The sequence below is a fragment of the Gopherus flavomarginatus genome, chromosome 2, assembly GCF_025201925.1.
Source record: "Gopherus flavomarginatus isolate rGopFla2 chromosome 2, rGopFla2.mat.asm, whole genome shotgun sequence".
NCBI classification, from domain to species: Eukaryota; Metazoa; Chordata; order Testudines; family Testudinidae; genus Gopherus; species Gopherus flavomarginatus.
In genome coordinates this window covers 78,365,840-78,510,018 of record NC_066618.1, presented here as the reverse complement: position 1 = coordinate 78,510,018, position 144,179 = coordinate 78,365,840, and the positions used below count along the sequence as shown (strand labels likewise).

Here is a 144,179-nt window from a genome sequence, read left to right as displayed (position 1 = left end):
CAGGGGGAAGTAGCTATATACCGAACATGGCTATATACTTACAAGTATTGCAGTTGTTTGTGGGTATGTACATATGAGACAGTGGTGGGACACAATGAAGCAGGTGTGTCTAGTCCTTTTGCAATGGACAGAATTTATTTTATTTTAAGGAGCTCATCAAGAGATTCTCTCCTCATTTTCTTGTCAATGACCAGAAAAATTGCTGAGATCATCAAACAATGTATAGTTTTAAATTTACAGACTCTTACTGTCCAGCTTTAAATCCTTATATCTGGCTGAAGGTGCACCACAGTACAAAAAGGTCAAGATGTAAAATAATTAACTTGTATTGATATGAAAAACCCAGTAAAGCTAATACAAACCTAAAAAAGATAGATTGATCATTAAGTGCCATTCTTCCTTTTTGGATTGTTGAAGCCATTGAAATTCAAATGATTTAAAAATACATAAAGGAGCTATAACTAGAACAATATAATAAACACTTCTAGCTGTATATGCATAAGAAATGAACAGGGTAAAAACAGATTTTTTTAAATCTTGGCTTATGTTGTTCAAAACAGCATAGATTGGGATTGATACCGTTTTTAAAATCTAATTTAGTGTTCCCCATACCTGCTCTTTGTCTTTCACATTTCATTCAGCTTAGACAATGAAACCAGACAAATCCAAGACACTTTCTGGTTCTACTGCATCAGTACAACACAATAGACCCTACCTTCAATAGGGTTTAAGTGCATGTTTCAAGTGCTTTCATGATCAGGGCTATAGTTTTCCAGGCTTCAGTAAAGAAGGAGCATGTAAAGGGCAAGAAGCATGGTTTAGTGGGTTGGGGTTGGACTTTCACTCTGAAGATTTAGATTCAGTTCCTCTCTTAACTAAGAGCTCCTGTGTAGCACTAGGAAAGTCACTTAATCTACAAAAAGAACAGGAGTACTTGTGGCACTTTAGACTAACAAACTTATCTGGGCATAAGCTTTCGTGGGCTACAGCCCATTTCATTGGATGCATGTAGTGGAAAATACAGTAGGAAGATAGATATATACATAGAGAACATGAAACAATGGGTGTTACCATACACACTATAAGGAGAGTGATCAGTTAAGGGGAGCTATTATCAGCAGGAGAGAAAAAGAACTGTTTGTAGTGGTAATTAAAAAGGCTCATTTCCAGCAATTGACAAGGAGATGTGAGGAACTGTAAGAGGGCTGGGGGGGAATAAACATGGGAAAATAGTTTTACTTTATGTAATGGCCCATCCACTCCCAGTCTTTATTCAAGCCTAGTTTGATGGTGTCCAAGTTGCAAATTAATTCCAATTCAGCAGTCTCTCACTGGAGTCTCTTTTTGAAGTTTTTTTGTTGTAATATTGTGACTTTTAGGTCTGTAATCAAGTGGCCAGAGAGATTGAAGTGTTCTCCAACTGGTTTTTGAAAGTTATAATTCTTGACATCTGATTTGTGTCCATTTATTCTTTTACATAGAGACTGTCCGATGTACATGGCAGAGGGGCATTGCTGGCACATGATGACATATATCACATTGGTAGATGTGCAGGTGAACGAGCCTCTGATAGTGTGGCTGATGTGATTAGGTCCTATGATGGTATCCCCTGAACAGGTATGTGAACAGAGTTGGCAACGGGCTTTGTTGCAAGGATAGTTTCCTGGGTTAGTGTTTTTGTTGTGTGGTATGTGGTTACTGGTGAGTATTTGCTTCAGGTTGAGGGGCTGTCTGTAAGCAAGGACTGGCCTGTCTCCCAAGATTTGTGAGAGTGAGCGATCATCCTTCAGGATAGATTGTAGATCCTTGATGATGCGCTGGAGAGGGGGCTGAAGGTGATGGCTAGTGGAGTTCTGTTACTTTCTGTTAAGGTGCCACAGGTACTCCTTGTTCTTTTTGCTGATACAGACTAACACGGCTAACACTCTGAAACTTAATTTACAGTGTGCCTCAGTCTTCCATCAGGGAGGATAAAATCCTTTAATGATCATGAGAAGCTCCAATGATGGAGGGGGCATATAAGGGCCGAGTGACAAAGTTTAAATCAAATACACTGTTTTCTAACAAAAATTAATCCACTTCTGTTTGTTATTGACTTGGTTCAGCCCTTTTTCTTTTTAAAATAAAAATTAAAATGTGGTCTTGACAGCTTGGCAAAAACCCCTGAAATACAAGATTAGTGATTGTTGAATTTCCCACTCTTGACCATGAATGAATTTGAAAAACATAAATAGAAGACGTGAACATTGAAATAAAAATTGCTCTCAAGTCTTAGGTAAAATAAAACAATTATTTGGCAACTATTTAATTGCCAGTTAATCTACAGGTTGGTTCCAGAATAATAAAATATAGACAGATTTAGTCCATGAATTAGATTAGTCCAGCAAATACAGTTTGCTTCTTACTCCAACTTCTGTTCCAGACAGCAATTTAACACAACTATTTTTATGTGAGGATGCCCTCTTGGGATAGTACAGTGAATCTAGCCAGTTGCAAAAATGAATGCTTTTATTCTTCAAGTAAAATAGTGTCATGGATCTTTCAATCCTCCCTGCAGACAGAAGCTTGATTCAAAATGTCATCTAAGAGATCACATCATGAGAAGCACATATTATTTCCTAGCTCAGTGCTTGGCAAAATGCAATAAAGGCTTCTCAGCCATGACATGAAGGTAGATACTATGGGTCCTGAGGCAGATCTCATGTTCCATCATTGCTTCACAATACTTGGGCATTTGATCCACAAAATATAAGGGTATAGGACCAGGTCCTGCATTCTTTGGACCATGATTACAGGATGGTCACCATCCAATGTACTGATCTATTATCAGAGGGATAGCCATGTTAGTCTGTATTCACAAAAACAAGGAGTCCAGTGGCACCTTAAAGACTAACAGATTTATTAGGGCATAAGCTTTTGTGGGTAAAAAACCCACTTCTACAGATGCATGGAGTGAAAATACAGATACAGGCATAAATATGACTTATGCTCTAGTAAATCTGTTAGTCTTTAAGGTGTCACTGGACTCCTTGTTGTTTTTGTGAATTTATCTATGCTATTTGATATAAATCTTCTTTTATAAAGAGATAATAAAGCTGAAGCCTTCATAATGCAGCATTTACTAAACTTTTTGATAATGTAATTTAATTTTCCCCATAAACAAAGTGACTTTCAGCTAAAGTTAGTATTAATATTTCAAGTGTAAAGTTCCTTAAGTAGATAGCTCTCTTAATTATTTACATGCGGCCCCCTCCCCTTCAAAACACCTTTCTCTAATGAGTCCAACAAACCCTAGTTTCTCCACACTAAGGCCCCATTCAGCCAGGGACTTAAGTTCATGCCTAACTTTAAGCATGTCAGTAGCGCTGTTGACATCAATAGAACTACTCATATGCTTGATGTTAAGCATGAGCTTCAGCCCCCTTGCTGAACTGGAGCCTAAAGAACTTTGACAAAATGTATTTTGAGTGGGGTAAAAAAATCAAAGAGATTGTGGGCTCAGTAAGATGCCAAAGGTTACTTGCATTTCTCCATCCCGTCCTTCTACTGCTCATTGTCTATTAAGAGACTAAGCACTTCAGGGCAAGGCCTTTGTCCTCACATGTCTCTGTAAAATGCCATAGTACACATTTGGAACTGTATAAACAATAGTATTTCATTATTTGTACAGTGCCGGCAGTGCGTAGATTCTAGTGTCTGCTTGGCGCTGTATAGGTCACAAAGAATGGCTCTGCCTTGAGAAGATAATAAGATAAATGCAGAAAACCCAAATCAAATGCAGAATTCATTGGGCAAGGGAGGGAATTCTAGCCATAGGGAGCAAGATGGAAAAAGGACAGAGTTTGAGAAGGAGATGAAGGGAGAGGCAAGGCAGGCATCATGGATGGAGCAAATGGAGTAAAAAGGATGGTAATAAGAAATTAGGCCAGAGATGTAGGTGAAGACTAGATGTTTGATCTTCATGTTGAAAATGAGAGGAAACCAGTGGAGAATTCAAAGATAGTGGCGAAACTAGTCTGAATGAACATCAGAAAGCTAGCTAGCTAGCTGTTGGCTGTGTGGGATTGAGGATGGGTGAACTGGAGCGGATGTATTCAAAACACAGAAAACATGAAACGTTTGCTGTGCCTCTGCATTCTGGCTTCAGGCCTGTCTGCCAGTTGAAATACTACGAGAAATAGCTGTTTGCTGTATTTCTGATCTGCAAGCCCTGCAAAATCTCCTGAGAGATACACTTCTTTCTGTGTTTCCAGTCCAATTACTTGACACTCTGGAGAGGGATGTATCTTGTTATGGTGGGCTGGGTGAACCCTAGGGGGCAAAGTAGGGGGAGTGGGAGAGAGAGAGAGAGAGAGAGTGTGTGTGTGTGTGAGTGAGTGACTGGTCACTTTATAGGCAGCAATGTGTGTAGGGGGAAGTAGGCATATCCTGGGGGAAACAGCTCTTTGTGTTTGCAGCCTGGTATATCATTGTGAGCCAGCACATTGGTGGGGAGTGACTCAGAGTTGCTCAGTTGGTAAGTAGTTCACAGATTAAAAATTTGAATGCTACTTAGTGACTTGTAAGTAAACTTCCCATCTATGGGAAATCGGCAGGGTTGGAATGAATAGGGTACATGTTCATTTACACTTGCAAACATGCTAAACAGTTTTTAAGGCTGGTCAATTTCCATCCCCTGCTGTTTCTCAGGATTTTTCATGTTAGGCAGATCACACTGCCCAGCCCTGATATTAGCTTAACAAATTCTGGAATTACAATATTAAAAATAGCTTTAGTTTTAGCACATAAATCTCTGCTATAGTGTAGAAATACACTGACACACACACACCTGCCCCCACTCCCATCCCTCCACACACACATTAAACAATCTTAGTTCTGAACTTTGCAGCAGATATTCATGGCTCCTTGCCCTATCTGAGGTGAATATTTTTTTTAGATCAAATTCTTTTTCTGTTCAATGCATTCATGTTCCTTTCTCCCCCTTCCCCCTTTTCTCTTTCTCTGGTAATTTGGTATTTTTAACATTAGGTCAGGAGTATTCACTTAGCACATGGCCTCAGGGTCGCATGTGCTCTGTAAAGGCTTCTCAGGTGACCTGCAGAGATGTTTTAATGAAATAACTAAGCTGTTTCAGAGCATTTTCCTCCGGTTCTGATCTGCAGTGATTTGCTAAAAGGAAGGCAAAAAATAAAAACGAGCAAGAGATGAAAGCTAAGGCAGTTATTTCTGGTAATATTGAGGAAGAAGAGCTGGGAGGAAAGCTAGCTGATCTGACGGAATATTAAGACCATTCTTCCAAATTTTTATCATTTTAAAAGAGATGGTATTGGCTTGGCAATGGTTCCATCAGGCATAGGTAGTAGGCTGATTGGCCCTTGAGCAACTTTGAGGTGAATACCAGTGTACTAAATCACCGTGGTGTTCATACGCACTGACCACTATCATTACTAAATGTAAGCAAGAACTGGGGGTGAAGGATGGGGTCAGGAAACTAATGATTAAATCAGAGCAACAAAATTAGGGTGCAGACTGCAGCAGTAAGTTCAGTTCTGATTCTGTTCTCACATATTTCTTGGGAAATGACTACACACTGCAGGCAGAACTTGCTGTCCACGATCAGAAAACAAGTTTGATTTACCCCCTGTATTCCTGAATGCACGGTTGTGCTGAAATACAGCACTCATTTTAAATTGACTACGGTGAAATAGAAGGCTTTGAGAAAACAAACTCCCTCCAAACCAATCCTTAACTTCATTTCCTCTGATGGCTCTGCTTATTTCTGAACTGGGTTTCATAGGTCACTTGGGGGGAAGGTTCTTCTAATTTTAATTTTTGTCCCATCAGGGGTTGTTCCTTCATAGAATCTCTACCATGAATTCTCACATGGAGATAAGGGTCAAGAAGGGTACCTGGCTACCTTTTAAGTTGCAGGATCCTAAAATATTCCATATTTTATTCATTTAGGAAGTTTCTCTGACATAACTCTCCTGGAGCAATGAGATCACACTAGAAAAATATATTATGGGCCTCTTCTGGTTTTCTGAAGAAGATAACACACTTCTTTTAATGAACTTAGTTTTCACCAAACATCATTCCTATTGAAATGTAACAATTGTAATGCCAAATCTTTATCAAATGTTTCCCAAAATGCAAGCAGATAATCCTTTATGAATAGTTTATTTCTCAAATAAGTATACTTAGTGTATTTTTCCGGTTGCTGAATAATAAAAGTTGTGGAATATATTTATGAAATACCCTGGATATAGCATGGAAACAATTGTGAAATGTCAAGGACATAGGTTTTGCCAGAATAACGGCTGCAGAATCAAGCCCTGTATATTTTTTTTAAATTGTCCAAACAATCAGACACAAAGAATGTGTATGAAATGACAAACTGCCCTTTACTCTCCTACATTTCCTCCATCTTCACTAGATCAGGCATTCACAGACCAAGGTGACCCAGATGCTAATTTGCTTAATCTGCTTTTCCTGTCTCAGAATCTTGCTCCCTGGATTCTGCCAACACTTGCTGTAGGTTTTAGAGTTGGTTTTCATAGACACTCAGGCTAGTGCTTGCTTAGCACGGGCTTAGTTATAAGGCAATGGGATAAATCATTCCCTGCCATAAGTCCATTGCCATAAATAGGGTATTTAGGGCCCAGGCTCTCAGGTGATGTAAACTGAGATAGCTCCATTGAATTCAGTTGAATGGAATAAACGGTTGGGAAACTGAAAGACTCAGCATCTCCTCTTCCCTCAGATGAAAGCTGCAGTTCACGTTTCTGCCTTTTACAGCATGTCTCAACCTGCAGCTCCAGTCTTGCCAAGAGTCCTTTAGCGAAACCAAGGACATTTGTTTCTATTATAGAACATCAATAACCAAAACATTAAGTAAGATGAAGTTTTGAGGCTTTCCTCCTGCATCATAAAGAAGCAGTAAAGGGGGCAAACTTGTCCCATTTGCAGTTTACCTTTAACTTTTTTGTGCTTTAGTTCCCCCATCTATACACAGACATATCCTCCATTTTAGTAAAGTGTTCTGAGGTCCCCAGATTGAAAGGTGACACAGGAGTGCACAGTGTTCTCACTGTGGAGCAGGATTGTCCTCTCAGATGCACTAGAGCTGGGGCAGTTATATTACAACAATTATGCACTGCATTCATTTGTGAAAGATGTGGCATATGAGAAGCCTCCTTCCTGCCTGAAAGAGGAAATGGGATTGCTTCATTGTGCTCCTAATATCTTCTGCATAAATATGATGGTTGGCTGGATTAGGTTTGCTATAGCTCAGACAGTGCCCTGGGAAATGTAGTGCCCTTTTTCCTTATGATCCTTTTTCATTTGACTGCCAAACACCCTGTCTTCCCATTCCTGCCACTGCTTGCAATTGACTTATTGATATGACTTCTGTCTGGTTTCCTTCACTTGCAGCTGACTGCATCATTTTTTGAGCTTTCATGCATCAGAGGAATCAACTTTCAGGCTGTTCAGACTTCTAAATACAGCTTTGAAGCCTGGACATATCCTGGAGGCAGAACAGAAGCTCTGCAAATGAATGAATGCAAGAGGCAGAAACACTGACTATAAGGGCACAGGATTTAGTAGATTTTGCCAAAACTTCCCAAACTTGGCTAACCCAGAGTGCCAGCTACTTCACCCATGTCCTAGAGTTCACTCTGTGCTAGCCTTAGAAAAACTTAGGGAGTGATTTTGGTCTACTAATCAAGAGTAAAATCTGCAGCCTTCCTTGATTGCAGCTACCCATTGTTTGATTTTTCACATACTAATGCAATTTTGCTCTGAATTAATCTGGACCGCTGAGTTGATGGAGAGAACATTTTTTCTAGTAAGTTTTCATTTGGTGCACACGCAGCCTGTCACCTTGAAAGTTAGAACTGGAAAATGTATTGTTGGATAGCTAAAAGAAAAACACATGATTAACTAACCAACCACTGGGTGCCACTATTGCTCTACGTAAATGAAGCTGAGAGAGTAAAGTAAACTAAAGATTTTTGAACTGTCACTTTGGACACGTTCAGCGTCTCCACCATGTTTAAAATGATTTAGAAAATTCTAGGTTACAACTAAATTTGTCCAAAACTGACACGTGCCATTACAAAGAGGAATATCCCGCTCCCACACACACACCCTTACTACATGATCACCAGACTTACGGAGGCCCACTTACCTTTTTCTATTACAAACTCATCCCCCAACATGTTATATTGTCAAAGCAAAACACTGCTGATTCAGTTTCTCCATGGTATGTATATTAGAGGTGGAGGATGTGAAAAGCTATTGGCTTTGTGTAATTGAGACCAGTTGGTGTAATTGATGGTAGAAAGATAGACTTCTTCTCCAAGCTCCAGTCTGTCAAGAGTCTGTTGGTAAATATATTGGAACTCTATTAATAATACTTAGCACTTAAAAAAAAATCTGTCAACCTGAAAGTACTGTACAAAAGGTGAGAGATCCCTATTTTACAGTCTGGGAGACTGAGGCACAAACAGGTGAATTTGCCCAAGATCCTATAATGTCATGGTGGGACCAGGAACAGAATCCACATTGCCTGAGTCTGACTCTAGTACCCTATCTAGTGAACAACACTATCTCCCGCACTGTGTTATAGTGAAGTTTTAGCTCAGAACAACTCTCTGAGAGGAGGTTCACTATAATAAAATTGCAGTTTGAAAGAACTGTTGAAACAATAGAAAAACCATCCTGTGGTAAAGACACTGGACTGGACAGCAGAAGATCTGAGTTCTATTTCATCTGTCCCACTGACATCCTCCATTACCCTGGGCAAGTCCACTAACTACTCTGTGCCTCAGTTATCCATCTGTAAAATGAGGATAAGAACAGTTCCTGACATTGAGGATAAATTAAAGAATGTTTGTGATGCATTTAGCTACTAGTAGTCTTGGAAAGATTAGATTTTTATCGGTAAATGTTAATAAATGTCAATTTCACTCTAGACACACAGGAAAGTATTTTCATTGATAATTAAAATTTAAAGGCAAAGTAAGAAATGCTGCTTGAGAACTTATGAGAGTCTGATTTAGGGATAATTACTGTGTACATTTTGACATGTGATGACATTTTGTGTTCTAACAATTATGCTTAAGCCTTTTGAATCTCAACATCTATCAGTAAATAATTAGTCTGGTCTGTCTGTCTCCTCCTCCCCCACTGCCTGACTGCCCCATAATTTCCTGCAACTGTGAAAATTCAAATAGATAAAAATTGAAAAAATGCTTAAAACTCACAATTTTTGAATAGTGAAAATTTAAATTAATAAATACCAGAAAAAGGTTTAAAAATAAACAGAGATATTATCCATCAAAATTATTTTAAAAAATCTAATTCTGCCAAGCCTATTAGTGAGGCCCATTGAAGTACATAGATATGTACACCTCTAACTGTTTCTATTACTTCACTGTCTACCAATGTGATATATGCCATCATGTGCCAGCAATGTCCCTCTGCCATGTACATTGGCCAAACCAGACAGTTTTTATGCAAAAGAATAAATGGACACAAATCTGACACCAGGAATCATAACATTCAACAACCAGTAGGAGAACACTTCAATCTCTCTGGTCACTCAAGAACAAACCTGAAAGTGGCAATTCTTCTTCAACAAAAAAACTTCAAAAACAGACTCCAATGTGGAGCTGCAGAACTGGAATTAATTTGCAAACTGGACACCATCAGATTAGGCCTGAATAAAGACTGGGAGTGGTTGGGTCATTACAAAACCTAACCTAATTTCCTCCTACTGTTACTCACACCTTCTTGTCAACTGTCTGAAATGGGCCACTCTCATTGCCACTTCAAAAGTTATTTTTTCTCCCTTGATGTCCTGCTGTCAATTGAATTGTCTCGTTAGATTGACTTCACACTTGGTAAGGCAAATCACATCTTTTCCTGTATTTATACCTGTTCCTGTGTTTTCCACTCCATGCATCTGATGAAGTGGGCTCTAGCCCACGAAAGCTTATGAACAAATAAATTTGTAAGTCTCTAAGGTGCCACAAGTACTCCTCATTGTTATTACTTCACTATAAATGTTTCTGTACTATATGAATTCACCATAAGTGTTTCAATTTCACATGTTATCCTTTGATCATATATGTATAACAATAATAATTTGCACTCAAGCCTTCCATGTAAGGATCTTTAAGCACGATGCAAACATTAATCCCTGTTTTCATGCCCATAAGGCAGGTATTATCCTCACTTTACAGAGAAGAAAATGGAGGCACAGAGATGTTAAATGACTTTGCCCACAGTCACACAGAAAGTCTGGGGCAAAGCCAGGAGTACAGTCTAGATTTTCAGACCTGTGCTTTAACCACAAAGCTATGTTCCCTAGTTGAGGGGGCTGATATGATACAACAAGGCAATATGCATCAGATGATGGCAGTCAAGGTTGGTGGTTCATATTTGTTTGAGTTCTCACATTTGAAAGTTGAGGATTCTTACACTATGGCTACATGTGATGGGGCATCTGCCCCACACTGGCCCATCAGGGGTTAATAGAGCCCTAGGGGGGCTGTGCAGGAGGCAACCAATTAGATAGGAGCTGCAAGGAACTGCCAATCAAGGTCAAGTTGGCCCATATAAGAAGGGCTGCAGAGCAGCTTCAGTTGCCCCCTGGAGCTTGAGGAGGGAGAATTGGCTGCCTTGCAGGAGGAGAAAGATAGCACCTTGGAGAGAGCCGTGCTGGGCAGGATCAGGGGACTGAGAGCGAGCGCCTGGTTGACTGCTGATACTGGCATGCTGAGGCCCTGAGATAAGGGCAGAGATGGTGCTGGGACTGTGGGGAAGAGGCCCAGTGAAGTAGACTGAGGGGTTGGAGGGGATGCAGCATGTGGCTGCCATCTACAGGGTCCCTGGGCCAGGACCCAGAGTAGTGGGCAGGCCCAGGACCCCACCCCCATTTGCCACTGAGGGAAGTGACTGGACTGAGGGATTGTGATGCTGTCCCCCAGAAGGGGGAGCACAGAGTGCAGGAGAGCTGGAGGGCTGTGTCCTGAAGAGGATGCTGCAGTCCTTGGAGCGACACAAGTCCAGGAGCAGAAGTGACAGTGGGCGAGACACCACCAGCAGAAGGTGCACTGGCTACCAGAGCTAATCTCCATGACAACTGGCAGGAGACAGTGCAGGAGATGGTGCAGTGATGAATCACACCCTGTTACACTACACTACAGAGATTGCAGCTGCACCAATTGTAGCACTGCTAGTGCAAATGTTCTAGGCCAGAGGTTGGCAACCTTCAGCTCACGGCCCATCAGGGTAATCTGCTGACAGGCCATGAGACAGTTTGTTTACGTTGACTGTCCGCAGGCGCGGCCCCCCACAGTTCCCAGTGGCCTTGGTTCGCTGTTCCTGGCCAATGAAAGCTGTGGGAAGCGTACTGGCAACCACTTCCTGCAGTTCCCATTGGCCGGGAACGGCGAACTGCAGCCACTGGGAGCTGCGGGGGGCTGTGCCTGCAGATGGTCAATGTAAACAAACTGTCTCACAGCCCGCCAACGGATATCACCCTGGTGGGCTGCGTGCCAAAGGTTGCTGACCCCTGCTCTAAGCCCACAAGAGAGCTCTCTTATCAATTTAAATACCCCAACTCCTGCAAGCAGCAGTAGCTACGCCGGTGGGAGAAGCTCTCCCACCAACATAGCGCTGTCCACAGCAGCAGTTAAGTCAGTGAAACGTGCGTCGCTCAGGGGGTGCTTTATTCACACCCCTGAGTGACATAACTTATACCAACTTAAGCTGTAGTGTGTACATAGGCTTAGATCTATCTTTAAAATAGCAACAACCCAAAAAAGCTGTCTCAGGTGTTGAAGCCCTTTTAATTTAGTGGCATTGTTTTATGGGGTCACGTTCTCAATGGTCCATTGGGTTCATTTGTCATCCTGGTAACTTTACTTATTGCAAAGTGAAGTTTGTTGGGTTCAAAGGACTTTAAAAATATCTGTTGTGGATTGGGGAGCATCAGAATAATCCTGTATATACATGGACATCTTTCCACATTACTTTGTTTTTTAAGTGGGAAACAATGGGTGGGTTACCTAGGGAGGTGGTGGAATCTCCATCTGTACAGGTTTTTAAGGCCTGGCTTGACAAACCCTGGCTGGGATGATTTAGTTGGTGTTGGTCCTACTTTGAGCAGGGGGTTAGACCAGATGACCTCCTGAGGTCTCTTCCAACCCTAATTTTCTATGATTCTATGAATACAGTTTAGAAATTGTCAACTACGAACACAAGATATTGGCAGGAGTAACCTGGCAATATATTATTTCAAAGTTGGTAAAACAACTTTTTAGGATTAAGCATTTTTAATAAATATATTAGAATAAACATCAAAAATATGAACTAAGTTAAATTCCTTTTGGCATTTGCCATGCATTTATAGCTGGAGTACAGTAATGTCCTGTAAACACTAAGGATTAAGATTAGCTACTACATTTACATGGATAGTTTTCCTTCTAAGGAGAAGTATAAACAAAAGCGTAGTCATGAATCCATGCGTGTAGCCTTCAGATTGAAAATTTATTGAAAAAAATTCACCTCTGTGACAAACAGGGGCAGCTCTAGGAATTTTGCTGCCCCAAGCATGGCAGGCAGGCTGCCTTTGGCGGCTTGCCTGCAGAGCGTCTGCTGGTCCCGCGGCTTCAGCGGACCTCCTACAGGCGGCCGCGGGACCAGCAGACCCTCTGCAGGCAAGCCGTCAAAGGCAGCCTGCCTGCCGCCCTCGTGGCGCAGGCAAAGAACCCCCTGCAGCTTGCTGACCCAAGCACGCGCTTGGCATGCTGGGGCCTGGAGCCGCCACTGGTGACAAAGGCCCCATAATCTAAGAGTGAACGCCCAATAAAGTACATCTTCTGAGAACCTTAGGGAGTCTCTTCTTTACCACATAATTCACACTGCAATGAAACTTCCCTTTGCCATCATGCCCAGAGTTTAACATATGTGTTTCTCTCATGTTGCTTTTACCTTATTTAGACATGAGGCTTGACTCTCATTGATTTTGATGGGCTTTGGATCAGGCCTTCGGTGGTTTAAAAGATGACTTATTGAAGGAAACGTTTTACAGACTTCTCACAGAGCTCTCAGGCCTTCTTTCAGTATAACATTTTTGTCCAATTTATAATGGCACACAAGTGAAGATTACATAAATGATGTGTCTTTCAGTTCAAAGTAATGTGGAGTATATTGGATTTGATATGGTGTAAAATTAACCTCTGTTTAAACCTCATGTCAGAGGATGTTCTCTAAAGAAAATGTTCTGTCTTCAATCTCTCTCATCACCTTTCTCTTAAAATTATTTTCCAAATAATTGTAAATTAAATCAGTGGTCTCCAAACTTTTTTGATCGCGCACCCTATCAGTAAAAAAAATTTGAGCACGCACCCCCTGCCATGCCGGTGCTACCATTTTTGACAAAGTGCAAAAAAAATAGGTGCTCACTCCCGCCCGACAAAGCAAAAAAAAGCACTCCTCCTGCCGCGCACCCCCAAGGATCCTCTTGCGTACCACACTTTGGAGACCACTGAATTAAATGATGCATCCATCTGGGATACAGACAGATATATCCTCATGGGCCAGAAACTACACTTCCTGCAAAGAAAAGTTTAGCCTGCTCAGTTGCTTCAAGCATTGTGGTAAAAGGAGTCATCCAGAGAATGGAATCACCTTTGCAGGGGTTCCTACAAATTAAAAGGTCTAGATCCTGCCATCAATCTGTGTGCAGAACTCCCTGCTGAAATCAATGGGGAGCTGTACTTGAAAATCAGTGGCAAGCTTTGGCTCTACCAGAGGATCTCCAAAAGATGTTTTAAAGGCCTCGGAAGCGCTTGCTTGGAAAACTCGTTAAACTAGTGGATGTTTATTTGCATATGCAAAATTGCCTTTTATTGCACTGGGCCACTTGAATTTTTCTCTCAATTATTAATAGTCTTGTATATAGCTCTGAAAATTAACACAGCGCTTTACATACCAAATGCCCTGATTCTGCTTTCATTGAAGTCAGTGGGAGTTTTGCCATTATTTACATGGGAATATGATTCAGCCTAAAGAATAAAACAGGTTTTTGCCTCCAAGGAGTTTATAATTGTATGTGAAATAATAATGTGATGTGGAATATGTGCATTAATACTGACCAGCTGATGCTTAGCAAAGCTGGCTGAATAGCATTTGTGTAACCAAATATTCAGGAAATACTGGGAAAGATTTCAGTTATAAGCAAACCAAAAATTTAGCCCTCTTTTATTTTTAGATAATTGGAATCTTTCCTAATACTGCTGAATGTTTTAAGTATTCTCTGAATAATTTGGACATATAATTTTCATCAACTGCTCATGCTCACTATTTGTTACGGCATTTATTGGTCATATATTTTAATACTTCCTGACTGAATGAAATTTTTTCCAACAGGAGAGGAATGGACACTGAATCCCAAATAAGCAATAGTGTATTTCAAGTGCAAATTATTAAGTTTACCAGATTTGTAAACATTTCCATGGCTATCCAAGGTCTTCTGAGTATTTTGTGACTAGTATATAGTATACCATGTATATCAGCAAATTGAATTTGAGTTGTTTATTCACAAATGTAATAGTGAAGCTATTTAGCCAGCTCTGTTATTTAGGCAGAACTTAGCAGTGGAATTTTTGTTTCAGCTGGTTATGTTTTAACCACACACTTGATCCATGCCAGGTCGATGAAGATTTGAAGATATAGTTCCATGTTAGAATGAGCTACTTTTATCTCCTTGCTTTGTCTTTCTCAAAATAACATTGAAAGATAAGGTTATACATTCGTTCTTTGATCATTAAGCTCCTTGTCTTGAACAGTGACCACAAAGGATAAGTATATGTTGAACAAAAGATCTAATGGTCAGCACGTGGTACTGTTTCCAGGAGTGAGAAAAGCTTTTTAAAACATTTTTAAAAAAAGAGTATAAGTACTTTGAAAAATCAGCATGAGGGCAATAAAACAAATACAGTATGTGCATTTTCTTCTGCATATTTCTATTTTCACAATATACCATATTGCCAAATTAGTCTAATTGGAAAATCATAGTTTCAAGTTGTAAACTCTGAGAGGCAGGAGTTGTCTCTTAGTTTGTATAGCGTCTAACACATGGGGTTCAGACCCTAGATGTTACCTTAATACAGATAAATAATCATAATAAAGTTGAACAGTGTAGCAGCAAGTCATGAGGATGAAGCAATAATGATGCAGCCTAGTGCAGGGGTCGGCAACCTTTCAGAAGTGGTGTGCCAAGTCTTCATTTATTCACTCTAATTTAAGGTTTTGCATGCCAGTAATACATTTCCACGTTTTTAGAAGGTCTCTTTCTCTAAGTCCATAATATATAACTAAATTGTTGTATGTAAAGTAAATAAGGTTTTTAAAATGTTTAAGAAGCTTCATTTAAAATTAAATTAAAATGCAGTGCTCCCTCCCAGACCAGTGCCCAGGACCCGGGCAGTGTGAGTGCCACTAAAAATCAGCTTGCATGCCACCTTTGGCATGCGTGCCATAGGTTGCCTACCCCGGGTCTAGTGTAACACAGGATATAAAGACTATATTCTATTTTTATAATTATATATCTTTATAAATTATATACTTCTACATTAAAGATAACTTTTTTCACACCAGATAATGTATTGCATCCAGGACCGGCGCCAGGGTTTCTCGCGCCCTAGGCGCACGGCCATTCACCGCCCCCCGCGCTGTTCCCGCGGCTCTGGTGGAGGTGCCACAGTCATGCGTGCAGGCGGTCCACTAGAGCCGCACAAGCAGCCGACCATCCGCAGGCATGACTGCAGCAGCTCCACGAGAGACGCGGACCAACAGACCCTCTGCAGGCATGCCTGCGGCAGGTCAACCAGAGCCGCCTGCTGCCCCCCCGGCAAAATGCCGCCCCCGAATAATCCTGGCACCCTAGGTGATTGCCTAGGCTGCCTAAATGCTAGCGCCGGCCCTGATTGCATCACAGCAGGAAACCCCATTGTTGAGTCAGCATGTCCAATCTCAGATTTCTTCAAAAGTTTGTGTTTTTTCTATGCTACGTTACTATCCTAATGATAACTAATAAATACCGATATAAAATTCATATCTAAATAAGCTAAACAACATATAACTGCAGATTTTTCCATGTGATGGGGACTCCAGCTAAACTGGCATTCATACTAAATTATATTTAATTTACTCTTCCCCATAGCAATAAATGTTTCTCCCCTGTCAACCCTAAAGTCAGCAAGCCTGACAGTGTTCCTATTGAAGTCAATGGGAGTTTTGCCATTGACTTCACTACATGCAAATTCATGCCCACTGATTAGACTGAATATGAAATCACATTCAAGAATCTGCTGATTTATATATTAATAGCAATCTTTATGCACCTGATTTAATGTCCACTGAAATCAGTAAAAAGTTTCTCATTGACCTCAGTGGGCTTTGGAACCAATGTTATAGTCTCAGCTCGCCAGACCTTAATATTCTCTTGCATATGCCATCTACCCAGTTAGTCTTTCTAAAGAGCAGGACAGCAGAGATCCTTCTTTTTCGAAGGACACAGTAATTGTTTTATTATCCAATCTTTTGTATGGCAACTATGCACACTAAAAGATAAAAGCGCGGATAATGGAAGCCAGCATGTCAAATGGCCATTCCTCCCTTCACAGTTTAAGGAACAAGTCCTAACAAGATACATCCATCTTGCAAGAATGAAGGCAAAAATCTCCGGAGCAATGCTCACTTTAGAGAAAGAGTTCAGAAGATAAAACTGTAAAAGAAATAAGAGACAAATATGCTTGACTCAACAATAGAACATTAACACCTATTTTCCCAGTAGTTGTATTCGTGTGGGCCCTGGTCCAACAAGGCACTAAAGCACATGCTCAACTTTGGACATGTGACTAGTTTCAGTGAAATCAATAGAATCGTGCATATGCGTAACGTTACACCAGTGCTTAAGTGCTGTGCTGGATCAGGATCTTAAGAAACAGAGGAGTCTGTCAGATGAGTGATGAGGAGGGAGATAGTATCCTTATTTCAAGGCATTAACATCCAGGGTTTTGTTTTTAATGTGACATTATTTAAAAAAAACAACAACATTCACTTCCCCTGAATGTATAAACTGTCTTGTAAAGCTGACTGGGTAAAGTTCTTTCTACAAAGCTTTTCTAAGGATACAAGAAGTTTATGGCCCAGATTACCTGCTGATATAATTCCATTGACTTCAGCCAGCAGACATTTAGCTTTTCTCAGAAAGGCATTTGAGATTAGATTTTTGTCATTGAAAAATTAGAAGAAATTCTGAATTTCATTTTGTTGGGAACTGAATTAGCCCAAGAAAAGAAAAAAGTGTTCTGTTTGTGAGTACTTGGAGGTATAAAGAGCATTCAAAGTACATGGAGAAAGGGTGCCAGTACATATGCCATATTTAAATAAGGGAATATCCAGAAATCATTCCTTAAGGGAAACTTGACAGACAAATCTCATTAACATCACTTGAAAGGAAGATGCTCTTAAATTTGTATCCTCAATAAAGGAGACATTTCCCAAGCTGCAATGGGAATAGGACAGAGTTTGGATCCACTGCACAGGATAAAATAATGGTAATATAAAATTCCATATTCTGTCTTTTGTCAACTTTTCTTTCCCTCCCTACTGTTAATGCTGCTCAAACAGATCTCTGTCTGATCCATAGGTCTCAATCCATCATCAGGTAAGAGGACAGTCTCATTTCTATGTACTACTATATATTTTCCACCATGCAGCACAGAGAAGCTTCTTCAATTAACTCTTCCATAGTTTCAGGAGTTTGGCTTTCTAGGCTTCATATGGAATTGCATATTCTGGCTACTCCTGGGGAAAATCTGAACCACTGCACAATGCAAATATTACAGAAATTAATGTGCGTGCAGAATTTCCTTTTTTCTCCACAGAAATGGGCTGCAGAGATGCTGGCCACCACAAGGGACCGCTGGACCCAGCAGAGCCCTGCATGCAAATAGAAGACACTGCTGGGGGGGAGAGAGAGGTAGCTCAAGGTTTTCCAGAAGCTATAGTTCCCAGCATGCCCTGAAGAAAGGAGGTGGCACTGCACAGGAAACTCTGCAAGCCTGGTACCCAGCATCAGGCTGTTTCTCCCTCTGGATCCCTGGGGTCTAGGAGGGTAGGGTCTGTGAGTGTCTGGGCTTGAGGGGGTTGCAGCTGGAGGGTGGAGGTGCCTGGGCTCTGGGGTATAGACAGTGTGAGTGTCTGGGCTGGGGGGCCCTGTGGCTGGGCTTGGGGAGCGGGGGAACAGGAGTGTGTGTCTAGCGCCCCCGACTGGGTTCTGGGGCAGAAGAGGCAGAGAAGCAGGAACTGGGCTGTAGCAGGGTTTTCTTTAACTCTCTACTCCTGAGGGAATTTCTGTATACGTCTGTATTATTACAGACATACTTGCTGACAGGTATTTTGAAATAAATTACCAAAATAATTGAAACTGGTGTGATTATACAGTATTATTCTGACAAATAAAATGTGCAGAATTTTAAAATATGAGATGCAGAATTTTTAATTTTTTGGTACAGAATTTTCCCAGGAGTATCTGGCACAGGCCAGTGGTGATAACAGTTCTTTTGTATGATCTAGCCTCCACACTATGGGAATTAAGTTTCTGTCCAAAATACCTTTTCGGAAGCAAAAATCATGTTGGGGGATGCACCGTCAAGCTTTACATTCTACTACCTGCAGGTATAAGTACCTCACCACCTTAACCATCATTCAGTTCCTCTTTACTAGCTGGTGGATAGAGATCTTCCTCTTCCCACTATATAGCTAGCTTATCTGCTAGCATAGCATTAGTATAGCGTTAGTTGTTAGTTTGTAATTGTAGGAAAGGGACTACCCCCAATTTGTTAGTTTTTTTAAATACCAGACAAGACATATTTTGTGCAAAGATTATTACAATAGTGTGTCAGGTGTGAATACAGGGTTGCTTAGAGTCACAGTACCTAGTGCATGTCAACATAGTTTGAAACAGGACTGCATTGTGAACTAAGTGTGCCTCACCTTTTAGTTAGCTCTTTGAGGGTCTATACAGGGTGGTTACAGCGGAGTGCAGCATGCTAGTGTGCTCTGCAATTCACACACACCCCATAGTCTGAACTGCAGAGCCATGTAGACATGGCTTAAATCCCACTTTCAGAAGTGATGTAGGCACTTAAGAGATGAAGTCTCACTGCAAGTCAAAAGGGTGTAGCCTCATAAGCACCTACATCCCTTTTGAAATGGGATTTAGACTCAGTCATATAAGTACTTTTGAAAATGTTACCCAAGATCAGGGATATTCTGCATTGGTGACTTTTTTTATCCCAAGCCAGGGATGAGAAGAGCCCCAGCCTCCTGTTTTTCCAAATACAGGAGACTCTACTGGTTCATGGATCTGCTTAGGAATTCTCTTGAAAGGAAGATTGAGTCTTGGCAGGTCAGATCCATCCTGACATTGTCTTTGGTTGCTATGTCTACTCTTATTAGGAAGTGTTATACTTCTAAGTGGAAGTAGATCCAGAGATTTATTTAAGCCAAAAGAAATTGATCTTATTTTTAAACTCTCATTCTTCTCATATTGTAATTATTTTATTGGTGAAGTCTTCAAAATTATCTTTATCTAAATGGTCCTCTGAATATATACCTTTCAATCCCCAATCTTTGTGCTGGGATACAACAGTGTAGAGGCATGTCCGCAGGGTGGGGAATGCAGTAGCCCATCATAGTGGAAACCTGTACTCAATATTATCGAATAAGGTGCTGTAAATCAACTGAATCTAGAAGAGAAACTCTGATTTCAAATCTGAGCAGTCCAAGTTCATTGCCTTGGGAAGACAAGCAGATTAGGGCGGGGCCACCCAGAGGATTCAGGGGACCTGGGGCAGGTCTGGGTCTTCGGCAGCAATTCAGTCGCGGGTCCTCTCAGAGGGAAGGATCCACTGCCGAATTTCTGCCAAAGAATGAAGTGGCGGCAGTAGAGCAGCCTAAGTGCTGCCGATCACGACTTCTCCCTCCCCCACCCCCCACCCCCGCTGCTAGCGGTGCTTGTACTCACTGGGCGGCTCTCCAAGGTTTCAGCAGCACTTCAGTGTCGGGTCCTTCTCTCGCTCCGAGTCTTCCGCTGCACTGAAGGACCCACTGCCGAAGACCCGGAGCGAGTGAAGGGCCCGCCGCCGAAGTGCTGCCGAAAACTCGACCTGACTTGCAGGGCCCTGGCTCTGGGGAAAATTGCCCCACTTGCTCCCCCCTCTGGGCAGCCCTGTTTAAGTGAGGTGAAACTTGGGGGTACTCAAGACAAATCAAACTCCTGAAAGGGATATAGTAGTCTGGAAAGTTTAGAGCCATTGGTATAGTTGTCATATCAGAGCCCAGTCACATTGACTATTTCCACTGTAGGTAAGTCTGAGATTAGTGTCATTTTAAGTTATGTGGTATGTAAAACACTGCTTGCATTTCGGGATAGGTTTTGAATTCCTAGCCTTAATGTTTGGCTAGCTCAGGGCTTTCAATGAACCAATTAGTTTTGTTAGATAAAAGATATTTGTTCAACTTTAGTTCTGTGAATGTAATGGCTTTGCAGATCCAAACTGTATGAGACAAACTAGCAGTAATATTCCTCAGGAGGTGGTCTGAGAGCCTATACTTAAAATAAGAATCAAGCACTGTTCTCCTGAAATAGCATCTGATCTTGTGAGAAATGAGCAGAGAGAAAGAGATCTGTAAAGCTATAAACTGAACTCCATCTGCAGGCTATAGATTTCAGATAAAGGCAAGTTGAATGAGCCTTAAGGCTTTCAGGTACAGAAACCTTGGGCAGTTTATAAGGCTGAAATGCATAATCTGATCCACCTCTAGGTCAAAATAGCCTGACCTTTAGATTTTCCTCCAAAGCTCTTGAATAATGTATTACATTTCCCAAAAAGCTGAGTTCTAGTGAGGCAATAACTGACAGCTCTCTTGACATTGACTAACTGTGTAAGCTGGTCTCTCCTGGAAGGTTATGAAGTTCTGAGGTGAAAAAAACAACACAGGCAGAAAGAATGACTAATGTAAATGAGCCAGAAATCATCTTGGTTGGGAATTAGGAAGCAGATCTGAGCCCTATCTTGTCTTTATACACAATGATAATAAAACAGGTTTGCAAACAACATTTGCCGTTCTGAGATTCTCCTGGCTAAATAGTTAGCAGGGAACAAACATCAGGAATTGATGATGATAGCAAGAATTGTTGACTCAAACAGCCCTTCCACAAAAGTAGTTTATACAGTCCATAGATTAGGAGGTTTGTGAATTTCTTTGTCTCATCCCAAAGCATCTTTCAGACATACATGGGAAGCAGTACAGTGTTACCATTCATTCCTGTCCATGGATTGTTCCTCTATTAAGGCCTGCCTGATCATGCCCCTACATAAAATGTCCCAACATCTAGTCAGTGGCTGGCCCCTAGAGGGGACTAACCGTTGGTTGTGTTTGCATTATTTTATTTGGCATCCTGTATTCTGTTTGTCTTTGACAGTGTCCTCACCATCCTAATCTTTTCATTTGCAGCCAATCCCATACTGTGATTTCACATCCTGCTCTTTTAACTTTGTCTTACAATCATTCCACTTTACAGCTAGCTCTTCCGAAGAACTCTCCTCTATACTGCCTCCAGACATCTGATATCTACTTCATTTAAGGTAGCTGTTTCCAGACCATAGTACTCTGGTTTGATACATTTTCACTTTGGTATCAAAACACATTTGTTTTTATCAGTCAATTCTTTCGTCAACTTCTGGGGAGATCTTGTAGCTAAAGTGCATCTCCTTTAAAATATCCTCAGTAGAACCAATGGCACTGATCAAGCTTCCAAGGTACACACAAAATTACTTGTTCTATGATTTCACTGCTGCTGCATTTCAACAGTTTATCTATTGTCCCTTTCCCAAGGTGCAACCACTTCGTCTTCCTTGACTACACCAGTTTTAGCGAAGAGTAGCATCATTAATTCAAATGTATCTACCAGTTGCACAATGTCATCTCCATGAGCTAATGAACTTAATTCTAGATTACCCAGTAACACACTTACCAACTTGTCTGCCGTTCTTCACATCCAAGATAAGACTATGATGAAAAGCAATGGCAATTCCATGCCCCCTTGTCTTACACCAAACTTTGACTTGAACCAGTTCTCAATTTTCCACCAATTCTAAATGGCACTACAGAAGCCTTCATATATAACTTTTTATAATTGCAGTTATCCTATCTGGAACACCATATGATTTTATTACTTTCTGTAATGCTTCCCTCCAAAATCGAATCAAATGCCATTGTGAAGTCAATGAAACAATCAACATCTTTAATCCTCATTCTCACTATTTCCCTCACTCCTCCCCCATCAACTGTCAGAGTGTGACTAGTGCAACTTCAGTCCGGTGTGAAGCCACACCGTTCCTCGCCCACTACTTCATGGATTTTCCCAGTACTGGTAATTATTCAGACTGGGCAGAATCTCCTTTTTTCAGGATTGGTGCAACTGTTTCCTTTAGCCAGTCATCTAATACCTTCTCTTGCTCTCACACCTTATATATATTTTTCCTAATGTTTTGACAGAACTTGTCCCTCTCTGGCTCTTAGCAGGTCAGCTGTTATATAAAACAGTTACTCACCTTCTCATAACTGTTGTTCTTCCAGATGTGTCACTCAGATCCATTCCAATTAGGTGTGTGCGTGCCGTGTGCATGGCCGTCGGAAAGTTTTTCCCCTAGTAGAACCATCAGGTCAGCTGTGCTGCCCCCTGGAGTGGCGCCTTCATGGCACTCAATGTATGACCCTGCTGACCCAGCGCCTCCTCAGTTCCTTCTTGCTTGTAACTCTGACAGAGGGGAAGGCAGGTGGGTTTGGAATGGATATAAGCAACACATCTCAAGGAACAACGGTTATGAGGTGAGTAACCGTTTTTTCTTCTTGAAGTGATTACTCATATTGATTCCAATTAGATGACTCCCAAGCCTTACCTAGCCGGTGGGGTCAGAGTTATGGAATTGCAGATTGGAGCACCACTCTGCTGAAAGCGGCATCATCTCTAGCATGCTGGATGATGGCATAATGAGAGGAGAACATAGGACCAAGTTGCTGTCCTGCAGATTTCTTGTATCAGGACCTGGGCCAGGAATGCCACTGATGAAGCTTGAGCCCCTGTAGAGTGTGCCGTAAGTGCCAGGGTTGGTATTTTGGCCAGCTTGTAACACATGTGGACGCATGACATGATCCAGGAGGAAATTCTTTGAAATGAGACCAGGAGTTCTTTCATCCGGTCTGCCACCGCTATGAACAACTGGTTCAACTTCCTGAATGGCTTAGTGCGCTCAACGTAAAAGGCTAGTGCTCGCCAAACATCCAGAGGGTGCAGCCTCTGCTCATGGCTACTGGCCTGAGGCTTAGGGTAAAAAGCAGGCAGGAAAATGGCCTGACTAGTGTGGAAGTATGACACCACCTTGATGAGAAAGGCCGGGTGAGGTCTGAGTTGCAGCTTACCCCTGTGGAAAACAATATAAGGTGGGTTTGAGGTAAGGGCCTTTCACTCAGACACCTTCCTTGTAGATGTAATGGCGACCAGAAAGGCTATTTTCTGCGACAGATAGAAAAGGGAGCAAGTCGCCAGTGGTTCAAATGGGGGCCCATTAGCCTGGAGAGAATCAGGTTAAGGTTCCACATGGGAACAGGCTGTCTGATTTGGGGATGTAGGCATTCCAGACCCTTGAGGAACCGACCAAACATTGGGTTGGCGAAGACTGAGCATCCAGATGCTCCAGAGTGGAAAGCCAGGATAGCAGCGAGGTGTACCTTTATGGAGGATGCTGCCAGGCCTTGCTGTTTCAGGTGCAGAAGATACTCTAGGATGAGAGGTATAAATGCTGGAGAGGGGGTGTGAGATGCTGATTACGCCAACAGTAAATCTTTTCCATTTAGCCAGATATGTGGCTCTAGTGGAGGGCTTCCTGCTGCCAAGTAGGACCTTCTTTACTTGTTCTGAGTGCAGAAACTCCATGGGGTTCAGCCAAGAATCTTTCAAACCATGGGTTAGAGGGACTGGAGCTTGGGGTGATGACGACGACCGTGGTCCTGAGTGATTAGGTTGGGGCAAAGAGGCACCATGACTGGGGCATCCACTGACAGTTCTAGGAGCATGGTGTACCAATGTTGTCGAGGCCACACTAGTGCCAACCAGAATTATCCCTGCCCTTTTCCTGTGGACCTTGAGTAGGACCTTGTGCACAAGAGGGAACAGGGAAAAGGTATAGAGCAGGCGGCCTCCCCAGGGTAGGAGGAATGCATCTGGGATTGAGCCTAGGCTGTGTCTCTGGAAGGAGCAGAACATGGGGCACTTTTTGTTGCTCTGGGTGGCGAACAGATCGACCTGGAGAAACCCCCACCTTTGGAAGATGAAGTGTATGACATCCATCCGGATTGCAGAAGGACTTGCTGAGGTGGTCAGCCAGCATGTTCTGAAGTCCTGGTAGATAGGATGCTTCCAGGTGAATGGAGTGGGCTACGTAGAACTCCCACAGCCAGAGGGCTTCCTGACATAGGGAACGGGCTCCACCCTGCTTGTTGATGTAAAACATGGTCATGGTGTTGTCCATCAAAACTGCTACCCACTGACCTTGTAGTCAGGCCTGAAAGGTCTGGCATGCTAGTCACACTGCCCTCAGCTCCTTGATATTGATATGCATGGAGAGCTCATCCTGTGACCAAAGGCCTTGTGTTTGGAGGTCTCCCAAATGCACACCTCATTCCAGAGCTCACGCATCCATTACTAGGGACGAGGAGAGCTGAGGACTGCTGAAGGGGACTCCTTCCCACATTGTCGGAGGGTCAAGCCACTATTGAAGGGACCCGAGCCCCAGCACTGTGACCACTGAATTCAGGCTGTCGTGTCCCGGGTGAAGTGAGCCATGCCTGTAAGGGCCTGAGTCTCAGTCTGGAACGCCACGTCACATAAGTGCAGGCTGTCATGTGGCTGAGGAGACTCAGGAATCCCCTGATGGTGGTCGGGTATTGCCTGAGGCCTTGAATGATGTCCATCTTGGCTTGGAATTGCGACTCTGGCAAAAGTGCTCTTGCCTGAACCGAGTCCAACCCTGCCCCAATGAATTCTATTCTTTGGGTCAGTGCCAAGGTTGACTTTGGCAAGTTTGAGGAGGAGACCCAGTCTCTCAAATGAGGATCTGACCAATCAGACTTGAGACTCCACCTGCCCCCTGGTGTGGCCCCTGAGCAGCCAGTCGTTGAGGTAGGGGTATACCTGCACCTGCCTCTGATGAAGGAAAGTGGCCATGACTGACACGCATTTGGTGAACACTCGAGGAGCTGTTGAGAGGCCGAATGGAAGGACAGTAAATTGATAATGTTTGTGGTCAACCATGAACCATAGGAATCGCCTGTGTGTCGGGTGAATAGCTATATGGAAGTCCGCGTCTCATGTCAAGGGCGACGTACTAGTCTCCCGAATCCAGAGAGGGAATAATGGTGCCCAGGGAGATCATGCAGAACTTCAACTTTACCATGAACTTGTTGAGTCCTCGCAGATCTAGAATGGGTCTGAGACCCCCCTTGGCTTTGGGGATTAGGAAGTATTGGGAATAGAATCTCTTGCCCCGAGCTCCTGAGGAACCTCCTCTATTGCTCCCCTGGCAAGAGTGCCTCCACCTCCTGGATAAGGAGTTGCTCATGAGAGGGGTCCCTGAAGAGGGACAAGGGTGGGAGGAAGGGCAGGATCAGAACTGGAGAAAATATCCCACTTCTACTGTATGGAGAACTCAGCTGTCTGAAGTTATTTGGGACCAAGCACGGTAGAAGTGGGATAGACAATTCAAGAAAGGCAGGTCCTGCATGGTCTGTTGAACCTCAGGCAGGGGTCCCAAGGCCTGCAGCCATAATCTACGCCTCATGGTGATACCGGAGGATAAGGTGCACGCTGCCAAGTCCACAGTGTCCAGTGAGGCCTGTAAAGAGGTCCATGCCACTGCTTTGCCCTCCTCTTCCAAACTCCTCCCTGGACTCTGCTGGCACCAGCTCCTTAAACTTGAGCATCAAGTTCCAGGAGTTGTAGCTGTACCTACTCAGAATTGCCTTCTGGGTGCATAGTGAGCCAACTGCTTGCACCCCCCCAAACCCGGCTCCGCCCTGACTCCACCCCTGCCCTGCCCTGCCCCCTACCACCCCTGCTTTGCCCCCATTCCAACCCCTTCCCCAAAGTCCCCACCCCAACTCTGCCTCCTCCCTGCACCTATTGGGCCCCTTCCCCAAATCCCAGCCCCACCTCTTCCCTGCCTCCTCCCCTGAGCATGCCACATTTCCACTCCTCCCCACTCTCCCACAGCTTGTTATGCCGCGAAAAAGCTGTTTTGTGGTGGCAAGTTGGGGAGGAGAAGCAGGGACGTGGTGTGCTCAAGGGAGGAGGTGGAGGCAAACTGGCGAGAGGGGATGGAGAGGGGAGCTTGGCTGCTGGTGGGTGCAGAGCACCCACCAATTTTTCCCCGTGGGTGCTCCAGCCCTGGAGCGCCCATGGAGTCGGTGCCTATGTCTGGTTGACAATCCTGAGTTGCAAATCCCCACCTCCCATGAAATACTCTTTGTACTCAAATAAATCTAAGCACTTGGTGTCCTTGTACTTAGGTGCTGAGGCTTGTTGTCCTTGCCTCTCCTTTTCATTTACTGCAGCCATTACCAATGAGCAAGGCTGCAGGTGTGTGAAGAGGTATTCATACCCTTTGGATGAAATGACATACTTCCTCTCCACACTGTTTGTGGTGAGAGCGATAGAGGCCGGGGTCTGTCAAATGGTCTTAGTGTTGGCCTGTATAGTCTTGATGAGGGATAGAGCCATCCTCAATGGGTCTTCCGGGGCCAGGATGTCAACCATCAGGTCCTCCGACTCCACCGCCTCCTCAGCCTGCAAGTCCATATTCCGTGCCACCCTGTGAAGGAGGTCCTGGTGGGCATGGCTGTCTAGGGGAGGTGGTTCAGAGATGGAGGTGCCTGCAACTGCCTTGTCCAGGGAGGATGACAAGGAGACTAATGGGAGAACAGGGTCCTCCTGACTCTCTTGGTCTGCAGGGCCATCCTGTCCCGCCTCTCTGTCGGGGCCAACCACACCTGGCTCAGATACTGGGGTTGGTTCCAGGGGAGGTAGTGCGACAGGTGCCTTCTCAGCACCCCTAGGCGTGGGGTAACTGGCTGATGCGTTTGGCACCTGCAGTTTAGAGGTCACTGAACAGAAACCTTTGGATTGGGTGCCCTGGGCCTGGTGGTATGGCCACGGGGTTCAAAATGGCCACTGCACAGGACATGGCTCTGCCCCCACCTCAGGCCTTCCACAGTCTGACTGGTGCTGGCCTGCTCTGAGTATCTAGAACCTGTCTCTGAGTCCAAAGACTGGGACTGGGACTGCCAGGGCACTGCTGAGCGGCTCAGTGAGGCTTGGGAGCGGCTCAGCGAGGCTGGGGAGCGGCGCCACAATTGGGATCTGTGCAGGGACACTGATCAGTGCTGGGATGACTGGTGCCAGGAGCAGGACCTGCTGTGCGATGGGGATTGGTGTGAGGATTAGCGTCGCAATCAGGAGCGCTAGTGCGACCTAGAGCAGTGCTGCGAGTGTGACCAGTGCTGTGAGTGCAAGCAATGCTGGGACTCTGAGTGGCGGTGCTGAGGGACAGAGCATCACCAGTTTGCCTCAAGATGGTGCCACACATTGCGGTACCGGTGGTTTGGCTTGAAGGACTGAGGACCACGATGCCATAATGGCGATGAGGTCCCTTTCAGCCTCAAAGGTGTCCAGCATGGATGGCAATTCCACCTCCTCAGTGACCTGTCTCGGAGAGTCCAAAGGCACCGGACTCAGTGGTCCCCTTTGTGGGGCCAAAGTTGACCGTGCCGGCTCCAAAGGCTTTGGCCCTGGGTGCTGCTCTCTGGGATGTGCCCCATTGGTTGGCTCCAAAGAGATGGGTCTCTGAGTCACATATCCACTCCTCTCCTGCTTCCGGTGCTGCTTTTGCATTGGGGAATGGGACCGGTGCTGGGTTGATCCTGCCAGTTTCGGTGCCGGGGAGCAGTGGTGCTGCGGGTCTCTTCCAGAGTCCTTCCGCAGTGCCACTTCTACCACTGCCGCTGGGGCACTGCGCACTGATGAGCTTGGTGCTGCATCTTGCCGCGCCGAGGTAGGTTGTGGAAGTGCTGCCTCCATAAGGAGCTGCTTGAGGCAAAAGTCTCACTCCTTTTTTGTTCTGGAGTGAAACCCTTTACAAATCCTGCACTTGTCCACTTGGTGTGCTTCCCCTAGACACTTTAAACAAGTGTTGTGGGGGTTGCCTCTTGACATGGACGTGTTGCAGGACTTGGAGGGTTTGAACCCTTGGGACTTAGGCATCCCCAAGTCCCAATGGGGAACGTGGTCAGGATGATCGGGAAGACCCCCTACACTTCCAACACTGTCTGCTGTAACAACCGAAAGCACTAAAACTAAACTTACCCAGGCTAGGAATAACAGTGAACTAAACTCAACTGAAAAGCTAGGGAAACCAGGAGAACTTGCTAAACAAGTCACCACAGTTCCAATGACCATCACTGGTGGTTAGAAGGAACTGAGGAGGCACTGGGTCTGCGGAGTCATATATTGAGCACCATGAAGGCGTCACTCCAGAAGGCTCCACAGCCGACCCGACAGGTGCTGCTAGGGGAAAAACTTTCCGATGACTGTGTGCGCAGCACACGCACACCTAATGGGAATTGATATGAGCAATCACTCGAAAGAAGGTCTATTCCTGCAGCTTTCCCATTTTTTAACTGCTTCACTACTCTTTCTATTTCTTCTTCTGATGTGATTAGTGCTGATATCCCTTCTTCCTGCAAGATGCCCTGTTCATCTCTATCCGATCTAGAATGCTTGCATCTGGATGAACTACAAGGTTCAGCATTTTATCAAAATGCTCCTTCCATACTTCCAGCACCTCTTCAGCATTTGTTGTCAGTTCACTGGTAGCCTCTCTTACTGCTTTCATTGCTGGCCTGATTGTCTCCATACAACTTGTAAAATGATTTTTCATATCTTGTTTTCTTCATGCCTCCTCCTTGTTGAGCCTTTACTTTCCAGAACTTCTGTTTGTCCAGTCTTGGTGATTTCTTCACTACTTTGTGAACACTTTTACTTCTTTCCCTTTCTCAATAGTCTTGGCTTGTTTACACTTTTCCTGTTTTGTTCTTGTTTCGTTGCTTGTCCAGCTTTTCCTTGTTTGCCTATGCCTTGAAATAATGCCCTCCGCTGTATGTTGTTCTGTATTCCATCCAGTCTAGAGTGACATTTCTTCATCACAACAAATTAATTGCCTGAAGTACCCTGCAAGCATTACCTTGTATGTCTCCCTCACAAAAGAAGGGCCACGAAAGCTCATGCTCAAATAAATTTGTTAGTCTCTAAGGTGCCACAAGTACTCCTGTTCTTTTTGTGGATACAGACTAACACAGCTGCAACTCTGAATCCCTCACAAAGCTATCCTTTAACTCAGGGGTCTCAAACTCAATTTACCTTAGGGCCAGCGCCAGTCCTCAAATCCTCCCAGTGGGCCAATGTCACTCATGTCGCCCAGAACCTGCCCCCCAAAACTCTGCCCCCCACCTGCCTAAGGCTATGGGATGAAGTTTGGGTGCAGGAGGAGGTCTGGGGTAGGGAATTGGGGTGCAGGCTCTGGGAAGGAGTTTGGAGGTTGGGGGGTGTGGGGATGGGGTGCAGGCTCGGGGAGGGAGTTTGGGAGTGGGAGGGGGTGTGGCTCTGGGATGGAGTTTGGGGGCTGGGTGTGTGGGGGGATGGGGTGCAGGCTCTGGGAGGGAGTTTGGGAGTGGGAGGGGGTGTGTGTGGGAAGTGGGTGCAGGCTCTGGGAGGGAGTTTGGGGGCTGGCGAGGGTGTGTGGGGAGGGGGTGTAGGCTCTGAGAGGACGTTGGGGGTTCAGCGCTTACCTGGGGCTCCAAGGTGGGGCAAGCTGGGGGGGCCTCTGTGCGCTGCTGCCCCCAGGCACCCCCCCCCAGTGTCCCATTGGCCGCAGAGGCACTCAGGGCGGGGTCAGCACACGGAGGCACAGCCCCACCCGGCGGCCACAGGGAGGGCCGGTACCACTGGAGCAAGCAGGAAGATGCTGCTCAGCTCTGCTGTGCTGCCGGGGCCCCTGAGAGGGAGGCACCCGGGGGCAGCAGGTGGGGCTAAGGAAGAGACCTGGCCCAAAAACTGCTGGAGCCCCATGGGATGGGAGTTTGAGACCCCTGCTTTAATTTATCAAGATAAAATTTGGCTACAGTTGCACCCACCCTTTTCTTGGAATTTAAATTAATCTTTCCCATTAGAAGTTAATGATTATTGCCACACTCAGCACTTCTATACTCTCCATCATCCAACAGTGATGGTCTATGCCTTTTACATATAATAATTTGACTAATATGGTTTTTGGTTTGACCATCTGATGAATTCCATATAAACCTTGTGCGTATCTTTGTGAGGAAACCAAGTACCACCAATAATCAAACTGTGCATCTCACTGCAAGTTCTTAACCTTTCCCCATTATTGTTTGCTGTCCCAATATCATTGAGTCAAACAGTATTCATTTGCTTATCATGTTCGCTACCAAGCTTTGCGTTCATGTGATTTTGGTAATGGGAACTATCGTGATCAGGAACCTCATCTACAATGCTACCAATTGTTGATAGAATCTGTCCTTCTCTTCCACTTCTGCTGGTGAGTAACAGCAGATCACAGTTAGCCATAGTGCATTGTAGGCAGTAGTAAACTTGGTTATAACAATCTTCTCAGACACTGGTTTCCAGCTGTTTATTTTCATCTTGTCCATTGCCATAGCAACCCCATACCTATGCTTTGCCTGTCCATTTGAAAGTCTGGAATAAAGGAAAGTATAATTTCCAACAGAGAACTTCCTTGTAGCCAGCGAATGTGTCTCCTATATGGCAGCAAAAGAAACTTGTAACTTCTTTAACTCTTCCGCTAATAACTCAGTCTGACAGACTTGGGCTGAAACCATATTAGTCAGTCTGGCTTACTGTACTGTTTGCATAACAAGTAAATTTCAGGTGTAATAGCTTGTTAAGCCAATTCTCCCTATGCAGCTCATGGGCATGCCATGTTGGCCTGGAAGGAACAGGTATTAGTGGTTCCACCCTAATCCAGGGCCGCCCAGAGCGGGGGCGGGCAAGTGGGGCAATTTGCCCCAGGTCCCGGGCCCAGCAAGGGCCCCGCGAGCCACTTTGGGTTTTCGGCAGCACTTCAGCGGCGGGCCCATCACTCGCTCTGAGTCTTCAGCGGCGGGTCCTTCAGTGCAGTGGAAGACTCGGAGCGAGAGAAGGACCCGACACTGAAGTGCTGCTGAAGCCTTGGAGAGCCGCCTGGTGAGTACAAGAGCCGCTAGCAGCAGAGGGGCAGAGGGGGAAGCCGCGATAGGCAGCACTTAGGCTGCTCTACTGCCACCGCTTCATTCTTTGGTGGAAATTCGGTGGCGGGTCCTTCCCTCTGAGAGGGACCCGCCACTGAATTGCTGCCGAAGACCCAGCACTGCCCCAGGCCCCCTGAATCCTCTGGGCGGCCCCGCACTTAAAATCTACTTGCTTACAAAATCAGACATAAAAATACAAAAGTGTCACAATATACTACTACTGAAAAATTGCATACTTTTATTTTATAATTATTTGATAAAAATGAAAATCAATTGGAATATATGTAAGTACAATATTTTTCAGTACAGAGAGCAGTGTAAACAAGTCATTGTCTGTATGAAATTATACTTTGTACTGACTTCACTAGTGCTTTTTATGTAGCTTGTTATAAAACTAGGCAAATATCTAAATGAGTTGATATATCTTCTGGAAGACCTCTGCATACCCCCAGGGGCACTTGTACCCTTGCTTGAGAACCACTGATCTACCACTGCCATGCTTTGGTGCCTTCATAAACCATCATTTCCCATTCCCCACCTCAAAAAGCGATTTGAACTGTGAAATGTGTTGGCCTGTCCACAACAAGAAAGTTGCCCAAGTGTGTTTGAAATAGTATATTCTGGAAAAATCTGGGCAGCAATCCCATGCTGCTTAAGATGTTGTTGTCTGGAGCAGAGAATTTTGGATGTTTTTCTGAGACACACGCTTTCCCATGGGTGAACAACATTCTGGGATTTTTGTTTTAGAAGTCCCAGACTGTATCACCCTCACTAGGCATACTTTCCATCAATATCCACAATATCCTTAAAAGGAAAATGTGAACATCTAAAATGCATAGAATGTTTCCACTTCATAAGCAAAATGTTAGACGCTTTCATAGTTATGTATTAAGATATACCAAAGTGAGATACAAATGTAACTCCAAGAACTAAGATTCAGTCTAACGAGGATTCCAAAAAACACTCAGGAAGGAGGAAAATGGGAGGGAGACTGGCTCCAGATTATCATCACAACTAATTATTAGAAAATATTGCCTGCATACCAGATGCATAGAACCTCAATACCTCCAGAAGCATCAACATAATCTTCAGCCACTTTGACTGTCCATGTTGTTGTAGTGGGGAAGGCACCCTTCTTTACCTGTTTGAAGCATGCCCACATTTAGGCTTTTTTAGATCAGTGCTTCTCAAAGTGGTGTCCTGCGGACTGGCGAGTTTCTTCATAAGAGCATCGAATAGGATAATAATATGGCACCGGTCCCTGGCACATTGGAAAAAAAAACTGCTGGTCCCTCACATCAGATAGCTTGAGAAGCACTGTTTTAGATCACATCAATTAAAAAAAATTAATATCCTTCCAGATCCAAAGCTATGGATTTCTTGCTCTATATGGAATATGTGTGCACAAACAGGAAAAGGTAAGAGGAAGTTAATACACATCAGATCACTACCCACAACAAATAACATGTATGCTATTATGTCCTTTGCTTCTGCTGGAGGAATATCTGTGAGCAGTTGGCAGTTTCCTCAGATTTAGTTGTTTGAGAAATGTATTTAACTCTCTACATTGACCATAGACTGTACTTGTCAAATTTTGTGGTTTGAGTTGTGTTGTGTTCTGTTCTTTATAGTTCTTACAATGTGCTTGTCATTGTGGCATCTGAGTACCTTTAGTAGTTAGTCAAGTTCCTTATTACACATTTGTCACTTGTGGTTTGGTCTTTCATCCTCTACCCTAGGGGAGAAGTGTACAGTGGAGTGTAGGATCATAGGCATGCGCAGCACATTTCATTAGGGTGTGCACCCAGGGATTTTTTTTTTAAAAGGCAAACATTATTGAATACTCAGTCATAAAGGACATTTATTTTTTTTTAAATTAACAACTAAACTTTACTTAAAAAAATGACACAAAATACCAAATTTTTGCTGTAGTGATAACCAAGCATATACAAAGATACAGTCAATTTTCATGATCTTTAACCAGATAATGAGCAAAACAGATTAAAGTTTCTTCATCTTCCTGTCCTAGAGAATGAGATGTCACTCACCAGGTGTTATGGACTTAAATTCCCCAATCACATCTTTGTAATTAATTGACTAAACCAATTCTTGTTCAATGTACAAAATTATGAGTGAGTTGAGATACTGTTGGGACATTGTACTTCTCAGTTTGTTTTTTACATGTGCTAGTTTCGAAAAGGCTCTTTCACATGAACAGCTTGTAACAGGTAACACTGCAAAGCATTGAATAGATTTGTAAAAGGCCTGGAACATGGAAGACCAATCCAGTTCCTTTAGCCAATCAAGCCACTCTCTGGTGGTGTTTGTAGTGCTACCTTTAGGAACAGATCCATCATAACCCCGAAGCAATCTGACTTCAGCTTCCAACTCATCCAAGGACACTTTAAAGTTGTTGGCAATGATTCTCATATCGTCCCTGCGAATGTTTAAGCTGAGCAGTTTTCCTATTGCAGTCACAATTTTACAAGTCTCCTGTTCAAATTGCTGGTCAATGCTGGTAATCATTGAGTCTAAGAGTGGGTAAAATGAAGTTATTCTCTCTTGCTACTCTTTTGTATCAAAATGATGCTGGGACTCAAATGTGTCATCAATACAAGTGGACGTTTTTCTCTTCTTAACTGAGGGAATCGATATATCATTCTCTACATACATTTTCACACTGTCATTGAAAATAGATTGAAAATATTCTGGGCCACTTCTCATCGCAGCCAAAGAGTTATGCAAGCTTTTCACCCCTGTTATCACAGTAAGTTGAGATCTGGAGCATGAAGAGCCTTACTCACTTTTACCACTATCTGGAGAATAGGGTGCATCATGTGAAGGGCAAAGATGAACTTGAATGAATTTAGTTAATGGATAAGGCCCCTGGCTTTTATTTTAGCGTCAGCAAGGTGAGTTGTTTCGATAATCTCTTGTAAAGCTTGTAAAATGATGGAGTAGTTTTGTTTTACAGCAGCCACTGCTTCTGCTCTGCATGCCCATCTTGTATTTTATAGTGATTTCAAAGTCTTAAACTGGGATCCTACTTCTTGTGAAATCTTCTCCATTACTGCATGTCACACAGGACTCCCCTCCATGAAAGCATAAAGAGTCTGAATAACACCAAAAAAATCAAAGACAGTTCTGTTTTGTTTACTTGAAGTGCATGCATCTACTAGGACGAGGTTCAAACAAACAACGTGCATAGCAGTGTACATAGAGTATTTCACTGTTTCTTTCTTTACATTTCATTTGAACTCTCACAGTACATCCAGACATAGTAGATGTGCCATCAAAACAGACAGACATCACTGATGACCAGTAAATTTTAAGAATGCCAAGGACGTCATTTAAGTGGTCAGAAATAGACTGAACACCAACTAAAATGACTCAGGGTGGCAGCAGCATGCTCCCTATCTGCCTGCCCTGGCCCCATGCCGTGCTACTCACCACGTCCCTGCACAGCCCCTGGGGGACGGGGGACACAGGGCTCTGCGTGCTGCCCTTGCCATGCCTCCAGGTACCTCACCCAAAGCTCCCACTGGCCATGGTTCCCCGTTCTCAGCCAATGGGAGCTGCGGGGGGCGGTGCCTGGAGCAACACACAGAGCTCTCTGCCCCTCCCCCCACCCCGGGGCGCCAGGGACATGGTGCTGGCCACTTCTGAGAGTGGTGCGGGGCCTGCGGCACCATGGAGGGTAAGGTATGATTTGTAATAGTCCTTGGTGCCTGTGGGAGTTCATGCCACAGTCTTGGACTGGCCCGTAAGAAAGTTCTGCCTCCCGCACAGACGAGCTTTATCCATATTGTAGAGAGTTCCATTGTGCCAGAAGAGCATAGCTGTCAACCATGGTCTTCATCCTGGAGACTTGGGTGGTCTTTTAAGATATCCTGGGACCAGGTTGTGGAAAGTTTTGAAGATCAGGAAACTTGATTCAGTATTCTATGGGAAGCCAGTGTAGAGAAAGGAAGACAGACTTCATGCACTCTCTGTAGCCTGTGTTGCTGAGGAGACATGCTGCAGTTCTGCACCTGTTGGAGTTTCCTAAAGGCTGATGGCTTCACATCAATGTATATTGCTTTGCTGTAGTCCCACTGAAAACTGACAAAAGTGTGCATAACTGAAGCAAGGGCATTGTCTGCTGAGTCTCCTAGCCAACAGAAGAGGATAGAGAGCACTAATCATGGATGCTGCTATGTGGGAGCAGCAAGGAATCCAAGAGTACTCCTAGATCAGACTGAATTGAGCAATTGTGGATATGTACCTTCCACCAGTGGAGACTGCACTCTGGCTGCAAACTCTTCAAAATGCTTTCCTCTGACCACCAGCTACTTGTTGCGCATCCATGAGCTGATTTCATCCAAGCACAAGGCCATCTTGTTGGTAGTGGTGTGGTTGTACCTGGTGAAGGATAGGTAGAGTTGAATCATTTGCATATTACTAGCACTTGAGTTCATGTTGTCTGACCAGTTCACTTAGTGGTCATATGTAGATGATGAAAAGGACCAGAGAGAGAATTGATCCCTGTGGGACTCTACAAGTGAGGATTCTAATGGTAAAGGGCCAGTTTCCCATCACTGGCCATTGGTATCTACCTCTATTTTAGCTCAATACCATGGACCCCTGCTACCTCTCTTGTGTAAGACAGTAGTAACTCAGTGTTGGTTGGTTGTCATTGGTCTGCATACCCTTTTTGGCCTGTGTGGTTAGCCAACATTTGGGGCCTTGCCAAGTTGTTTCTATTAGGAGTACAAATTGATAATACAAGCCAGGTATTTTTTTGTGCAATCCTATCTGATTACAAAGAATGTATACCATGTCATATTTCCCCGAATACAGTAGGCACTAGAAAAAAAGAGGGTTTGGGGTTTTTTTAGAAATCCAACTGTGCCTTTCCAATGAGTACTGTTCCGAAAGATGTTCTGTCTTTTGGCTTGCTCCTACTGCCATATTCATCCCTGCTTCTCTTGCCATCTGCTGGCTTTCTCTCACTTTCTGGTTGCTTCTGGCCTCTCTAACACAGCTGCAACAAATCAGTACCCCACCCTGTGTATTTGCAATCAGTCTCCTGGGAAACCCCTCGGCCCACATGGCTCAGCTTCTGCTCAGGCCTTTTCATGTGGGCAATGCCTTGGATGGCGACTTCTGTTTCAGTTGTCACTACTCAAAAGGGCATTTAATTCTCTTTCCATTTAGCCTGAATGAAGGGTGCTTAATATACCCACTGACTTTAACCAGGTCTGTGATTGATCCATGGAATAAAGACTCACTTAATGGCACCCATTAGGATCTTCCAGCATAGCAGTCTGGTTAGTTTGGATTGGTCAACAGGTAACATGGCATTGTTTCTTTTTTTCGTGATGTACAAGCTCATCCCTATCCCTGCCACCCCATGGTGGGGGGACAGTAAGGACAACCACAGCTTCACACATATGGACCCAGGAGAGCCACAATTGCGGTATGTGCAGGTAAAATGGACATGTACCTTCTTTCCCCTTGTTAAGTTCTGTTCCACTACTTAAGTTTTTAATGTATTTGTTTTTAACTTGCACAACTTCTTCTTTGCCCTGGTTATAAAATTCTATAGTTTGGAAAATAAATTAATCTTTATTAGTTCCCACCATATGCTGTAGAGTACCTAGTGGTACTGAAACCACCCACTTACTTGTTATTGTACAGTGTGACACAAGTCTTCGGATCAGTGAGTGTAATAATCACAAATGTACAGCAAGCACCACAAAATTAATAGATGCACTGATAGTGTTATATTCACAGATATATACCAAGCAGCACACAATTCCTAACAGGCCCCAAAACATCAGAACCAGCTAGATCACTGTGGTTCACTGTCTTTCAAGGCCTCTCTAATATCCCTTGTGTCTGGCTGTTCAAACTTAGCAGACAGCTACTCCACTTCCATCCTCCACCACCCCAGCAGCAATTTTTCCTCATTTGCTTCACAGTTATCATGCAGGATAGAGCAGATAGCTATAACTATTGGGATGCTTTTTTACTGAGATCCAATATTTTGAGTAAACAACGCTGGCATCCCTTCAGTCTACCAAAAGCACATTCAACTGTCATTCTGCACCTGCTGAGTGGGTTGTCAAATCTTTCCTTGGTCCTGTTGAAATGGCTTGTGTGTGGCTTCTTGGGCCTAGGGAGCAAGAGGTATGGTGGGTTCCCAGGATCACTGTTGGCATTTCCACATCGCCAATGATAATCTGCCAGTCAGGAAATAAAAAGCCCCTGTCTGTAGCTTTCTGAACAGTCCTGTGTTGTTTAAAGATGTGAGCATCATGCACCTTCCCTCACCAGCCAACAGAGATGACAGTGAAGCATCCTTAGTGATCCACCAATGCTTGCGTAACCCTAGGAAAAATAGCCCTTTCTGTTGAACTCTGGGGCAAGGTAGTCTGGTGCCAAAACAGGGCTGTGTGTGTGACGGGATCCCAGGGGTGCAACCTGAACTGTGGGACTGCTGAGCCCTCCGACTCACCAGCCTTGGATCCCTCTCACACTGTGGTGCTGTATCAAGCTGCAAATCTCTGGCAGGTGCAGCTCATATGCAGATATCTACAGGAAGGGAGACACACAGCTGAGTTACATGAATGATCTCCCAGCCAATCATGAACTAACAATAGGGAAGCTTCAGCCACTTCCTCCAAACTCCTCAACCTTGTACCCATGCACTGTACCATCTTGCCCTGGTCAGAAGCTTGGCCAGTGTACGTTTATTATCCAGTATGCCCCCCCTCAATATGGAAAGGACATGCACCAACTTTGTAAACTGAGCTGAGATTTCCCAAGCACTTCAAGCAAGATATACTATTTTAGGTAAAGCATTAAACAGATTTATTAACTACAAAAGGATAGGTTATAAGTGATATGCATAAAAGATCAGAGAAAGTTACCAAAGAAAACAAAATCTTAAACCTTCTTACACTAGGCAGTATTTAGATCAGCAATTTTCTCACCTCACTGGATGTTACATTTCTTAATCCACAGGCTTCTCTTTAAGCTTGGACCATTCTCCTCAGATGACCTTTGTCAAAAGCATGCAGCAAATGTTCCCTGTTCTATATCCTTAGTCCATGTGCCTAGAAAACACCAACGTGGTGTTGGGGGTGCTGTCTTGAAGTGGATTCCAATATATACAGGGTTTAGAGTTTAGTTCAATGGCTCTCAGTATCCCTGCTATACAAATTGGTCCAGCACCATTGCTTGCCCAGATATGTCCTGGTGGGCTTTGCTGAGTCACTCGGTTGAGCAATCTCCCTGGTGTGGTCTTGTGCAGCTGAGTCATAGAGTTGAGCAGTCCCCATTATGTGGTGCTTGGGAAGCTATCATTGAATTGTAAATCTCTTGATTACAACTCTCCTGCTGATTAATGATCGTTGAACACCTCCTAGAAGGGGTCCTTTGTATGTCATTAGCAAATTTACAGCATATTTCAGTAACAACCATACAACAAAATCTCATAACTTTATACACACTAATGATATGCATATTTGGACAGAATAATGGGTTTCAGCAGATCACAACCATTCATGTACTATCTTATATGGCGTGCTTTGTATGAAATATCACAACTATATGTGAATGATGAATATGAGTGTTACTGGGTGCCATTCTGAGGTACAGCATGTCACAGTGTACCATCTATTGCCCCACTGCAGTTCAGGAACCCCACTGCTGCAAATCCATCCATATGTCCTGCAAGAGACACAATCCTGCATAGCAGGAGACTATTAATAGCCCTGCACACTTGTATGACAATGGCCCTCACAGTGGATTTTCCAACTCCAAAATGATTTCCCACTGACCAGTAGCGATCTGGCACTGCAAGTTTCCACAGTGTCATTGCTGTTCACTTCTCCACTGTTATTGTATTATCCCAAAAAGAGTTTTAGGGCACTGATACACTAACTTACCTATTGCCTCTTTAATCTGTTCTTTCCAAAGTACAAGTTCTCAGGGTTGCTAAGGAAACACTGAAGGACACAAATATAACCTTTTGATAAAGTAATTGACACAGGCATTATTCTTCTCACAATAATGTATCTTTTTATTAAAGTAACTAATAATCCCTAATACAGTATATCCTAATAAGCCTAAATAAGGTACAAAATCCCTGAGACAAGTCCCTTTTTGCAAGTTAAAGAGCATGTAAACTACAATAGCATGCAGTTTAAATGATTCTAAGTGAAGCAATTTATTGCAAGGGGCCAGTTTGCAACAAATTGCTGATAGCAGATCTTAAATTGCTTTCAAGTTTACATAGATATGGTGCAATTAATAACAGAATTGTATTCATTCTTATCAACACGCACACACAATCCTATATATTCTCCTAAACTATACTTATATTGAACTATAATTAGAATAATATTAAGGTGTGATGCATGACTAGAAAGGGTTAAGCATCCTTCAGGATAAATGATCTAAATTCAACCCTTAAAGACATTTTGGTAGATAATGTTTGTGTTTTTGTGTATTTACATATATAGTGTTAAAGGTTAACAATGTAATCAAACAGTCCCTGTCTATGCTGTATTCTGTTAATTCAGAGATCAAAAGGATATATTAACATTTAGATGAACTGTAAACAGAGGATATCGCTTTATTCATCTTTGAAATGTATAGCAAATCACCTCAGAATGATGGAAGACAGGCAATTGCCTTATGTTAATCTGTGTAGATAATTACCAGTGATGCTTAGGAAATGGATCTACTTCAATTGTCTATTGTTTGCTGAAGGACTCCGAGCTGTCACAAGAAGGCCTGAAACTGTATAAAGATGTTTGGGTCCCAATCCTTTTTATCTCAGATCTGCTTGAAGCTTCATGCAGGGGAAGCCTAAGCCATAAGGACTGAGATCCCAGTCCTGACTGGACCACCCTGAATATAAACATTGGACTATAACCTAAGAACTATTTCTGAAAGAGCTCTTTGCAACTTCAAAGCTCACCATCTCTGCTATGAATCTGAATCTCAAGACTGTACTCATGTCTGTATGTACACTGATCTTTTAACCAAGACACTCTCTTTTCTTTTAAAATAAATTTTAGTTTAGTTAATAAGAATTGGCTGTAAGCCTGTATTCGGGTAAGATCTGAAATATTCATTAACCTGGGAGGTAATGTGTCTGATCCTTTGAGATTGGTAGAACTTTTTTATATGATGAAAAAGATTTTCAGTAAACCGCCTCATATTTGACTTGGGGGTCTGGGTGGAGGCCTGAGGCTGGATTACTTTAAAAGAACTATGTTGTTGGCTTCTGGTAACCAGTGAGGTATTATAGAGGCTGTTTTGTGCTGGCTTGGTAAATCTAAGTATTGGAATATCCACCAGCTTTTTGGAGATTGCCTGCCTCTGGTCTTATTGGAAACCCGGGGGGTGGGTGTGTGCCTGCCTGTGGTGGGGCAGCTGCCTCACTCCTGGAGAACAGGGGAAAAGCAGTCAAGCAAGGCTGATTGGGGAAGCAGCCACAGCTGGGACCACACCCAATCAGGGTCCAGCTGGCCCTGATAAGAAGGCTGGGGGCCAGGAGCTGAGGATCCTCTCTCTAGCTGTGGAGAGAGAAGGACCTGACTGCTTGGGAGCTCAGGGTACAGGGAATAGATCAGTCCTGGGGAGCACCAGCCTGGTAATTCCCTAGGCTGCAGGCCTTGGGAAAGGCCAAACCAGGTACTGGGGCTGCAGAAGTAGCTGGGCCGACCCCCTTGCCAATCATGAGTGGCCTTTACAGATTGCAGTTTGCCCCAGTGAGTGGGGGCTAGAGGACGACTGGCAGTAGCTACTGACACAAGGTGGGGGAGAGGGTTCCCCTGGGAGGGGAGACCCAGAGCCAGGTGGGGTACTTCTGGGCCAGAACCCTGAGGTATAGGGCACTGGGGTCCGGGAGAGACACGGAGCCAGCGGCAGGTGAGACACTGGCCTGCAGAGGGTGCTCTGCATGCTGGAAAAGAGCTAATTCCCAGACAAACAGCAATAGGCTCTGCACGGGTGAGTCTCAACCTTGCTACACTGCCCAATTCTTTGCAGTTCACTCTGACTGAGTGACCTCAGTGGGCTCCCCTGGAACCCCAATCACATAAGCTTACTCTATAAATCCGTTGCTGCTTTCTTCTAAAAATCACATCCCTGCTGCTGTTCAGCTCCTAGTCCGTCAGCGCTGCCCTGCTCCAGCTTTCTTTTCTCTCTTTGCTGTAGCTTTTCTTACTGTCTCTCCGGCTCTTCCTGCATGCCTATCTCCTTTTCGGATGCAGCCTCTGCACTCCAAAACTGTTACTGACAAAGGGCCTTTTATGCTCTTTCTTTATCTAGCTTCCTATTCTTAGAAACAGTTACTAACTTGCACATGCACAGTCTTGACCATTATATCAGAATTCTGATTGACAGCTCTGACCTTTACAACAAGCTGTGACTGGTATGAGTGGGTTCTGACCAGCTAGCTGCTTCTCTGACTGACCTGTCACCCCTTACTGCACATGCTCAATAGTTGCCATTATTGCATATGCTCACTGTTGGCCTTTACCTCAGAGCTGTGATTCTGCCAAGCCACACCCATACCTACTTGGCTCATAGACTCATAGACTTTAGGGTCAGAAGGGACCAGTATGATCATCTAGTCTGACCTCCTGCACAAAGCAGGCCACAGAACCCTACCCATCCACTTCTATAACAAACCCCTAACCTATGTCTGAGTTATTGAAGTCTTCAAATTGTGGTTTGAAGACCTCAAACTGCTGTGCCAGGGCACTTTATTATTTTTTTTTAAAGAAATCCTATGTTCTCACTGAGCATTCTCAGGGTCAGCAGTGTCCATCTCACAGTGGAGTGATTTTTGTTTATTCAGAATAGGGATCAAAAATACAAAGTAAAGACTGGAGAATTTTCTCTGGTAATAAATGCCGCACTTGTTCTGGTGTTCATGCACTGCAGGGCTGGGGACAGTTCAGTACACACATCCAGAAATGTGGTCTTGCTCATCCAAAAGTTCTGCAGCCCAAGCCTGCGTTATGATAGGATCCCACCAGTTAGTGCCCTTTTCTCAGGCCCAGAAGTGGTGCTACATCATCTGTAGCTGCTCTTTGAACACTATCAACAACCTTGAATTGGGTCTGGCTATGTCCCACAGCCATCTGTCCTCCATGAAACTGTCATTTTCTGCACTAATTCGGTGGTTCTTGCAGCTCTGCAAATACCAGATGATTGTGTGTCCTGTGCTTACAACGCTCATGACAATCAATAGTGCAGAGGTGTGCAGGCTCCATACTTCTGACAGAGATGGAAGACAGCAAGGAGGGCCATGAAGGTTCATGGGGTATTTTAGCAAAGGTGTGAGAATTATGGGATATACAGGACATTATAGAATGGAGAAAGTTGCATGCTGGGAAGTTGATCCCTTGTTCCCAGTCATCCCTGTGAGTCTTGTTTCTGCCCCTACCCCTATCCATTGCCACAACTTATAATAAGACAATGCACTGCACGGTGGCAAATTGCATGCTGGGTTACCTACTCATGGCGCACCACACACTGTACATCAACACAAGCTCTCCTGGTGAGCACACACAGTGCCGATACAAGGAACCAAAGCATATTCACAAGTGATGTACAAACTGTGGTGGCTTTATGCCAACATATGTTGTGGGGGCAAAAGTTTGTAAAGTAGAGCTGGCCTTGATCTAGTTACCCAGCACAGCTCTTCATGGCCTATGTCTCAGATGGAAGCTGCATTTTGCATTCCTTACACTCCTCAGATTGCACATGAGAGATGATGCCATTGTCATCACCAAACTGTGATGGGCGAGTTGCAAAATTAACCTAGAGAACAAGAAATTCAAAGGAACTGCTCTTTTCCCTCAGTCCGCTGCGGGATACTGTATCTAAACACTTTCACCTGACTCAATTCTTCTTAAAGCCCGTTAGGAACCAGAGTAACAAACTGCACCATCTATTGACTAAGGGCTAAATTATCCCTTAGGAAAGGAAAAGCCATAAATGGCCTAGAAGGGATTTAGGATGGAAAGACAGGGAAAACAGTACAACACCATGGCTAGCAATTATCTGACATTCTGAGGTGTGGGCTAGATTTTGGTTCTATTGAAATCAATGGCAAAACTCCCATTGATTCCATTAGGGTCAGACTTTGGCCGTTAGTAAAGGCAATACAAACAAAAACTGCTTCGACTAAGTTATTAAAAAAGCAGCCTGTCTAGTGAAAAAGAGCGGAGCCAGAGGGAAAGGATGGAATATGAGATTATTTCCAATGGCTCACACAGAAGTATTTACGTAAGACTTCATCTAAATTAATGTTCGCAGAAATTACTTCAACAGGGTTTAATGTGCAACTGATAATCTGCCACATATTTCAGTGAGGTAATATCTTTTATTGGACCAACTTCTATCTCTCTCACCAACAGAAGTTGGTCCAATAAAAGATATTACCTCACCCACCTTGTCTCCGTAATATCCTGGGACTTACATGGCTGGAGCACTGTAAGATACTTCTGCAGTCCTTAATGCCTTGAAATGCTACTATTCCTTCAAGTGGTGCTGAGGTGGAATTTGGATATATAGCTTTGTCATCACAGTTGCAAGTGTGGGGGACCCCTACCTCCAAACACAGTGGATTTATTGGGCTTCAGTAATTTCTACCACTGCTCTTGGGCTTTTTGCAATATATCTTATGGGGTTTTTGATAAATTTCACTCTTCAAACAATGGGGTCAAGACCACAGATTCTTCTTCCACTAACTTTAGTCCCCTAGTGAGGCTTTTCCATCCAATAGAATCTGGGCCTATATAATATAACCCAGCATAATGTACAACTTGTGGGAATTACTGTATAACCATTTATTTTAATGCAAAAGAAGTTGCCTGCATATTCCTGTTAAATTATTGTCACGCTCCTTGCAGAGGGCTCTACAAGGCCAGAGCTGCTACTTACCTGATGATAAAAATAATCACTGCAAATTAATCTTTAATGATTTTTCAGCTCACTAAACAGAGCAAAAAAAATTTACCTTGAATATATCCAGTTCTACAACATACTCTCTTATTTTGCTATACAGGAAAAGAATGTGGTGCCTACGGCACAACTTCCCAGTGAATTCCCCATGTGTCTTCTCTCTGGTTAATGGCAGAGATTGGCATCTAATCTATATATAGTGTAGCATAGCACAATAAAAACAATACCTGCATTCAGCACATATAGTTGATGTCAGCAGTTGATATTTCATGGCATCATGGGAATTGGGAAGAGAAAGAAATGGAGAAGAAAGAGAGAAGAGGCCCCTTGCCCCCTCACTTCACATAACTTCCTTTGCTGCCAGATGGGAAAGCATGGGAATCCTTCCCCTGAATCTTGAGATCTCCATTCTCAGATCCTGGCATAGTCACATCTGTTTCCCTGATTTCCTGCTTTCCTTCACCTGCACTATACCCACTGTCTCTGTAAAGCTTCCTGAGATGCAGCTTCTGCCATTTGATTTTGCTTTGTGATTCAAAGCTCTCTCCTTCCTCATGATTACTACTGATTTGCAATACCACCCAAAAGATGCTAGGCACTTTTAAAACACAGAGCAAGACAGTCTCTCTCCTGTAAAGCCCTCACAAGCTACTTAGCAGTTTTTATTTCAAAAACAACCCCCCTCCCACACACACACACAGCTATCCTTAAAGTTACTGGATAATAGAAGGGTCTGTTGGATTTTACATAACCCCAGCTCTCTCTTTTAAATAAAATAGATACAAACAATCTGTAGTGCGCTAGCAGATAAATTTATTTTTCCTTTGAAAGGAAAGGCTATTTTCTTCTTTGTGAATGGTGTAATCGATCAGTTATAGTTTCCCAAGATTGAAACTTGCAGCTGTGACCAGATAGCTGATGTCCTGGATCAGTAGCTGTAAAGTTTGCTTGAATGGGGAAGCACTGTCTTTCTTTAATGTTCTTGCACCTGAAATGTATATCTACAGCCCCCTACATTTTCAGAAAGTTTCCCTTTGTTTTTTCAAATAGCCTAGTTATATCTCCCATGCCAGGCCCAATCAAGGTGTTTCAGAATAGGAATATGGAATGATTTTATACCACTATTCCTGTTTGCATTTCTGTACACAAATTAAAAACACAAGAAACAGATGTTTAATATCTTTCCTAAGAACATATGTGCTTAAAACCTGGGCCAAATCATTCACTTCAAGGGAGCTACACCAATTTATACCCATTGAGGATCTGGCCCTTATGTTCTGGAAATCATACATGCCATACAAAAAGTTTTGTACTGTACATGAGTATTATAGATTATTAGTGTTAGAAGGGACCTCAGGAGATCATCTAGTCCAACCCCCTGCTCAAAGCAGGGCCAATCCCCAAATGGCCTCCTCAGGGATTGAACTCACAACCCTAGGTTTAAGCAGGCCAATGCTCAAACCACTAAGCTATCCCTTCCCCCAAAAGAACTTTGTGCTTAAGACAGGTGAAAGCACAGGTCTGAGAGCTAGTAATTGGAGATACACCTATCTCCTAGAACTGGAAGGGACCTTGAGAGGTCATCAAGTCCAGCCCCCTGCCTTCACTAGCAGGACAAAGTACAGATTTTTTGCCCCAGATCCCTACCTGGCCCCCTCAAGGATTGAACTCACAACCTTGGGTTTAAGCAAGCTAAAACTCAAACCACTGAGCTACCACTCCTCCCCAATATAATTCCTTTTGAAATCTCTGTCATAAAGGGAAACCATGCTGCCCACTCAGGAAAAGTAGTATTGAGGGGACACTGCCTGAGCAGGATTGCCTTGCAACATGGCTCCTTTGGAACCAAACTGTCAGGAAACTGAATCAGGGGCCAGGAGAAGGACTGACAGCCAGGGCCTCTACTCAGTTCACCCTGTATCTCCAGAAAACCTCTGGAGATCCCTGGGACTCAGGGGTGGAACCCCTTGCATGGGTGTAAATACCTCACCTCATTCCCTCCTCAAACAGGAATCTGGAGGAAACTCTACAAGACTAACCTTGCAAAAACTTCTCTCAGTCCCCTTTTTCTACAAGAGTCTGATACTATAAGATTACACCCGAAGACTTCTGAAAACTTCAGCTAACACAATATGTGGCTCTCTGTTTATTAAGCAGTATTTCACTTAATGAGCACGTTACATTTATGTGCACTAGACTGCACTGGCTTCCAGTTGAAGGTTAAGGTGTTGTTTTTGACCTATAAATCTTTAAATGCTTTTGGACCTGATTATCTCAGAGACTATACCTCTAAGAGTATATCTGTGCTGCAGAGTTAATTTAGCTCACTCTGCATTCAACTTATTCCCCTCAAGTTGGCCTACCTCAAACGTAAGCAGCCAGACTGTGAAATAATTAGGTGAGGAAGAATAACTGAAATTTAGAACTTATTAAAATTTGATTTAAGGACATTTACTTTGTATATTTTGATATCTGATACTGACAACTTGTGTTTTAATGGCTATAAAGCTTTCCCTCTTTGAATCAACATCTTTCATTAAATAATTATTGTCTAACTCTCCCCTCATGATTTTCTGCAACTGTGAAAATTTCAATAGATAAAATAAAAATTACTTAAAATCCAATTTTGTGCAACTGAAAATCTAAATTGATAAAAATTGAAACAAATACTTGAAAATAAATATAGATATCTGTCAAAATTATTTTTAAAAAATCAAATTCTGACAAGCCTAGAAATAACACTCAGGTTGCTACATCCACACTCACCTCTGTGTGGCACTAAGACTTCTGGAGGCACATCTCATGATTGTTAGCATAGCAGTAAGCTGATCTGCACTGAATTCTTTCACAGTGCATTATGGGAGAATTAGTCTGGGCACACGGGGGTGGGAGGGAACAGTGGGAAGGCTTTGGAGGAGTAGCAGCACTTAGTAGAACTAGTCTGGATTCACACTATGGTGTGTGGATATGTTGGCAGCTGATAAGCTGTATTAACTCACTGCTTTAGCCCATAGCCCCTGATTGGGAAGCCAACTTGAGTTTAAAGCACCACCACACTCAAGTTAAGGATTTGTGTGTATGAATAGGAGATGAGTTAGTGGCACATTTGAGTTATAACTTGAGTTAACTGTGCAATGAAAGCAATCCCTAAGTGGGATACCATAGCAGTTTCAATCTCCTGGAGTGCTTCAGTTGATAGCCACCTCTGCTCCCCTCCCCCTCCCCCATGCACTTTAAACACCAGGGGGCTGGCAGCAATACATTTTCAATTATAAGCCCTCAGTGCTGGAACCTGCTCTCACCTGCTGCCTGCCAAAAGCCTGGATTTCTTGACTTTCATGGTATGTTACAAGGCCTATCTGTTCTCCTAGCCTTTTCTTGAAGTGAACTGAAATGTGGGTTGATTGACATAGAGGGAGAGATCTTATTTGAGGTGACTGTGATGTTTGTTGAGTCAGGGGGGAGTGACATGAAGGGGGCAAAATTTATTTGGGGATGGGCTTGGAAGCTTTTAAATATTAATCTAGTGGCATTTTTGTATGCATTTTATAAATTGTGAATGGCATCTAGTCAGTGGGACTGTGCGCAGTTGGTATTTGAAAACCAGGCCACTTATTTAGGAATCTAGATCTTAATTTAGCCATACTTATCTTTAGGCACCCAAATTTGAAAAGTGTGGTGGATTAAGTGATTTTCCCAAGGCAAATCACTGGTAGGTCCAGGATTAGAATTTAAGGAGTTCCCCAGCTCCTAGCTTTGAGCATAATTTGGAGAGGTAATGGCTACAGTGCAGTCACCTGGGATTAAAGCCAGTGCAGATGTTCAGTTTAACAGGATGCTCAGTTTGATCACAGGTACATAGTAAGTATTAGAGAGGTTATATAAGAGGAAATTGTGACAACAGAAATGCACTCAGTGTTAGAGATATCTGGGAACAGAGGGGATAGAAGTCCTTGTGAAATTAAATCACAATACATTCTCAGCACTGGATGGCACTCATCTGACAGTTCTGAGGGACTTTCTGAAGCATTAAAAAAAATCTGTATTTTCTCTCTCTCTCCCAGATTGTGTGTATCTCTCCCCACCACACACACAGTAGTAGCAGAGCTGGAGGGTGACCAATGTTGTTTTCATGTTTGAAAAAGATGCTCCAGCTGATTCAGAAATTACAGCCCAGTGAGCCCTTTAGAACACACACAAATGCAGGCTGTTCACTTGCAGGAGACAAGAAACTGAGATTCTTCTCATTAAATTCCCTATGTGTTCTTAAGGGGAGCAAAGTTTTACTCTCCATGGAAGTGAGGAAAGGGAAGATTAATCACTAAAGCCAGTTGATTTTAAGGGACAAAGACATCAGCCACCTGGATGAAGGCCCTGTCTCTCTGGACTGGCCCCTCTCTGCCAAGTCAGTATGACTTGCACAGGGGCTATTCTGAAACAGGCTCCCTGCTGGCCCCTGAAGGGTGCAGAGGGGGAAGGTGAATATGCTAACTTACTCTCCACAAAAGTTCCATAGACTCGGTGTGGGGGGAAGGCTCTGCCTCTCCAGCCATCCCTCTTTCCCAGCTTGCAGCCTAGCTCTTTCCCACAAACAGATCCCAAAGCCCACTAAATCCACCATAGAGTCTTGGGGACTTGGATAAATCATGCTGAGTAGACAGTTCCTGCAGATTCAGGAGAATTATGTTGTGTAGGCAGCACTTGCCATTTATGTGCCCCTTAAGTCAGGATCCACTGGAGCTTATAAAGGTAACTGGAAAGTCACTTATGGAAGTATCGCAGAGAAATATAGAGAAAGTTGGGGTTATTACTGTACTTGCTCATGGATGGATATGTAGCTGAGCAAGAATCAGTGTACAGATGGGGAAATCTTGTACTTTCTTAGCTGACACAGTAAATTTGGAATCTGGAGTCACTTTAGCAGTTGTGAGGATCAAGCCAGAAAGAGTTCAAACCAGAATTGGTTTGGCTGGATTTAGATGGTGCAACTGGGACTATCAGTTGTTCAAATGGTATGCAAGCCAAGCAGAGACCAGATACTTTTCATGATATTGTGCACTGTATCCACCACAACCATATGCCTGCTATTTTGGATCTCAAAAATATTATCCCTGTTTAGAGTTAATTTTGAAATATGGTGTAAATTTTTATTATTTAAATCCCAAAAGATGATGCCAACTTTGAGCTCTTGCTGAGGTCTTTGGAAACAGATATTTGGATTTAACCACCAAATATATTTGGTTGTTATAGCATTGAAGGAAATGATAAAAAGCTATGAGTTGTCTGTCACTTATTTGTAATACAGTGAGTCAGGGGCATTCTTAAGGGGATCAAGACAGGCAGGTTTGTGGGCACATTGTGTTTCATGATGGACTTATTCTCCAGGACAGGATCTCCTAGAAGCTAGAAACTATTACACTAGAACTCAAAGCAGTGAAAGGCAAGCCTGCCTTTTATGTCTACAATCTTATCTCCATGGATAGATAATATGAAGGGGTAAACGTTTCTGGGTCTTTGGAGATAGAGAAGCAAAAAAACGAAAACAAAACCAATCAAAACCAAAAAAATCAGTATGCTTGTAGATGTATAGAGATCAGATTCCCAGGCTACAGCAATTACCATTCACATGGTTTCGGTGCTTTGACTCTATATACTGTCTTGTTGCTAAAATAAGAATTGGTCCAGTATGGCAGTGTACAAATTAACAATTAGCTGGACTGCTTTACATAGGTGTTGAAGGAGGAGGAAAAGGAGAGCTCCCCATATCAGTGATTGCCTCTAAAATTACAGTTAAATGCCACCAAATCCATAACAAATTACAGTGCACATTCATGTTTACAAAAGCTTTTAACCAGCAGGTAATCTGCCTTTCAGGATGTATTAGAATACAATAATAATTGTCCTGTAACACTGCAGTGTTAGAACATGGGCTTTCCATGATGACATTAATCAAAACAAGCCTCCGCATATATTAGCAAAAGCATACTCCAAGATGTTATGCAGATTCTAGTGAATAGCTCACGTGCAGTTGCTTTCCAGCCCCATCATGCTATTCTCCACCGGTTTGAAGAGGGAACGGAACAAAACATTAATAGATAGAGTTATGATGAGTACGGGGAGACAGCACAAATGGAGGACTAGACAAGTGCTATTGTCCATTCAGTTGGAAATCTATATCTGACATTAATATTGTTTAGGTATTAGAATTTTTACTTTAATTCAAAATAAATTATTACATAGTTTCAATTCTAACTCATGGTCTCAGACTAGCATTGGTAATGATGTTTTAATTTATATTTAAGTCAGGACAAAATATAATTTAAGACCAAGTGTGAGTCAAACACATTAAAAAGAAAAAAAAAAGGGAGGTGGGACACTGGCACAATAGTCTAAAAGAGAATTAGCAGAATGCAGAGAAACATCTTTAGACAAACACAGAAGCATCAATATTTCATTTTAGCTTACAGAAGAGAATGAGACTGTGGCCTGAAAATTAGGATAATTTTCATAAGCAAATTTTAATTACCTGCTCATGAAAAAATTAATAGAAAAATGTTTCCAATCCTGTTTTCTACCCATGAAAGTGGAGGTTCTTAAGCTGCAGCCATCACCTTTAGACTATTACATCCCCTTTTGCAAGATGAGAGTTTTAGTGAACAGTAGATGATTTAACACATTAGGGGGAGGAAATGTTTTTTAACGTAACAAAATTTGCTGATTCAAAAATGTAGGGGCAAGCATGTTCAGCAGAAAAATCCATTAAGCTATTAACTGTGCAGTTAAAGATAGATGAGGTGTATATGAATGATCAGTTAATACTGGAGTGTGGATCTCACCACTTTTAGAACTAAATGCAAAACTAAGTTTAGCTTTACTTCAATATTTTTTTGTACTCAAAATAAAACCCCATCCTTAATCAAAACAAGCAACTTGCTCTGATCTTTAAAGGGTGAGGGGGAGATACAATTTCAATTTAAAAAAATTGTAGATGTTCAGCTCTGAAGGTGATGATTGTAGCATAAGAAACACTGTAGATAGCTAATTGTTTACAGCAGTTTAACAGCTCTGTTGCTGAAACAGGAAGAAACAGTGTGCTGTAAAGCTTAGAAGGTTTAGCACAAATGCAGTGGATCTTGTAAGTGTTGAGGAGTTTACAGAATGTATGTGTAACACCGGGACCCTATTAGAGGCACTTGGAGCATGGAGGAGGCAATTCTTTGTTCAAGTTTATTAGCTGAAAAAGCTAAATAGTGTCAACGTGCAAAGCATGGGTGTAAGCTGTACATGGAAATAGTCCACTTTGGAAATTCTGTCTGATTAGATGACTATTTCTGAATGAAGAAGCTGACAAGATCCACTGAGGAAGCTGGTGGAAGCTCTTATCTGAGCAACCAAGTGACCATGTTAGCAAGTGTTAGCTGTTTGGTGAGCCAGTGCACCTTGCAGTATGAATCAGTCAACTAGCGCTACATTAAACAGAACAAGCTCCCCAGTAGTAGAGTCCTCTGGTGGTCCAGTAGACCTAAGCTTGTTCAAATTTTGGGGGAGACAACTGACTTTCAGATAACAGAATTCTGGTCAACCAGACTTCAGATAATAGAGGTTTGACTGTGGCACAATGATTTTGTAATCTCTCCTGGTCAAGCCTATAGTGTGTTTAACCTGTACACAATTGATAGCTCAACATTTTTCCTTTTATTCCTTTGGGTGAAACAAAACAAACAACAACAACAAAATGGATGTCTTCTGCAGTATTAACTCAACCACATTGGACATTTGTATATGTAGTATAAATGTATATAGCATCAGGAAGTGTGCTAGGTCCTTTATAAATATGACAAATCTCTGCTCTGAAGATATTACAATCTAGGGCCATGATCCTGTACTGCAGTGTAAACATTCGTGCCTATACATAGATTAATGCACGTGAGCAGTCCCATTGACGTTACAGCCCATCCCATAGTCTGATCTGTATGTGTGGACTTTTATGTTCTCAGGGAGTCCCACTTTTGTCAATGCAACTGTGCAAGAGAAAGGGTCCTCATTTTGCAAATCTCTTTGCAGCATCCAGGACCATACAGAGTAAAGCCCCTGTTCTCCAAATACTTAAACATGTGCTTACTTCTTGGCACAAAAGGAAAGCATGTGCATAAATATTTGCAGGACAGAGCTAAAAGAGGAGGGGGAATGATCTACAATCTGTTTATCCTGTTTTTCGTTTTCCTATTTTGCTCATTTATTTCATTAGCTTTTGCCTTTTAGCTATTTGTTTCATACCCTGTTTATGTCATGATTTGACAGTTTCAGCACTTTTCTAATATTTTCATTTATATATTTGTACCCTTTTTGGCTTTGTAGCTCATTTCTAACTCTAACCCTACCTCATTTTCATTTTTTAAAATCTCGTCAGTATTTTGTTTCCCTTATTATTGGTAAAACATCATGTATCTTTTCATGTCTGGTGCATTAAGCACACCATATATACAGAGGACAAGCAATCTAGCTGAGTTAACAGTGAAGCAGCAACTTTAACTCTTGGAATTTCCTGCCTTTTGAGAGCTTGGTTAAAAAACTAAACTTTTATTTAATTTTTTTTGGGTGCAATCTGCATATTACATTAAGGCTAGTTTTGTGTATTTACTTATCTTCTTAAAGAGCTCTTAAATACTAATTCTAGAATCCTTTCACCCACCCCTTATATTTTGATACAGGATTCCTTGTTGTTTTAATTTTAAATTGGACCACAGGTATGGGGTTTTGTCAAAAAATAGTTGTCCAGGACATAACAAAAGGGGTTATTTAAACTGAGTGAATTAAGGCTTTGAACTATATTTTAATTAGATGTTTTCAAAATGTAATCAAAGTTGTATAATTGTCCTCTCCATAGCTTTTAATATCAAGTCGCTCCTTCTTTACAATTGAGAATCACGATTACACGTATAAAAGACAAAAAGTAAAATAATCACAATTAATATATATAAACATATCTCGCAGTTATAGGACTAATTAATATAAAGACTAATTAATTAGAAGACTTAAAATACTATAAGCAGCCCTCGTAGTCTTAAAAAGCCGAATTACTAGAAGATTCAGGAATCCACGGCTGCTAGGGAGAGAGGCAGTACAGAAAAGCCAGCACTAGTAAGAGGGTTAATGTTTCCTGTTTGCCTTTAAACCCCCCTCCCCCTAGCCACCCCCTCAGAGCTCAGGCGGAAGTGAGTTCGCTCCTTTGGAGATTAAAAGGATTCCGAACTCTGATCAGTTTCAATAACAGGCGTCCACAGAGAGAGGGAAAAGGAGAGGGCGCGTACCCAGAGCCCCTGCAAAAGCCATGCTCTCAAACTCAACCTGAGGAGAAAGCAACTACCCCAAGCCCCACCGCGACAAAGAGGGGAAGGGGAGAAGCCACCCATTCCCCCCCCGCGCGATGGCTCTGCTGGAATCCAACATTATCTGTATCACTTGGGATTCTGCTGCTGCTGAGTGAGTAATTGCTATTGCTGCCGCTGTTGCTAATTCAAACCCGGTGCCAATTGCTAGTGGATTTGGTTGTGCAAATTGCGGGGGAAGCGTTTTTTTTTTTTTTTTACTTTTGTTTCTTAATAAAACACTACACGAAGAGGCGAGATGACAAAGGAAATGTGATCCCAGTCGTTGCGGAGGCTCAGGCGAGCGAGCACCGGAGAGGACGAGGGGGGTGAGCGTGGGACTCTCAGATAGCATTGCACAGCGGCTCCAATTTGTGCAAGCGAATATAATACACCCTCCATGAATAATTCAGGGCGGCCGGCGGGGACCTGCCGCTGCTACTCTACCCGGCGGCTACGGCTGCTGCTACAGCGTGTGCGAGCCACCCCCAGCCTGCCCGGGCTGCGAGTCTAGAGGGGAGACCGCGTGCTGGAGCGAGCCGGTCTGGGGCTGACCCGGAGCGGGAGTGGAGCCAGCCCAGGAGGGCGTGCGGGCAGCAGCTCAGAGCGATCCAGGGCTGGGGAGAACGTGCCCACCAGGACCGGGGAGCACCGAAACGACCCCCTGCTCGCTGCAGTGCTGGGTGTCTCTCTTTATTGCATCCCGCCAGCCTAAGTGTCTCCCGGGGGGGGGTCCGGCACCAACACCGCCCTCCATCCCCATCCCCCAGTCATGCGGTGGTGGAGCAGGCGTCGGCGGGGGAGGACTGGAGCCGGAGGAGTCTGCTTGGCCACTGTGTTTCAGTGTCTCTGCCTCTCCTAGAGCTGGACTGAGCCGCCAAAGGGGGAAAACAACAATTTTTTTTTCTCCCCACCCCCACGAGAGGAGCTAACTTGGAAGCCCTTTGCCTCGCCGCCCAGCAGCCCCTCGGGGTCAGAGGGGAGCCTGCCCAGCAGACCCCCCGGCGCTATTCTCCTGCTGCTGAGGAAATCGGAGCCGAACCTCCCGCAGCGCCAGGTCCAGTTCACACTGGATTGAGGGGGGGGGGGAAGGTTACAGGAGTGGCGCCCATGCACTTGAAGAGGAGCATAGTCACCAACCACGTTGTAGAAGTGCCGACCCCAGGGGGAACCAAGCAGACTCTGTGTCAGCCAGTGACTAGTTTTGAGGAATCGATACAATTTGTCCAATGCCGACCGGGATCGGAAGCTAAGTACGGGGAGGGAAGGCAGACTCCATTGGCCAGCAGCGAACGGGACAACCGCACCCAGCGCTCTCCACCTCTCCTCGGGGGCGAGGCGCTCCGAAGATCCGGCTGCCTGCAGCCACCGACTAATAATCGATGCCAAGCGATTTGCAACCCGGCTTCTCCATGAGTCTCTGCTGCTGAGGCGCTTGCACCCCGCGGCTCGTGCCCCCCTCCCCCCGGCAGCCAGGCCGCTTGCAAATGGCTTCGTTTCCCGAGGCGGACTTCCAGCTATGCCCGCTGTGCAAGGAGATGTGCGGCTCGCCGGCTCCCATCTCCTCCAACTCCTCCACCTCCTCCTCCTCCTCGCAGACCTCCAACTCCTCCTCGGCGGGGGGTTCGTCGTGCGCCCCGTCCCGCCGCCTGCACGTCCTGCCCTGCCTGCACGCCTTCTGCCGCCAGTGCCTGGAGGCGCAGCGCCAGCACCCGGGCGCGGGGGACGCGCTCAAGCTGCGCTGCCCCATCTGCGACCAGAAGGTGGTGATCTCGGAGCCCTCGGGCATGGACGCGCTGCCCTCCTCCAACTTCCTCCTCAGCAACCTGCTCGACGTGGTGGTGGTGGCGGCGGCCGCCGCCGAGGAGCAGAAGAACAACGGCCGGGGAGGGGGAGGCGGCGGCGGCGGCAGCAACAACCGGCACCATCAGCCCCGCCCGCAGCAGCAACAGCAGCAGCACCGCGCGGCCGGCAGCGGCTCGTCCCCCGCCGCCGCCTCTGCGGCCGCCCCGTCCCCGTCCTCCTCCGGCGGGGGCGGCTCGGCCTCGCTGCTGCTCCGGCGGCCGCACAGCCGGCAGGGCGAGCCCCGCTGCAGCTCCTGCGACGAGGGCAACGCGGCCAGCTCGCGCTGCCTGGACTGCCAGGAGCACCTGTGCGACAACTGCGTGCGGGCGCACCAGCGCGTCCGCCTCACCAAGGACCACTTCATCGAGCGCTTCGGAGGGGCGCCCGGCGCCGCCGCCGCCGCCCCCGGGCCGGCCGCCCAGCTCGCCCTCGGCCAGCCCTACCCCTCCGCGCCCTACAGCATCCTCGCCTCCGTCTTCCCGGACCGGACCAGCTACTGCCAGCACCACGACGACGAGGTGAGCCCCCCCGCGCCCCCTGCCGCCCCCGCGCCTCTGGCAGCGCTGGGCTGGAGCCCGCGGGATTTCACTCCCTCGGGGCTGCCCCGTCCCTGCACTCGTGGAGCTGTCCGCGCTCACCCGACTGAGCCGCCTTAGAAACCTTCCCCCGGGCTCAAGCGTGCGCCGGCCGCCTGCGCCGAGCTGCCCGCTCGCCCTTCTGCCTCGGGCCCCTTCCCCCAGCTCTCCCCGTTGGGTGCCATGGAGGCCCACCCTGAGCGCTTCTGGGGCTCCAGGTTCCCGCCGGCTGCTACTTTGCCTGGACTCTGTTCGCCCCGGCCAGCGGGTCCCCTTGATTCCTTTCCCTTCGGCTGGCTAGCCCTGTTAGCCCGTGGAAACCTAGTCGGGACTGTTCAGGGGGGTTGGGGGGAGCTGGTTAGAGGGGCTTCATTTTCCCGTCAGAAACATCAGTGTCACAACAAAGCGTCTCTCGTGTAACGCTGGCTACGGCAAACTGGGAGAGGATATTTGCGTTCAGAACAAGCACTTCCGAATGGGCCTGAAAGCCAGATGAGCCTTAAGTTCTTCCTCGGAAACGTGTTTACTGGTGGGCAGGGGGAATGCGCTGATTCGCTTTAGATTGTCCTGTATGGGAGGCTTCCCATCTCAACTGCACCCTCCTGCCTTAATCAAAGACCGAGGAAGAGAGGAATTCTAAACCTTCTTCCACTTCCATTTGGTTTCATTTGGAGATGGACTCATTGTTTCTAGTCCCCATGAGTGTGGTTTCGTTTATTTTTTTTTTGTTCGATTTGTTTAAGAGCGCTATCTATGAACTCTTATCGTTTCATTGGCTCCGAACTGCTAGAAGACCCACCAATGTTCTTAACAGTTCACTTGGTATTGTCAATATAAATATTTCAGAGGGAAGAAGTATTGACTTTAGGGCTCTAACATCTATTTTTGCAAACCTAAAAGTAGATGAAAGTTGTCATTGGGTCCCATTGCTTATTTCAAAAGATTGGTGGTGCATTTTTAAAAGTTTTGTTTTTATGGTGAGGAAATTAGTACACATAAGCAAGGAATATGATTGTGAATCTGCCTTCTGGTCAGACCTGTGAGATGGGGAATGTGTATAGCTTTTTTTTTTTTTTTTTTTAAATATGTAGTGTTGTAGCCCTGTGGGTCCCAAGATATTAGAGACACAAGGTGAGTGAGTGAGTTTTGTTGGGCCAACTTCTGTTGGTCTCTCTCACCCACCTTGTCTCATTTATTTATTTGTGGAGGAGGGGGCTGGTTGGGGATGGAGTGTGTGGAGAATGTATCCTTTCCACAGCACAAACTGCTTTTATAGGCTTAAATGGTTTGGCTAATGGATTTCCCCTAAAACTTGAAAGTGCATATAGTGAAATTAGAAACAGGGTCTTAAGAGTCTCTGAATCTCACGTTTATAGCTGATCAAAATTTTAGAATACATGGTAAGATGGCTTGAAGGGATGGGGAATCATACACTTGGTTTTCCAAAAGTTTAAAAACCACATAGCATGTAGAACTGCATTTTTAAAGATCTGGACAGATTTGTTGGAATGTAGAGAATATTTAGTCAAATTTACTGTATTTAACTCCAGGAGTAAGATTCCTTACTGTCAAGACTTAACACCTTCAGATGGATACTTAACAGTAAAGACAACAGACTTGTCTACAAGATATTGATGTTGCATTAGCAAGACTATGAATACTCCACTGCAGAAGCAGAAAACCATTAAAAGGTATTGGGAGAAGAGAATGTGATGCAGCAGGAAAAACAAGCTTTCAAAGGAAGTAATCAGTTTTGGCAAATGTATTCATACTTGTCTACATACTCCTGGTTAAGATTATAGCCATATCTTTATAATAGGAGGTAGGAGTTTGATATTACCAAACTCTTGCTTAATCTAGTCTAATCTTCTTTTTTAAATTATCTCCTTGTATTATAATTATTTTTGGTGGCTATATTTTCTTTCTTAAAGGCGTTAGTTGAAGGCAAACATTTTCAACATACAACTGAATGTCTATGCCTGTTCTAAAATACTAGCAATGTGTCGGCTTGGACTGACTGAATTTAAAAATGGAAAATGGCACTCCTCTCTTTTCCTTCCCTCTTTGGAGCTTCGCATGATGCCTCCGTGGAATTTTCCTTTAACTTCATTGTTCAGAATGATTTACTCCCTTCTAGTTTTTTGTTGATTCTGTACTACTTTTGGAGATAAGATCCCTTCCTGAAGACTGAATGAGTGCAGAAAAATTCCACGGACGCTGCTGAATAAATATCTTTTCAATTGGTTGAAAAACTGGATGCGTTAGGAAGTGTTAGTTCTATTTAGTAGAGACAGCTAGGCTACTAGAGTTTATGCCAAATCAGTTCTAACTGATTTATTCTCTAGTTCCAGTTCTTTGCTCCTCTGACAACCTTATTTAAAAAAGAACAGAGCATTTAAATTTAATAGAATGAGTGTTTTTAAAAAAGGCATATTTTGGAGAAGGGGGAGGGCCAATGAGAGGAAATGCAAAAATCTCCTCATTAGCACTTGGACCTCCTGTAGTGCTTGCAAAATTCCTCTCTGCCTACTAGTGGATGTCCTAAATAACTATCAGTGTAAAATCCAGAATGGAGTAGCTGATGATTACTCTTTGAAACAATACTTGTTCAGTGTTAAGGGCCAGATAATTTCCTTCCTTTTAAAAATTGGCCCATAGTGCTTTAGTTCAGACCAGACTTATTGGAAGTGTGATAATAACTGTAGTGAAATTCATTCACTCTTTTAAGTGTTCTAAGTTCTTTGTCACAATTTCCTACCAAAGAACAACCACATGCAGCAAGACTATGAGAAGAGTGGTTTTACAGCTTCCAAAGTGAGTGCTCCATACTGTCCAGGAACAGGCTAAAGGCAGTTCAGGAGCTTGAGCTCCCACTTGGTTAAATTCCAAGGGAGGAGTAAGTCATCTTGCATTCGTCTTATTTTTATTTTAGATGTATATCTTTTCTACATAAAAACATTTTCTGGGGTACTTCTAGAAGTTTATTACGTGAGCAATGGAACTCCTCCTGTGATGGTCATCCTCCTCTATAAAACTTCACTCTTTTTTTTGTAAAATGTCAAATGTTTCATTTACTTTACAGCTTCGAATGTAGGAATATGGATCTATGAAATTAGTAGTATGTTTGTAGCATTTCATTATTGAACAACTAATTGATTAGCTAGATGGGGAGGTGGTATATTAACTAGTGTACATGTGGTGTCTGATAAATGGAATAATTAGAACTTTGAAAATACTAAGACCATCCTATGGAAGAAACCTCGTAATCATTCTACAGAAACATAACTGACCAAGAACTAAAAATATACAGTAGCAGAACTATACTGCATGGGGAAGAGTGGCTGAGAAATGGTGAGAATTGTCATGTTAACAAAATGCATTGTTAAATGAGGGTTTTTCTTTTGGTAGCCTCTAATGGCAAAACAGCCTTCGGAGACCACTATTTAAACAATCGACTTAAAAGAAAATATTTGGATAACTAATGACGTAACTAACAAAAGTCAGGAAACTCCAAAGGAAGACTAGAGTGGCAGCCTCATCTTGGAATCTTCTTGCTCTAACAGTGGTTTTAAAATATAATACACATGCATTAGAGTTAGGATAGAGGTGAGTATTATGGATAGTTACGTGTTTAGTTTCAGAATTGAAGTACCCAGGTTCCTTTTGACTGGAAGTTAAAGTTACAAGATCAACATAGTCATTCAGCCTTTTACTGTAGATACGTGAAGTTTCTTGTAGTCTGTTTGGGTGGGTCTCCTTAGATAAGTTGGGTTTTGTTCTGCTCTGTGCTGTTGATGCACAAAAGACTACACAGTTGTGTTGTGTACTATGACTATTTCTAAACAGTTATTGATAGGGCCCTACCAAACGTATGGCCATGGAAAATGCTTCATGGACTCTGAAATCTGGTCTTGTGTGTTTTTACCTTATAGTATTCATATTTCACGGGGGAGATCAGTGTTTCTCAAATTGGAGGACCTCACCCAAAAAGGCATTGCAGGGGGATTACAAGGTTTTCTTTTAGGGGGGAGGCATTGTGCTATTGCCATTGTACTTCTGTGCTGCCTTCAGAGCTGGGCAGCTAGAGGATGGTAGCTGCTGACTGAGGTCCCAGCACTGCAAGCAGCAGCACAGAAGTAAGGGTGGCAATATCATACCATGTCATTCTTATTTCTGGTCTGCTGCGCTCTGCTCTGAAGGCGGCGCCGCCGCTAGCAGCAGCACAGAAGTAAGGGTAGCAGTACTGCAAAAAAACCCCCCCCCATGCTTGTGACCATTCCCTTTTGCGTCAGGACCCTTACAATTACAACACTGTGAAATTTCAGATTTAAATAGCTGAAATTATTAAATTTACTATTTTAAAAATCCTGTGATCGTGAAATTGCCCCAAATGGACTGATTTTGGTAGGGCTCTAGTTATTGACAATTCAATGAGACTTTATGGCAACACTGAAAATTGCTTAGAGCCCCATTTTCTTAATGTTTTAATGTGATGTACTTAAGAAAAATAAAGCAAACTGGACTTTAATCTCATTTACATAGACTGTTTGTGTTCAGGACTAAGGGTGTGTCTAGACATGAAGTTAAGCCAAATTAACTACAGGTGTGAATTTAAAGTGCATCAAATCCCTGTGAGGATGCCCTCATTAAAAGTAAAATGGCCTTTGTTTAGCTTCATTCACAGGTGAACTAAAACCACTTTCTTTCAGAATAAAGTGTTCACGTAGGGGCTTAATGTGCTTTTGCTTTGAAAAATGCCTTGATTTGTGGCTGAAAGGTGCTATGTAAAAACCCAATATTAAGCAAAATTTAGTGTCTGGGTTTGTTGATGATATCAAATTTTGAAGAATTTCTTAGCTATAGTAGTTTTGGGCATTATTATAATTTTAAGCACTGCACACAGATGCATCCTTTTTAAACATGGCTCTACTTCAAGAAGTAACTTTTTAACAATGCATTGTGGGGTTCAGTGTTTGGGTCCCAATGATAACTGTATCAGGTGAGCTCAGCTGATATTCTTTAGTTGGCCTACTATTTAGGAGACCTTTTAAATTTTTTCCCCCACATAATTGACAGTTGTTAAAGTTCTTCACCTCAGATCAGAATCTTGGCTATACTTCAGCTCTCCATTGTCTCCTAGGGTTTGCAGAGGGCTAACTAATTGTCACTTAAACCATTCTCATGAAGCACAAAATTGAAGTGGTAACCACACCTCACCTTTAAAGGGTATTTACACCAGGGTTGTTTTTGTTTCATGCACAAAATTTTTAATCACGACTACCATGAGTTCAGAGGTGTTGCTGGTAAGGATAGGCAGGTTATTGTAGAGACAATACCATCAATTGCCAGGAGCCATCTACATTAGTGTCCCTGTTATTACTGGCTTTGTTGCTCTCACTGGCTTAGCTCCATCTGAAAATGGGTCTGGGAGAGAGAGGGGGAAGCCCAGTTTAGTCAAGGTCTTTGCAATTTTGGCTCTTTGATGATCACAGGTGCCTTAAGTATTGTAAAACAAACAAACAAAAAATAGCAGTATGATTATTACTCAAAAAAATCCATTTTTCTTTTATCAGAAGATCCTGTTTTAAATTTGCACTGGAACCCCCACCCCTTACTTTCTGTAGTCTTATCATGTTTTTCCTTATTTTAAGACTTTCTTTTCCCCAATGTTTCACGTGGGAAGTTACTCCAAATTAACTAAAGATGTGACTTTTAAGCACATTTAAACCCTTGTGTGAACAGTTACTTTCAGAAGAAAGTATGTTTGTGGTTTTTTTTGTTTTGTTTTTTGTTCACTTCAGCTCAATTCACAAAGGCCACCCTCATTTTGAATCAGGGCATCCACACAAGTGTGGTGGTGGTTTTTTAAATTCACCCCTGGAGTTCATTCAGCTTGTCTTCCTGTGTAGACATGCCCTTAGTCCTGAACAGAAATATTTTACATAACACGATTGTAATCCACTAAGGGCAAATTTTTGTTTATTACTCAGTATGTACTTCAATATAGAAGAATATTAAATCAGGACACTGTAGCCTATTCTCTCTCCTCCCAGTGCACATGTTTAGAGCAGTGCTACCCTCTTCATTTTACAAGTGTAGAAGTAAATAACTTTGGCTGCCCACTTTTGTAACATAATGCACAAATTTTACTCATTGCAGATTAGTGCTCTGATATTACCGTGAAAGAATCCTCTGTTTCTGAGGATTAGATGGATATGTATTGGACTACTGTGTTGCTTGCTGATTCTTCCAGAAGTTTCTCTGCTCCCAAACTTTTCATACCTAACATACAATGACTTCAAATAAATCTTGTGTTTTAAACATCAGAGGGGTAGCTGTGTTAGTCTGTATCCACATAAACGAGTAGTCCGGTGGTACCTTAAAGACTAACAGATTCATTTGGGCATAAGCTTTTTGTGGGTAAAAATCCCACTTCTTCAGATGCATGCTCCTTATTGTTTTTGTTTGAAACGTAATTTTTCCTCTTTCATGCTTCGTCACACTGAGATTCTTACTTTTTACTAGTAAAATGTGGCTTTTTTTTTTTTTGTTTTTAACATGACTAGTTTGCTTTCCTTGTTATGGTAGCAAGCACCATATGGTCTTTGTCCAAACATTCCTACAGTAATTCTCAGCATTTCTGCATTTTTGGCTAAACAAACTGGAAATCTTATTATTCTGGTGTCAGTAAATTCTGATATCGCTACTTTATTTGCCTAATTAAGCATGACTTCAGACAGTTTCCACTGAAACAAAACTTGAAGAAACTGTCCCTGAAACTGTTTAGATAAGTGGTTTGTGTGTGTGTGTTATTTTGTTTGTGCGTTTTTTTTAAAACTGAGTGTCTCTTTTAGAAGCTGGCAACACTGGCTAGAAATTGTATGCAGACTAAACTACAAATTGCTGAGTATGTAATAGATGTGCATGTACAAGTCGCTCATTGGTGTATATTGAAGTTTTTGCTGCTCTGGCAATGCTTAAATTCTGCACATCTCAAGAGATCAAAAATCCTGCGTCAGCCTCCCTCTCCCCCCCTCCCCCATCACGTTAAAGAAAATTATATTGTGGGTTTTTTAGTCTCGAATTTTTTTAAAAATTCTATTTAGTGTATGCGAGAGAGTTAGTGTTGCTCTTCTCCCAAGTGTATTGGGAAAGGTGGGTTGTGTGTGGTTGTTTTTTGGCTCTGCTGCAGGAGCTCTCATCCTCACATCTGCCCATTCCCTGACCAGCAATTCATTGTGGCTGCCATTCTCTCTCAGTTCAGCCCCAAGCCTCGTCGCTCCTCCTCTTAAGGTTCTTTTGGTGCAGAAGGGGAGGAGGAGAGGCACTGTTCTGAGGCACTGTCCTGTCCATGTTTCTCGAAGTAGGGGAAGAGGGAGTAGAGCTGTGCTGAGCTGCTGGTTTGTTCTCCCAAGAGGGAGCAAAGAATGAGCAACGGGGAGAGACTGCCAGCTTCCAGCAGGGCTGAATTTCGTGGGGAGATCAACTCCTGCACCCTCTGAAATTCTGTTTGCAGGAGTTGGCAGCGCTACGTATTTACCACACTCATCAAAACCAATGGCTTGCAGTACAAGTCCTACGCTAGATGGACAATGCATGGTGACATCAAGACTGATGCGTATATGTGTAAGATGTAAGGGGTCATCTACTATCTGGGCCTCAGTATGGCATGAGTATGCAAGCTGTTTTTAATACAATATTAATTATTTAGAATCTTTGTTTTAAAAAAAATCAATGTATTTATAAAATGTTTTTTAAATATTCTACTTTTTTATAGATTATGCAATGACAAATCAAATGTTTAAAATAAAATTAATGTAATCATAACTGCAAATAGCTAGGTGTAATTTTATTATTCTTGTTTCCCTGGGCCCTCCCACAGCTTCCTTTCTCCTGCTGCCATGACCCCTCTGCTCCGTACATAGGGATGAAGGCAGGGCAGTGGCAAGGACAGGTCTGGTCCTCCACAGGGTCTCTTGCCCCACAGCTGTGCACCTCTGTTTTCAAACTAACTCTGAAAATCACAGGAGCAAAGGAGCTATTTGCATCTTCACAAGAGCTCCTGCTGCAGGCTCCAAAACTGTGTGACTCATAATTAATTTGCAAGAGTTGGCAACATTAGTATCAACACTGAACTCCTGTGTGATTCAGTACTGCTTAACATTAAAACCTGTGAGTTCAGATGCCTTTCTTACAATTGTTTTTTTCTTCTCTTCAAAAGAGAAATGAAGAGATGTCAGAACTGTGGATGTTGCGAGGGTTAGGTTTCTTTTGCTGTAGCAGTTAATCTTATATTGCGTTACGACAGGGGTAGGCAACCTATGACATGTGTGCCGAATCCGGCACGCAAGCTGATTTTTTTCAGTGGCACTCGCACTGCCCGGGTCCTGGCCACCAGTCTGAGGGGTTCTGCATTTTAATTTAAGTTTCTTAAAATTTTTTTAAAAACTTATTTTACATACAATAGTAGTTTAGTTATATATTATAGACTTATAGAAAGATCTTCTTAAAATGTATTACTGGCACGCGAAACCTTAAATTAGAGTGAATAAATGAAGACTCGGCACACCGCTTTTGAAAGGTTGCCAACCCCTGCATTACAGTTTACCTTTTTAAAGGTTGTTTTCATACATAACTAGAAAACTCAAATGTATCTGTGTCTGCTAGATTAACAGCTTAACATCTTTTAAAATTATGCCAGCTGGTTGTGTGCGTAACTTGGGCTCCCCCTAGGACATGCTAGAACCAGATAGCTTATGTTAAACTATCCCTATACTAGGTGCTAAGTTGTTTCAAATTTAAGTTGAGTTAAATACATTTTTTAAACACTTTTTTTTTTCCCTAGCCTACATAATGTCAAGAGTGTATGATCTTCAAATGGCTTGCTATGTTGCTGTTATGTAGGCTTGGCAGTATTCAATTTTTTTAATTTTTTATTATTTTGATGGATAATAGAGACTTATTCTTAAGCAATTAAAAAAAATCTCTTAAATTCACAGTTGCAGGAAATTATGGAGGGGGCAGACAATTTAATGATAGACATTGAGATTCAAAAAGTTAAAGCTTCATCCATCCATTATAATGCAAATTTGTCCACATCACATGACAAAATTTACAAAGTAAATATCCTAAACTCAACAAATCATACCTGTTCTACTATTAATTCACTGGTCCATTTCGAACCAGCCTAATTCAAAAGTCTACATCACTGGATTTTGACTAAGGCCTGGTCCACACTACACAGTTAAATCGATTTAAACAGCATTAAATCAATTTAACTCTGTACCCGTCCACACTACAAGGCACTTTAAATCGATTTTAAGGGCTCTTAAAATCTATTTCTGTACTCCTCCCCAATGAGAGGTGTAACCCTAAAATTGATATAACTATATCGATTTAGGTTTAGTGTGGACGGAAATCGAAGTTATTGGTCTCATTCCTTTAATGTAGCTACCCAGAGTGCACCGCTCCGGAAATTGATGGTAGCCTAGGACCATGGACACACACCACCGAATTAATGTGCCCTAGTGTGGACGCATAAAATCGATTTTATAAAACCGGTTTTAGTAATTTCGATTTTATGCTGTAGTGTAGACATAGCCCAAGTTCTGAAGCAGCATTTTTTTGTCTACATTTCTGTTTATCAGTGTGTGTGTACAGTGAAATTGATGAGTACCACTTTAAAAATATGTAATCCTTCCAAGCCTACTGTTACTGCTTTCCTACCAGATCCATTGCTTATCTTTTTTCAAAAACAATGCACACACATGCTGATGAACTGCAGAAACTGTTGCAGATTTGTTTGTTTTTTTCACCCCTGCTCTTGAATATGCAAAGAAACCGTGTCTTGGGACTTTTGCCTAGGGTGGCAGGCTGATGCATGTAGCCTTTTTCTTTTTACTCCTTCTATTTAGTTTTTAGTTTTCTGCTATCTAACTCTATTCGAGTTAATATAGCTACAAAGATTATTTCCCCCCAGAAAGTAGCTTTAAAAATAAATATATATATTTAACACCCCATCACCCAAGCAATCTTTAGAATATGCTGCCTAGAGAACCACTTATTTGTCTCTGAAACATAAATTATGACTACATAATACAACCTACTATCATGTCAAGGGACCTGGTAACATTGTTTTCTTACAGTATGTTTCATTTAGTAGTATGGATGAATTATGAGTAGCCATTGGACTAGTCAGTATTGGTCTCTGTAATGGGACAAGCTTTAATATTAATCTTTTGTGATCTTGATCCCTGTCATGTCAGGTAACTGGGTGCGGGGTGTCAAGATAAAGACCTTCTAGCACTTCTGTGTTACAACTTTTACATGATACTGGAAGTAAACTATATGCTTACAAATAATAGAGCAAATGAAGCCACATGAATCTCTCACTGTGGAAAGGAACCTGTTAGAGCTAGTCTATATCGAATTTTAATATGCCCATTGCTAGGGCCCTACCAAATTCACAGCCATGAAAAACACGTCACGGACTGTGAAATCTGTATAGTATAAAGCACATACAAAGACCAGATTTCACGGGAGAGACCACAGTTTTTTCAGATTGGTGGTCCTGACACACAAGGGAGTTGCAGGGGCGTCACAAAGTTATTTTAGAGGGATTGCGGTATTGCCACCCTTCCTTCTGCACTGCCTTCAAAGCTGGGGGTGAGGGTGGAGAGTGGTGGCTGTTGGCTGAGTGACCAGCTACGAAGGCAGTGCCATGCCAGCAGCAACTCGGATGTAAGGGTGTCAATACCATACCATGTCATCCTTGCTTTTGCGCTGCTGCTTTTAGAGCTGGAGAGCCATAGAGTGGCGAATGAGGGCTCAGCTTTGCAGGCAGCAGTACAGAAGTAAGGGTACCAATACCATACCATGCCATCCTTACTTCTGTGGTGCTGCTCGCGGCGGCTCTGCCTTCAGAGCTGGGCTCCCAGCCAGCAGCTGCTGCTCTCCGGCTCCCCAGCTCTGAAGGCAGCGCAGCTTCCAGCAGCAGTGCAGAAGTAAGGGTAGCATTACCACAACTCTATTCTTGCTGCCCCCCAATAACCTTGTGAACCCCACCACAACTCCTTTTTGGGTCAGGATCCCTACAACTACAGCATCATGAAATTTCAGATTTAGATATCTGAAATAATGAAATTTGTGAATTTTAAAATCCTATGACCGTGAAATTGACCAAACAAAGCCGTGAATTTGGTGGGGCCCCTACTCGTCACATGGATGCTGCCTCTGATAGTAAAGAATCAGTCTGAAAACAGCAGTAACTACAGGAAATGATGCAAAATAATTACTGAAACCATGAGAGCCTTGAAACTCTCTTAGTCCAAAGTTGGCACCAATCTAATTTTAAATAGGAATGATTACAAGTGTCTTAATACTTGACTATTTTTGCTTTCCTTTGTAGTAAGTGTGACCTTCAGTGGCTTTGCCACATGGGCAAAAAGGTGCTGGCTATTGACAAACCTTCAATAAGAAGTAGCAGAATATATCTACTTCATTAGAAATTCAGGTCATCTATCCTGATCTCCATCTTAGATGCTCCTATGTGTACTTAGTTTGTGGTGGGTTTTCTTTCTCCTGGCTCCTAAGCTACTGGTTTCCTTTTTAGGGACTGTACAGAGATTGTTAGGGTATTTCTACGCTGCAGTTTGACACCTGCGGCAGGCCCTTGCCAGCTGACTCAGGCTCATGGAAGTTGGGCTGTGGGGCTCTTTAATTGCAGTGTAGACATCTGGATTCAGGCTGGAGCCCAGGTTCTAGGATAGGGGTCGGCAACCTTTCAGAAGTGGTGTGCCGAGTCTTCATTTATTTACTCTAATTAAAGATTTCGCGTGCCGATCATACATTTTAATGTTTTTTAGAAGGTCTCTCTCTACAAGTCTATATGTTATATAACTAAACTAGTGTTGTATTGTAAAATAAACAAGGTTTTCAAAATGTTTAAGATGCTTCATTTAAAATTAAATTAAAATGTTGATCTTACGCCACCGGCACGCTCAGCCTGCTGTTGGTCTGGGGTTCTGTTCACCTAGGCCTGCAATGGGCTGAGTGAGGCCTGCAGCTGGGACCCCAGCTGGGAAGGGTCTGGCAGCCAGAACCCCAGATCGGCAGCAGGCTGTGCGGGGCTAGCAGCCGGGACCCCAGACCGGCAGTGGGCTGAGCGGCTCAGCCTACAGCCACTCAGAGGTTCCATCTTCCGGCTCCTGCCAGCCAGGATCCCAGCTGCCAGACCTGCTCCCGGTGCCGGTCTGGGGTCCCAGCCCTGTCCACATACAGTGGGTACCTACCTTCTCCCTGGTTCTGGCCCATTCTCTTCCTCTGTCTGCACTGAGCTGAGACTGGGAGTGGACTGAGCACAGGGCTAGGGGTGAAGGGTCTGACCAGGAGCTAGAATGAAGGAGAGGGCTCAGGGTTGGGGCAGGAGGTTTGAGTGTGAGGGCACTCACCTGGGCAGCTCCCATTTGGTGTGAGGGGTGCAGGGGCTCCTGTTTGGTGCTCAGGATGTGGTGGGACTGGGGATGTGGGGGATGCAAGAGTTAGGACAGAGGGCTGGGGGCATGTGAGGAGGGTGCAGGTGTCAGGGTAGTGGGGCTGAGTATGTGTGGGGGTGCCAGTCAGGGCTGGGGTCATGTGGTGGTGGTGGTAAAGGAGTCAGTGGGCTGGGTGGTACAGGGCTCAGGGCAGGGGCCTGGGTGACTGCCCCCCCCCCAACCCCCCCACTCCTTGTCCCGACTACTCCCTCCTGGGACCCTTGCCTCCCATCCCCTGACTGCCCCCTTAGGACCCTACCTGTCCCCTGACTGCCCCAACCCTTATCCACACCCCAGCACCCAGATAAGCATGGGAGTCCAGGGGGTCTATCTAACTGCTCCCCACCACCTGACAGGACCCCCAAACTCTGGATCCATACAACCCGCCTCATGCTTCCTGCCTGCCCCAAGCCCTCTCCACACCCCTACCTCCGGACAGTCCCCCTAGAACTCCCAACTCATCCAACCCCCCCAGCTCCTTGTCTCCTGACCACCCCCTCCAGAGACACCCCCCCCCCCCCCCCACACACACACACCCTAACTGCTCCCCCAGGACCCTCCTTGCTCCCTGACCCCTATCCATCCCCTAACAGACCCCGGGACTCCCATGCCCCATCCAACCTCCCCCACTCCCTGACTGCCCCCTCGAGAGACAACCACGCCCCCCGGGATCCCACCCACCCTGCTCCCTGTCCCTTGACTGCCCCCACTCCTTACCCACCACCCCGCTGGGCCCAGACCTGGCCCCCTTACCATGAGGCTCCCTGCTCATCCGGAGCCCTGCCGCCACCACCCCCGCATATGTAGCCCTGCCCCTCAGAGCGCTGTGTGTGTGGTAGCAGGGCTCCGGATGAGTGGGGAGCGTCTTTCCCTCCCCACAGAGCCAAACGCTGCCCCACGGGAGCGCCCAGCCCCAGAGTGCTGCGCGTGCACGGCAGGGCTCTAGGGGAAGGCAAGGGAGGGGGTGCTGGGACCGCGGACCCCGAAGCTTGCTGCATCGGCAGGATTTTTAATGGCATGTGGAGTTCCAGCAGGCAGCCGCGTGCCATCTTTGGCACGCGTGCCATTGGTTGCCGACCCCTGTTCTAGGACCTTGCAAAGTGGGAGGGCCGCTGAGCTTAGGCTGCAGTCTGAGACCAGAAGCCTACACTGCAAACAGACAGCCCTGCCGTCTGAGTCATCTGGCATGGGCCAGCCACAGAGTTTTTTTTTTTTATTGCAGTGTAGACATAATCTCAGTAGAGAGAGGTGCTGATGAATGGCTGCAGGCAAGCTCATTTGGTTGGCGAAGGCTTCACTCAGGTCTATTAGATGTTGTCATTATCTACTAAAATGAGTAATATTTCATCATCAAACTGTATCCATTACAGGGCTTACTTGAGGAGTGATGAAGTCGGTCTTCCCTCTCCATACATGCCAAACAGCAGGGTGTAGTGACTTTGAGTCAGATTTTTCAAAGATATTTAGATGACTAAAGATATGGATACGTGCCTAGTGGGACTTTTAAGAAGTGCCTAACACCAATCTGAGTTACACTTGTAGGTGCTTCTGAAAATCCCATCTTCCTCTTTAGGCACCTAAAATGCCTTTGAAAATCTCTCCATTTGTTCCTGAAATGGTAAGTAGTCTGAAATGAAATAGACTGCTTGAGAGAAAGTTCAGTCAGCAGAACATAAAAAAATGAGTGAAAAATTCTTGAGAATCTTTAGATGAGGCTTAACCAGGAAAAACTATTAATCTCACTGGAGAAGGAATTCATCTACCTTCCTTCCTGGTGGGCAGAGGTGACTTGAGATCTTTTGGAGGTTGAACTCCTAGTTCCCTATTCTAGCAACCATTGGCAACAATCAGTCAACCACTGCTGCCCCTCACAGATTATCTATCAGTCTGAAAAAAGTTAAAGAACATTGGCTGTATGTCTGATAAAATGCTTAGCAGTCAGATAATTACTGGTGCTGACATTTTATATTGTCGTCATTCGACTTCAGAGTTAAAATGAATGGGAGTACTCCAGGACTAAAACAGTATTCCAAGAGGTAATTTGTAGACATGAGCAGATGGGATAGCAGCAGTCACAGTCTGAAAGTTATGTTCTTGGGCTTGAAAGCTTAATTTTGTAAATGAGAGCTTCCGATGAGACAGATTCTGCTTACTATTCTGTGGCAGGATAATTACAATGAACGTAGGCCCATTGCCCATCTTGGTATGGGCCTTATGGCATTGGCTGCATATTGGTGAGTTCAACATGTGCAACCTAAATAATGCTTTGTGGTTGGCCACTTAAATTTGTAGCGACATGCTGTACACAAGGGTTTGGACTGGTTCCAAAGACTTTTTTTCTTACACTTATCCGTTCTTTAATCATCGTGTCATGTCCATGATGGCCGGTGATGTGAGATGTCAGATTGCTCACAATATATACTGGTATTCTGACTTTGTTCCTTGAAATAGCCACACTGAGAGTTGTAGATCTTTTTGGTGTAAGAAAGGGGGAACCGTGTGTGTGTATATGTATGTGTATATATAAATATAAGCTTAATGTTGCATCAAAATGAAAAATGTATTACACTTTGAACTAGGCTTAAACAATTAGACTAATGAATATTCTAGTTTTCATATCACAATTCTGTTCGTTAATCATGCATGTGGCAGAGTAATTGCATACTGCATTGTATTAAATGGACCCTTCTGTTTGTTATAGTCTGTTTCATTTGGAGGTCATTCAGGGTGTCAAAACTGCTTTCTAGCTTTATTTCATTACAAATGTGATTCCAGCTGTTGCTTCAAGCCCATACTTATACAGAGCAACACAGCTAGAACCAAGACCTAAGACATAGTAAACAATAAATTTCTTGAGAACCTATGTTTAATTCTAGCTTCTCCAAATCAAATATAGTTACTCACAAAAAGCTTCATTTTGTAAAAACTAGTGTCCATGCTTAAATCTATAGTATAACCCTTTGCGTCTTTTTTCCAAACTGAAAAGTCCTAGAAAAGAGGAGACTAGGTGGGATATGATAAAGGTATATAAAATCATGAGTGGTGTGGAGAAAGTGAATGAGGAAGTTATTTACTTCTTTCCATAATATAAGAACTAGTGGTCACCAAATGAAATTAATGGGCAGCAGGTTTAAAACAAATAAAAGGAAGTTCTTCGCACAGTGCACAATCAACCTGTGGAACTCCTTGCCTGAGGAGGTTGTGAAGGCTAGGACTATAACATGGTTTAAAAGAGAACTAGATAAATTCATGGAGGTTAAGTCCATTAATGGCTGTTAGCCAGAATGGGTAAGGAATGGTGTCCCTAGTCTCTGTTTGTTTGTCAGAGGGTGGAGATGGCTGGCAGGAGAGAGATCACTTGATCATTACCTGTTAGGTTTACTCCCTCTGGGACACCTGGCATTGGTCACTATCAGTAGATAGGATACTGGGCTGGATGGACCTTTGGTCTGACCCAGTATGGCCATTCTTATGTTCTTCTTAACTGGCCTGATTTTCGTAGCCAGTTCTCCCCTGTTACATTTACCCAATGGGGAGCAAAGGGAGCAACTGCAGAACTAAAGCTGAGGGAATCTCAGTTGGAAGACTAGGTGAGGAAAAAAGATAAAGTGCAGGATTCAGACAGGAAGCTGAAACTAACTGACAAATGTCTCTGAGCAAGAAAACATTTTGCTTGCTTTGATTGCTATATAAAATAAAAGGTAAAGGTACCAAACTATAGTTTCCTTCCTCTTGTTCACCTCTTCTCCCCATCCCCCAAATTGAAACCTAGTCCCGAAGGCCAGAAGAAGGGAGTAAATGACTCCTCCTCTATTCTGAAATAATTTTTAGACAAAGGAGCCATAGCTTCCATTTTTCTGTCATCCTTTTCTTTTTTTGTGTGGGGAGGCATATTACTTTATGGGATCAGAAATCAATCAGCAGAAAGTCTACTTGATCTTTACTGAGGGCTTGGCTACACTGGAGAGTTGCAACACTGGTGGTGGGTTTACAGTGCTGCAACTTAGTAACTGTCCACACCTGCAAGGCACATCCAGCGCTGCAACTCCCTGGCTGCAGTGCTGGCTGTACACCTGGTCTGCTTGGGGTATAACGATTGCAGCGCTGGTGATGCAGCGCTGCTCATCAAGTGTGGCCACCAAAAGCACTGTTATTGGCCTCCGGGGTATTAGGAGGTATCCCAGAATTCCTGTCCACAACAAACTGGAAGAATGGCTCAACTCCAGCTCCCCGGAGCTACTTATCTAAACAAACACAGCTGCTCTTTGCTCCAGTGAGCAATGAGCAGAGGCAGGGGAGTTGCTTTGGAATGTTCACAGCTGTTTGCTTGAGGAGAGAGGGGAGTCCGTGTTGAGCAGCTGCTTATGTGGTCTGAAGGCTATTTAGGAGTGCATAATTTTTATTTAGTGAATAAGAGGGGGTGGGGGAAGGGGTCAAAACTTTTAAAATGATTGAAGGTAGGTGCTGTGTATCTTCCAGTCCTTAGAACTTGCAAGGCAGGGAGCTGAGAACAGTGTCAGCTCCAAAAATCCACACTCTGTCTCCCCCACGCTCCCTGTCACGCTCCACCCCACCCCCCCTGTTTTGAAAAGCACGTTGCAGCCACTGGAACGCTGGGATAGCTGTCCACAATGCACCACTCCCAACAGCGCTGCAAATGTGGCCACGCTGCAGCGCTGGTAGCTGTCAGTGTGGCCACACTGCAGTGCTTTCCCTACACAGCTGTACGAAGACAGCTGTAACTCCCAGCGCTGTACAACTGTAAGTGTAGCCATACCCTGAGTATTTTGTTACTTATGTGTCCTCCTTGCTTGAGCAAATGACTGGAAAGATTTGCTTAGTGTATTAGAAGCTTCAGTCATGGACCAGGTCTTCATTGCACTAGGCTGTGTCTACACAAACCGTGCATGTTCCCTCTCTCTCTTTAACCCCAGTTATCTTTCCATCCCAGCTATCCCCCCTCCCCCCACCTCGCAGCCCAAACACAAGACGTCAGCTCAGACAGAGGCCTCCAGGAGGCTCTGGAAGTCCTACTGTGACCTGTATTGTGGGGTTAGGGATCAATGGTACCCTGCTGGGGCCAGTATCTGTTCCCTTATATACCTACCCCCTGGCCATATGTGGGCCCATGGAATCTATACTTTTGGGACCCAGACTATGAGAACCCTGGGCACTGTCGTCCAAAGATCACCTCCAAGGGAGGAGTCTCAGCCCTCTGTTGCTTACCAACTGTTGTTGTTGTCTGATTCACTGACAGCATCTTCATTTTCATGTGAGGCAGTGGCATCAGTCTCTCCTCTCCCCTAGATGATGATAGACATGCCAGGAGCTCTTGAGGAGGATTATAGAAAGCCTCCAGATCCCATTGGAAAATGTTCAGGCTCCTTCCACCCATAAACTTCTAGACATTTTCCCAGGGCCACCCAGAGGATTCAGGGGGCCTAGGGCAAAGCGGGGGAGCTGTGGTGCTTATACTCACCCAACGGTGGTCTGGGTCTAGGCCTTTGGCAGCACCGAAGGGCCCCTCGCTGCCAAAGACCCAGACTGCCACTGGTCCAGGGCTCGCGGGACCCCTGCGGGGCCCAGGGGAAATTGCCCCACTTGCACTCTCCCCTCCCCCTGGGCAGCCCTGCATTCTCCACTCTATGGCTGCTTCTGAAGTGGTGCTCACAGTCAATGAATCCATATGGGAGCTTGCTAAAGCTGTTTAGCACACACCGGTCACCTGTGCCCTGTTGCTAAAGAGGGCTGAGAAGAAGTACTTTGTGCCCTCTAAAGGGACTGAATTCTTGTTCTCTCAATCTATCCTGAGCTACCTTGTGGTCCAGGCTGTAATGGAGTGACAGTGGCTGTACCAGTCCAGTCCCGCTCCCTTGGTCCATGTGACAGTTGAAGATCTCCCCTTTGAGGGTAACAGCCTGTTTCGTGAAAAGACTGTGTTGCTTCACTCTCTCAAGGACTCTCATGCCATGCTCTGCTCCTTGGGAACATACATCCTGGTACCTTGCAGGAAAAATTCTAAGCTGCCACCTCATAGGTACTGACCAGCCCCCAAGGACATGCCAGACATCTCACACCATCACAATTCCCTCTTCAGATCCCAGCCCTGCCTATCAAGAAGGCATTTTGACAGGGCACTTGAGCCATCAACCAGTCCTTGCACAACCAGTCTCCTATGTCCCCTTTGGTGTCTCCCTGATCTGTTTTCTTCTAATGTGGCAGCATATAACGTCATGCAGAGCAGTCTCTGTACATTTATTTTAATCAGCTACACAATCAAATTCCTGTCTCCTCTTTCTCCAAAACTCCCTTGCCTGTCTCTCTTCAGGGACCCCACTCATGAGACGATTCCCAAACAGGAGGTGGGCTCCTTAATCCAGCTGTGAGCAATAAAGCCTGTATAGCCTCAACACAGGCAGAAGGGCCCTTAATTCAAATACTTCCTAATCCCGAAAAGGAAGGGGATCAGGAGACCTAACCTGGACCTAAGCAGCTGGATATCTTAATCCGTCATTCAGGATGATTACCCTGGCTCCTATAATCCCTTTCCTGAATGAACACAATTGGTATGCAATCCTTGGTTTGGAGGATACTCGCCCAGTGCACAGGAGATTCTTCTGCTTTATGGTGGACCTGGAACCCTTCAGCCTATGGACTGCCCCAAGAGTCTTTCCAAAGGGTCCAGCTGTGGTAGTGAAGCACCAGCTCTGACAATGCAAACCAATATTTCCTTGCCCAGCTGACTGGCTCTTCAGGGGATGGTTGTATCAGAAGTCTCCTCCTTACTTGACCTATTTCACTCCTTGAGACTCTAGATAAATCCAGAAACATCCACTTTAACCCCTACAAGAGTTTTATAGACTTTATTTGGCATGAATCTGTTCTCAATTGAGCTAGGGCATACCAGCCTCAACCGATTCCTCTCCATGAGTGACCTCACTACTCAACTTGAACTCAGTCTTCAATGAGAGTTTGGTCCTACTGAGCCATGTGGCCTGGTGCACTGACCCCCTTTGCAAGGCACTGTCTCCAGTGCCTCTAGGCATGGGAAAGGTCTAGGCCCCAAGCAGAGACCCCTCTGGAAAAATGGGTCTTGCAACATCTGTCATCACTAACCTGAGAGGAAATAAAGAACAATGTCTGCATAGGGGTTCCTTTTATTACTGTTCCACCCATAAAGAGCGTTAGACGGATGCCTCCTTACTGGGTTGGGGAGTGCACCTGGACAACCATACACCTCGGGGTTCCTGGCTGCACAAGAATCTGCACAGCCAGATTTCTGCCCTTCATCAGGTCCTCTCATGTCCAGGTACTATCAGACATTTTGACCACTGTTTTGTTATAAACAGGTTGGGTAGGGATGCAAAACCATGTTCTGAAGTGTCCCTAGCCTCTGTTTGCTGAAAGCTGGGAATGGGTAATAGGGGATGGATCATTTGATGATTACCTCTTCTGTTCATTCCCTCTGAAGTACCTGGCATTGGCTACTGTTGGAAGACAGGATACTGGGCTAGATGGAGCTTTTGGTCTGATCCCCAGTATGGCTGTTATTATATAAACAAATAAATAAGGGTCAGCACCCCTCTCTGTAGAGAAACAATGAAGTTCTGTAATTCTGTGTCCAGCATCAGAGCCCCTTTTCTGCAGTGAATGCTGTGACAGACAACCTCTGCAAATACTTTCATGAAGATCGCGAGTGGGAGCTCTGTTCTTTTCGTGGTCCAATAGAACTTTTGGGCAGTGGGCATTCCCATTATGGGACCTCTTTGCAACCTAGGGAAGCAGGATATGCCCGGCCTATTGCTCTTGGAACACCTGGAGCACAATTCCAGAGGGGATGCCTTCCTAGTGCAGTGGCTGGACTTGTTGACGTACATCTTCCCTCCCACTCCCCTGCTACCTCACGTCCTTCAGAAGATCAAGCAGGACATGGTGCTATCAGGATTACTGCTGCCACAGTGGCAGAAACTGTTCTGGTTCTTCACTATCCTGCAGATATCTTCTTACCTGTGCATACACCTACAGCCCTTCCTGAGTCTGTCCCAGAACAGAGGCAGAACAAACCATCCCAACCTGGTGTCCCTCCATCTGGTAGGCCTAGTTTTTTGGATGGGCAAAGGCCTTGTCTTGCTCAGAGGAGGTTCAATCCATCTTCTCAATAGGGGGAAATCCTATATGCTATGTTGCCAGGTAGAAGAGGTTCTCCCTGTGGCCTCAGCAGCATCACTTCCCTCCTATTCTGGACTGTCTTCTCTCCTTGAAGTCACAGGGCCTATCCATCAGTTCACTGCAGGTACATTTATCAGCAATTTAATATTAATCCCTTCTATCTGCTAGTGGGAAAACTGCTCGGTTTTCACCCATTCCACAGTGGTGATGGTCTTAAAAGGCATCATCAGAACATTCCTGCTGGCATTGAAACCTACACCTGTCTGGGACCTGAACCTGGTGCATGACCCCTCCATTTAAGCCCTTAGCCTCCTGGTCTGTCTTACACTTATCATCATTGTTTTGTTTTAAGGTAGCGTTCCTAACCCCTATTACCTTGGCCAGGTGAGTTTGGGGCCCTTGTGACAGACCTGCCTTATGTTTTCTTTCACAGAGCTGCCTGAGATTATACCTCCAGGCTTAAAAAGACTCCTTTTGATGTTTTTTCACTAGAATCAAACAGATGACCTCCTAGTATTCGACCCAAAACCTCAAAGTAGTAAAGACAGGAGCCTCCATTCCTTGGATATATGCAGAGCTCTGGCCTTCTATCTGACCGGGACAAAGGCCTTTCAAAGATCTGAGGCTGTTTATCTCTCTCTGAGAGAATGAAAGGGGAAGCAGTCTCTTCCCAAAGACTTCCAAAATGGATTTCCAACTGCATCCTCCTCTGCAATGAATTTAAGGAAGTCATTCTTCCCCACTACCTCTCTTGCTGCTGGTTGGGAGCATAAGGATGCAAAGCGTGCAGGCACGGACCAACAACTGATGCTGCTGTTGAAGAGTTTTCAGTCTCAAGTGCGTGCACACCCACAGCGAGTACCCCGTGGGATCATACATCTCAAAGAACTCCAGTTAGTATGATGTAAGTAACCTTCTCTTTTTGGAAACTGATTTAGCAATTTTCCAGTTAATTGTGTAGCAGGCTATGCTGTGAGTGTTAATGATCTAATAGCAGCACCTATGCTAGCTCTCATTGGAGGAGGTAGAAGAAATGTCCATGGTTACTTCTAAGGTATGGGTCCAAAAACCAATTTTTAAAGTTTTTTAATTTAAATTATTACATGTAAGTCCTTTTAAGCAAAAAATGGATTCATGGCCCTGAAGGGGTAGGTGCGGGGAAAGAAGAATACTACTTTTGTTTCGTTTTTAAACGAATTGAGAACTAGGAAAAGCAAGTGATCAATATCTAATGCTCTTAGCACTTGCTTGACAGTGCTGCCTGCTGCCATCTGGCTAGACAACAGGAAGGCTGGTTTTTGCCTACAAAAGTACTGCACAGCTTTCAGTTGTGTGCTCTCTCATGTTCCCGGGGGTTGGGGGTGGGAGAGAGAAGGTAGTTTTAAGTTCTTGCTGAACATGAGCAGTGCAACTCTGAGTTACTATAGCAAACTTTTGTGGTTCTCTTTCCTTTTTCTGAGCAAGTAAGGTAGAACTTTTTGAATGGAAGCCTGCCCATTTTAAACACTATCTTTTTTTTTTTTTTTTTTAAAGCTCCCTCCTAGTCCAAGAAACTGTTTTTCAGAGTAAGCTGTCCTGCCTGTCATGTTCTTTTTCCCACATGGTGTTCTAGAGGGACCCCATTCCTTGAGGTCTGGGGTTCTTCTTTGTTAAATATCCCTGTTGCCATGAATTAATGCTTCCCTGAAATGTTTTTGATTGTGGTGTGGCAGGGCTTGTGACCTTGAAACCTATGGCTGAACATGTGAATTGAAGCTGCATCTTCCAATATATGGTAGCCACAAAAAATGTACTGGTAAGGCAGCCTTGGGCTTTCCCTAGACTAGCTGTTAAAGGTTGGGTTTTTAATACCTGTTTACACTACTGCCCTTTCCTTCCGTTTGCCATCCCAACCCTAAGCCACAAGGAAGAGAATTAAGGGAAGATTAACTTGAGAGAAATGTTTTTTCATAAAGTTAATTGAGAATTTTCCTTGTCTGTCAGACTGACATGCAGATGATGTCATGTGACATTCATATTTACTAGACACTCTAAGGAATAGCAAATTGCTGTCTTTATCTTAATATACTGTACTTTTGTGGTGGTGTTGTATATACTTCTTTAGAAACCAGGAAGCTGAAGTTCTGAAAAACACTCATGTTCATATTGTGGTAATGCTGTTGTACTGATGCATTGTCTAAAAGTGCTGCAATCTTTTCTAGCTGTAGCATAATCTAGGTTTAGAAGGGACAAAAGAGAGTTGAAAACTGTCTCATCTCATGTTGCATCCAGCTACAGTAGATTAGATAGTGGTATTAATTCTTGTCTCATCTACTATAAAACATGTAGAATTCAGTAACACTGTGGCAGGGCTAGTGAAGGATTTAGCTCCTTGTTTACAGGCTAGCAACCATGACCCCTTTGGGGGGGGGGGGTGTGTGTGTGTGTGTGTGTGTGTGTGTGTGTGTGTGTTTTTTTGTTTTTTTTTTAAATATCCACTGTAGCTCCTAAATGTACTTCTGTGACTACATTTCATGCCATGAGATGGGACCGTTCAGAGTCTTGATACCAAATCTTGTTTGATCTTGGGTAAAATTTTCAAAAGGGCCTAAGCCCTGTTACCCAGAATAAGATGAAGTTAAATGTTAACGGGGTGGGAGGGGAAGTGCATTGCCTGTTTTTGGTGCATCTGGTAGACTGAGTGATGGGGAAAGTTCCATGTGGACTCTGAGAGGATCAAAGAGAGAGGTTGAGAGAAACTTCTACCGTGGCTAGATTAGAGAACCAAGCAGGGCTGTGTGAGCAACTGACCATGATCCTGGTACCATGACAGTAATAAGGGATGTCTGGAATGAGCTAGCTTGTTCACTGACCACTAACAAAGGAGTATTGGCAGCAACTGGCTACAATCCTGGCCACCCCAAAACCCATTGTCAAAAGACCCTGCACGTTGAGTGATTGAAGGCTGATAATTGCCTGTTTCATTTTTCCACACTTCAAATGTTCCTCTCACATAATTCAGGATGGGGACTTTGCCTTTTACTGAAAGGATTGAATCCATCACAGGGAATCTGGGACACTGAAGTGTCAATATTGAGCCATGTGATTTTAACCTGTCTTAACTTTATGCTGTTAACAAACGCTGCTTCCACTATCACATGCGTGGGGAAGTATGACCACTGTCATTCAGTAAGGGTTGGTGGTTGGGCCGGAAAAGTACTATTAATACTGACAGTGATGATCTAATCCTGTCAGGAACATCTGGGTAGGTTGACTCCATCTCCACTCCTATCCTTAGTGCCATCCATGCCTCAAACTGTACACTTCAACAGCTATAGCTTCAGATACCTGAATTGAAGGTTTCCTTCCACCTGTTGCTATATGGGTTCCTCAGCCTACTGTTTCCACCTCCCTCCTGAGACTTTGGGTTTAGGTTTCCCACTATCCACAAACTCTGATGTGTGTTCTGAGCAGCTGATAAATCCCCTTAAAAGAACAAGTTGCTTGGAGACCTTTATTTGAAGTTTTTCTCCATATCATATGGACTTTGTTGTAATTTATCTTGCACATCTGTTCACTGGTTCCCATTCCCAGGAAGGTGATTTTAGGGATTTGCTGATAGTTTTCTCCTTGCTCCACGTAGCCAGACAAATCTGAATTCAGTCAATGGACAAAACTATCTCCTCCTTGGGCCAGATATATTTTCTCCTCTTCTCCAAGCAGAGAGATGGTTCATCAGCTGGTCACCACTGTTGCAGAGTGGTGTGTATCCAGACAGTGGTGTGAGCGATATGTTCAGCAAAACAACCAATGTTCCTCTATTAAATGTACCTGTGGCTTTTAGGTGATGTAGCTATTTAAGCTCCATGGAATACTTTGGGTGCAGGAGATAGGCATCCCATAGCACCTTTTCCCACACGCAGTGGATTCCACTTTATAATCTGACCTCTGAGGACTAACCATATATTGTAGTCTCTAAGGTGCCCCAAGTACTACTCATTGCTTTTACTGATACAGACTAACATGGCTAGCACTCTGAAAGTAGATTAAAAAAATTATTCCTGATTAATCTCAGTTTTAATAGTACTATTAAACAATAAGTTACCAATTAAATTTATTGTAAATATTTTGGATGTTTTTCTGTTTTAAAATATATTGATTTCAGTTATAACACAATACAAAGTGTATGCTGCTCACTTTATATTTTCATTACAAATATTTTCACTGCTTAAAAGATAAACAAAATATGTAGTATTTTTCAATTCACCTCGTACCAGTACTGTAGTGCATCTCTTTATTGTGAAAGTGCAATTCACAAATGTAGATTTTATATAAATTTCTTTTTGGTTACATAACTGCATTCAAAAACAAAACCATTTAAACTTTTAGAGCCTACCAATCCACTCAGTCCTACTTCTTGTTGAGCGACTCGCTAAGACAAACAAGTTTGTTTACACTTACGGGAGATAATGCTGCCTGCTTCTGATTTACAGTGTCGCCTGAAAGTGAGAACAGGCATTCACATCACCCTTTTGTAGCTGGCTTTGCAAGGTTTTACATTTTTATTTTTGAGTGTAGTTATGAAAAAAGTCTACATTTGTAAGTTGCACTTTATTGTGAAGGAGATTACACTACAGTACTTGTATGAGGTGAATTGAAAAATACTATTTCTTTTTTACAGTGAAAATATTTGTAATTAAAAATACTATAAAGTGAGCAGTGTAAACTTTGTATACTGTGGTGTAATTGAAATCAGTATATTTAAATATATGGAAAATATCCAGAAATACCTCTACCTCGATATAACGCAACCCGATATAAGATGAATTCAGATATAATGTGGTAAAGCAGCACTCCGGGGTGGGGGTTGCATGCTCTAGTGGATCAAATCAACTTCGATATAATGCAGTTTCACCTATAACGCGGTAAAACTTTTTTGGCTTCCGAGGACAGCGTTATATCGAAGTAGAGGCGTATTTTAAATAAATGGTTTTCTATTAGTTTTAATAGCACTGTTAAACCATATGATTTAATCATGATTTGTTTTTGTTTTTTTTAATGGTTTGACAGTCCTAATTTTACAGTAGGAAGAACAGGATAGAGTGGGATGGTTCAGGATATCCACACAGCAAATGGAGTTGTGTGTGTAGCCACTTAGAGGAACTAAACACTGTGCTACAAGAGGCCTCTAGCAAGGACAGCACACAGTTAGAATCCACCAGTTACTAGCTTTGGAGCTGCAGACAAGTAGGGGAGAGTGGTGTAAGATTCTCCATTCCTGTCAATCAAAAAATCCTTAGCATGGATACCAGCAGTAGAATTCTAGGCTCTGTTTCTATCTTTTTCATTGATCCACTGCTTTGGGGAGGGGGAAAAGGCTTTTTACCATAGAGTGAGTAATGCACATGAGCTGTCCTGAGATGATAAACCCAGAAAAGGCATTTTAGTTTTACTCGTGAGGTCAATCCCAGGCCGGTGTATAGCAGTGACTTTTTGCCTATTTTTATTTCATTAGTAAAACCCCAAAGTGCTTTGTCTTCACTGTGGCTTTTACCTTGGGATAGCTTATGCGCCTCAGTTACACTGAAGTAAACAAAACAAAATTATGCCCCCTCCTTTTCTTTTCTTTTTTTTTTTTTTTTTTTTAAATTGCAGTGAAGGCAAGGTGTTGTGTGGACCTGGGAAAGTTGCTTAACACCCCTGTATCTCTGGCCTTGGCTACACTCACACTTTACAGCGCTGCAACTGGGGTGTGAAAAAACACCCCCCTGGGCGCTGCAAGATACAGCGCTGTAAAGCGTCAGTGTAATCAGGACAGCAGCGCTGGGAGCGCGGCTCCCAGCGCTGCACGCTACACCCGTAAGGGATGTGGTTTACATGCAGCGCTGGGAGAGCTCTCTCCCAGCGCTGCTGCTCTGACTACACTCACACTTCAAAGCGCTGCCGCGGCAGCGCTCCCGCAGCGCTGCCGGGGCAGCGCTTTGAAATTCCAGATGTAGCCATACCCTTTGCCTAGCATCCTTACACCTATCTTCTTACAGATGGAGATGCAGCAGGGGGAATAGAGGAGTAGAGATGATACTGTTTTAAAACAAACACACAAAAAACAAAAGAAACTTTCGCTATACTTTTCCCTCAGTTTTGACAGATTTCTGACCAGCTCAAACACTTATCCATCTTTTGAAGCACTTTTAATCTCAATGTGCTGTGAGAGTGCAAAGTATTTAAAACAGAGATATAAGCAAGTAGCCATATTCCTGATCTTAACAATCCCAATTTTCTTCAACCAACGGTGCACAAGTATTCAAGTATTACATGTTTTCTTCCACAAAACCAAGCGAAAAAAGTAGTGTTCTTTTAAGAATCTGTTTTTAAAAAATGAATGGTGTATTGGAGTGCTGTATTTGTCTTGCTGATATTTGTCCTCTTCTTCCCAATGTCTGTGTTAATATTATTAAACTAATGTTGCTGAGGCTTTCACATAATACAAGCATTATAAACTTCACTTTCAAAACGGGGTTTGGTGGGGGATGAAGGATTTTAAGGCTGATGTTTAAATCTGAAGCAAATTACTCAAAAAAAAAAAAAATCCATATTCTCCCAAAAGATGTTTCCATAATGGAACACTTGTTCAGTAGCTGCGTAAATGGATTATCTTCTCAAATTCTCGTAAGTATCTATCTGCGGTGGATTTAGAAATGCAAAATGTTCTTAAATCTGTTTTAAAGCAACTGAAAGTAGCTTTGAAACTATTTTGAAGGGGGAGAGGGGGAAGAACTAACTTCTTGACAAATAGAAGGACAGGAGTTTAACTCTTCAAACATGTCTGACCTCCCACCCCAAAGCCATTTTGACATACATTCCCTTCTGAATTTGAAAGAAAGATCCTTTTTAGTAGCCAAATGGCTTCCTCCTCTCTCCCCTCCCCCAGTCCCTGCTCAGTGTATTTGCAATGCTCAGCTTTCCGTTGTTGCTGCCTGGTTGTGTATCTTACGTTGATGCTTAAATGGTCCTAAGGAAAACTTAACTGTATGGAGTGTGGCTGAAAGAATTATCGCAAATGCTTCATGTAGTCCAAAACAGAGTTCTCTTGCCTCTCCTACTCTTCCCCCTTTCTTCCCTCCCCCTTTCAAATTGTGAGAATCCTAAACCTAGTAGTCATGCATATAGAGCTGGTTGGGAAACATTTCCCATTTGTTACTGCAAAAAATTCAAAATCTTTTTGTTGTTCAGAAAAACCTCAATGCAAAGGTTTTATTGGGAAGCCAAAAATTTTATAAACTGAAAAGCTTTTCTTTTTGACAAAAATGCAGTTGAACTCTTCTACAGAAACTTCTGTTTTGATGAAAAAGCAGTTCATTGGGGGAGGGGGAAAAAAGCTTCAAACAAAATTTGTTCAGGTCTTTGTTACGTATGGCTTTTCTCTACTGCTGGTGGTGGTGATTTTTATTTAGTTGCACTTGCATTTATGAAAGCAAGCTAGGTCTTTTTAACACCACCATTTAGGGGGCTGAGATTAAAATTGGTTTTTCCATAAATTTGGTATGTTCTGATCAGGTGAGGAGACGCTTGCCTGGCAGCCATCTACGACAGAGAGGGAAAGAGTGCGACAGGATATTAGGGAATGGGTCTCAGGCCCTCATACTTCTGCGGATTGATTTCCTGTTTTAAAGTACGGGGATGAGAGGTTATTGGGATTCCATTTCTGACTGCTGCAGACTTGCTGTGTGACCTTGGAGAATTAAGCTACTCAGTTAACCTGCCTGAGTTTGCACCATCTGTAAAATTACAGGAGTGAGGACTGGTTTGCTGTTCTAGAAGAGTTTTTGGCACTTCAGAAGTGCAAAGTGCGGTGGTCTATGACCTGGCGCTTGTCTCTGCTTGCTCATGCTCTCCTTACCTTTAATGAGCAGCCACTGTTGTGAGTCCAAAAGTACTTTGCATATCTTGTGAAGGGTGTGAGCGACAGTGGACCTTGGCCTGTTGTGAACCCCAGTCACAAGACAGGGCAGCAGAGCTACTAGCACTTGCCTGTTAAACCAGAGTACTGTTTCTCCAACGAATGGTAAGACTGATAGGTGAACTACAGGGAACAAATGGGAGAATATCAAAAGGTAATGAGAGAAGATGGTTTAGTTTGTACAAGGAAATCACGTGTTGTCCTGCCACCCTCATTTTTAAGTCACCTTTGTCCAGCTTGTCGCGGTCCCTCCACAAACACAAGTTGATGCCCCACCATTCTGTTTTGTTGCGAACATGTTCTTTCCATTTCTGGCCAAAGAGTTTTGTCATTTTAAAGTGGTCACTTGGAAAGTACAGCTTAGATCTTTCAGAATGCATCTGTGAACCTATAAAGTTAACACTATAACCTCTTCAAAGCAAGATAAGACCTCCATAACTATTACAAATACACTGACACAGTTGGAAGTTAATTTTTTGTTTTAAAAAAAAAAAAGCTTGATGGAATGAACATGAATTATTGAGTATGTGGGGCCTGTGGGTTAAGCCTCAGTTGTGGTGACTCAGCTGTCTGGAAATTTCAGTGCTGTCTCTCTAGTCTAAGGACTTGCTAGCTTAGATCATTTAAAAAAAAACCAACAAAACGGTATTTATAAGTCAGATGTTGATTCTCTTCAATAGCAGTGCTGCTTATTCTTGGCTGAAATCTGCTTCCTTTACCGATGGGGAGGGAGGCAGAGCAAAGTGAGTTTTATGTACTTGAGCCTGTGTGGTGGAGTCAAGGGTGTCTGGGTTTCTAATGTCCCTGTATTTGGCATGCCAAGTCACAATGCCATGCCAGTCCTGTGCATCAGTACATTGAGACACAGGAAGGGGTAGGGAATTCTAGTTATCTGGTCAGTTTACAGATGCTTTAGCTTTCATTAACCCCCTGCTGCTGGAAACTCTTCATGACACTGCAGAGATGGAGAACTAGCTCCAAGAAGCATCACAAGAATAAAAAAACAAATCTGAATACACCATAGATTGTGGGATTTGGTATGCAAGAGATCTGTGTTACATTTTGCCAACATAGGCTATAGTTTAGACAGCCTTAGTAAATGCATGTCACTCGGGTGTGAATATTCCACTTCCAAGTGATGTAAGTTACACCAATATAAGAGTTCCCGTGCACCGCACTATGTCAGCGTGAGAGCTTCTCCTGCCAGTATAGCTTATGCCACTTGCAGAGGGTTTGTGGTGTGTGGTTTTTAAACGCTGACGGGCGCTTCCGTTGGCATAGAGCATCTTCACCAGACACACTACAATGGCACAACTGTGCTGCTGCATCATTGTAGATATAGAAATACCCTTAAACTGCCTATATTCCTTTACACAGTCTGTATCTTGAATTGGTCACCTGTGTATGTGACTGAGTTAGCCCTGAACAGCTCTTTCACAGCGAAGACTTAAAAAGGAGGTGTTTTTGTTTGTCACTAGCAAAACCAATGCTCTTCCCTGCCTGAAGTTTTAAAGGTAACAATGAAAACTAGAAGGAATAATTTTTGTTATAAAATTACTGAATTATTAATTCTTAAATGTTTTATCAAGCAACTTGGAGTTAAATTGATTCATAATGAATTAAACATCAGTGCCTTGACTTCGCTGCTGCTGCTTCTTTTTTTTTTTTTTTTAAGGTATGCTGAGCCCCCATAGAAGTCCCAAATTAGAATGTTATACTAGTATAACTGTGCCCACTATAGGTGTTCTTGTTTTTAACTGCTTTAGTAATGCTGACATCAGAGTTTTGCCATTTTAACCTAACTGTAAACAAGCCATAAGTTTCCCTTCAGAACCATAAAAGCTGTTGACCCTTCCAAACGTAAATAGGATGCAATGTTGTCGTCTTCAACCAGGAAATCTGTGTACTGTTCCAGAGGTGTGAACTTCCCCAACGCCAATATTAATTCTGAAGCACCCCCATACCCATTTGCCAAAGCCTCCAGCTTTGCCTTGCCCTCTGACAACTGCTCCAGTGAACTTGTATTGGGAATGCAAAAATCTGGAATGCTGAAAATGTTGGGGCACCGTAAAATGAATGCACATCACAATAAATAACTGGAGGATTACTCTACTGTTAATTGAACAGTAAAATGAATAAGGTTAAAACTTGGGTGCTCTGAAGCTGCCACAATCTTCTCTCTAACATTGCACAACCCCCACCAAATAAAAAAATCAAGACTTTCTTGTGAATTTTAGGTCCAGCTTTCCAAGGTCGTTGCCGTCATGTTTTAGGTAGTTAAAAGCAGTGTTGACTCCTGTTGCTTGGAGTGGTATGATACAATACTCAGGCTGGGGAAGGAGTGAAACAAAAATAAGTAAGCATTCCTAGGGCTTGTGGAAACAGAATTTTCTGAAATTCTCACCTTCGCTCTGGCACAATTAAACCCTACCAGCATGCACATTTGTGTGGTAGCATTAAATGGACCAAGCCTATAAGTTTCCAGTGACACCTACAAAGACCAGACTTGTCACTTCTGAGGTTTTAAAGTGTGTGGTTTTTTTTTTTTAAAGCGCACACCTTTTTGGCAAGTCATCTTTTAAATATTGTCTGCGTTGAATGTTCTTTAAATTGTTTGACACCACATATATTTATGTAAATAGGGAAGAGATTCTGTTTCCCTAGCTTGCAGTCACTTGTTACTCTTCAATATGTGGAAACATAACAGCTGCTTGGAACCGAAAGTCCAGATGAATTATTTTAGCTACTTCCTTCTCTCCTGATACTTCTGTCTGATTTCAAAGCTTTAAAAAAAAATGCAGCAGTTAATGTACTTAAGATCAGTAATGATACAGTGCTGACAAAATTATTGCAAACATACCTTAACTCTTCTAACTTGCTGGTTGCATTTGATACCAAGTTAAATTTTGCCTTTCAAAATACCTATCTTCTGATGATAGCTGGATTCAAATAAAACAAGTGTCTCTTTTTATTCACTATTTCCAATACATGTAACAGTTGGGGATGAGAAGGATATTAGTGTACAGTGTAACTAAGGCTTCTGTTCATTATAAGGGTCTTTTGACCTACGTATTAGTGAGGGCATTGTTTGGTAAGCTAGTCCAGGACCCATCCTGCCAGGCTTCTGCACACGAGTAATCATTTCCTCTTGACCTTCTGCTCTTTTTTTATAGCAAGCTGCATTGATCAGAATCCTTAACTCTCTCAAGCTTGCTGCGTTTTTTGTTTTTTTTTTTTTAAAAAAGCAGAATGCCAAGAAATCATCTAATAAAAGTTTCCTGCTATTAACATTCTCAGTAATGTTCCTTTAGCCACTCATTCTCTCCCCCTTCCCTGTCTGTATCAGCTTTTGCTCAAGAAGCATTTGGGAGCTGTTGTCTCACTGGATGGCTCCTTTTAAATAAGTTCAGTTTGAAGGAATCCTGTATACTTAAAGTAGCAGCATTTTAAGGCCTTGTGTACCCTGGCGTTTTTATTCACCTGTGTAGTTGTATAGGGACTGCCTTCATATTGCATCTTACACATACTGCCAACACTTAATAGTAATAACTGTGTATGCCAAAAATTACTCCATTGTCTGGAGTTCTTTCCTTCTGCATCGGTGCAAAGAGCTACCAAGATTGAAGGATGGATAGTGCCTTCAACTGCAAAAGACTTGCAAGTTCTTGTTAGTGACCTCCTTGCTATTTCTTTATCATGATATAAGGCCCAAGGAAGCCAGGGGCAATAACCAAGTCTATTTGTCACCAGCACATCTCTAGCTTTATCTGCCTCTCTAGTGGCTGACAGCTCTGCTGCTGAGTTCTTCTGAGGGCAATTCCAAGCCTTGCATCAGATTCCAGAACATTTTTGGCTCAATAATTTGTCTAATTCCCAGCTGTGTTCTAGGTCTGCATTTGCCTTTGGGGGAGATTTGTTTTTTCAGCTCAGTTCCCGGTCTGAGACATTTGCCTCCTGCAGGATTTGGGGGAAGTGAGGCAAAAGGAGGGTCTGTGTCTCCTGCTTCATTCCTCTCTTTGGGGAGCTCAGCTGGCATTGGGCAGAGGTAGTCCCACCCCCTTCCTCTATCAGACTAGGCCTGATGAGGTTGTCTTGAGCCCCTTGCCCCAGGCCGATTAAAGAACCAGACAAAATTGGGAATAGGCTGGCTTCAGGAGCTATCAGCTCCCCTTTTCCCATCTCCATGAGAGGAACTAGGACAAAGGGCATGCCAAATCCAAGATGGTGCCTATCTCCATAAAGCCAGCATCAGCAGCCATGTTCTGGGCTAGGGAGCTAGACACTGCTGATGCTAGAGTGTGTGGCTAAGGGGCTTCAGTCTCAGCTCACTCCCACTTCTGTAACAAGCCTCCTGGGCACCTTCTGATCCCAGGCTAGGGCCTCCAGGGTTGAACATACCATCTGGCCCATGTAGATCCCAACAAGTACAGAGGGGTAGAGCTTCTGCGGAGTCCATCCTTGAGGCCTGGAAGGGACCCTGTAGGTGTGAGGGACACAAGTGCAGCCTTAATAGGGAAATTGTTAGTTGCTTGAAATATACATGGAGGAATCTGTGCCCCATTTCACACTTTCACTCCCCAAAGCAGAATTATCGGAACAAACTCTCAAAAGGGAAAGAAAGAAAATAGCATTGTTTCACCTGCAGATTGCAACAATAGTTCTGGGCATGGGCAAAGCTGCATACTTCCCGGGTGAGCAAAGCTAGCTGTCTGAATCAATTAAGACCTAACTGATTGAGGGGGAGGGGGGGTCAGATCATAAATACCTATTTAAAAACAACTCCCATCAGAGGATAGACACTTTCAGGCAGAGTACTCAGTACTGTGAAAAACAGCTTGGGAGATCTGCATTTGCCTTAGACAAGCTGGGTAGCTATAGATCCCTTCCCATACACCCTGGGAAAATGTAATAGCAGGATGGGAATTTCCTCCCACATGTAAGACTGTGAAAACACTGGGCTTTTGTTCCCAGCTGCTGTTGTGGGTCACTGTGCCTGAATATCTCTGATATTGTTCCAGCTTCTGCTGCAGGTTGCCATTCATTGACACTGCCTCCCCATAACAGCAAGTGAGTGTGGGAGGAAAGGAGCAATACTCAGTGGTAGAAGAACAAATAGGCAGTAAGGCACCATTTATTTGTTGCCCGTCAGCTTGCATTTTAGAAAGCCATAGGTTTCCCCATGCTATTAATTGGCATTAGAGCAACCCCCCTTTCCATCCCCCAAAATGAACTGTCCTCTGACACCAAGTGTCTTAATGTTGCTTGTGAAAGCATGCAGACATGGGTGGACAGCACTGAAAGTATGGTCTCTCACAACCTAAATAGCACATGGCCTATGGGCTTCTTGGGAACAGATAGTGGGATACAAATCTTTTATGCACATGCACAGTAGGGCCTTTGAGATAAATGCTCAGGCAAATCCATTCCCAGATCTTAATGATTCAGTGAGCAACTTTGTGGAATGAGGTTATTCACAGTTACCTGGAAAATCAACTTGAAATCCTGGCTCCTACCAGATAGAAAGCAGTAACGGTTATATGGCACATTAAAACAGACCATGAAGTACAACAGGAAAAGACATCACTCTGCAACTGGTGGCCACAACAAGGGCGATGTGCTGAGGCGATGTCACTGGCTGCCTCAGGGCTGGTTGGGAGTCCTATCTGAAGTTAGACCCCTGATTGGTGCCAGACTATCATTTTGTGAGATCTAGACAAAATGGGGTCACTGGAATTAACCTGGTTGGTGGTGGGAGAGAAGAGTACTATATGTGGAACTGTGTAAGAATCACAGAGACAGACTTGTCCTATTCCTAACTCAACCAACTCATGAGAATGCTGGGTCATGAAACTATCCATCTCCTTCAGACTGGAGCAATACAACCTTGTTCCAGATCCTGTTTATAGCCTCAGACAATCTAACAAAAAGAATAGGGGTCTGTCTACAACATCTGAATAAATGCCTGTAGTGGAGGATATTCCATTCCCATTTTACCATTCTACAAACAGTTCTTCCATTTTGAACATGGAGGGCTGCTTTTTGTTTTTCCAGTTGTAATTGTTGTCACTTGATCCGACAGGTTATCTCAAGAGTCTCTTCCAAGATTATGGTAGAGTTAATATTGACTCTAAGAAATTCACTTCTCTCTTCCTGGACCTTTTTTCTGATAAGGGTTTTCAAAACCCTTAAGGAAAGGCACGATTGTATTGTTCCTGGAGTACCTTGGATTCATAATAAACAGATGAATGGCATAAAGGTAGTCAGTCATAGGCCTGGGCTGAGGGTGAATACCATCAGGATACAAGGTTTCATCTCAGAAGACTGTTAATGGATAATGAAAATGGCCTCAGGAAAAATAAGTGTCAGAGTAACAAAAATCTAGTTCCTACTGGAGCCTGTTAGGAATGCTGATCTTGTACACAGACATACTTCACTGAATCAGATGGCTCATAAACTACCTACCCAGTAATTTATGTTGTCTCTACCTATAGGGCCAATAGAGTGAAATGTGATGGAAACAAGGTCCTATTGTATATTCTCTGCTCTCTCAACTGTGTGCACACAGTCATACTCTGAAGAAATCCACTCATTGGTGAACCAGGCAGTGATTCTTCTGTCAGATGCCATCAAGGGCTATTGGAGGTGGGTTATTCAATTCCCCCTCCCTATTAGGGAATAGGTACCAGAAAGAGAACAGTGTCCATGGGCTGGAACACAGTGATTCATTAAGGTCTCAAAGCACTGTTCCTATCATGGTTATAATAGACTTGTTTTGGTTGTAACAGTTGTCTTTGAGGTTTTTAATAAATAAAATAAGAGAGAACATGATCAGCCTGATTCCAGAATGAAAATCAACTTCTCCTGCCCTTGGGGGAGCAGAGTTTCCTATCTTGCTGCATTGCCCATACCAGAGATGATACATGCTAAGATTTACATGGTAGATGTTGGATTAAGCAGAGTAGAACCTGCACCCAGAAATATCTTCCATCGTAAGTCAGTTTAGGCTGATGATTGATTAGCTGCATCTGGAAACAGCAATAAAGTGTGGCCTCTTCTTGTGCCAGGATATGGAACATGAGGTGGTGAATGTCCCTCCAAAGCTGGGCCATGTCTCTGCTGTATGCCATCCCACCTTTTCCTCTGCACCCCAGGACCATTCAAAAGATAAGAAAGCAATGACTTCTGGTCTGAAGAGGCTGTGGCTTTCAGGTCTGATTAACCTAGCATTAGACCTTCTTATGCTCTCCGTCTCTGAAGAGGTCTTCCATTGCAAAACCAATCCTCCATCCAGGACTAAACCGATCCGAAAGAATAATTGGATGAAGTGATTATCCTCAGAGAGACGTCAGATAGAACTTATTCTACCATAGTGAATCATTGCCTTGAGCTCTTCTGGAAGGGCCTCAGTGCTGGTTTCTGAGTGCCCAAGAGAAAAGCTCAAGTCGCTGTAGTATAAGGTTTGTGTCCAAGCAAATGAAGCTTGTATACACCAAGGTAAATGTTTCCTTAGAGGAACAATTCTCATTCCATCTCTGTGAGGCCACAGAACACCACCTCATTAAGTGCCCTTATGTTACTTATTCATTAAAGTAGACCTCCCTACTCTTTCCAATCAGATGAGTTTTTAGAAGTTGGGAATTTCTTAGATGAGACACAGCATTTTACTTTCAATTCAGATATGTAGCCCTTACACAGTCCTCACTTTGATTCCCAAAGAAAATTCAATAAATATCTATCCTTCTGTTAAGCTTCAAAAGTCCAGTGTGCGGGAGTATGGATAATTTAATTCCAGGGCAGAGAAATCATGTCTCCTGTATTGAGATGTATTAGGTGGCTTCTGGGTCAATACATAGATTCACCAAGATTCTCCAGATTGTACTCTTGAGGGTGGAATTCTGCACCACTGTGCAAGCATAGAATTATTGCCCCCAGCAGATTTTACTATTTCCCCGCAGACTAATTGATTCACATGCCCCTGCCAGGAAGTGGCCTTGAGCAGGTATGTCTTGTCTGGGCTGGGCTTCGGGAACAGCCTGGGGGAGCTGTAAATCATTGCCTTGGGGAGCAGGGCTGTGTGTGCATGCAAGACTCTGTCTCTCTTGCCCATTATCATGGTGTGCCTGGGGATGGACAGGGCTGGTGCCTCCTACAATGCTGGGCTCCAGCTGCTAGTCAGGGGGTAGAGTGGGGAGGAATGAGACTTCCTCTTTCCTTGCACAGGCTGCTCACGGAGACTGGTCAGATCCACCCCAGGGAACCTCCCCGCAGCTGTAGGAAGGCTCTAGATCCTACCCAACACCGTTCCCTGTCCCTATCACTCCTCAGCGGTACAGGGAGGGGTCAGTGAACATGAAGCTTCCCCATCACTACCCCGCATCTGCCCAACTTTGTGTATCCCAATCCCACCAAGCTCCACCCCTGCGTCTGGACCCCCTGCCAGCCCCCCGCCTCCCCCGACTCTCCCATACTTGAACTCCCACCCTGCTGAGCCCAGACCCCTCTACCAAGCCCCACACACCTGCATCCCCACCCCACTGAGCTCCAATCAGCTGAACCCAGACCCCCACACTTCCCCATTGAGCCCAATCCCCCTGCATCTGGATCTGCATCCAGACCACCATCTGCTGAGCTGTGACCACCTTCACCTGTACTCCTCTCTGAGGCCCATTTGCCCTATACCCAGAATCCCCAATGAGCCCCTGTGCATCCAAATCCCCTCGAACCTGGGCCCCCCCACTAAATTGCTCACACCCAGATTGCCTCACACAGAACCCTCTCACCCCAAACGTGTATCCCATCCCCACTGAGCCCCTGCACACTTGGATCCTACAGGGCTGACCCTGCCTACACCTGGATTTGGGGTAAGGACTGGGCATGCAAGCAAGACTCTTGGAGGGGCAGAGCCCTGGGGTGTTCTTGAGGCCGACCTGGTCCTTGTGCTGTGCCTTACTGCTGAGTCTCTCTCTGTCCTGGGAGGGTGGGGGAGAGAGGACTGCAGGGTGACCTGCACTCCTTATTGCTGTGCTAGAGCCTCCACTCCCATTGCCTTTCTAATTTTTTGCCTGTAACAATTTCAGTTCTAGTCCAGTGACTGTACAGTGGCATGCTAAGTACTACTAAGGGTACATCTATACTACGTGTTCGATGTATCGGGGATTGATTTATCGTGTCTCATCTGGACGCGATAAATCGATCCGCTAATTAATGCCCATACTCCACCTCGGCAGGAGCAGTAAGTGTAGTCGACAGGGGAGCCTTGGCAGTCGACTCGCCGCCGTGAGGACAGCCAGGTAAGTCGAACTAAGATACTTTGACTTCAGCTATGCAAATAGCATAGCTGAAGTTGCATATCTTAGTCCGAAACACACATACCCCCTCCAGTGTAGACCAGCCCTTAGTCATGCGTTCACTAAGGCCCCAATCTGACAAAGCACTAGTTTCAATGTGGATACTCAGGTGCTGAACTTTATGCACATATTTAAGTACTGTGCCAGATCATAGCCTAACTTCACTCCTATGGATATGCTTCCCTTTAGATTAGGTGACCATGTTTTGAAAACCAAATCTGGGGAGACACAGGGTGGGAGCACAGCAAAGTTGCCAACACTGAACATGTAAGTTGTGGAGCATAGTGAGGAAAATGTTTTTTTAGCAGTTACTGTTTTAACAGTTGCACATATACACTATAAATACAAAACAAATATGCATATCATCACCCACAGATGTGACATCACACTAAAGATATGCTTTCAGACACTGGTTACAAATAATACGCACTATTCAGGAAAAAGAATGCCTCATCCCATCTGCCACATGCTGTGATCTTTGTAGTTGTGTCATTGCATTCATGTGGTTTCCCTGTCACAAACTCATTTAACGGAGTTTCTTCTTCAAACAGTGCATTCTCATTAATTGTCACATTTGGGCATTTCTTCTGCAGTAACTCGACTACTGTTCAAATCTCTGATCTTAAAGGACATTTATTTAAAAGCAGACACTTCAAATCGCCAGTATGCTTTCCCCATGCACATATGTATTCTATGGATGTATCGAAGAAAGATTTTGATACATTAAGATAGCACTGATGTGTCACGACCCCCACTCCTCCTAGGTCTCCAAGTAGTTTGTGCCTGTTTTAGTCAGAAAAGTATTCATACCTTGCAACCAACTTCTTTTTGAGATTAAAAGATATCGGCTAACCCTACAGCATAGCTATCATCTCCTTCAATCGATTTGATTGTGTGATGAAAAAGTATCATGTTTGCATGGATAAAAAGCAAGCCAGAGTTTGGTACATGGTTCTTCAAATATTTTGTGAAGAACTGCTGGGCACTTCACTTTTCCTCTGACAAGAAAAATGACTTCAATCACTCAGTTGAAGGATTCTCTCTAAAGCAGGTAACATTGTCAGCAATCTGGCATTACGGTATCCTAGTATATTCCAGTATTCTTGTCCCATGTACTCTCAAACTTTTTTCTCTTTCCACAGAAATATGAAAATATCCAAAAATCATAATTAGAATCTTCTCAGTGTCCACTAGGATTGTATCCTTTGCATTTTGGGCATAGTTTTGTACGACGAGCAGGGAATCCAAGGACAATTACTTCCCTTTTTAAACTTTGTCTTAGAAGAGAAAATTTGCACACCAATGTCTGCATAGGCTGCCAAAGTTTGTGTTCGTATTCCCTGCTGAGAATGCCGCAAACTTATTTTCAGTTCCTTATTGATAACATAGATTTATCGTTCTGATGTCTCTCCTTCAAGTTTGGTAAAATCCACAGTTTAATTTGCACACATACACTGCCGTCATAAATCTTGAAATAGTTAAGCAAGACAGGAAGCAACTTTACATGTCTGTGAATCTGATGCATCAGCAGTATCTTTCCAGTCATCAATTTGTTCATCATTTGTCCATGGAGCAAAAACATTTACAACAGTTGCTTCACACATTGTCCACATACATGAGAATTTTGGGTTGCTGAATTTTATTTAAATTTGAAGTAAAGTCCATTGACCTGTGAACTGTGATTTTTGTCTAATGGTATGATATGTATATATTTCTTCTTGCAAAGCAAGGTCATACTCTGTCGGGTCAACCTTGCAAAAAAAAAAAAATCAGTAACAGAACGTGAACTACCATGTGCTGTACAAGCAACTTTATGGTTCATGGTACCTTTGTGTTCTTTTGTAGATGTCCTCCCTCCACTCAAAAGGGAATATACTAACTGGCGTATTGAACATAATACAGATGTTTCTTTTCTGGTTCGTTGTAAATATGGAAAATCTTTTTGAAGCTGGTTGTTAAAGCAATATTTACGCTTCTTTGGCAATACCGTATTCACTTTGCACTCAAAGACTGCTTCAGTGCCTCTGATGCAGCCCGTATCTCTGTCAAGCAGCAGTATTATAAAACTTGGCTGCAGTGAAACTGCCCACTACCTAGAACCAGGTGGGTGGTAGTGGAACTGACAGCCATCCAGCACAAAAACAAAAAGTGGAACCAAGTACAACAACTCCATAACCCACAGAGCACCACATCTGGGAGAAACCGTGACACAAGGACCCACCACATGGATGCCACATGACAGCCCAACATCATCATTTTATCAAGACTACCTCTAACCAGAGGTGAATTATCTGTACTCCCCAGATTTCTGCCCCACCACAGAACCTGATACCATATGAACATTTGGAGAACTAAAAGAATTTTCGCCAACTCTGCCTCAAAGAATTCTTCCACAGCAATGAGGACATCACCTACAATTACCACATCCCTGCGACAGTCATTATTCACACTTGGAGTTGCAGTTAGCAAGAGATGTTAAGAGTAACAAGAAGAGTTTCTTCAGGTATGTTAGCAACAAGAAGAAAGTCAAAGGAAGTGTGGGTCTCTTACTGAATGAGGCAACCTAGTGACAGAGGATGTGGAAAAAACTAATGTACTCAATGATTTTATGGCTTCTGGTCTTCACGAACAAGGTCAGCTCCTAGACTTCTGCACTGGGCCTCACAACATGGGGAGAGGTGACCAGCCCTCTGTAGAGAAAGAAGTGGTTTGGGACTGTTTTTAGAAAAGCTGGATGAGCACAAGTCCATGGGGCTGGATGCGCTGCATCTGAGGGTGCTAAAGAAGTTAGTGGATGTGATTGCAGAGCCATTAGCCGTTATCTTTGAAAACTCCTGGCAATTGGAGGAGGTCATGGATGACTGGAAAAAGGCTAATGTAGTGCCCATCTTTTAAAAAGGGAAGGAGGAGGATCCGGGGACCTACAGCCCACCTCAGTCCCTGGAAAAATCATGGAGCAGGTTCTCAAGGAATCAATTTTGATGCACTTAAAGGAGAGGAAAGTGATCAAGAATAGTCAGCATGGATTCACCAAGGGCAAGTCATGCCTGACTAACCTAATTGCCTTCTGGGATGAGATAACTGGCTCTGTGGATGAGGGGAAAGCAGTAGATACGTTATTCCTTGACTTTAGCAAAGTATTTATTTAGCACAGTATTCTTGCCGGCAAGTTAAAGACGTATGGGCTGGATGAATGGACTACAAAGTGGATAGAAAGCCGGCTAGATCATCAGGCTCAACGGACTGTGATCAATGGCTCCATGTCTAGTTGGCAGCCAGTATCAAGCAGAGTGCCCCAAGGGTCAGTCCTGGGGCTGGTTTTGTTCAGTATCTTCATTAATGATCTGGAGAATAGCATGGACTGCACCCTCAGCAAGTTTGCAGATGATACTAACCTGGTGGGAGTGGTAGATACGCTAGAGGGTAGGGATAGGATACAGAGGGGCCTAGACAAATTAGATGATTGGGCCAAAAGAAATCTGATGAGGTTCAACAAGGACAAGTGCAGAGTCCTGCCCTCAGGACGGAAGAATCCCATGCACTGCTACAGACTTGGGACCCAGTGGCTAGGCAGCAGTTCTGCAGAAAAGGACCTAGGGGTTGCGGTAAATGGGAAGCTGGATATGAGTCAACGGTGTGCCCTTGTTGCCAAGAAGGCTAACGGCATTTTGGGCTGTATAAGTAGGGGCACTGCAAGCAGATTGAGGGACTTGATCGTTTCCTCCTCTATTCGACATTGATGAGGCCTCATCTGGAGTACTGTGTCCAGTTTTGGGCCCCACACTACAAGAAGGATGTGGGAAAAATTGGAAAGGGTCCAGTGGAGGGCAACAAAAATGATTAGGGGGCTGAAGCACATGACTTATGAAGAGAGGCTGAGGGAACTGGGTTTGTTTAGTCTGCAGAAGAGAAGAATGAGGGGGGATGTGATAGCTGCTTTCAACTACCTGAAAGGGGGGTTCCAAAGAGGGTGGATCTGTACTGTTCTCAGTGGTACCAGATGACAGAACAAGGAGTAAGGGTCTCCAGTTGCAATAGGGGAGGTTTAGGTTGGATATTAGGAAAAACTTTTTTTCACTAGGAGGGTGGTGAAGCACTGGAATGAGTTACCTAGGGAGGTGGTGGAATCTCTTTCCTTAGAGGTTTTTAAGGTCAGGCTTGATGAAATCTGGCTGGGATGGTTGAGTTAGGGATTAGTCCTGCTTTGAGCAGGGGGTTGGAGTAGATGACCTCTTGAGGTCCCTTCCGACCCTGATATTCTGTGACAGCCAAAAGAAAAAAGACTCATCTGACTGGATGCTCTGCAGTGGACAAAGCCCCGCATTTGATCATTCCTTTGCTTAAGGATTTCACAGATAAGATTTCTCCTGATCAAACATTACATCCATCACAGTTTCTCCTCCACCGAGAAGACCACTGTACAGTCTCTGAAACCCAATCATCAGATAGTGATCAAACTAGCAGACAAAGGAGAGCCAATGTAGTTCTCAACCTTGACTACTACATCAATGAGGCCAACCAACAACTCTCTGACTCCACCTACTATAAAGAACTCGAAGACCCCATAGCATAGCTCACACAGAAATTTAAGGATATCAGATCTTCCCCAGACAACTCCAAGAGAAACTCTACCACCTCCTCCCCAATGAACTCACCTCAGGGAACTTCTGCACGCTTCCCAAGATACATGAACAAAGGAATCTAGGTAGACCCATCAAATCTGGTCAAGGCACTCTTACTTAAAGAATATCTGCATTCATAGAAACCATGCTCAAACCGCTGACCACACAAAGGTTCAATTTCTTTCAGGACACAGCGGATTTCTTCCTGAAACTCCACAACATTAACAACCTGCCTCTGAGCACCATCCTTGTCACCTCCCTATAAGACATCATCCCTCGTGATGATGGCATCACTGCCTGCCTGAAATATCTACAAGACAATGGACACCCTCAGATATCCATCCCAGACATGCTGCCCAACTCATCCATTTCATCCTTGCTATAACAGTTTTACATTCCTCGACAAATGCTTTATCAGTACCATGGAAACAGCCATAGGTACTGGGATTGGGTCCCCAATATGCCAACTCTTCATGGGCTACCTCGAGGAAAAGTTTCTGGACAATTGCACTATGAAACCAATGATATACTGAGATACATCAATTATATTTTCATTCTCGGACAGGTGATATAAACTCCCTCATAGGTTTCTACCACACCTTCAATCACCACCCATCCAGGAAACACTCTCTAGTACATTCCCACACCAGCATCAACTTCCTGGTCAGTGCAATCAACCTCAACAAGGAATCCCTGCAGAAAGTGATGTTCAGGAAATGCATGGATCACCTCCCTTACCTCCACAGATGCAGTAACCATGACAGATGCCCCAAGAAATCTGTTATCTACAGCTGAGTACATAGATACCACAGAATATTCTCCGAGGAGAAAGTCTGGGATATGCTTTATAACACACTTAAAACAGCTTTCAGTACACAAGAACACTACACCAGAGAAGTAGACTGCATCATGGAATGAGCCACCCAAATACCCTTAAAGAACCTGCTTCAATACAGGAGTTAAAAAAAAATAAATCCTCACTGCTCCCACTAGAACCCATACAGGACCTCATTAAACAATTACAACCCGTACTCAATAGGTCTTGAAAGAAGTCTTTCCAAGACTCCTCTTCTGGCCTTCAAACAACTCCCTAGTTCATCATCCGAAGCAGTCTCTTTGCAGACCAGAACCCACCAACTCGAAGCATTATCAGACCCTGCCAAAACAACAGATGCAAAACTTGCAGACATCTCTCCGCTGCTACAATGATCAATGCTCTTCACAACGCACCTTTCAAGATCTGTTGGTCCCCTCTCTCTCGCATATATGCATGCCTATTACAATATGTGGTGTACCTCATCCAGTGCACTAAGTGCCCCAATAACAACTGTGTGTGTGTGTGTGAAACCAGACAATCATTATACTCTCAAATGGATGTTCACCTAAAAAATAAGACAAAAACACCATATAACCTCTGGGGAACACTTTTTTCACAAAATGATCACTCCATATCTGATCTCTCAAGATATGCCTTAGACAGCCACAGTTGGCTGATAGCTCAAGCTCAAGTCTCCTGCAAAGGGGCTGTTTAATTGGACTGCAGTCCGAGCCCAAATGTCTCCATTGCCCGAGCCCTGTGAGCCTGAGTCACCTGGCACAGGCCAGGCATGGATTTTTACTTGCAGTGTTGACTTACTTTCAGTTCTTATCCTGAATGAAATCTGCCCAACATCTTCAAAAGAGCCTGGGAGCTTAGTCGTAACTTTGCTAGAAACTAAAAATCATGATTTTAATAAAGGCACTGGATTTGGGGCTTATTACAGCAGCCTGAAACCCACTAACCCTCCTTTTTTGTCCTATGACTCTTTGTCCTATGTTAAGGAGACATTTCACCTTGAATGGTCTCTTAAATACTTTAACTACTTATGCTAAATAATCTATTCCAGCTTGTATTTAGCTGTGGCACTCTGAGGACTTGTCTATACTTAAAATGCCGCAGCAGTGCTGCTGTAGTGCATCAGCGTAGACACTACCCATGCTGACCGACAGGAGTGCCATTGGTGTAGGTAATCCACTTCACCAAGAGGCAGTAGCTAGATCAACAGAAGAATTCTTCCAGCCACCTAGTTCTGGTCTACACCAGGGGTTAGGTTGGTATAGTTAAGTCTCTCGGGGTGTGGATTTTTCACACTGCTAAGAGACATAGCTACTTTGAAATAAATTTCTAGCGTAGACTAGGCTTGAATACCTTTTCCAGACCTGAAGAAGTCTCAGTGTAGCTCAAAAGCATTTCTCTTCCACCAACAGAAGTTGGTCCAATAAAAGATGTTACCTCATCCACCCTGTCACTACTATCCTGGGACTGACACAACTACAACACCTGAACAACTATATCATTGTGTCTCTGCTGATGGTTGACAGAACTGTGAACAACAGCAGCAAAGACAGGCATTGTCGCTATTCCCAGGAGAGGGGACCCAAAACGATAGAAACTAGGAGAAGGGTAGAATAATACACTACCCTTCCTTTTCTTGACTTCAGTATGTCCCAAGTACACCGCTACCTCGATATAATGCCACCCGATATAACACGGATTTGGCTATAATGCGGTAAAACAGTGCTCTGGAGGTAGGGGGTGGGGCTGAGCACTCCAGTGGATCAAAGCAAGTTAAATATAATACGGTTTCACCTCTAATGCGGTAAGATTTTTTGGCCCTCAAGGACAGCGTTATATCGAGGTAGAGGTGTATATGAAAAACTGCCTGTACAGAGGGACTAGATACAATGTGCTGGTTTTCCACTTAATTTCTTGCACTTACATTAGAATTAGGTGATACTTGTAACAATAGTAGGTTTTAAAAAAAAAAACAACAGAAGAGACTGTTAACTGTCATTTTTATACTCTTTTTGACAGATTAAGAAAAATCCCCACCACAAAAAATTGACTGCACATGATATCTAAAAAAGCATACTTACTTAATTTACATTCTGCCCCGTGTTTCAACTATGCTGGAAAAAAGACAATCCCACAAGACTTGTGACTTATTTTTACATGTAACTTACCCCATGAATATAAAGATAGTAACACACCTTAATATGAGGCACATGAAAGATTGGTGCCTATGTGTTTGAATGGAAAGGTTATAGTTTAATTTGTGCCTTTAAGGCTTTTCCTTCCCCCCTGCACTCTGCCAGATTGTCCATACTGCCATCAGAAAATTGCTTAGGCCACTTCTTACAAAATCAAAGGTCATCTCTATGCCTTGGTGGCAGCTGGGAAACTAATGATTTAATGCTGCTTTGACCTCTTGGCTTTCTAGTTCATTTGAATCTGACCCAGTGTTTTAATTTTCCAAAACGGCTGGGCATTTGGCTTTTGTCTGTTTCCAGATGTAACTTGCATTTTGACTTTGTAACAGATGTAACTTTGCGTTTCTGAATTGAAGGCAAAACAACAAAATCCTCTTAGTTTAAAAAAAGAGAGGAGCAATACAGAACTTTGACTCATTTTTGTAGCTACAGATTGCATCTTTCCAGTGAGACTATAGATTATTCTACCACCTAACTGTAATTCCTGGTATATGATGGTAGGATTTGAACACTTGCCCTGCATTAAAATCCAGACTCAACAATGCATCTTAATGATAATATCTCTTTAAAGCGCCATTTCTTTTATGTCTGTTTAAAAACAAAACATAACTGAATGTAAAAACCTACCTTCCATTCTCTTAGTTTTTACTACATTTTACTTAAAAACATCTGTAGCTTTAAACTCTTAATGTGTTTAAACTTGTGGATGAAAGATTATCTTGTTGGGTGTAAAGGGTATGTCTGCACAACATTTTAAAACCCAAGGCAGCAATTCTCAGAGCCCAGGGCTACAGGCTGGAACATGGACTCTGAAGCCTGGGAAAGGCGGTTGGGTTTCAGAGCCTGAGCCTGAATGTCTACACAGGTGGTTTTAGGTCTGTAGCATGAGCCCTGTGAGCCAGAGTCTGTAGCCGTGGGCTCTGAGACTCACTACTGCGGGTTTTAAAATGCAGTGTAGACATACCCACGATCTCTCATCATGGAGAATGCAATCTTGTGTGAGTCTGTGGAGGGTAAAGGAAGTGTGAGGTGGCAGAAAACTGTCTCTGAGAACTTGCAGGGTGAGCCGGCAGTTCATGTTGTAAACATTTTTCTATTGCTATGTTTAGTAAAGGACCAGAGTTATGCATAATGGTTTTTCCTTTTAGGATTAGAATGATATACACTCTGCATATTCTAAATGTGAGGTGAAAGTTGCATCAAGTTGATCCCTAATGATCATAAAATCTATAACTTGAGCCTGCTATTAAAGGGGTGATAATGGAAGAGGGAAAGCAGCCTAACATGACCAGCCTTTATACTTGCTGTGAAAAGACCACTGAGGGGTTAGATAGACAACCCGTCTGCCTGAGCGCTATATTCACGTGAAATCTTTTTCTTGTTTTCTTAGTAACACAACTAAGTAAATTTGTCAGAATAAATTGGCAGACCGTGCTTGGTCAAGGGACCCAGGTTACGTGGCTCCTTGAAGACCCACAGTGTGACTGAAAGCTGGGTTCAAACTTGATCCTTTAAATAAGCATAGGATGCTAATCTTGCAGAACAGATGGGCTTCTAAAATTTTTATTGGTCTTTTTTATGGCCTGTGGCTATATCACCTCAAGCTGTGATCTTGTTAAGTCTTAAGTGAATCAGGATTGGGTCTGATTATTACTGGGAAAGGGGAGTTCCAGAAAACGATGTTGCTGATTCTGTAGCTGTTCTTTCTGATGAAATAATAACAAACTAATGCCCTAGGTTGGTTTTAGAGAGCAGTGAGCCACAGGAGCCTGAGGGTGCAGGTGTTTGTTTTTTGGCTTGCATTGGTTGCTTTTTAAGTGAGATGTAGTTACTTTAAAACTCAAAATCCTCTTCCTCCCCTTCGTCACTTATTTTTTTCTTTAAAGGTATTAAATTTGGCTAGAATACCTGCCTTCGTAAACTGTTGGCAGGATTTAGATGAGCTTAATGTAGTTTGGATTTAATAACTTTCCTTACCTCAACTGTGTACTGTTTTTGCACTGTAGAGTGAGGCAAAATGATGCTGGTGTTTAAATATATACGATTGTAATACTCAGTTTTTAAACCTTTTGTTTTTAAAACAACAAATCTTAATTAAGAAATAGGTGGCTAAAGGGACTGCAGGATAAGAACTGTCAAGATATGGGGAAGAGGATAGCTGCTGTTTGCAAATCCTATTCAGAGACACTTATGCCAGATGCAAGAATGGTTTGAAGAGAGTTTGAGACAAGGCAGGTTGCATACTTAAAGGGCCTTCAATGAGGGGACTTGACTCAGTAGCTTAATTCTACTGTGCTGGGGAGCCTGGTTTATATATGTGGCTATCCCCTGTCCGCACCACAGAAACCATTTGTTTTTCCTTTTCCTTTGAATGTAAACTGCTAACAAAGCATTTTATATTTACACATTTAAGCCCATAAAGCTTACAGCTAGTGTTCTCACTTAAAGTATCTAAAGTAGTAAATGCAAATATGTGCAATGTGGGAGAAATAAGGTTGCTGTGGAAGCATTTAGCATTTCCTCATAACATCTCCCTCTGGGGTGTGGAAGTTTAAATAGATAATATCAACATTGTACTAATAGTATTATTTTTAATTAAAATATTGTTAGGATTGGGTTTCTGGCCCACCTTATATCGTATGCAGATATAGATGTTTGACAAAATAGCTGGACCTGTAAACCTCTTTTAACGCTGAAAGGTGTACGCTGTTTTCTTGTTAAAAATGTTAATACTTTTGAATACTGTAACAATAGAACCACTTTAAACAAGTTAACGCTTCGTTGTTGAAACTGCTTACAGTAACAGATTGACATTAAACCCACATTTGCATTTTCTTTGTACTGATCAGAGGCCATGATAAAACTCCTAAATGTAAATGATTCCAGTTAAGTTGACTACTGCCTCCTCTCCTTTTCTAAACAAATAAAACAAACTAACTCCTGGCTCCCTCAGATTAGTCTCCAACAGTTTCTAGGGTGGAATTGTTCTGCAACCTTATCTGTGCCTCTGAAGAAGATACCTGTTGATGACAAGGGTGTCAGCAGTGGGTGTGCTTGAACTGTGCTGAGCACACATCTGATGCAGGAATTACTGAGTGAAATTCTCTAGTCTGGCTAGATATAATTGTCCTTCTAGCCTTTAAAAGCGATGACTAAATTGTCCTTGCCTACTGTTGCAGATGAGCTCAGCACCATTTTAGCTGCACTTATTGCTGATCCTGTAGTAAGCAAAAGGTATTTTGTACACTAGACAAGGCTTAAGATCAACAAAAAAAATCGTAAGATCTGGATTGCTATAAAGGCCATGGGGCGGGAGGGGAGGGAAACACTTTTAAAATCAAGAGAGCCAAAGAAGATATTCCTGAATCATGCATTATTACTGTTTCTAAAAACATTGTTCAGCAGGGATTTTCTTTTCCTTGCTGATTCAAAATACATGTAGGAATGCCATTTCCCCCCCCTCAGCCAAGTTCTTGATTGGTGTATGTGTGGGATATATTTTAGGAACACTTTTAAAAAAGTAATTGAATGGGTTTTTTAATTTACTGCCTGTGAGTGACAGAGGGAAGGCACTAGAGCTATCTATAGAATGACTAGTTTCAACATGCACTAAATTTTTATGGTGGTATATTGAAGGAGGTGAGGGGAAATCTGTAGTCCATCGCCCCTTCCCCACCCCAGTCCAGAACCAAAACTGCCTTCACGGTAGCAGTATGAACAAAGTGCCAAAATCCAGGCACAGCAGTATTGCTAGCTTATTCTCCTTGACAGGGAATGCTTGCAATAAATGTCTAACTTAAAAAGTTTGGGGAGGGAGGAGATGTGTAAGATTACATGACTGTACTAGAGGAAAGTAGCAAAACTGTTACTCACTCAAAGAAATATTTTTGTTCTGAGAAACTTTGACCTCACCTTATTTAAATCTAACTGCCTGCTATTTGGCCAAGGGAGGGTAAATTATTGCTGCTAGTGTATATTTTACAGTTCCTCTTATCAGAATATCTCCAAAGTACTTTTAAGATTAATGAATTAAGATTTACAACTGCACCCTGTGGAGTAGATGTGTTAATTTGTATAGATTCAGGCCAGAAAAGTCTACCTAGATGATCAGCATACAAACCATAGAATGAGGAGTCCTTGTGGCACCTTAGAGACCAAGTGTCAGAGGGTAGCCGTGTTAGTCTGGATCTGTAAAAGCAGCAAAGAATCCTGTGGCACCTTATAGACTAACAGACGTTTTGGAGCATGAGCTTTCGTGGGTGAATACCCACTTCCTCAGATGCATGTAATGGAAATATCCAGGGGCAGGTATATATATGTGTGCTAGCAAGCAAGCTAGAGATAACGAGGTCAGTTCAATCAGGGAGGATGAGGCCCTGTTCTAGCAGTTGAGGTGTGAAAACCAAGAGAGGAGAAACTTTTGAAGTGGTAAGAGAGTGGCCCATTACAGACAGTTGACAAGAAGGTGTGAGTAACAGTAGGGAGAAATTAGTATTGAGGAAATTAAGTTTAGGTTTTGTAATGACCCAACCACTCCCAGTCTTTATGGTATCCATAATTTGCAAACTTCAAAAGTTATTTTTCCTCCCTTAGTATCCTGGTGTTAATTGATTTATCTCATTAGACTGACCTCACACTTGGTAAAGCAACCCCCATCCATTCATGTATTTATACCTGCTCCTGTATTTTTCACTTTATACCTCTGATGAAGTGGGTTCTAGCCCACGAAAGCTTATGCCCAAATAAATTTGTTAGTCTCTAAGGTGCCACAAGGACTCCTTGTTTTTGCTGATACAGACAGACTAACAGGGCTACCACTCTGAAACCTGAAACCATAGAATTTCACTTGGTAATACCTGAATTTTACAAATTTGGAAGCAGTCACAACAAAAGGATAAAGTGACTTGTTTGGTTTTGACATTTCTGAAACTGACACCTCCAGACTCCCAGCCTGTGATTTTTATTATCTATTGTTGGATTGTTCAGGAAATTGAGCTCTTCAGCATGTACCAATTCATCCTTAATATTTGTCTTTTTTTAGAAGCTATTAGTGGTTTTTCCACCAAAGACCTTTTGATCTGGTATTTATAGTCAAACAACTCCAATATTTATTCAGTATAATTGCTACATGGTGATGGGGATGAAGATGTTTGAATAAACAATTGGTGATTTCTGTGATTAGATCTTTTTATTCTTAGATGTTTTTCCTTTGATTTACAGTACCTTCTTGGCAATAACCGTATGTTGTGCCATAAAATGATAGATGGACAAGAATTCACTCCTTTAGTCATACACAGGGGATTAAAGAATAAACTGCAGTAATGCTTGTTGTATGATTATTGAAATGCCCTTCTGGCTGCTGAGACAGCTATGTCTACCAAAACAAACATTAAGTGTAAGAGCTCGCTTAGAGGGAGTTGAGCACAGTTGCTCATCACCAGAAAATGCTTTTGTGAATCATCCTTCATACAACACACAAGTATAATCCTCCTAAAAATGAAGAGTAACAAGCATATTAATCAGAATAGATAAGCGTGGTCTTGGGTCTCTTTTACAAAAACTTGTTCTCAAAGAAGAATATCTTAATTTGTCTTCCGGGAATAAGATGCTCTGTGATAAGTTAAAACCCAATATTTATTTTACATGGATAGTATAATTCAGCATTGATCTAAGCAAGCAATTGTGATGTAATACCTTTATACTGTATGACTGCTTTTGTATTACTGCTTTTCTCTGGTGCACATGAAGTCATCAGAGATTTTGTTTGAGGATATAATTGCTTTGTTTAAGTGATACCCAAACTATACCATCGAAGCCTGTTGAGTACAGACCTGGCCTGAGAGATCTAAAGAGCTCAATTTGTTAACTTTATCAAAAAAGAGTGAGAGGTGATTTAATAACCATGTAGAAGTATTTTCATGGGGAGGAAATACCTGGGTACTAACATGCTCTTTAATCTAGCAAAGAGAGACAACCAACTGCTGGAAGCTGGACACAGATTTTTAACAGTGTAGGTGACTAACCACTGGAACAGACTACCAAAAGAAGTGGTGGATTCTCCATCTTTTGATCTTTAAATCAAGACTAGACGTTTTTCTGAAAGATCTTCATTAGCCAAACACTGGCGGTTGGATTCAATACAAGAGTAATTAGATGAAATTCTATGGCTTCTGATAGACAGAAGTTCAGACTAGGAGATCTGATCACCCCTTCTGTCCTTAAACTTTGTGGATCTTTAAATGGAGACTTAAAGAGCATTATTTTGCGCTCAAGTTGCTGAGCAGCACTAAATCATTAGCTGGTATCCCTCCTGATGCTTAACTTCTCTTCATGTTGGCGTGTCTGGTTTAAGAGTTTTAGCATTTCCTAAGATGCTGCCAGTATTCTTGTAAAAATCCTACTGGACAAAGATTAACCCTGATTTTGGAGTGAATGTTCTATAGATCTGGTATTCAGTTTTAAAAGCAGACATGAGCTCAGCAGTTATTGAGGAACAGCTCACCTTGGGTGCAAGACAAAGACTTTTTTTTTTTTTTTTTTTTTTTTTTTAATTTTCAGGTGTCCTGCCATGGATTTCATGATATAGTTTTTTGTGGATTTGTTCTGTATTCACACTAAGGAATTCCAAGGTTCTTAGTTTTTGGTTTGTGATGTAGGTTCTTACGATGGTATAGAAAATACAATCTTAACATCAGAGTTTTATTGTCAAACTAAATATTTACATTTCAAAACATTCAGACATACAAGCTAATAGACAGGTGATTAATAAAATTATGTACTTCAACATAGAGCTCTGGATATGTGTGTTTTAACAGCTTTAAATTCTGCTAAACTGTATTTAAAGAAGATTGGAATGTAGCTTACAATTGGACACTTCCTTCGATAATGCCAGTAAGGCCATGTCTACACTACAGCATAAAATCGAAATGATTAAAACCGGTTTTATAAAACTGGTTTTATAAAATCGATTTTACGTGTCCACACTAAGGCACATTACTTCGGTGGTGTGCGTCAGTGGTCCTAGGCTACCATCGATTTCCAGAGCGGTGCACTCTGGGTAGCTCAGTAAAAGAATGAGACCAATAACTTCGATTTCCGTCCACACTAACCCTAAATCGATATAGTAATATCGATTTTAGGGTTACTCCTCTCGTTGGGGAGGAGTACAGAAATCAATTTTAAGAGCCCTTAAAATCGATTTAAAGTGCCTTGTAGTGTGGACGGGTACAGCGTTAAATCGATTTAACGCTGTAGTGTGGACCAGGCCTAAGGTAAACTAATCACCCACCAACAAGCTCAGCACCTTCTCATATTATACATGCATATAATTTATTTTAAAAATATAGTTTGAAGGTTGCTCCTTCGAAAAAGTTAAGGACCTACAAAACCGGCTTTACCACTTTTTAATGACTTAATAGTGTCACTAACTGCCAAATATACCAGAAGTGTAAACTTTGAGGGCCATGTTCTCTCTCTAACCCTCCCCGGGTGTATAGAATCATCAGATCTAGGGCCAGAATGGACTTCAACAGACCATCAAGTCTGGCCCCTGTGCAGAGACAGGAGCAAGTAAATCTAGACCATTCACCTGACAAATGTTTGTCCAACTGGTTTTTAAAAACCTCCCGTGATGGAGGTTCCACAGCTTCACTTTGTAAGCCTGTTCCAGAACCTAAGTTAAAGTTTTTTTTCCTAATATCTAACCTAAATCTCCTTTGCTGCAGATTAAGCCCATTACTTCTCATCCTACCTTCAGTGGACATGGAGAACAATTGATCATCAACCTCTTTGTAACAGCCCTTCCTTACAATATTTAAAGACTGGTAGCAGATTCCCTCTGTCATCTTTTCTCAAGACTAAACTTGCCCAGTTTTTTAACCTTTCGTCATAGGCCAGGTTTTCTAAACTTTTCATAGTTTTTGTTGCTCTCCTCTGGATGCTCCAGTTTGTCCACATCTTTCCTAAAGCGTGGCACCCAGTACTGGATGCAGTACTCCAGCTGAGGCCTCACCTGTGCTGAGTAGAATTAATAATTACCTCCCAAGTCTTGCATACAGCATTGTTGTTAGTACACTTTAAAGTTATATTTAGCCTGTTTTTCAGCTTCCTGTTGTTGTTGACTCATTCAATTTGTGATCCACTGCACCCCCCCAGATCCTTTTCAGCAGTACTATTGCCTAACCAATTATTTCCCATTTTGTAGTTGTACATTTGATTTTTGCCCCCTTCCTAAATGTAGTACTTTGCACTTGTCTTTATTGAACGTCCTCTTATTAATTTCACACTAATTCTCTAATTTGCAATGGTTGTTTTGAATTCTAACTTTGTCCTCCAAAGTGTTTACAACTCTTCTCAGCTTGGTGTCATTTGCAAATTTAGACATGTACTTCCCAGTCCATTATCCAAGTCATTAATGAAAATATTGAATAGTACCAGACCCAAGACTGAACCCGGAAGGAACCCACTTATACGTCCTCCCAGTTTAACAGTGAACCATTAATAACAACGTTTTGAGTAAAATTGTTGTAGCTCTATTGACTGTAGTTGAGCTATGACTATTCACACAAATTTTAGTATTGGAACCCAAATCTTCATTTTTCACATAGCTTGATTTTTATTTTATATATATGCTGCTTTTTTCTCCCCCACCCCCAAGCAAGGGAGGATGAAAAAATATGCTTCTGAAGTCACACAGCCAAAAGGACTTTTCTCAAACTCGTCTAAAACATTGTTCTTAAACAGAAACCAAACACATTGTTAATTGGAAAATGTGTTTACAATGTTTGTAGTATTTTAAAACTTTCATAGCCTCACAACCTTAACTACTGCACTTGCTACTGAGCAAGCAACAGCAGTAATAGATGCAGTAGTCAATACAGCTAAAAGAAGTGAAATGCATTTTGCTCTGTGAACTTCCAGAGTTCTGGGCTGAATGGAATAGGTATGCTTTTTGCCTTTTTAAATTGATATTGGACTCCGTAAAAGTAGCGTTGAGCTTGTTTCAAAAGTGTAAAACCTTAGGTGCTTGATTTTCCCCCCCATGCTGCTATTTTTCACCATATATTTTGTAGCTGTTCCTAGGGTAGAATGAGAAATAATGTGTAAACATTACAGTAAACTTTAGAGCCCTAATATCTGGCTTTCTTTAACTTCCAAGTATTTTGTCTCCATCAGTAGGTTCTTAATGTCGTAGGTTTAAAAACTATTCTTGTCCATCACATTCAGTGTCAATATTGTTTGTGTATATGATGCTGGGATAGCATAAGAACTTGAAGAAATCTATTTGTTCCCTCTTAGAGATATAGCTACACGCAACCACATTTTTAAAAATACACATTTTTTACAGAGAGATCAATGTTTTCAATGTGAGCTGTGGGGCGAAAAGGCACCCATTGGCTTCACCAAGAGGACACTTTTTAAACACAAGTTAAGAGAAGGCTCCTCAGCTGCTGTTTTCACTGAATTTTTCCTCGTGGCTACTACATTCCAGTGCTTTTGTCTGTGCCTGGTATTTCGGAAATTTTGGTGAGGGGAGGTAGGTGGGTGGGGCATTCTGGAAGCTGGTCAACAGTAAGAAGGGGAGAGCTGGTGTGGGAATTGTAGAGTCGGGTCAGAGTTTAACTTTAGTAGCCATTCATCAGATGCTGATTGATTGCTGTGGAATCCCAGGGGACATTTAACAACATCTCCGCCCATCCCCCCATCCCCTTTGAAAACAGAGGGACCAAAAAATTGGGAGGACGACACCCAGGAATCTGCTGTTGTAAAATGTTTTTACAGTGCACTGTACAGCCTTTCCTGAAGCAATCACGTTTATTGTCTTGCTGTCGTATTTCTTGGGCTCCTGTGGCTGTAAAAGATGAATAGCTCTCTGATAGGGTTCACTGACAGTTTAATTTGAAGGAGGCTGCCTTGATTGTTTTGTATTTAAAATTGTATGCCATCAATTTAAGGAAATATTTTCTATTTGGAAATAATCAACCCATGGTTAACTTCTTTTGGAATAACTCACTGTTAACCATCTTTAAAATCATTCCCATCAATACCTTCCTGCCTTTCTCCTTCTCAGGATGATGTATTTTTTTTTTGAGTGAGCTTCTTAAAATATTAATTGTGATAATTTGGACTTCTCAAAGTGATAAGAACATTTGTTACTCTTCCTTTTTACATATTTCATGTCCATCTTTCTAGTAGTCTTACAGGTAACTGACTAAAATTGCCCAGAGCTTAACAAGTGGAGAATGGTATATTTAAAAATAAAAAATAAAATATCTTATTCCTTAACTGTCTTTAGAGCAGAACAGCCCAGTAATCATTACAAAACCAAAAGTAAATCCAGTAAACGTAGTTCATGTGATCCCTAATTAATTTTTTTTTTTTAATTTAGGAGGAAAGGGTATCTTTTATCTCCTATTTTCCTTCTCTACACTGCCTGCTCCACACAAGATGGCTGTTTATTTCTGAGGCTATATTCACATAATATTTGTTCTTAAATTGGGGAACTGCGGATGAATGGGCAGCAGTTAAAAACGCTATCATGGCTTAGAGGTCATTCCAAAATCCCATCCGTTAAATTACAGTGTGGCAATCTGCCCCTGCCCTTTCATTATCTGTGTATCTTCAAGTGGGACAAAAAATGAAGTCTCTCAAGGGAAAAAAACAATCGTATGCTTCCCGCCCTTACGGTTTTTAAAAACAACAAAATAACAGTTTAAGTGGAAGGCACCCTCAAATGTTAAATATACAGCAAGAAAGAGAAATTTTTGCCGGGTAGCTATATATGTTTGGTTTTAGGGGTTGTGGTTGAGAACTTGAAATCTTTTGAAACTTGTCTGAGGCAAACGTAAAACCTAATTCTGTTCTTAAAAATTAGATTAAATGAATACATTTTGTCATGATAGAATGCTCTTCTGTAATGGAAGATTAACTTTTTATCCTTATACAGATTGTGTTTTTATTAATCCAGGACTAGTCATAGTTTTTTAAAATGTATATGATGTCCAATAATCATGAGCCAAACCCTTCCGATTTCAGTCTGGTACGCCAGAAATGGGAATTGGGGGTGGGGGAGCAGCAGATTAGAAGAGTCTTTATATGTGGTTCTCTACAAATTTAGTACATATTTGTCTGCTTGAAACAGAACCCTTATATGTATCTTTCTTCTGCAAGAAAAAACTGGAATCTCTACTGTTTTGTTGCAAGATTTGTTTAGATCTTAATCCTTCCCAATTAGAATCAATACAAAACTTTATTCTGAGCTACAGATATCACAGTCCATTAGATTTATTGGTCTCAGGTGGCCCTGTTTGGTGGTGGGGGAAGCAAAATAAACACTACCAAAAAACAAGCGAGGGACAGGAAACGCTGCTGGCCCTGAACCTTGGGGTTGGGTTCAGAGAAGGAGACTGTGAATAATAAATGATGGCAGTCAGTTTTCTTACTAATTCGTTGTGGATTTGGCTGTCAGTGGACATGATGCTGTGCTTCTTCTGCCCACAGAGCCCTGCTGACACAACTCCCTTCCGTCATCCAGATAGATCTGAATTTCTTACAGTAATAGTAACAAAGGGGACAGTCTGGCCCTCTTATTCTTTGCGGGTACATTGGGGTATATACAGACTCTAACACTCAGATAAATAAAGAAACCAGTGCAGCTAAATTGCCTCTAATATGTTGCATTATGTTGTATGAAGGTATAAGAATTAAAACTGAAGTTGGCTCCCAAATGCACTCTTTGCCTTTTCCAACTTGTGCTTAGAGCAGGGGTTCTCAAACTTCATTGCACCGCGACCTCCTCCTGACAACAAAAATTACTTCATGAACCCAGGAGGGGGGACCGAGCCTGAGCCCACCCATGCCTCACTGCCCTGGGGGTGCGGGGGGGGGGGGAACAAAGCCCAAGCCCCACCGCTCCGGGCAGGGGGGCCAAGCTGAAGCTCAAGGCTTCAACCCCAGGCCAGGGGGCCTGCAACCTGAGTCTTGCTGCCAAGGGCTGAAGCAAATTTAAGCCAGCCCTGGCAACCCCATTCAAAGGGGGTCACGACCCACTTTGGGATCGCAACTTACAATTTGAGAACTGCTGGTTTAGAAGATTCTAGCAGGTCATTTTGAAGTTGACTACACTCCTCTATCCTCCTCCAGCTGCCTTTCACTGTCTAGTCATCTTCATTGCAGAGTGAACATATGTTGGTCTCTGGGGGGGGGGGGGGGGAAATATATATAATTTTTTAAAGAAAAGCTTAACTTTAATAAAGGGTGGTGGAGCTGGAGGAGCTGGAGTAAGCATGGTCATATTAAGTGGTGGTCCACCGTTGATTCTCTTTCTCTTGTAATTAAATCTACAGTGCAAAGCCTCCTGATACATCACCTTAGAACAGCGGTCCCCAAACTTTTTACCTCACGTACTGCACTCCACCCCATCCGTGCTCCCTCACTCCCTCCGAGCCGGGGCCAGAAGTGGGGTCACAGCTCTGGAGCGGGGGAGGGGGAGGACATGGACGGGGTAAGGGCCTGAGGCTGGGGGTGGGGGCAGAGCTGAGGCTGGGGCCCCAGGCATGGGGCCAGGCATCTGGGGCTTTGGTCCAGGCCAGGAGTGGGGCTGGGTGACGCTTCCTGCCTGCCCTCCATGGGGCCTGGCCCAGGCCCCTGCCACAGCCTCTGGAATGTTCTTCCTTGCCCCATTAGTGGGGCGTGCCCCACAGATTGGGGACCTTTGCCTTAGAAAATTGTCGACAGCTTTCTCACTCGAATGAGAAGGTTGGCTTTTCAATTCTGCCTTAAGATTTTACCATGTTCCCTATGTAATCTGCATATCTGAAATAAAATTGTCAGCTTTGTTAGTTGGTTTCATTAAAAATGTGATTACTTTATTTGCATCCATATTCTGTCAGGCGAGGGAGGGCGGGAGTGGGTTGATTGAGCAACTGCTTAATTAATTTCTCTGTCCGTGGCCTGAATGACTCGTATGTTAGGCATTGTGTTCTGGGCAGCAGCAGCATCTGGATTTGTGTGACAGGACAGTTCCCTGGCCTTTGCCCTAGCTTTGCTTCTGGCATTAGCTGTTTGAGAGAGCTAATGACAGGTTTAACTTGCTGCTGGACTCTTGCTCATATGATCGCCATTTTCTTTTCCACTGATGTCCTTGATAGTGAGATACATAATCCATGTTGCATGTTTTTGAATATTATCAGATTTATTTGACTTGATACCTTGCATGGCTTTTCATCCCCCCCACCCGCCCCAGTTGTTTAAAAGTTGGATGGCCCAGCAATATTTCATGTATGTTCTTTGTAAGCTTACGTTGAAAATACAGCGCTGCAAGAGAAAACTATAATACAGTAAACTGACTTATCACATTATGCACAAAAGGAATTTTCTAGTACAGGAAGATGCACAGTTCCAAATTTAATATTTAGAACTTACAGCTGCTTGATATTTTTCAAAATGTTCAAAATATTTAGAATGTTTGAGGTATCAGTCTTGTTCAGATGTTAATAAGGATGCTTTAATTTCTCTAGCAGAACAGTCTGTGTTCAGAAATGTAACTAATTTTTTAAAGGTTTCAGAGTAGCAGCCATGTTAGTCTGTATCCGCAAAGAGAACAGGGGTGCTTGTAGCACCTTAGAAACTAACAAATTTATTTGAGCATAAGCTTTCGTGGGCTACAGCCCACGTCATCGGATGCATAGTCCACGAAAACTTATGCTCAAATTTGTTAGTCTCTAAGGTGCCACAAGTACTACTGTTCATTTTTAAAAAAGGTTTTGTTGAAAACCTCCTTCAAAAACTTACCCAGAAATAAAGATTAACTGCACGCACGCAACCTTGTTTACTGCTACAGATAATGTTTCTACATAATATGAAATGTGTCCACACGAAGTAGAGGAATGAGCCTGTTTGCCTGGCTTATTATGATCAATAAATTGAGTAAATTTTAGGAAAAGGGAATCAGGATGGTAGTCTCCTTCCCCCGAGCCGCCACCTCCAAAAAAAAAAAAAAAAAAAAAAAAATCTAGTTGGTACAGGAGAATGTTGGTTGCCATTAGATTTGGTTGCCTTGCCTCCCACCCCACCACCGTTCCATGCTCAGATGAACATTACCTGGTTCTTGTTTCTGTTTTGCTTTTGGTCATTCCTGTGGAGTAGATTTTCTATCATGCAATGGAAAACCTGACTTATGGTATAAGACTTTACTTGCATTATACAGTGAATTTGGTTTTTTGACAGCATTTTGGATTTTGTAGGACTTTTTATGATCTACTATGTCAAGAATGCTTTGTGTAGCTATAAGTTAGAGTTTTAGATTTCACTCTGAACTTTCTTATTCTGAGGTTGTTTGGTGGTTTTTACACTCCTCCACAGATCTGTGGTTTTTTTTGGTTTTTTTTTTTAAAGCCCAACTGATTTAACTTCTAACAAAACACAAATCTGTATAGGATGCTACGTCTGTGTACCACTTCCCTCTGTTGGATGGAATGCAAACATGCAAGCAGTTACTGCTAGTGAATAAATACATTATATGGCGTACAGAGTTTCATTCTGAAGTGAATGTGGGTTTGGGATTTGGTTTAGTTTTATTAACCAACATGGTCCCATTTGTCTTAAAAATGTGGACAGGCTAATCTTTAAATTCTGTAACTAACTTACAGGGTATAGTTTCTTCCGCCTAATTCCAGCTTCTTCCCAGAAGCTCCACTGACACTGAAAGTGCTGGCTGGCGCAAGAGAATTGCTGCAGTTCTTGGCTTTGACACCACCTTTGATGATGATGGCAAGCTTTTGCATCCAGTTTGCCTTGTATGTTCTGTCTTGCGGATTAAATTGAAATATTAGAGAGAGGATTGTCCTTGTTTTTTTGCTTGATGTGCCCAGTGCAACAATAGTACAGTAAATTTAAATGGCTCAGTAACTTTATGCAATGTTTGTATATGCAAGAAAAGTTATCCGAAGTATGCAATAGGTGACATACCCAAATGGGTGAGTGTTGGCAGATGGTTTCCGTTCTTGAGAGAAGGGTGGGATGGACATCCTGGTATTGTATTGCAAAGAAAACAATAACACTTCTAGTTTATTTTTGTCCATGTATGAGTGGCTGCTTACAAGAGGGATCGCTTTTCCTCTATGGAAGCTGTTATGAACACTTCATAATATCTCCTCTTATGGTTAAGATACTTATTTTCTTCTGTGGGTGGCTTAGTGTGTCATACAATTTTTTTTCCTGTGTCCTTTTCTAGGTGCTACATTTCTACTGTGACACTTGTTCTGTCCCTATCTGCCGGGAATGCACCATGGGACGACATGTGGGTCATAGCTTTATCTACCTCCAAGATGCCCTCCAGGATTCCAGAACCCTCACCATTCAACTTCTGGCAGATGCTCAGCAAGGACGCCAGGCTATTCAGGTAAGTCGCTCAAGTGGTAAAGAGAATCTTCCCTTTTGTCTACCACCAGCTGTGCCTGCTGCTACAATGTTCCCTGTGTGAAGGGCAAAAAGCCTCTCCTTTCAGCATCCTCTGTCCTCTACCCCACCCTCTCTCTTGTTGCACTAGGTGATGCCTTTTCATTATTCAGGAAGGAACTTCCTTGTCAGCAGCAAATCAAAGGAAATGCCAGCACTATTCACATGCATCTTTGTTGCATCATCCTGTCATAAATAGGGACATCATGCTGTTTCCACGTGAGACTGTGCACAATTTGACATGTAACTCGTTCTAGGCTCAAAGTTCTAATCTTGTAAAGCTATCTTGGTTTGGAGGTGGCACATGCCTCATTGCTGCTGTATAACTGCCAACAACTATCTCCAGCTTTTCAGAACAGGGACTGTCTCTTAGTATGGCTCTGACCAGTGGGTTCCCAAGTATGGTTGGGAGTTTTGGGTAGTGCCACGTGACAAGTAGTAAGCATCAGCTACTTGGATTAGAATGATCAGAATTCCACTCTGTGGGTGAGTGGGGATCTGTTACAAATATAACCTTCTCAGAATAGGAACACAGATGAATTTAAGCAGAGTGTGGGTGAAGGCATTTCTGCATTCAAGGATCATAAAGCATTTTGTACAAAAGGTGTTACAGAATTAAATAGTGCCACTTCTATGGTGAAATGCAGCAGCTGTTCAACAGCGCACAACAAGTCTAAATACAGGACAAGGGTGGAAGAAAATTACCATACCCCTTCAAACTACAGGAAGACTTTTGGTTGACAGAAACGAATTTGACCAGATACACAGGTAAGGACCCAATTCAGCCATCCTTACTCTCCCTGAGTAGTACCTGACTCTGCATGTATTCCTGCTGATGTCAGTAGAACTTCTTCCCAAGTAAAATATAGGTCAGCGTGAGACACATGACAGAATCAGGCCCTAAACTACTATCTTCTCCAAAGTTGTAGTAAGTAACACATCACTTATACAGCACTGCCCACTTTCAAAGCTCTTCAAATATTAATCTTCATAACACCCTTGTAGGCAGTTTAGCCAAACTCAAACATCTAAAAGTCATAAATCAGATCTTAAATCAGATCTTAAAAATGAGATTTAAACCATCCTCCCTAACTCCCCGAAAATTGAGTGCTTTTGATTTGCCTTCTGTTTGGTTTTAACCTTTAGAGTATATTCAGTTCATGTTTCCTCTGGAATTCTGAAGGCTAGAGAATTTTTCTTTTAAATGAAAGTCAACACTCACATGTAATCATTTGTCTTCTGTAGCTAGGACTTTAGGTACCATACCAAATATTGTGAAACTCTCAAAATCAAGAGATTCAGCAATTCTTGGTAGTTGTATTTTGTTTGCCCTCATCTTACAGATGGTGATACTGAGGTTCTGAGGATAAGTTGCATTTTCAAAGATGGTCTCAATTTGAGTGCTTAATTTTAGACATCTAGAACGTGATTATCAGAGGTGCTGAAAACCTACAGTGTGTAAGTGAGATGTCAGTTGGAACTGTTGGTGCTCAGGACCCTCTGAAAATCAGTGCATGGATTCTTGCCTTAAAGCACAAACTTATACAAATGCCATGAATTCGTAGCAGAGCTGGGATTATCATTTTATATTCTGCTTCCGAGCGTCTTGGCCTGTGCAGTAAACGTGCTGCATTTCCTTCTGGAGATCACAGCTCTTGTCAAAGATACCAAGGGGAGAAAAGCTTAATGCTTTCACAATAAAAATACAAAAGGAGGATAACAGCTATTTAATTAGAAACATATTAAAACTCTTCAGTTTATTTTAAATATTAATAAATATAGTTTAACTAATGGTAAGTTAAAAGTAAAAGCAGAAACCCCATCCTAAATGCAGTTGATGGCTGGGGTATAGGAAGGATCTTTGAAATCTGGGTGTGCAGAAAAGCCATGTCTGGTTCAGTGCCTGAGTTTGAAGAGAACATTAGGAAATCGTTGCAGTAATACTGTGAATAAATATATTCTATATGTTCAACTCTCAGATGTTAACTCTGATCTTATACATTCCTTGTGTTGTTAGGAACACAGGTTACAAATCAGAGGTTAAGAATCAGAGGGGTAGCCGTGTTAGTCTGGATCTGTAAAAGCAGCAAAGAGTCCTGTGGCACCTTATAGACTAACAGACGTTTTGTAGCATGAGCTTTCGTGGGTGAATACCCACTTCGTCAGATTACATGCATCTGACGAAGTGGGTAGTCACCCACGAAAGCTCATGCTCCAAAACGTCTGTTAGTCTATAAGGTGCCACAGGATTCTTTGCTGCTTTTACAAATCAGAGGTGGTTTGGTGTATGCGGAATTAACTCTTGATTTATTATTTTTAACGCGGTAGTACCTAAGATCCCTAGTCGTGGACCAGTGCCCATTGTGCTGGGTGCTGTACTAAATGCAAAACAAAAATACTGTCCCAGTCCCAAAGAACCATATGATGTAAATCTGTTGTAATTCTTTTAATCTGAAAATAGAGTATTGTGACTTACCGTCTTGCATCTAAGTGAACTGAGTAGCAACATGAAAAATCTTTAACCAAAAAAAAAAACCCAAAAACCACCACAAGTAGAGCAGCCAGAGCATACCAGTGAATCTTGACATAAGTTAGAATTTCTTAAAAATTAAAAAAGGTTGATTTTACTTGTATTCAATTCAAATCATTACAGAGACCACATGTTAGTATTTCTTTCAGTTCCTTGTTTGGTGCTAATGTGTGAGGTTTTTGTCTGGGAACTCTTTGTAATTAAAAAACGCCCTCTAAGTTGGAGCTACGTTTGAGAGTTTGGAGTGATAAATCAGTAATTCTATCTGATAGAATGTCCTCTTACCAAGGGCTACAAATCGGAGTCTCTCAGCTGCTGCTGGTCATGAGAGGGAGGGATTTATGTGTTGTGTTGAGAGAGGATGGGAGACTCTAGTTCCTTTCTGTGCCATAGGCTTGTTGTGTAACTTTGAGCAAGTCACTTAGTTTCTCTGTGCCTTAGTTCCCCAACTGTAAAATGGGCTAATACATCCTTACCTTTTAGGGGTGCAGTGAGGATAAACATGTTAGATTATGAGGCTCTCAATATGGTAATGGGGGCCATATAAGTACCTAAGCTAGAGAAATAAAGAACAAAACTGTTCATAAATATGCTAATTAAGTTCTCTTGGGCAGCAGCTGCCACTTTTCCCTTCATACTGTGGGTAGTACAAGAAGTACTGCTACAACATAGATATTAAATTGTAGGCTTTCTCCCTCTCCCAGTTTCTGGAGGCTCATTCTTGGGGGTTGTGCACTGTAGTCCTCTAAAAGACACATGAACCAGAACACAGAAAATCATTGGGGTTTCTGGAGCTCAGAGGTGAGTGGCTCATGGAGGGGCTAGCACATCACAACTCCTTCCAGGCCTGCTTAAGATGTCAGCTTTGTTCCGGAGCCAAGAGTTGTCAGATGTCAGATCTGTTCCATAGAAACCATGTAGAAATATTTAATGTGCCCCAAGTTTGAGCAAAGAGGAGGATATGGTAGCTAATAGAATCCGAGTAGTACAGTAACACTGAATTTCTTCAAGCTGGCACGCACAAGGGTCTGTCTTAGTAATTAGATTATTGTTTTTTACTTCCATTGATGTTGATGCTTTATTTGCACCAGTTGGATGATTAAGTAGCAGACTGTGCCTCTTAATTTATTTTTTAAAGCAGAAATTAGCCACATGGCTTACAGTGCCAATCCGCAAAGAGTCATATGTATATTATCACATTCAACCTTTTCCTTCTAACTCTGCCTCATTCTTTTCTCTGCTTCTTTTACTTTCTCTCACCATTCCTTTCTAATTTTTTTTACACTTAAAACAGCTGGCAGAAGACACCTAATTTCATGATGAATGAACCTGTTAATGACGGTTCTGGACTGGGGAAGTGCAAAAAGTGTTGGATCTGCAAGATCTTGTAAATGTGAATCCTACAAATAATTCAGAACTGAGGGAAAAAAAATATATAAGTGAAATTCAAAGGGAGAGGGTCAAGCTGAAAGCTTAGTGACACTGCCACACAGAAAAGCCAGTTATGGAGGAGAGATTTCTTACTTCCAGACCATAAGGAAAATGAAGCTATGGATTCAGCACGTGGAACAGGGAATGCTTCCCACATCTTTAACAAATCCATGTTGAAAGGTCCAGAAGAAGCTGAATTCAGACCTTGTAGACTAGCTTGGTTGAGTTTCTTTTCTAAAATGTTGATACAGACTGCTTTAAATGATTGGTTTTTGAGACTAACCCCGTTGTCTAGTACACCTCTACCCCAATATAATGCTGTCCTTGGGAGCCAGAAAATCTTGCTGTGTTATAGGTGAAACCACATTATATTGAACTTGCTTTGATCCACCGGAGCGCACAACCTCCCCCCTCCCCCGTACCGCGTTATATCTGAATTCGTGTTATATCGGGTCGCGTTATATCAGGGTAGAAGTGTATCTAAATAGCACAGGGAGGGTTGTGGGCGTGCAGTGCTCAATCCTTGGAGAATCAGTTCATGTTCCTGTTTTAGCAATCCTGCTGGTTGGCTGAAGGATTGGTGTTGACAGGCTTTAAAAGGAATGTTGCCATGACATTGGAACGTAAGGATAGATAGAAGTGGTAGGTTTCTGCCATGCTGATGAACATAGCAACTTCTTAGAAAAGAAAAGATGAAACTGCTTAAGTGGGGATAGGAATTAGGATATTGAGCCCCCTATGTTGAGATGTCTGGAAAGCATGCAAATAACCCCAGTTGGAACTTTTGTAGAGAGGTAAATTTGTTTAAAAACTCTCCTAGGTTTTGGAGGAAACTCATTTACAACATCCTTTTCAGATTTTTAACTGAGTTAATTCAGTCTGCCGCTCCTGCTGACCTGCATCTCAGGGTATGTCTAGACTAGGATAAAAGTGGTGTGGGTTTTAAAAAAACGTGTTAGTGAACTTGTTTGTAAAACCCTATCTCAACAGGGCAAGTTGTATTTTTAATAGATATTTGAAGTGAGCATTAATCTGCCTTAGCATTGGCCTCCAATGTGTTAAAATATAATTTACGCCATATACAGTGGTTTCAAAACATGTTGATTAAATAAGTTGGATAACGAGATTTTAGGAAACACAATCCTGCTTAGCCTAGGCAATCCCTTAGTTGCCTTTGCTGTGGTGTTTGACAGTAAGTTGTTTACAGCTGAAGACTGTAACAGGCCTCAGTCATTAGCAGAACACAGAGGAAGTGGTTCTGTTATCTTCCAACATCAAAGACTTCAGAGTTGGTGGTAGGCAGGGCCATTAGGGCAATGCCTTTTTGTCTTACTGAAATAAATTGAGAGGATTGCTGAGGGGATTGCCTGTTGGCAAGGTAATAAGTAGCACCCAGCTGGGGAACAGATGGGGTGGAGTCTGACCACCTAACACTTAAGAAATTGAAAGGAATCTAGAAAGACCAAAAGCAAAACAGATCAATCTCCCCCTTTCCCAACTCACCAGTGAGTCTGGAAGGCCACCCTAAATCTTTACAATCTTATTTTACATTAGTAGGAATTTAATGTTTGAGAGATGTGGAACAATACGCTAGTTGGTGAGGTTTTGGGGGAGAAAGGGATTTTTATTTTATTTATTTATTATTTTAAAGCTGGAATTGACTTCTTAGGTCAGCAGACATAAATTTTAGATCTGAAAACTCTAAAATGCTGCTGCCAATCCCCTGATGGAATAAAATGAGACTGATTTATCGGGACAATATTGTCAAATACAGATGCTAACTTTTTTCAGTTTGATATAACATACCGGTAATTATAATTTGATAGAGAATTGTCTGCACTGCCGCTGCTGCTGCTGAACTGATTTGAGTGCTAATGTAGGCAAGACAACAACATTTGCTCACCAGCACTGTTGCCTAGACCTACTCTGAACTGTGTAAAATGGCAAAGGGGTGAAAATGCTGGTGCTGTGTCGCACCTAGTGCTCTCACCAGTGAAACTGCATAGTTAAATATCCCAAAAAAAGGTCCAGTATCCTCAAGGCCTGCTGGGTGTATCTTTTTTCACCACTGTTTTTATACTTCTCTTTTGCAAGGTCCTGCCTTGTGCAGGCTCTGCACTAGTACTAAGCTAGTCACTGTGTAAGAAACAGGCTTTTATTTCTAAGTTTTAAGATGCTAGGGGCTTGTGTGTGTGCTGTAAAAGGACACTGCAAACAATAGCAATAAACTTTTACTATAGGTCAGCCTGTATCTGCTCCAAAATATAACTTTTTGGCAAACTGGAGCTCCTTTTAAAGCCTAGGACAAATAGAAACATGTCAACAATTTACAAATAAATCCACTTGAACAGCTTGTTTTTTAACTACCATCCCCATGCACTGAGAACCTGAAACTGACACTGATTTTGCCAGTGAAACTGGTTTGATTTTTTTATTGCTCAAGCTGAAAGAAATGTAAAACTGTAAACTCCATAAATAGGGTCAGGTCAAACAGTTTTATTCAAATCACTCTTAGATTTAAGATTTTACTTATAAAAATGGTACACCTCTATCCTCATATAGCGAGACCCAGTAATTTGGATATAACACGGTAAAGCAGTGCTCTGGGGGGGTGAGGGGGGGCTGCGCACTCTGATGGACCAAAGCAAGTTCGATATAACGCGGTTTCACCTATAACACGGTAAGATTTTTTTGGCTCCCGAGGACAGCGTATCGAGGTAGAAGTGTAGAAATGTTTGTTTACCACATTAGGCTGATTGAATCCCTTCAAGTATTTAATATTATTCCTTGTCCTGCTGTGTTTGCTAAATTCCTTGAATTAAAATTTTAGGATGGGAGGAGCGTCAAGAAAAATTAATGTTGCTAATGCTGGCATTTCTGCAAAATTGCTCATGCCTAAAAGTTTTTTGGGAAAAGCTTGCATGTAAAATATACAAACTAAAGTTGTGTCTGCTTTTTGCTCTAAAAATGGAGCTTTGTTGCTATTTCTAGTCTGCCAATTTTCTTGCCTTTTTAGCCTTATTTCCATCAAAACTCCCTGTTTTTGTTTTAGTCCCCTTTCCTTCAGCTCCCCTCCCAACTCAAAACAATTCCCCCTCCCCCCATCTGGCTGGTCTCTGCTCACCAGCGCTTTAACGTTGCTAGTGAAGACGTGCCCTAAGATGCTGACAGCATAGGGGAGCCACCATCTTAGTTGACGCCACGTTGGCTTCACTTGTGTTGGGAACAATGGGAAGCGGTAGGCATCTTTGAAAGAGAGCACCTTTTGCAATGGTCCTCACTGGCTTCAGTCCCTCTGACCCCAGTATGAGATGGCAGCCATTTTGGAGGAGGGCAGTTCTTAATATAATTATCTGTAGGATACCTTTAACTGTCAATAGAAGCTGAAGAATACACTTTCCGTTATGAAGGATTACAAAAAATGTCCGTTAATCCTAAAACGTCTCAAACTACTTGTTGCACCAAATCTATGCAGTGGAGTGGGTAGAAGGAAAAACTGTGGTGAGGTGGGTACGTGCACAAGGGGAAAGGGAAACTGGCTGCTTTGCATTGCTCCAGAGTGGGATAAAGCAACCATGTGGCACTGGTGAAATTAGCCCTTAAAGCTAAAGTAAAAAAGTCTTAAAGATGATGATGCGTATCTCCAAACCATTAGAAATACAATGTGTAACATTCTCTGGCATTCTTGTTTGGGGTTCATTTCTGAACATTTAAAAAGGAAACTTCCCAGACAAAACTTGCTTAAATTGGACTCAAGGTGGAGGGTACATATCTGTAGTTCACAGCATAAACACATTACAGGGGATGTTGTTGTAATCATCACTAAAACAAGCGTTACTAATTCAGGAAATTCAGAGTTAGGATCCCAGTGTAAATTTAAAATAAACGTAAACATATTAAAATTTGGAAATGCTGTAGTAAAGGCACTTAGAAAACTTAACTCCGTCTGTTGTGACCACATGAGTCAAAATTGAAAAATCAAATATGTTTTTTAGAAACCATTGGTTTTGAATTTAATCCAGACCAGCTAATACCATAATATACTAATTATAATTCTACATTTGTTTTGCATGGTGTCATTATAGGCTAGAATTAAAGTTACTTGCAAATGCACAGTTAAGACACCTATACCTTAACGTGTTTGGATGATTCTAAGTTTCCTGGTCTGGTAATGCTTTTTGTGATGATAGTTATGACATCCCTGTAAGGATTTTACTCTTGAGTTCCTGATACATACTTTCAATCTTAACTCTATTTTAATGTATTTTCTATATTCACAGATAACATCTACATTAGCCAGATCCTTGACTTACATAAATTGGTATAGCTACATTAATTTCAGTGGAGCTATGCAGATTTATAAGAGCTGAATATCTGGCTCTTGAGTATCACATGATTCAAAAGGGACTGGAGCAAGTCCTTGTCTTTGAAAGATCTAAATTGTTTTCATGTCGCTTGTCAGTGGGATTATCAGGTAATCCTTTTATGTAGATTTTAAATAGCATATCTCTGTCAAATCTTGGAACAATAGGGAAAAAATGGTTCTAACAAGTCAGTCATTTTTATGCTGTTGATATAGATTAAATCAGTCTGATGGGAAATAATCAAGATGGAACTGTTTCTAGAAATTTATGCCAGCATTTGGCCCAGTTTCTAGCTTCTTGTATATTGATAGGAGAGAAGTAAAAACTTGATGCAACATAATGTTATAGCATTTTATAATGATTTTATAATGATTGGATATTGTTTTCTTCATATATTCATCTTGCCTCCTAAAGAGTGGAAAACAGATGTGCTCTGAGCTACGTTTGAATAGTCCTCATTGTACACAACACAGTTCATAAGCAGATCTCTAATGTTCCTTTTGTCTTTAAATAAATGCACCTCTTTTACTGTGAGTGTCAATCAGTTTCTAGTTTCTTCCAGCATCCAGCTGTGGTACCCATGCCTTTATATTGCAATGAATGTAACTGATACCCTTTAATATCAAGACATCTCTGAAGTCCTAGTCCCATGGTCTCTGGAGTGTCACAGTAGTAGCCTGTCTCATATTAAATTGGAGAATGCGCTTCCTCAGTGTATGTAGTCCAGCCAGAAGATGCACTTCTCTGCTAGAGCCTGAAGTGTCCTTGAATGCCTCTGATACCAGTTTACTGTTCCCCCTTTTTGTGGCAGCTCCACTGAGCTCCACTCTGGCTATGGAGTATAGGAACTGGTTGAGCAGGTCTGGATCTGTTGTCTCACCTTGGAATGGAATGTTTGATTCAAGCATTACACATTGGGCTCCTGAGCCCAGATCCTGCCTCTCACTATGTTTATATATGCTGGGGTGTTCGTATAGCACAAATGCTTTGAAAATGTAAAGAGTTGTCTGTGTAAGTACTAAATAATTATGGCTATTAATAATAAACTGAAAAATGACACATCCTCTTAAAAACTCCCAGGCACTTGGAGAACAAAGACTATCCAAATAGAAGCTATTGCAGTGTATATATATCAGGGGTAGGCAACCTATGGCACCGGCTCCGAAGGCGGCACGCAAGCTGATTTTTCAGTGGCACTCTCACTGCCTGGGTCCTGGCCATCAGTCCGGAGGGCTCTGCATTTTAATTTAATGTTAAATGAAGCTTCTTAAACATTTTAAAGCTTTATTTACTTTACATACAACAAAAGTTTAGTGTTATGTTATAGACTTGTGGAAAGAGACCTTCTAAAAACATTAAAATGTATTACTAGCGCACAAAACCTTAAATCAGAGTGAATAAAAGAAGACTTGGCACACCACTTCTGAAAGGTTGCCGATCCCTGGTATATATAATAATATGTGCTTTGAAATCTGAAAGTATGAATAATACAGTATGCCCGACATTTCCTCTGATACTAGAGTTCTGTACACTTTGCACAGTTGCTACTATACAAGTAAGTTTGTGGCAGAGAGCTGGCAGTATTGAAAGGTTGCTAGCAGCAATAGCTCAGTGATTGGCAGTGTTTCAGCGCTACAGCCATCCTTCACTGAGGGTATGTCTACATCTACAATTTTGCAACGCTGGTTGTTACAGCTGTATTAGTACAGCTGTATTAGTACAGCTGTATAGGGCCAGCGCTGCAGAGTGGCCACACTTACAGCAACCAGCGCTGCAAGTGGTGTTAGATGTGGCCACACTGCAGCGCTGTTGGGCGGCTTCAAGGGGGGTTCGGGGAACGCGAGAGCAAACCGCGGGGAAGCAGGTCTCCTTCCCCGGTTTGCTCCAGTGTTCCCCGAACCCCCGAGCAAGCAGGTCTCCTTCCCCGCGGTTTGCTCTCGCGTTCCCCGAACCCCCCTGCAAACCGCGGGGAAGGAGACCTGCTTGCTCGGGGGTTCGGGGAACGCGAGAGCAAACCGGGGAAGGAGACCTGCTTGCTCGGGGGTTCGGGGAACGCGAGAGCAAACTGGGGAAGGAGACCTGCTTCCCCGCGGTTTGCTCTCGCGTTCTCCGAACCCCCATGCAAACCGTGGGGAAGGAGACCTGCTTGCACGGGGGTTCGGGGAACGCGGGAGCAAACCGGGGAAGGAGACCTGCTTCCCCGCGGTTTGCTCTCGCGTTCCCCGAACCCCCCTGCAAACCGCGGGGAAGGAGACCCGCTTGGGGGGGGGGATTCGGAGAACACCGGAGCACACCGCGGGGAAGGAGACCTGCTTGATTACCAGAGAGGCTTCCTCAGGTATGCTGGGATACCTGCTTATTCCACGGAGGTCAAGAAAAGCGCTGGTAAGTGTCTACACTTGATTACCAGTGCTGGATCACCAGCGCTGGATCCTCTACACCCGAGACAAAACGGGAGTACGGCCAGCGCTGCAAACAGGGAGTTGCAGCGCTGGTGATGCCCTGCAGATGTGTACACCTCCTAAGTTGCAGCGCTGTAACCCCCTCACCAGCGCTGCAACTTTGTGATGTAGACAAGCCCTGAGACTGTTCTCACTTCCACAATCCTCTGGGGTTTTGGAGTGACTGCGTTTTACACCCGCATGCGTTTTATTTGTATGTGATGTATTTTAAGGTTTAGGCTATGAAAACAGAAATAAAAAGACAACAAAATCTGAGGCAGGTCAAATCCTGAAAGACCAGTCTTTGTCTTTTGAGCACTACATTTTCATCTTCTAGGTAGATCACTCCAAAATAACTAGAAATGATCAATAAATAGTACGACTCAGTAAACCACATTTTGGGACTCTCTGTAGGAGGCAATGTGTTCTATGGATCAATAGTCAACCAAAAATGGAGCTTATTCTTTTGTGGCCTTAACAGTAGAGTATTCCTGAGATACTTATTGAAAACCAAGCTGAGAAAAAGAAACTAATACCTGAAACGAAGACAGATTTACAAATAGAGCTTTGTGGCTGCCTGAACTGTGATTTCTAGAGAAGATGGAAGTGTCAAAACAGTGGGTGGCAGAATTTTGAAGTCTGTGGAGAGCTAAGAGAGTTTTATTCAGATAAGAGTTAAAAAGATTTCTACTTGAACTGGATAATTAGATTACAAAATTAGCCTTGATTGTGTGGAGGATTCATTTTGTCTTGGATTTGTTCCTTGACTATCTTGAGGAAAGGTAACTTGTTAGAGGAAAATACAAAGATCCACATTTATCTTAATTATACACCGTGTTTAACAACAACAACAAACCCACAAGGCTCCTAGCAGTATTAAAGTGACAGTTTTTAAAATGAGATTACCTCTTGCTGTAGCTGGTGAAGCTCCAGTTTAATTTCAGAAACACTCAGCTTTTCACTGCAGCAGAGGAAGCTGATAAATATTTAGATTACTTGGCCAATCACAGGTGAGGTAGAAGATGAGCAATTCATTTTTCACACCTCAGACTAGGACTGAATGAATCTGGGTCTGCCTCCATAGCTTCACAGGAGAGTTGTGTGCCTTCTGCTGAGCACTTGCTTTCAGACCCTCTTTAGTTTTATTGTTGTTTGTTTGTTTAAATGCAAAACTGGAATCATCATCTTCTAAACTATTCAGTTGGCCAGCACAGCTGGTTCTTAGAACAAATGAGCTGGTTCATAGTTCTCAGAGGCCACTTGGAAGGCTGTCTAAAGCAGACTCCTAAGAGGAAGTAGAACTTGCTTCTCATCTAACCCAGATATTGCAGCCCTTTCATTGAAGGGGAGCTCTGTCTTGTTTCTGTGGGAGAGCTCACAGACAAGCAGACTGTGATTACAGGAATAAAAATGGGCTGCTCCCATCTCCATGCATCTTTCTCAGAATCCTCCTCATCACTCCATTCTCTCTGAGGCTGCAGTTCCTTGACCTAATCTGCTGAGCCACAGAATCTCCAGTGTTCCTAAAACACAGACTATTTGTTAATTTGGTCTAAGTTATCCAGGCTTTGAGAGACTGAATTTAAGTGCCTGGAACTTCAATATCCCTTTTTTTTAATTTTATATATATATATTTTTTCTGTTTCCTTTTTAAAGTAACTTCCTCTCTGCTCTTACCAAGGAGATTTTCTACCAGTCAGGAATATTGCTCCCCTTGTCTTAAATTTAGATGTTACCCACATTTATAATCAGATTATAAAGTTCTAGTATGACAGTCTTTTACTGAAAGTGATGTTCTTAAAAGTTCGTAACCCAAGTCAGATTTGATCCAGATGTCATAAGAGTCTATAAACAACTTCCCTACCAGCCCATCCAGTGACTGTTACCACAAGACTCTATACCTAGTTTGAAGCCCTTACTAGATAGACAGCTACTTACAACACTTTTTCTCTATTCTGTTTCTCAGGATTGCATTTCTGAGGATTATTAGCTTCAGCTGTCAAAACACATACAACCCTGGTGTATTGCACTTTCCATGCTTCTGAAAATGGTATTTAGAAAGGAGTTCACTCTTATTGTGAAATTGAACGTTCCTTCACAGATGGAAGGAAATTGCCTTGCCTGCATTCTGACTATCTTTGTATCCCTAAGGAAAAGTAATGATATCTAGATGTTCACATGGCCTTCAATCTGTACATTTTTAGAAAAATAAACTCTTAATCTATCACACAGTGATTACGTTTTTTTAAATGAAAGTGAGTGAAATCTTTGATTGTGAAGTTGCTATAGTGATGTATATTGGAGGTCAGCAGGGCCACAAGTGCCAACTCTGACCATATCTATTGCAAAAACTCAGAGTAATCATAAAATACCAAAACTATAGTACAGGGTAACAGAAGGCAGATTCTTTTGATTAGGAAAAACGAGGCACATTGTAGTTTCAGTTGGGTAAACTTAGAGCCATGATTGTCAGAAATTAATACATCTTCATTATTACCTTATTGATTTGTTGTCTAAAAGAACTGACCATGTTAAAAGAACTTCCAATCTTGGGGGAAATATATGGGTTTTGCTTGTTATTGTAAAATATAAGTGAAGAGGCACAAAATAAGTTTCTGAAAACTACTGTAGAACTGATATCTCCATGATAGGTCACTGCCAAAAGTTTGACCAAAAAATTGTCATTTTGCTTTATGCAGGAATGGGAAAAAATGGTGGTGAGTGGCAGAGTTAGGGAGAAAAGGGGAATAGTCATTTTAATCACACAGCTGAGAGTAGTGAACTTTTAATATTGTGATCTTTAGGTACATACTGGAATAGTCTTGGAGGAAAATAATAAACTGGAAAAACAGTTCTAAGCATGCTCAGTGGGCATTAACTTTCTTAAAGCAAAGCCTAAGCTAGCCCTAGCCCTGTGACAGAACAATGCATGTTTCCCTGTGTAGTTCAGTAGTGACTGAGGCTTTCTGACATATGCCAGGATTTTTCTCTGTATGAGAGATTGTACATACTTCTATTCTGACCCAAAGCAAAAACTCCCCTATCTGCAACAGGGACAAATTGTGAGCGTAGGAGGATCTGATCATATATATATATTTTTTTTGCTTTATTTTGCAAATGCTAAGCTTTCATTTAGTGTTTTTTTTCTCCATTGCAAACCTCCGGCTATCACAGGGCAGATATTTTGCTGTCTGGTAATCCAGACTTGCAGAAAACTATCTCCAGCCAAATAATAGAAGCCCCAAGGTTCAGAACGTCCCAGCCCTACCACCACCACTATAGTAATTCTCTTTTAAGGAGTCTTGATTTTAAAAATGCAGACTTGTAATTCATGAACTTCTGGGTCTACTTCAGGCTTTGCCACTAGCCTTGCCTATGTTACTTTAGATCGAGGTCTCCAACGCGGTGCCCACAGGGGCATCTAAATGTGCCTGCATCCTGGCCTGTGGTGGAGCATCTGCCGAAATGCCGCCGAATTTCTGCGGCGCTGCCTCTCGATGATGCTGCTTGCTGCCGACAAGTGACGTCATCAAGAGGTGTCTCCACTGAAATGCTGCAGAAATTCGGCGGCATTTCAGCAGATGCTCCACCGCCGCCACGGTCCTTCATCTGGCGCCTGCCAGACGAAAAGGTTGGGGACCACTGCTTTAGATGGCACAGCTTGATGGCTCCTGACTTTCCTATTGTAGATGCAGCCTCTCAGTCTGACTTCAGACATATCTTTTACCTACTGTGATTCACCACCTAGCTGTAAAATTGGTACTTAACTTCCTTGGGATGGGGTTGGGTGATGTCTCTGTGAGTTAATTGTGTGAGGCTTAATTTTTAATCTTATATAGTCAAATTAACTTGTCTGGGGATTTTGTTTTTCTGGTACTACAGACGCCCTCAAGTTGCCCTGCCAATTTTTATTTTTATATGTTTAAAGATACAAACCCTCTGGGTGTGTGAACAACAAATAGGGAGAAACAATTGACCTGCTATATTGGGGAGACATTGAAATGGACTTTACACAAAGTGCTGTCAAATGCACAGATAAAACACACATTTTTTCTAAATTTTCAGTTACAGTAATTTTTAGGTGTCACTTGTCTGAATTTTTTTTCTATCTCCTATGGGCTCCAAGTATGCCTTCTAAGTTGACTCTCCTTTTTAATGTTTGCACAACACTTCCGTGACTGCATTGTATAAATGCTGATAGTTTCACTTTATTAAATATAAAACAGGAAAGTTGACTACACTTGTGGCGAGAGGACTTGAAGTTTCAATCTCTCTCTAAGATTTGCTCATGTCTCTCCAGTTTTAAAGTGTCAGTAGACTTTATTTTATTTTCATGTGCCAACACTCCTTTCTCCAAGTTATATATAAAAAGTATTGCTGTCTACATACAATTGACTTGCATAGAAATGGCGTACCTTAGTACAGTGGTCCCCAAACTTCTGAGGGTCACAGCCCCCTTTACCCCTGTCTGTACTCCCACCCTGCCCAGGGCCAGGAGAAGGGCTGTGGCTCGGGCTGGTGGTGGGGGAAACACAGACAAGGGTAAGGGGGCTGAGGCTGGGGTTGGATCTGGGGCTGTGGCCCGGGCTGGTGGTGGGGGAAACACAGACAAGGGTAAGGGGGCTGAGGCTGGGGTTGGATCTGGGGCTGTGGCCAGGTGCTGAGGTTGAGGGTGGGAGCAGAGCCAGAGCTGGGCTGCAGTGGGGGCCAGCAGTCTGGCCTGTGACAAGGTGCAGTTCTGCTCCCAGCCTTGCTCCTAGCCTCTGCTCTGGGCTGGGCGTGGGGCTGGGAGCCAGGGACAGCTGGGAGCAGGATCAGAGCAGAAGGGCGGGAGAAGGGCTGGGTGGTGCTCCCTCCCTATCCCTGTGGGGGCTGGCCCCGGGCCCACTGCACCCCTTCCCCCCCATACGTTCCTTCATGCCCCCCTATGGGGGTGTGCTCCACACTTTGGGGAACTCTGCATTAGTGGAAAACAGAAGTCTTACTAGAAGACTAGACTTGTATCCTGTAGCAAATGTATTGTTAGTCTAAAATACTTGGGGATAAGGAGGTCATTTTGAATTCTCAACATACATGTCTAAAGAATGTAGGTTTAATATCGGATTTAATCAACATTGTGTACATACTGGACCAAATTGTACATAACTTGAATCCTGTGCAACTCCACTGGTATCAGTGGGGTTTGCACAGGCTATGTTGGGGAATAATTTGGTCCTATGTAGTGAATTTCGTATAAATTCCAGCATCTAATCTGTGAAACTGACATGCACTCAGGAAAACTACATAAAAACAACTGCCTTGAACTTTGTCCTACAGCAACATTATGAGAGCACATTGACCTGTTTCTGTTGTAGTGCTGGAGGCACTGGGTTAAATGTAAGAGCCATCACCTAATGCAACTTAAATTGGTTTGACTAAGCAGTATGTGTGTTCTGTTTGTTCTCCAGCTGAGTATTGAACAGGCCCAAGCTGTGGCAGAGCAGGTTGAGATGAAAGCAAAGGTGGTGCAGTCTGAAGTCAAAGCTATGACATCTCGACATAAGAAGGCCCTGGAAGAACGAGAGTGTGAGCTGCTGTGGAAGGTAAAAAGCTTTTTATATAAGTATATTTATCTGTTCTAGTTACTAACAATTAACCTTTAAGATGGAAATCTGACCTGTCTTTAAATTAGAATAGGGCCATGTTATGATAAGTTGTATTTTGAGTGGTATTTACGACACAGGTAGTCCCATTTTAAAATCAAGTTGAGGATTAAGTTATTTTCATCATGAATGAGGATGGTAGAATCTGGCTCATAATAAATTAGATAAATAATTTAGATTCGAAATGTGTACTCTTAAGAACAAAAATTTACTGTCACAGCGGAATGAATAGGAAATGCAGTAGCCCTGATTATTGCTGGATCTGCAAACAGAGCTGGCCAAAACACAGGATTTCTGGTTCACAGTGAAATTTTGAAATTTGGTTTCTGTTAGACTTCTGCATGGCCCTGCAGCAACACAGCACAGCTCTGGGAATAGGACTTGTTCAGTTATTAAACAGAGGAATTCTGACGACTTCTTTCAAGTGATAGTCCCTATTATATTCCATTGAGGATTTACGCATGCCCACCATGCATCTGCAGCTGGAGATTTTAAAATTAATAGTGTCCATTGGTCCACACTGAGCCCTTGTCTTGCCTCGTGGTTTCATCCAAGGTGATAAAGGGCGGGGCAGACCGACTGCATTTCCAGTTCCTTCTCACTGCTGCATTGTCTGGGTTGGAACTATTAGTGTCCTCTTTTATGTGTGATGCACTTAAAAAATATACAGTTGTACATAGCTAATTTGAGGGGTTTATTGTTTTTATAGTCGTGTTATAGTTTTAGGAGTAGAATTGGGTTTTTTGGGAGGGAGTTTTGCTCAGCATGAGTCATTTCTCTCTCTCTCTCTCTCTCTCTCTCTCTCTCTCTCTCCCCCTGCCCCTGCCCCTGCCCCTGCCCCTGCCCCCGCAGTGCAGGTACTGGATTATGTGGAAACCTCAGGCTTTAAAATATGTGCCTCCTGCCTGTGTTCCTTCTCAATTCAAGCCTCCAGGGTGGTTACAGACAATTTAGTGGAGGACTGTAAATGACACAGTGATAAAATTAAAGACTTTGCTCAACTAACTATTTTATATGAAATAAACAGGCTTCACTATGTAACCATTCGCTGCTTTTATACTCCCGTTCTAAGGTGAAACCATCCATCCAGAGGTGATCAGTCCCTGAATGACAAGAATGGGTATAAACCTTTCTTTGCTGGATGAGTGTGCCTATCTAAAATCAGTGTAGTATTCTTTTTATAATCAATTATTACAACAGCTTAATTAGCATTACAGCCACCTTTTTTTACCATAATTAAATATTTTCTATTTTCTCATAGGCTATTTAACATTAAACACATTAATTAGCATCTGAATAAATACATATCAATAACTATCAATGTAACATTTTCCAAAATTTTAGCATTTTATCTAAAATACTTGTAAAAAACAGTTAGGACCAAAACAAGTTTACAGCATGACCTGGGGTTATTTCCTAACTTATCTCCAGCTTGCTTCTGAGCTATCTCACTCAGCATTACTCCTCACTGTTGTCAAGCCCCAAACTTAGGCCCAACAACATGTTCTTCACTTACATTTTAGCACATTTCTATTTCAGAAAAACAAACATCACTTCAATAGGCTACACGTCTCTAAATTTTGAAAGTTGCTATTGTGACATAAACTGAGATTTTGGTTTTCCTCATTTAAAACAACTAAAAAAAAAAAAATGGCAGAGAATATCTTTTTACCACTTCCCAGCACTCCTTTGTACAGGTGTGATTCCACATGTTCACAGACACCAGATTTATTTTCAGAATTAATTTTAAAATAGCTTGCTTTTTTGAAATGTATCTGTAAAAGAGGAAATGACCAACTGCTGACAGCTTTGTCAAAGTTTTTCTTTTAACTCAGTACATCCAGAAAAAAAATGCAAGTAGCGTTTTAGGCCTAACTTTTCAGAGGTGATTAGTGACTTTCTAGTCACTTTTGAATATTAGGCCTTAGGGAGCTGTTCTAAGGAAGGGATGAGCATCTTTTAAAAACGTCCATGTTGAAAACACACTTGGCAGAAACTGCATACCTTGTAAGTTTAATAACACATGTCCACACTTCCATTGCAGAACTTCTTTCTTCATCTGTTAAACAGTCAAGGAAACCTAGAACTGCAGTCTTCAAACATGATGCACATTGACCAGAGGGACACACTAGCTGAAATTTCTGAATGTTTGCTTGGCTGCATAACTGATGGTGGAGGTACACTCTGTAACAATGAAGTGATTACACATTTCATTAACTTTCCAAGGCATATGTTTTTGCCATTAACATCTTGAATGGATTTCTAAAGTACTGGAGAAAACCACCCCACCCAACCCCCAACATCCCCACAAACTTGAAAAAAAATTGTCACTGTGCCTATAAATCCTATTATGCTAGACATTTAGTGCTCCCTGTGACTGGATGATGGCACAATTGCAAAGCAAGGAGACTTTTTTTAGTTAATAATGACCTTTCTTTTAAATAGCAAACTAATGCAGCAAAACTTCATAGCAAAAGTGTGTGTTGCTTTTAAGTAAGGCTATATTTGTCGGAGGAGGGACCATGATTCTCAGCAGGTTCATTTTGCAATAAGCATCCACATTTCCCCTAATTATTTTCCGCACATGGACCACATCTTCATAGAGAGTTTGTCCTGTAGATCACTTCCCCTTTCATTCATGATCTCCTAGCATCCCTGTGGCAACTACACTACAATTTTATGTAGGAATTAGGAAAGCAATACTAGAAAAATATTTCTGAACTGCTAGCTGTGTTTTAATATAAATGTAATGGGTTTGTTTTGTTCGTTTTTAAGGTGGAAAAGATTCGTCAAGTCAAAGCCAAGTCCCTTTACCTGCAAGTTGAAAAGTTGCGTCAGAATCTAAATAAACTGGACAACACTATTAGTGCAGTTCAGCAGGTCCTAGAGGAGGGTCGTAGCATGGATATTCTCCTAGCTCGAGATCGCATGCTGGCTCAAGTGCAGGAGCTGAAGAATGTGAGAGGCCTTCTACAGCCGCAGGAGGATGACAGAGTCATGTTCACTCCTCCTGACCAAGCTCTGTATATGGCCATTAAATCAATGGGGTTTGTCAGCAGTGGGGCTTTTGCTCCTCTGACCAAAGCCACTGGGGAAGGTCTCAAACGTGCACTACAGGGCAAAGTGGCCTCCTTCACAGTGATAGGCTACGACCATGATGGTGAACCACGCCTTTCGGGGGGCGATATGATCTCTGCAGTGGTGATGGGCCCTGATGGAAACCTATTTGGTGCAGATGTCAATGATCAGCAGAATGGAACCTATCTGGTCAGTTACAGACCACAGCTGGAGGGAGAGCATCTAGTCTCTGTCATGATGTGCAACCAGCACATAGAGAACAGTCCGTTCAAGGTCATGGTAAAATCTGGGCGCAGTTACATTGGTATTGGACTACCAGGGCTTTCATTTGGCAGCGAGGGAGACAACGATGGCAAGCTGTGTCGCCCCTGGGGAGTTTGTGTAGACAAAGAAGGGTACATCATGGTTGCTGATCGCAGTAATAACCGTATTCAGGTGTTTAAGCCCTGTGGCACCTTTCACCACAAATTTGGCACTTTGGGTTCCAGGCCTGGTCAGTTCGATCGCCCTGCTGGTGTTGCCTGTGATATCTCACGTAGGATTGTCGTGGCTGACAAGGATAATCATCGCATCCAGATCTTTACATTTGACGGGCAGTTCATTCTGAAATTTGGGGAAAAGGGAACCAAGAATGGGCAATTCAATTACCCATGGGATGTGGCAGTCAATGCTGAGGGCAAAATCCTAGTCTCTGACACGAGGAACCATCGGATTCAACTGTTTGGACCTGATGGTGTGTTTCTGAATAAATATGGCTTTGAAGGGGCACTCTGGAAGCACTTTGATTCTCCAAGAGGTGTAACTTTCAATCATGAAGGTCATCTGGTAGTGACAGATTTCAACAACCATCGCCTCCTGGTCATCCATCCAGATTGCCAGTCAGCACGCTTCCTTGGGTCAGAAGGCACCAGCAACGGCCAGTTCTTGCGCCCACAAGGCGTGGCTGTGGATCAAGAGGGTCGCATCATTGTGGCTGATTCTAGGAACCATCGAGTGCAGATATTTGAGTCAAATGGTAGTTTTTTATGCAAATTTGGCACTCAGGGAAGTGGCTTTGGTCAGATGGACCGACCTTCAGGTATAGCTGTCACCCCTGATGGCATGATTGTTGTGGTTGACTTCGGAAACAATCGAATTCTCATCTTCTAATCTGTGTTATCTGAATTAGGAAGAAACTGTCTCAGGGAAATTCTTTTTAAGAGAACGAAAAAATACAACGTTAATTCAAACCTACCTCATCTTTAATTTTTTACAGATGAATGTACTTATCTTTTCTGCAGGGAGTGATCCTGTAAAGTTATAAATTCTATCTACCTCATTATCTTTGTGTTCTCCCCCTCGCCCCCGCCCTCCCCCAGCAGTAAGTTTTACCTCTTCCCCACATGGGGCATCATGCACAAACATGTGTTGCTGTGCACATTAGGTGGTTGCGTGATGAATTCTGTAGACAAAGCCAAAAAGGCGCTCTATAATTTTTTTTAATGGGGGGGGTGGAATCAGTAGCATTAGATATTTGTAGAGGATTTGTGTTCTTGATCATACTGTGGTTTTGTGGGGGGGAGGGTTGTTAGGTTTTTTGTTTTTTTTAAATGCTGCTGCAGCAGAGAACTTTTTCCTGTTCTCCTTTTTATACCTCAGTGTGTTTGATTTATCGTTCAACATAGTGTCTTGTTCCCAGAAGACTTTGATCTTTTTGTGGAAGTGGGTGGGGTTCACTAGTCAGGAAAAGCAAGTTTGCTTTTTTGCATATGTGTTTTGAAAAATGCAGTAATCCTACAGCACAAAGTGAAACCCCTGTGAAAATGCACAAATTGCTTGTGGGGTTGGGGGAGGGAATCATTATTGGTGACTTAGTGTAGTTGTCATAAAAAGTTTAATGAAAAAAGCAGGACTTTCTGTAATGTGTTCTCTATTCTATAATTTCTTGATAGCCTTTTGTCTTATTATTAGTCTCATTTTAAAATAAGGTTCCATTCTTCCTTCCGTCATATGTATGTCACTGTTATGTGTATCGATGCCTGTTACAAGGAGCATCAAATCATGGAAGAATTGAACCCTGGAGTTAAAATTTGTTTCATGTGAAATGGCTGTGATTTGGTTTGGTTTTGTTCCCATAAAGGCTTTAGTTAGGGGAGTAAAGATTAATAGGTTTGTCAGGACAAAGTAAATTTTCCCCAAAATAAACATAAAGCACAACTTTGGAAATTCAGGGTGCATTTCAGAGAAGTCCACATTTTTAAAAAATCAGATCACAAAACCAGTCAGTGACATCAGCTGAACTTTTTGTTTTCTTTTTCCCTCATCCCTCCCCTTAAAAAAAAAAAAAAAAAAAAAAAAAAAAAGTTGGATTGAAAGGTTCGAAGAACATTTTTTAATGTACAGGCATTCTTAATGGCCCCTGGTGAAAGGTAGCCAGCATGAGGCAAAATGGAGCCATATAAAGCTCTGCATCATCATTCCATGGCATCACCGAAAAACTGCATTTAAAATGGGGACACCATCTAAAAACTACACTAGCCAGATTCTTTAAACTCTATAAACTGCAAAACTTGGCTCCAATGGGGATAGGAATTTCTTGTTTTTCTGAGAAGCTGAGATATTGAGGTGGGGCTTTGTTTTCCATGCCATGGGAATTTGATTCCTTACTGTGGATTACAGTCCACATTTCAATAGCTTGCATTTTAATATGTTAGCTATTGATGTTGACATGGACTCTTGAGAAATTGCCTTGCCTTCTGGATGGGACTGTTATTGGCAAACCATAAAGGCTAATATAGGGGATGGAGAGTTTTTACCCTGTGCAGAAATTGAAGAGTTCATGCATCAATTAGGTTTTTTTCTTCTGCAGTGGTGTAAGATTAGTGTTATCAGTTCCAGCAAGAGAAGAGCCCTGACTGAGAAGCAAGGTTATTAACTAAAAGGCTGATGGAGACAGGGTTCATCTCTTCCCTCAGCCACCACATACGTAAGCAACCTGAAAAATTGAAGGCCTCTTTTCATATTAAGAAATTTCAAGGTGCACTTTCACTTGCTTCCACTGCTTTCCCTATTACTGTAACATCTCCAAGAAATTCATTTCCTCTTTTTAGAAATCCTAATCATTTGTCCAGGCTAAGACAGCAGCCACTTAGGAAGGTGAGGATTTTAAGAGGTGGACAATGAAGAGGGAGTCATTGAGATCACAAGAACCCTTTTAAAACAGAAAAATCCCTAAATTATACAGGATAATGTAACCGTGCTACTTTCAGCTAACACCTCATGAAGCAAATGCTCAGCAATGGGTATCAGCTGGGCTAAATTTTAGGGATAGTGTTGTTTTTAAAAAAAAAAAAAAAATCCAAGATAATCTTTTAGAGAGATCTGTCATTAAACTTGTATATGGCTCTTCAGAATTTGTGTGTAATAGAAAGCAAATTACTCCTTTTAGCTTTCACAGCCCACTTTCCTTCCTTTTATGGTAGCCCGTGGAAGTTGATATTGTTTGTTTGTGTGTTTTTCTGTGTTTTTTCACTGAGAGAATTATTTGTAACTTGGCTGTGAAAACAAATTAGACTCAGAGACCTAGATACCAAAGATAACTGGTTGAAAGCTTTAATTTGACAACTTGCAGAATCTTTTCATTTCACCTCTTTGTCTTATTAAAAATGCTTGGCCTTCTTTTTTACCTTGACCTTTGTGGTTGTCACTGCTGGATTATGCCAGAAAAGCTATTATGTTTAATGCTTGTTGATGTTGCCCTTTTGTATTTTCTGTTCTCTGTGTGTGCCCCCCACCCCCTCCAGGCATTTTTTTAAAAGTATTTAGCTGCTCCTGGCATGCTTTGAGTTGAATTGCAGCAAAATGCTTCTTGACTATTTCCATCCCTATATAGCATAGAGATGTGAAGGCTGGTGGAATTTCCATTGACTTTCACCATGTCATATTAGGTTGCTGCACAGGACTGGAGAAGGCCACACGCCTGTCTTTATTTGGGGGAGGCACAATGTCTTCCTTCACAGTTGCTGTTTACTTAATTCACTGGCTCTGCTTACAGCACAAACAAGACTATTTGACTTCGAAGTGTTTCACATCACGTTGGGAGGCTTTTAAAAAAAAAAAAAAAGGCTGTGTGACTACCCAAACGACTTCCTATACTGTTACTGTAATAGATAGTGCTAAGCACACTTGCTCTCATTGGGAAATATTAATGTAGCTTATAAAATGGAGTGCTTATAATGCAATGAGAGTAAGTAGTGTAATATTATAGGAAAAGTTTAATGCCAACATCATATACCCCGTAGGGGCTTGTTTATTTGGTATATAATTGGTAGGATTTCAAATCTGGCTCAATGTTTGTTCTATGTATATTCATGGACAATTGTTCGATAATGCCTCCAGTGTCCTGATACATGTAGAAAATAGGTGAATTGACATACAGGACTGGAGTGTAGGAAATGTAAGCAAAGGTCTGACACTGGGTTGCAAACACCTGAATTTTCTTAAACTGTTCAGTATAATCTCCTGAACTGGTAGAAGTGGATTAGCGGAAGGAGAAGGTTGGTTTTTCTCTTCACCCCCACCTCCAGGCTCTAGCTTTGGAGAAGAATAACAGATTTGGATCTACAGACTTGTGCACTGAATGCTCCCAAAGGAATTTAACTGTGCCAGGTTAAACCAATGTTGGCTGTCAGTAAATTTTTGCTTTGTGAAATGTTATCATCAGTTAACTCTCATCATCTCCTAATTCAGCCATATGAAGCAGTCCTGTTATTTCAAAACTGTTTTAGTGAGAGTTTCAATGATGTCCTGGCTGAGGGCTTCTGAGGCAGCCATGGTGCTAGATGATGCAGTACCCTCCGGTAAGTCACTCCTTTAATTTGTACCCTTTAAGTATAACTTATATGGGGAAGCCCACAAGTGCATACCATAAAGAGGGAAAAATCTAAAATTTGGTGTATATGAGGGCCAAAAATAATCAAGTTGGAAACAGAAGAAGGCACTTGGTTGTGGCATTCCATTGGAATTGCTGGCGATCGACTCAGTCTGTTTCGTTAGAGTTAAGCCAAATTAATTTATTTCAAAAGCAGTCTTTAGGCTTGATCCAGCCATAGGTTTTATTTCTTTTGAAGATCATAAATTTCTATGTTCAGTTTTGGTTTTTAAAAAAATGTGCCAAAGTGTTTGTTTTTATTTTTATTTGTTAAAGGAGTGTATCCAAATGGTGCCAAAAGGTAATAAGGTATTAAAAAAAAAAAAAAAAAGAGATGTTTAGACAAACAGTTTGGAGCTGTCTAAAAAATTAAACACTGGTACCTTGCGTTAGACAAATATTGTACCTCATGTCCTTGAGTCCTTTGGAGATCAGTGGAACCCAGTTTGCTGTGGTACAGAATGCACAAATAGAGACCCAACTGTTTGTTTCATAAAGTTCTACCTCACCATGGAGAAGTAAAGCATCTACCTCAATTTAGTATCAGACTGGTCTCAGAAGAAAGTGTTAGTCTGCATGCAGGAGAAAGGTACATCCTGCCTGTAGGATACGCATTCTTGCTTAAATGGAAATATTAGATGTGTACAAGTGGCTATTTTTTGTTGTTGTTGCCTCTCTGTGGAAATATTAGGTTGCCCTTGCTAAAGAACTGTAAATAAAACCAAATATTCGTACACTCAGGCAAATTAATTCTAATTGTCATCCTGCAAGTTTGACTCATTTTCACTAGAAATTATGCAAACTGAAACTATTTTTTTTTTTCAGTATTATGACACTACTGGTTGACATGACATGCTTTGTGTCTTTATTTACAGAGTTCTTATGTCCTTAAGACCTTTAGGTCTTCTCTCTACAAGAGAAATATATTTTATCTATTTTTGCATGCCTACAAATGTATCCTGTCAGAAAAGACTCTAAGGGTATAATTTCTTTAAATGCAATGCTATACCAAATGCTTGAAGGGAATGAGATTGATTCTTTGACTTGGTGATTGTATATGTAGTTTTCTTGATGCAACAGGATGTTTTCCACCATGACAGTGCAACTAAGTTCCTATTCCTGGAAGACAGTTCAGATTGAATGTTCTTACCAGAGGCAGTTGGGTTTTTATTTGACTTTAATAGTGGCATTCAACAGACCCATTATTTTACATGTGGAGTAAAGTTTAGAGAAGCACATTATCAGGTTACTGTATTAAAATTCTTGTTGTTCTCCCCTAGTCATTGTTGAGTGACAGAAGTTAGAGTGGGTACAGAAAACCACTAATGGTTATATGCTGTGTTGGGTTTGGTAAATGTTATGGTGGAAAATGTACCTTGATGTCTTCTTTTTAAGAGTGATCTTACGGGTTAACAAGCCAATTTGGCATCTTTTTCCATCATGGTTTAACCAATAATGGTTCTAAAAAAGATTTGTGTACCTGCATGGTCTTAGACCTTCTCTTAATGATTGTATCAGCTTACAAACTCAGGTAGATATTTTTGTTTTAAAGCTCTTTTTACAGGGCCTTACTGACTGAATGTTATGCGTCTATGTAGTGAAGTAGGGTAGATACCTTTCTTTAAACTACCAGACCAGTAAACTCCTTTATAGGTTTGTAGAATACTTCTCAGTCTATGTAGTAGTTTCCTTCAGAGAAAGATGTCTTGTTTCTGAGTTTTGCTTTTTTTCCTCCTAAAATGACTAAAAAGTTTTTAACTAGTTTGTAAGGTGTGTTTAGTCACCCAAATTGGCGGGGGGAGGGGAGGGTTCTTACTGTATGTGACTATTGTTTGTATTGTGCATTACTTGTCATGCCTATCTTGGTTGGTAGTTGATACATTTTAAGGAAAAAGAGTGAGGGCCCATACATACCATTTAATTTGGTCCTTTGTTGAGGCATAGTTTCCAAAAACTGGAAACATCAAAAACAAATGGAAGCTCTGTCCAATTAAGACCAGTGTAACAAATTCTGTACACAGTTTAAGTCCTTGCTTGATTTACTGTAGCTACAAGCCCATCTTATAAAATGTAATTACTAAATTAGAAGTACTGTCATCTTGATTAGCTCAGCACAGTAATGCCATGAGCTTCGAGAGTGATTCTGTTCTTGGAAGTTGTGCATCTTGAGTCAATTGCTCTTAGTTTCCTGTTCTGCTGCACTCTACTTTTCTATTTTAGTGATTAATCATGCTGTTTTTCTAATAAGAAAAAATGCTCAGTGGGACATTGTTCTGAGCAGCTCATTAAAAACAGAACATTTATAACTTAATGGAACAGGTCATGTCAAAAAACCCCTTCCATTAACACAACTCCTACCATCCAAAAAAGGGTTCACTTGTCTTTTTAGACAAAAATT

The 144,179-nt window shown here is 42.6% G+C and overlaps 1 protein-coding gene across 1 annotated transcript; it reads left to right on the top strand.

Moving 5' to 3' along the window:
* Positions 1–54,962: 54,962 nt before the first annotated feature.
* Positions 54,963–138,026, top strand: TRIM71 (tripartite motif containing 71). Its single transcript, XM_050938351.1, has 4 exons — positions 54,963–56,233; positions 117,163–117,330; positions 133,600–133,734; positions 136,570–138,026. The coding sequence occupies exons 1-4, from the start codon at positions 55,358–55,360 to the stop codon at positions 138,019–138,021; spliced, it is 2,631 nt and encodes an 876-aa protein (XP_050794308.1). The 5' UTR covers positions 54,963–55,357; the 3' UTR covers positions 138,022–138,026.
* The last annotated feature ends 6,153 nt before the right edge of the window (positions 138,027–144,179 follow it).

What these genes read in the sequence shown, in the direction of transcription:
- TRIM71 (XM_050938351.1), top strand. Translation starts at nt 55,358, where the DNA reads ATGGCTTCGTTTCCCGAGGCGGACTTCCAGCTATGCCCGCTGTGCAAG. An exon ending in GCCAGCACCACGACGACGAG is followed by an intron (nt 56,234 to 117,162) that starts GTGAGCCCCCCC and finishes GTCCTTTTCTAG; the next exon opens with GTGCTACATTTCTACTGTGA. An exon ending in AGTGTGAGCTGCTGTGGAAG is followed by an intron (nt 133,735 to 136,569) that starts GTAAAAAGCTTT and finishes TTCGTTTTTAAG; the next exon opens with GTGGAAAAGATTCGTCAAGT.